General features: G+C 46.8%; 10 protein-coding genes and 1 pseudogene across 11 annotated transcripts; 5 read left to right on the forward strand and 6 right to left on the reverse strand.

Annotated features, from left to right (window-relative positions):
- Window positions 1-18,276: 18,276 nt before the first annotated feature.
- On the forward strand, window positions 18,277-27,947 carry LOC149362192 (uncharacterized). The gene is made up of 4 exons (XM_089569652.1): window positions 18,277-18,519; window positions 19,505-19,725; window positions 23,006-23,224; window positions 27,782-27,947. The coding sequence occupies exons 1-4, from the start codon at window positions 18,277-18,279 to the stop codon at window positions 27,915-27,917; spliced, it is 819 nt and encodes a 272-aa protein (XP_089425778.1). The 3' UTR covers window positions 27,918-27,947.
- Window positions 27,948-34,694: 6,747 nt separating this feature from the next.
- Window positions 34,695-35,381, reverse strand: LOC149362193 (alpha-crystallin A chain-like). Its single transcript, XM_089569653.1, has one exon. The coding sequence runs from the start codon at window positions 35,286-35,288 to the stop codon at window positions 34,695-34,697; it is 594 nt and encodes a 197-aa protein (XP_089425779.1). The 5' UTR covers window positions 35,289-35,381.
- A 495-nt stretch (window positions 35,382-35,876) lies between these two features.
- Spx (Spliceosomal protein on the X) lies at window positions 35,877-71,022 on the forward strand. Its single transcript, XM_089572940.1, has 10 exons — window positions 35,877-36,006; window positions 39,695-39,778; window positions 45,382-45,527; window positions 46,727-46,855; window positions 54,193-54,373; window positions 59,624-59,782; window positions 60,656-60,793; window positions 64,085-64,207; window positions 68,277-68,384; window positions 70,711-71,022. Exons 1-10 carry the CDS (start codon window positions 35,973-35,975, stop codon window positions 70,884-70,886), a joined length of 1,278 nt encoding a protein of 425 aa, XP_089429066.1. The 5' UTR covers window positions 35,877-35,972; the 3' UTR covers window positions 70,887-71,022.
- On the reverse strand, window positions 54,471-56,060 carry LOC149362195 (uncharacterized; annotated as a pseudogene).
- A 4,648-nt stretch (window positions 71,023-75,670) lies between the features above and the next one.
- On the reverse strand, window positions 75,671-95,795 carry LOC149362196 (prostamide/prostaglandin F synthase-like). Of its 2 annotated transcripts, XM_089572942.1 has the most exons (7): window positions 95,627-95,795; window positions 95,120-95,323; window positions 93,643-93,847; window positions 89,441-89,492; window positions 85,763-85,826; window positions 82,901-82,979; window positions 75,671-78,881 (listed from the first exon to the last, which is right to left on the reverse strand). In XM_089572942.1, the coding sequence occupies exons 2-7, from the start codon at window positions 95,279-95,281 to the stop codon at window positions 78,787-78,789; spliced, it is 657 nt and encodes a 218-aa protein (XP_089429068.1). In that variant the 5' UTR covers window positions 95,282-95,323; window positions 95,627-95,795; the 3' UTR covers window positions 75,671-78,786. The 2 variants fall into 2 exon arrangements, with proteins under 2 accessions (XP_089429068.1, XP_089429067.1); XM_089572941.1 differs by lacking the exon at window positions 95,627-95,795 and having other exon boundaries at window positions 95,120-95,450.
- A 1,261-nt stretch (window positions 95,796-97,056) lies between these two features.
- Window positions 97,057-99,047, reverse strand: LOC149362197 (heat shock protein 68-like). Its single transcript, XM_089569656.1, has one exon. It carries the CDS (start codon window positions 99,039-99,041, stop codon window positions 97,131-97,133), a length of 1,911 nt encoding a protein of 636 aa, XP_089425782.1. The 5' UTR covers window positions 99,042-99,047; the 3' UTR covers window positions 97,057-97,130.
- Window positions 99,048-100,019: 972 nt separating this feature from the next.
- LOC149362198 (alpha-crystallin A chain-like) lies at window positions 100,020-100,514 on the forward strand. The gene has a single exon (XM_089568241.1). It carries the CDS (start codon window positions 100,020-100,022, stop codon window positions 100,512-100,514), a length of 495 nt encoding a protein of 164 aa, XP_089424367.1.
- Window positions 100,515-112,637: 12,123 nt separating this feature from the next.
- LOC149362199 (heat shock protein beta-6-like) lies at window positions 112,638-113,622 on the reverse strand. Its single transcript, XM_089569657.1, has one exon. The coding sequence runs from the start codon at window positions 113,521-113,523 to the stop codon at window positions 112,936-112,938; it is 588 nt and encodes a 195-aa protein (XP_089425783.1). The 5' UTR covers window positions 113,524-113,622; the 3' UTR covers window positions 112,638-112,935.
- A 1,095-nt stretch (window positions 113,623-114,717) lies between these two features.
- On the forward strand, window positions 114,718-115,570 carry LOC149362200 (alpha-crystallin B chain-like). Its single transcript, XM_089572943.1, has one exon. It carries the CDS (start codon window positions 114,872-114,874, stop codon window positions 115,409-115,411), a length of 540 nt encoding a protein of 179 aa, XP_089429069.1. The 5' UTR covers window positions 114,718-114,871; the 3' UTR covers window positions 115,412-115,570.
- Window positions 115,571-131,259: 15,689 nt separating this feature from the next.
- LOC149362201 (heat shock protein beta-6-like) lies at window positions 131,260-132,066 on the reverse strand. Its single transcript, XM_089572944.1, has one exon. The coding sequence runs from the start codon at window positions 131,956-131,958 to the stop codon at window positions 131,371-131,373; it is 588 nt and encodes a 195-aa protein (XP_089429070.1). The 5' UTR covers window positions 131,959-132,066; the 3' UTR covers window positions 131,260-131,370.
- A 994-nt stretch (window positions 132,067-133,060) lies between these two features.
- On the forward strand, window positions 133,061-133,948 carry LOC149362202 (alpha-crystallin A chain-like). The gene has a single exon (XM_089572945.1). The coding sequence runs from the start codon at window positions 133,234-133,236 to the stop codon at window positions 133,771-133,773; it is 540 nt and encodes a 179-aa protein (XP_089429071.1). The 5' UTR covers window positions 133,061-133,233; the 3' UTR covers window positions 133,774-133,948.
- The last annotated feature ends 8,168 nt before the right edge of the window (window positions 133,949-142,116 follow it).

Raw genomic sequence — 142,116 nt, forward strand, 5'->3', positions numbered from 1 at the left:
GGAGCATTGGGTCATACGGGCGGCGTCCGCAAGTTAAGCCTCTTTGAAGCCATTGCCACTCTTCTTTCTACATGAAGGCCAAAGCCGACCTCACGTGAGGGCAGAGACCTGGCCCTGGCCAGTAAAAGGCGCCACAGGCTCTCACCTGGGGCCAACTTCCACGCTATTTTTTTTAGGGTTATTCATTAAAGCTTACGCGTGACGCTCCTTACGAAGTTTTTCTTCCTCCATGGCGCAAGAGCAGGAGCGTTAAAGGGATACTGAGGCGGTTTTTGAATCAGCTAACCTTCTAGGGTTTTGAAGTAGTGTCATTGCTGATCACGTCTGTGAAATTATTTTTTCGATTTTGGCTAAAACAGTGGCGCAATCACCAATTAAAAACGCGATGTTTAAATTTCCCGCGCCCCGCGCGAGCGCAGGAGAGGGGAACAGCGGAGAGGGAAACCTCGTCCATGTCGGCCAGCGTGACGTCATGTTGAGGAGCCGGGGATGCTTCGGCGCACGCGAGCGCGCTTTCAGCGCGCGTTGTTTCTCGTGCTGCATGCGTTGTTCCTCGTACTGCGAGCGTTGCGACGTATAAAGCGTGTCAGCCGACCTTGAGAATCAGATTCAACAGGTACTACTCTGCGTTCGTGTCCACGAACAACTACGGCCGCGACTGTGTCGTCTTCCACTGTTTTCCGCAAGACCACAAGCTCGCAGCGCAACCGCTCGCTGCTGTGACAAAGAATTCAAGCCGACTAAAGCAAGCTTACTCTGCTCGAAACACTTTCGTAAAAGCGGCTACAGGCAGAGCTTGTCCTAGTGTGATCTCTGGAGATTTCTGTCGAAAAGGCGCGGCTGAACCATGACACAGTTCCATCGATTTCCTCGCGCATAAGAGGCCGAAGAAGCGCCTCTTTTAAAAGTAGAAACATGCTCACTTAGCCCCTGAAGAAACCTTATAGAGGCTTAAGCATGTGTCGCTCTCCTCAGCTTAGGTGCGGCCAGACCACCTGAGACGTGCTCAGCAAGGCTCGGTTAGTGATTTTATACTCGGTTCGACGTCTCCAAGCAAGCAAGCAAGCAAGCAGAGCAAAGCACAATAAAGCAAAGCAAGCAAGCATCGAAGCTCTTCATATGCGGCATCTCGTTTAATCCTAGCGAAGCAATTAAAATGAAAGCGTTCGACGTTGATTTCGGATGCAAATTTATGAGTGAAGTGAATGCCAACCGAGTTTTTGCAAAAAAACACCGCAACCTTACTCGGTTTCTTCATCAAGTTGTGGCAGCGGGCGAGTTGCAACTAGCTTGGCTTTTAAACACACATATAGTTGGCAACTACTTCACTGAACCTAAACTGCAAATCTAGGAAGGGCGAACGTTTCCGAGGCACCGATTAATATTTTCTGGCATCTGCTGAACGCGCCAGGAGTGAAGCGTATTTGTGCGCGTACTTGGCTTGGTTTCCAGCGTACCATGATTGCGTCACTATCTTGTGGTCACATGCCTCGCAGTGCTTGGCCACTGCGCTTCGCTAATTTTGACACCAACTTTGTGCTCCTTCATCGTTCACTTGAAATACTTTCTTGACCCAACCTGCAACGCCGGGTACTGAGAACAAGATTTACACAGTGCTTTGGGCCTTTTCTTTAGGATGACGCTCTTCCGGGCGAGCCAGGAGGCGTCCGGTGGTGGTAATTGACTTGAGTATTGTTCGCACCCCTTCCTTTCCGAGAATACGAGCCGATGTTGTGCTGGCACCTTTTACGCATGGTCTGTATCGCGTCTTTGACGCTGGCGTATGCTTGTGCTAGGCATAGAATTTTTTGCTGGTGTCTTTTTTGGTTTCAGGCGATACGTGGAATGAGCAAACTGTAGTATCCTTTTCTTCGGTGGTCAGTAAAAAAAAATAGTCGCCGTATTCGCTTTTACAACGACACGGAAAGCTGCGATCTGCCCTCAACGCAGCGCCGGATCCGCATCGGCAGCTTCTCCAGTCCTCAAAGTGACGTCACGACCTCTCTTGACCAATCACGGGCGGCGGCGCACCGCGCGGCGTGCCCCGCGGCACAGGCCGCATATTTCGGCTAAAAAAGGCAATTCGCGCTTGTTTTTGCCTTAATTGGATGCGATATTCCAGTATACAGCATGAAAAACTACAGGATGCCGCTGCCAGCCCGATTTTCAGAAAAAGTGCTTCAGTCTCCCTTTAAAGTGCCAGGAGACAGGCAGCTCAGGAAGTTAATCTACTATGGGTGCCGACACCTTTTGAAATCGAGGAATGCACAGTACAACGAAGTGAGTCTTCTTTAGTTCTTAGTTCTTATACCAAGTTGGAGAGAATTTTAACTGTCCACATTTTTTTGCCGAACACACAAACTCTGCATCTTATGTGAAAGCTTTCAGCAAATGAGATGCGGCTGCGGCTACTCCATTGAAATGAGATTACAGTGCGCCCAATAGATACACACCCACAGAACAAAGCGGGTGCCCTAAGTCTTGGACTACTTGTTGGAAGCCACATTTTACGTGGCCTTCTCCAGTAATCACTCTTTACTGCAGACAGAAAACGCCTCCTCTAACAAGTGATGCTAAAGACCCGAACATTCCTGCAATTCACATGATGTTTGAAACTTACCAAAGGCAGCTCTTTACGGTAAGGGCCATAATAATCCACTTCTTTTCATCCCTAAAACGAATGTCGGTTCCTTTCGGCGTCAGCAGTTCAAAACGAGACTCGCAAAGACCCTGAGGCGGCCAGAGGAGAAAAAACGCGCCTAAAGTGGGAGTATTGCATTCCCTTCCGTGTAATTCGCATTTTCATTCCTCTCCTGTATTCATGCTACGGCTATGATTACGCGCCACCTAACGACACCTGTGCATGACACAGCAACTCGTTAGGACTGATGCTTGGGCGAGTTGGTATGCCATGTTCAAGAAGAACAGCGCGAAAAAGGCAAGGACTAAAGGAAGATACAGACAGGCGCTGACTTGCAACTAAAGGTTTATTGCTCGGAACGTGTAAATAAATAGATCAGGCTCCAAACACCAGAAAGAAAACATAGGGGTGATACACACTTGTCCATGCACTGAGAAACCAAGTGGTACAGCCCAGCGAAGGCGACGTAGGTGACAAGAACACATGGGTGGATTGACAAACAGTTAACAGGGCCCGATGTACTAGAAATGAAACTCGATAGGCCTGATGCTTGGGCGAGTCGGTATGCCATGTTCAAGAAGGTGCAAGTCAGCGCCTATCTGTGTGTATCTTCCTTTAGTCCTTGTCTTTTTCACGCTGTTCTTCTTGAACATGACACAGCAAATTACAGGGCTTTTCACATACTCAGCATTGCGTTTTCCTTCCCCGAGTTCTAATTAAAGAAAGTACGAAAGCACTACTTGCCGCTTTTCCAAACAAGAATCGGAGTAACTCGGGTAAGCTCGGGTTAGTCCGGAGGAGCTTCACGTTAGCTGTAGACGATTGGATAGCGACCTTTTAGGGCGACCTTGGCCAAACCTAGCTTAGCAACAGCTCATGTAGAAATAAAATAAATATTGCCACGTCTGGGCCTCGAGCCTGTAGTGGCGCGAACAGCACGAGAGCAAAACTCAGGAGGCACTTTGGCTCTCTAAAGTGGTGCAAGGCGAAAGCGTTTCCTGGCGCACTGTTTGTTTTTATTTAGTTTTTTTTTATTTTTCATATTTTTTATTTTTGCTCATTTTCTTGTTTTTCTTGTTTTTCTTGTTTTTTTATTTTTATTTTCATATATTATTTTGTTTTATTTTTGTTTATTTTCTTATTTTTATTTTCCTTTCCTTGACTTTATTCCTTTTATTTTATTTATGTTACCTATGCATTCACTAGATGCGCCTTTATTCATGCTGGAACCTTGAGCCTTCGTGGCGGAGTGGTAGCGTCTCCTCTTCGAATGCCAAAGGCCCTCGTTCGATTCCCACCCTCGGCGCACTTTCTTTTTAAGCAGTGACGCCGAAAGGCGGACAAATCTGCCGACGCGTCTGTCGGCACGGCTGCCGACGCGTCTGTCGACATTCCTGCCGACGCGTCTGCTAACGACAGTATGAGGCATTAAAGGCTTTCGCCTTAATATGCTATCGCCGCAGCCGATCACGCCTCGGGTTGAACGCAACACAGTCTAGCGCTGTGCATTGCACCTCGTCTTCTTCAACCACGATCTGCGGCGTGAACAGATAGCTTAATCTCCATCAGAGCTTAACCTGGCTCTAAAACCGTCGGCAGACGTGCCAGCGACCAAACAAAGCCGAACCATGAGCCAACCAGGCTAAACATATGCTTTCGCACGCTTACTTGGTTACTGAATGCCTTATGTTACTAAATACTAAATGCCTTGTGTAATAATAATATAAGTTGTTTTAAGGGACTCCTAATTTCTTCCCTAAATTTTTGTTTCGCACCAATTTTGGTTTTCGATATTGAAGCGACATTTTAGTGGGCGACTTTTAAGGAGCAATGCGACATCGACGTCTTGCAATGTCACAGCCGTGAACTACCCGATTCACCTGCTCTCAAAAGCAATGGTGATAATGAATTTTTACGGCGCAAGTGCATCTGCGGCCAAAGAACGCCATGACACATGGTATTTTTTCGTTTGCTCAAGGTGGGGTCAAAGACCCATTTCCCAAGAATTTCACACCGAATAAGCCGCGCAGCAGGCCAGGGAAAGCTTGTACCCATTGTATTACCGGCGGGTACCCGGCGGCACTGGGGATCGAACGCCGCACCTCCCGAATACGAGGTGGATGCTCAACCACAAGGCCACCGCTGCGGTCTCCTCCCAAAAGTCAATCTTGTTTCCATGGCCGTCGGTAAAGGGGACGCGTGAGGCTAAAAGCTGTCGCTCTTGAGACAGCCTCTTTTATCAGGCACGTGGGCATCGGAGGCAGTCCGCCCAAGAAAAAGGAAAGGGAGCAGAGGTGCGGGAAAGCTACCTCTAAAATATTCTGAGCATAGGAAGAGCGATAAGTCTGGGAGATTTTAGTCAGAGAAAATATATATATTTACGCTTTAAATTCTGGGAACCATAACCTTGTCTAAAGAACCATTTTATCAACAGAAATGTATTCATACATTTTGCAGTCGACATCCAAAAAATCCTTGTTGTTTCTAACTCGCAATAGGCACCCGTTGATACCTCTGTGGTCATTGTCTCGTTTCACGTTGCACGACACCTGGTTTTACACAGCTTTCATTTTCAAAAGCGAGGTTCAAAAGGGAGCGGATTGCTACATTTCAGCTATTCGGGGCAAGTCCTGGGTTCGATTCAATAGCCATTTATTATTTTCATTTTCTCATTTCTTCTTTTTCTTTTACTTCTCTACTTTATAATTTTGTGCACCTCTGTCCTTCTTTCGATCTGCATTTCGATCACCAATTCCCTTCCCCACAAAAATTATCATGTCAGCAAATTTTTCATGCCAGGTAAAATCTCCAATCATCAACAAAATGGTTTCTGTTTTTGTCTTACTCCAAACACCGAACTCCCGATTGCCTCTAATGAGTATAGTGACCCGCAAAGAAACGCTCCCATTTCATGTTAAGGCGAAAGCCTTCAATGGCTCACACTCTCGTCCGTTAGCAGAGGGTGCCACACCTTTGGCAGCGTTTAACTCGTGTTTACTCGGGAACTAAAAAAGATAGGACAAAACGAATGGTTCTACACATAGAGGAGGAAAAAATGAACCTAGAAGCCATGTTTGATAACTGTAGAGTAATTAGTTAATTAATTATAGTCCAAAATATAAAAATTGCGTCGAAATAACGCAAACGTCGACATAGCCACGGGAACGGTGTGACGTCACATCCACCGGTAGTCATCGCAGTATAGTGAAAATTGTCGCAGAATAGTCGGAAAAACGCCGCATTTCTGTCAAATTAGATGGAAAATGTGTAATGCGTAATTAAGCGTAATTAGCACTTAAGATCCCCGAAAGATGTATAATTTGGGTATATATATAGACACGGTGATGGTGTGACGTCACATCCACCAGAAATCGTCACGGCATAGTTTCCTCGGCTTTCGCCTCTCAACACTTTAGTTGCCAAAGTGTCCTCGCAATTTTTTGCAGCCGTCCGGGAGCCTGCTGGATCGAGTGGCCATGTCCGCCATGTTCGCCCTCAAAGGTGCTCGGAAGGCAGTCGCCTTCATCGGCGTCATCCTGGGTGCCTCCATGCTCATCAGGTTCATCGCATTCGCTGAAGATGACTTCGCCTCGCGCCACGTCTTCATGCACCACAACCGGCTGCTGTCCACGCTGCGCGCAGTGTGCGACAGCCCCGCCTGCCAGCGCTACTCCTGGGAGCTGCAGGCCTCGCTGGACAACTCTCGCAACCCGTGCCACGGCCTGTACGACTTCGTGTGCGGCCGCTGGCGAAAGGACACCGCCGCACCGTCGGTGCGGCAAATGGCCCAAGCCAGGCTGTTCAAGCAGGCCATGCTGTCCGTGCTAAACGCGAACAGCTCGGAGACGATCGCGGACGCCGCGTCCGAGAAGGTTGTGGGCCTGGTGCAGTCCTGCTTGCACGCCAGGCACGACACGTCCCAACTGGCAGAGTTCGTAAGGGCTCGCGGCATCCTGCCGTACCAGAGGCACGGCCCGTTCGATTTGCTTCGCACTCTCGTCGACCTGTCAGTGAACTGGGGCATCCACGTCTGGTTCCACTTACGTATCGCAGTTCCCAATGGCGCACCGGCCACACTGCACATTCGAAGGAGCCGAGCCTTCGACCAATGGGTGAAGGTGTTGAAGAAGACTCGAAATAATAAGAAATACAGAATAAATGTCGAGGCCGCCTTCAGAAATTTGGGCCTGCGAGATGAACGGCTGGCGGCAGCAGTGTCCCGCGCTTCGCAGATGAACACGCTTATTAAATCAGTCCTTAAAAAATCCCAGATAGCGGCCGAATCAGGGCCGCTGGTCGTGGACATCGAAAGGATGGCAGCGAATCTTACTCCAGCCGCTTCCGCCGGGACATGGCTCAGTGCGTTGCGTGCAGTCGAGCACTCCTCAGAAAACATCTCCCAAGAAACCCAAGTGCATGTACAAAGTACGCAGGTCCTGCGCACCTTTAACAGCCTCTTCGAATTCGGCAAGCGCAAGCAAGAACACGCGATGGAACACATCGCCTACCGGACCTTTCTGGAAATCGGCTGGATGGTCGACGACCGTGACGCCACCGGACGCGACTACGAACTGCACCTCACGCCAGAGGAGGTGGCGGCTCGCTGTCTGCGACAAGTGGAGAAAATGATGGGCCGCGCCTGGTTCAGCCAGCTTCATCTTTCGCGCGATGAAGGACGGCTCCAGAGTGACGTGATCGCCGCGTTGCAGTCCGTCGACGTTTCTACACCCAACATAGCCAGCCCGTCGGATGTACCAATGTCCTCCGACGTCCTTCCACCCTTGCAGGCGTCGTTCTTCGCCGACTGGCTGGCGTACAGAGAGGCGAGACGTGAACTGACGTCTTCAGGCCTCTACGACATCCTCCGGGTGGATGGCGTTGAAGACGCCTGGAACGTCGAGCGGAATTTAACGGTGGAGACGCTTATCTTCTCCTACCCTTTCTTCCACTCTCAGCTGCACCCCGTCGTCAACTACGCGGGCGCAGGGAGGCTTCTGGCGCGCGCTCTGCTCAGCCTCCACCCGACCAACGCCTCGGCAGAGACCATCGAGGAGAAGGCCGTTGCCGCGGCTCTGCGAGCCTTGCACGGCGGCCGAGAGTTACAGGGAGGGGACAGGGCCGGCTTTCCGAACAACGCCGCCACCGATCAACTGTTCTTCATGGCGTCGTGCTACGCAGTGTGTGACACCGACACCACTGGTCACGATGCACGGAATATGTGCGACGGCCCCGTCATGAGGCTGCGCTCGTACAGAAAGGCCTTCGGTTGCAGCCCACCGCTGGCTAGAAATTCGCCGACTCCGCGCGAAACATTTATCGACTTCCGTTACTAGACGTTGCGCGGTTTGTTCCTCCCCGCATACTTCTTTTGCGAGAGCAACGTTACTTTCTTCGCAGTTAGTATAACTTGCTCACTTATAAAATTGCCGACAAATCGATTTTAACGCCTCACGTTGTTATATTTTCGACGAATTATGCACAATATCTTCCCTAACTCTACTTCGTATACTCAATGCAGAATATATTCGCCAGAGTATTAGTGCGGCCAGCGCGAAGTGCTTGCCGCTTCCCAATGGCATCTCTTTGTATTGCGACGCTGTACATTTTAGTAATTTATCCGTAACAGTATATCTGCGATTATACCATGTACTCTAAGGTCTCCTTTTTCTGTCATGCACATGTACTAATGCACTAATGTCATGCACTAACGTGCATGCACTAATGTGCATGCACTAATGTCATGCACACGTACTAATGCACACGTACTAATGCGTCCCATCTTAGAATATGGTTGTGCGACTTGGGACCCTGCAAGAAAAACACTTATCAGCGAACTCGAACGAATTCAAAAACGAGCAGTAAGGTTTGTGTCCGCAAACTATGATCTCACCAAAAGCTCCTCTCAGATTTGCAAAAATTTGGGCTCGCCTTTACTGCAAGAGAGACGCAAATACCTTAAACTGAAGTTATTTCACAATATTTTTATAGGCTCAACAGGTTTGTCTAAAGATTCATACATGAAAGCTCCCAGCTACATATCCTCCCGTTTAGATCATTCTTTAAATGTTCAAGAATACCAGTGCCGTATAAATGTCTTTAAAAACTCATTTTTTCCCAGAACAGTGCATGACTGGAATAAATTGCGGGAAGATGTCTTAGCCCCGCAATCTTCTTTTGAAAACGCTCTGTCGCGACTTTTGTTGAATTAACTTTTCTTGCGTCTTTCTTGCCTTCATGGTTCTTTTGTTATAAGTTTGTTCAGTATTGCAATGCGTTGTATATTTATTGTTTGTTTGTTTGTTTGTTTGTTTGTTTGTTTGTTTGTTTTGTACGCAGTGTCATCTGCATGACAATGTATGCTTTGCAATTGTATCCCCCTACAAAAATCCCCTCAAAGGGCGCTGTACGTACCTGAATAAATAAATAAATTACCTTTCGTCCTGTCAAGCTCTCTCGGTCGTCTTCACATCTAATATAAGCCAACCCCCCCCCCTCCCCCCCCCCCCCCCACTGCTATACCTCCATCCTGAACAGTTTTTTCTGCTCGGGCTCGTCAAGTTCTCAATTTCTCAACAACATCCAAACATAATACATTGCAGCAATGTCTCACATACCGCCCTGCCAATCCTTGATTGCTCTTTATAGGTTTCGTGCGCCATATTAGCTGCAAACCTAGAATCCTCAATCAGCCTTTGACACTGCACCTTCTCTGATTACGCACTTACTTTTCAAAGCTGATTTCTTTGTCATTAAAAAAATTAGCTTCATGATAATCAGCTCAGATCCACTGAAGTGCATTGGCCTGTGACAGTAATCTCCAATTAGCCCTATCTATCTTCAGCTGGTTTACCATAACCCAACAATTCACCAAATAACATGTCCCCACCCAAATCACTGCCACTCCTTCCACGGAAGACCGGCCACACGTCTCATACACAAGCAGTTGTCTGTTCTCTGCATTGCGTGCCCCCGTCCCTCCAATTTCAATAAAGATGTTACGAGAGTTTCTTCTTCAGTAGACGCTCTTCCCTTGGTTCCTCTTTCCGCTGATCCTATCATTTTGTTCCCCACGCGTTGCTTCACTGTTACAGTAAATGCATATTCTTAAACCACAAAAGATAGAAATGAAGGCCCTGTTTTCAATACCTTCTTTTTAATATGGCGCTAGAACATGCAGAGCAGAAAATGGGCACCGAAGAAACGGCATCACATATACAGTCCCGACCAGCAACTGTCTATACAGGGCGTTTCACCTAAGACTTTACCCAATTTTTAAAAATCGGCTTTTCGAGTTGGAAGAACGCATTTTTTGGCATAGCATTGTCAGCGGTGTAGTACATCAGAGTGCAGCTAAGGCGTGCTAACTATCTGGCTGGTTAACTAATATTTCATAGTTAAATTTTTAACTTACTCTTAGGCTTCTTAATTACTGACAAGTGTGTAGCTCACCGTAATACCTATATCAGCTTTTAGAGTTTTATTTATTTATTTATTTATTTCCTCAAAGGTCTCGGTTGAGGCATTACATGAGGGAGTGGACGGTGTCTGGCATACAATGGTAAAAAATGTTAAAGCAGTTGTCGTAAATGCAGTTACGCTAGGCTCTGTGGCCCTACAAATTTTGGCTATTTCGATGAGTCGCGTGCACTGGAGAGGTGGCTTTGCACGCAGGCTTCTCGAAAGCGCATGTATTTTTGCACGATTCAGCCAAAATTTGTTGGGCCATAGCGCTGAGAGAACCGGCGTTTTGGAAATTCTAGAAACTTTTATGGATATTAATTACGGTGGGCTACACGTCTCAATAATTAAGGAGCCTAACAGTAATAGTTCAAAAGTTAACTATTCAATATTAATTAGCCAGCCTGATCGTTAGCACGCCTTATCTGCATTCTGATGTACTACACCGCTGACAATGCTATGCCGAAAAAAGTGCTCTTTTAACTCCACATCTTATTTTTACAAATTGTCTAGAATATTAGGTGAAACACCCTGCATACAAACAATTATACGGAAAGAACATGCGCTGAAAGTTGTATTCACACAATGTCTAGCGAAATGTGCCCGCGGAAAGCTCGCGTTGTCGTTGGCATCTGTTGGAATGGCAGATGCCTGCGGTGAGGGATTGTCCATGGTGCGTCCCAAATTCAAACAAGAGATGTGCGCTTAATTAGTTAATTTAAGCGGACATTGATCAAAGGAGAGCTCGAGTGGCTACTCTGCCTATTCCTCCGCTCTTGCTGTTGGTGAACGTTTGTATGGTTTTAATGCAAGTTTATGAGAATTTCCGGCCACTCATCTACTCAAGTTTCCTGTGACTATTTACTATTTGATACTCCTTTAACCCATATTTCCACATACAAGTACCTTGGTGTGCATATTTGCAGTAACCTTTCCTGGCAAGCTCACGTGGATTATGTCACAAGTAACGCTAACCGTACTCTCGGTTACTTACGTCGCAACTTTTCTATGGCGCCCACTAACTTGAAACTTATACTGTACAAAACACTAGTCAGGCCAAAACTTGAATATGCGTCGTCTGTATGGGACCCTCCTCTCAACTCACTAATTCTGAAAATCGAAGCCATTCAAAATCGGGCTGTCCGTTTCATTTTCTCTAACTATCATAGAACTGCAAGTTTAACTCAAATGAAAGCAAATTTAAACTTACCGGATCTTTCAATTGGTCGAAGAATTTCCCGTCCATGCCTATTCCACGAAATCTACCATTCAAACCATCATCTCAGAGATATGTTGCTTGTACCACCATCTTACATTTCATCCCGCAGCGACCACCAGTTCAAAGTCTGCGTACCCAGCAGTCGCACCAACTTACACTTCGCCTCTTTTATCCCCAAGACTGCTAAGGAATGGAACCACCTTCCCGCTTCCATCGCCTCCATTACAAACGCCGACTTGTTTAAAAATGCTGTAACTGATTTTACATTGTAGTGCTGCGTTACCTGTTCTGTTTTTGTTGTGTATCACCCACTCCTCTATGTAATGCCTCGGCCCTGAAAGTAAATAAATAAATAAGTAAAAGATACCTCGTACACAAAAATAAAAATTTGCCGTATGTTTCCCATCATGATCAGCAGCAGGAGCAGCAGGCTAACTACGTCAACTGCATGACTAAATCTTTAACGATAACCCTCCAATTAATCCCATCTTGTGCCACCTGCAACCACATTATCCTGGCAAAGTTCCTAACCTCGTGCGCCTATCTGACTCTGCCGCCCCCTGATAGCTTCCCTTATTTTGGAATCCCTTCCGTTGCAGTAAGGACCGTTAAGGACGTAGCAACTGCGCTTGAGAGACGACGTTCTAATCACAGAGAGGTCACTCCCACCGATAACAGTTTTTGTTAGCTAAAGAAGACCGAAAAACCAAACACAGGTGTCGCGATCACAGGCCGACGCCGCAAGTGAATTGCGTGCGTCCACAACGATTTTATGGTCCTGGATCCTTGAGGTTAGTCTACACCGCCACGCTTCAACACGGTGACAGCCCGTCATTTTCGGTAAGCACGCCACTTATTTGAATCGACAGGTGGAAAGATCTTTAAGCCGAATTTTCTCAGTGGTAAGGACGTCTTTTGCTTTAGGAAAAACGCGAACATTGCGCAGAAGAGCCACAGAATCATTTTTTACGGAGGACAGTAATTAGATGGAGATGTTCAGTGCCGCTTTATCATTTTCAAACTAGTGCAAATAGAAAGTGTCTTTAGTCCCTCTGTGTCGAAGTTCACTTTATTCCGAAATTTCTACTATTCCTAGAATATTTCGGCGCCCTTCATGTTTAAAACTTCACGTGTAAGTTTACTTTTTCGCTCATTGTTATAAACTGCCGAAGATATATACAAGGCTCTCCACCTCTTTCTGCTTTTTGGCAGATGCAAAGCCGAAACGCACGATGGCAGACATGGACCATCATTCTGTAAAAGCGAGAAAAAGCAGATGCTTCAATATAATCGTTAATAACTCTTAACCAATCGGTTAAGTAGGGATTAAAATGTCTGAGTTCTTGCTTTGTTCATTGTTCGCTATTTAAATCATGGTTCAGGTACGCGCCGAGACTCACGGCAGTCCAATTTACAAAAAAAAGCAGGAAGATAATCACTACATCGGCAGATAGAACTATTACTGTTAAGCTCCTTAATTGTTACCAGACGTGTAGCCCACCGTAATTAAAAGTTTGGTTTGGTTTGGTTTGGTTTATGGTGGTTTAACGTCCCAAAGCGACTCAGGCTATGAGGGACGCCGTAGTGAATGGCTCCGGAAATTTCGACCACCTGGGGTTCTTTAACGTGCACTGACATCGCACAGCACACGGGCCTCTAGAATTTCGCCTTCATCGAAATTCAGCCGCCGCAGTCGGGATCGAACCCGCGTCTTTCGGGTCAGCAGCCGAACGCCGTAACCACTGAGCCACCGCGGCGGGGTAAAAGCCATCTAAAAGCCATTTAATGAAAGCCATCGTAATTAATATCTACATTAGTTCTTAGAATTGCCAAAACGCCGGTTCTCCCGGCGCTATAGCCCAACAAATTTTGGCTGCATCATGCCAAAATACAGGAGCTTTCGAGAAGCTTGCGGGCAAAGCCACCTCTCCAGTGCAGGTAACTGAACGAAATAGCCAAAATTTCTATGGCCCCCGAGCCTAGCGTAACCGGGATTAATCTATTTATTTCTATTAGTAAAACAAACCTCAATTTGTCACTCAGCAGAAGCGATGATTCTCGAGGCAGAATTTATAATGCTATCAAATACTTACGCCGGTTACCGTACGCTTAGTGAATACATTTGACAGCCCTGCCAATTCTATGCGGTATATGCGGTTAGAGGCTTTCATGCCTTGGCGTTTCATAATCAGATCTCCCAGATGTTTACTCTTGTCTTCACGCTATTTTTTCAGCGACAGCGAATTGCCTAAGCGTGTTTATTAACCCTGAGTTGAGGCGCCTCTCGCGGATAGTGCTGGAGTAGCCAGTAAGCGTACAGTAACAAGTGTACGGTAGGCGTGCGTCATGCTTGACAGCTCGTCACCTGTACGACATGTATCACACCTGGTGTAGCACCGTCCGTTCATTCAGACTGATCACTGATTGTAAATCAAACCCAAAGACGTAGTTAGTAGTTATGACGTCATTTATTACAACTTCAAGTGCACACGGCGGAGGAGGAACAACAACTTTATTTTAAGAGAACAAACGGTCCTCAAGGGTGTGCTCCTACTTGTCCAAGAGTCCACGAGCCTGGGCCTCACGGCGGCTCTGTCCACTAGCCATGTTTGGCCAGCTGGTTGTGGAGCTCGCAGAGTAGCCCCCATGAAGAGGGAGGTGGGTTGGGTGGGGGGGGAACTGCTTTGGGTTGGGGGCATTCCCACTGGTAGTGCATGATGATGGCCTTGGCAGCCCTAGGTGTTGAGCACAATGGGATGGTCTAGGTAGGGTGGTAGCGGTGAAAAATGTAAGGTGAGATGCAACAGTCTGTCTGCAGTTGCCTCCAGACAGTACTGTATCTAGCGCACGTTGAGGTGGTGGTAGAAAGAAGCGGCTGTTTTTGTAATGAGTGGTGATTTGGTGGTATGTGAGTAGAGCCCGCGAGTTTTCCTGCGTGGGTTTGTGTGCGGGGTGCGGGGCCAGGAGGGATAGTTCTCTAGCCAGCGCATGAATACGCTTATTGCTGGGATCGAGTCATGCTCAGGAACCCACGTGAGGGTTATTTCTCGGGTAAATGCGCGTGCTCATGCGAGAATGTGCCAGATGGTTGGTGTAATAATGCTTTGCTGATAGAGACGGTACGCAGTTTGAGAGTCGGTGCAGATTTCAGTGATGTTTGGATCTTATGTAGCGTGTATGAGCTCCAAGGCGATGGCCACGCCTTAGCCTTCGTAGGGTCTTTAGTGTGAAGTGTGGCTCTGGCCCCGATGATGCCATCCTCGTGGGCGGCGACAGCGGTATGATCACCTTGTAGGGTGTGTTGAGCCCCGTCCACGTAGAGGATGTCGGGTCTGTCTCTGTAGTGCTTGCTTGTAATATGCCTGGCGTCTGCCCCTGTGTAGCTCTGGCTCATATTTCTGGGTAGAAATTTTATGTACAGGTGGCCCTGGACGTCAAGTGGGTTTATTTCATAGTTGGGGGCCGGTGAGTGTGTGGTAGGGGTCAGATGTGGATACCATAGGAGGTGCTGGCCGGTATTGTGGTTAGTCGAAGTATCTGGCTGCTTCGCTGAGTTTCGAGTAGTTCCGAGATTGAATACTAAGTGCTCGTCGCGAGGAAGCGATTTGTGCTAGCTGACTGTGGTAAGTGGAGCGCTCAAGTGGTCGCCTTTTTAATAAGCACGTCAGCTTTGTCTTGTTGCCTTTGGTGAGCAAGTGATAAAGACGGTGATAAGTCAAGCGGTTGGTGATGAGGGCGTCTGTCATATTAAATAATCGAATTGAGTGGGCGAGTTGTTTTTCCATTTTTGACAGTGAAAGCACTCAAAAGGACAAGGACGACAGAAAAGGAAAGACATACAAGGGACATACAAGGGACATATTAAGGGTTTCTGTCTCCGACAGGCCGCGGTTGCGTCTGCCACTCTTTGCATCAGGCCCACGATTTGTTTGGTTTCCTTGTCTAGGAGCTGTAGAGTGAAGGTTGCATCCACAGTGTCCTGTATATACAGTCCACGGACCTTAAGTCTTTTGACCAGTGGTATGGGGTCCCCGAGCATTCTGAGGTGCATGCATGGATCCCGGGGAAGTGATCTGATCACGAGCAGTTACGATTTTAGCGGGGAGGACTTAAAGCCCATATTGGTAAGGTTCAACGTGGTGATATCAACTGCCAATTGCAAAGTGTCTTGCGCTTCCCCTATGGAGCCTTGAGCCATCCATAAGGTGATGTCGTCGGCATATACTGCCGAGTGGAGGTCAGGTATGCTGGTGAGTTGTTCGGCCAGCGGGACTAGGGCTACATTAAAGAGAACGAACCATTGTTGAGTGCCTCGGTTGGGAAGGGAGAATGGAGGTGGTGATATAGTGCCGAGTGGGATCTGGCCCTTCCTTGTATTTAGAAGGCTTGGATGTCGCGTCAGTAGCGCCATATATGCGGCCCACAGGCCGTGGTGGCCTTGGTGCGAAGAATATGGGCATGGATAATATTTTCTAAGCATTTTTGAATGTCCAGGACGAGAATAGAGCGTGTGCTGGCTGTGTGCTTTTTTGGTGTAGAATAACGTTTTCTTCAGCGATAGGACTACGTCTTGTGCAGTGAGATTAGGACAAAAGCCTAGTTGGGTTTTGGATAAGAATCCCGAGTTTTTTAGAAAGGGTTGCACTGTGCTCAAGACAATAAGTTCAAATAGCTTTCGCACTCAACTGACAAAGAAGATAAGGCAAATGATTTGGAGGAGGAGTGCCATGCCGGATTTGGGAATGGAAGTGATTGTTCTTGTTTTCAGGTGCAAGGCAGCGTCCCGTTGCACCAGTGTTCTTTCAAGAGGTCTGTCATTTCCTGAAGAGAGGTGTCAAGGCTGAGGAGGACCTTGTATGTGATGTGGTGTGGTCCAGGTGCTGTAAAGCGGCGTATGGTAATCAGTGACCATTTGACCTCACTGACTGACTGACCGACCGACCGACCGACCGACTGAATGACCGACCAAATGGCCGACCGACCGACTGACTGACTTACTGACAAAACATTTATTCAGGAGTTTGACAAATGCCACTGGTCGGTTCCTTAGTCCAGGAATCTATTGGATTCGGCTCCCGTCTTGTCTGTGCAGACGAGCCGTAGCTGGATCTCATGGTCAGAGCCGGTCAGTAAGACTGACTGAGAGACCGACCGACTGACCGACTGACTGCCTTACCGACTGGCTGAATCGCTGACTCACTGCTTGAAAGCGTTTATTGAGGAGTTTGACAAGGGTCACAGGTCGGTTCCTTAGTCCAGGAGTCTATTGGATTCGGCTGCCGTGTTGGCCCTGCACAGTAGCGTGGGTGTAGGTGTGGGTCGGTGCACATGGAGGGACGTGTGGGTGCGGAATGTACTCCCTTCTAGTCAGTGGCAGGGTGGCATTATCCAGACAATTACAAGAGGATAGGTCGCCAGGCTGGTGCTGATCCTGCCTTGGTTTGTGAACTGAGGAGGTCACGCATGGAACCACTTCAACACGATTCGGTTACGAGGTGCGCGGCGCAGTGTGGTGAATCTCCTGAAAACGTAACGAGCTGCGACTAAAGGTCGTCGGTGCTGCCGGCCTGCCGAATGGCGGCTGTTTTTTAGAAAAGGCCTCGTGTGCAGTGATCATTTGCGCACGAAATGAGCAGGGCTGTACCATAACACTAAATCTAGAGGCCGTATTAAGAGCACACAGGCAAGCCAGTACACTGCGGTTGTCGATTCAAAGCCCTGGAAGCTGGCGCACACGAAAAGCAACAGAGCCAGCAGGCAGGTTGATCGGCAACGCGCTGACGGGACGCACACGATTTCTCTGTGAACGACGAATATCGGAACGTTTATTGTTTCTCATTTCCACAAAAACTGAAAAGAGAACCAGTGGTGGTGTGGCGGCAGAAAGGTGTCATGTTTTTCAACTGGACTTAGTAGATTCTGCTGCGGCTATTATAACACAAACCTTTATTCCCGTCGCAAATGGCACACTCACTGCGTTTTCAGTACCGGTCCAGGATTTCCTTCATCTTATCTCCTATTTTTTCACTAACAATCTCACGCTCGTCTCCTTAACCACCGTTCCAAGATGCGGATGAACCCTACGTCCTTCACAGCCTGAGTCGTTTTCGGATATTAAGCCCCCATAAAGCAAAGCGAACCATATAAGCACAGCGTGAATCCGAAAATCCAGTGAAAATTCAGAACCTCAAATTATAACAAGCCCGATGATGGAGACTCGCGGGGCGGCGATGTCCAGCTCTGACCCTGAGATCGAACTACGGCTGGTGGGCAGGGCCAAGATGGTAGCCGATTCCAATAGATTCCTGGACTGTGGAACAGACCAGTCACCCTCGCCAACTCCTGAATAAAAGTTGTCAGCCAGTCAGGAAATCTATCAGTCAACCAACTTGAAGCAAAGAAAAAGAAGCTGTCTTGAAGCGCGTGCAGGTAACCACGACCGAAGCAGAAGAGGAAGAAGCAACACAGGCCCCACCGCGCGTACTTGCTTGTCCCCCGAGAAGAACATGGCTCTAAAGAAAGGTCGGTGGATTGTTATCTGTGTACTGCTTTCAGTGACTTGCAGCTTGATGAGGTACTGTGTGAAACAGCCCCATGCTTTAACCATTGAGATCAGTAGTGCATTCACAAACCCTCTCGTAGGTCCCGAATGTTCGTGCGTGCTTGTTCGTGCATCGAGGGCTCCCTTGGATGGCACCCAGTGCCCGGGGCGTATATATGTTTTTTTTTTTCGTACAGTCCGGCTCCACCAGGATAATGACCTCTGCAACCAAACAGAGAATGCCGGCACAGTTGTCGGTTAGGGCGCACTCCACACACCTTCGATTACCCAGCGCTAATAGCTTCATGCACGTGTCGCTTCAGAAGGGACAGTATCAGAGCCGCTAGACTCAATTCCATTCAGTAACACCGGCCCTTTTACTTGTCCATGGAAGACCGCGCGGCGTCCACATCGCCGATGGAACAGAGCCAGCAGTCGCTGAAGGGCGCCGAGTGCGACGACAGCAGCACCGAGGCGGGCCCCGTGTGCCGCATCTGCTACCGCGGCTCCCGCAGCAGCGGACCCCTGTTGTCGCCCTGCGTCTGCAAGGGTTCCATGGGGCTCACTCACAGGACCTGCCTGGAGCGCTGGCTGCGGGAGCGCGACACGGACCAGTGCAACGTCTGCCTCGCCCGCTTCAGGGTCCGCCGACAGCACCCGGTATTTCATTGTCTTCGTCATCAGCCTGACCACGTCCACTACATGAAAAAGGTCCCATATCTCTCCAACTAACCCTGTCCTGTGTCAGCTGCGGCCACCCTATCCCCAAAACTTCTCATCCGCCCATCCACCATTCTGCTTCCCTCTGCTACCCTTGCCTTCTCTTGGAATCCAGTCCGTTGCCTTCAATGACCATCGATTACCTTGCATTCGTAACATCCGCTAATTACCCGGAAAGCACTGCTAGGCTAGACTCACTGGATAAGGTTCTAGCGTTAAACGTTTCGAGGCTCAGTTTCCAATGGCGGCTTGTCCAGTGCCTGAGATTCTTAGCACCCTCTGGAGCATCACATGTCTGACCGCCGCCTTGGTCAGTTGCTCCGCAGGCGCAGGGGACTGAGCGTCAGGAGGTAATTGCTTTATTCATAATAGAAGCTTATGGCCACGTACTACACCTTGGTATTTAACATGTTCTAAGCATCGCGAAAAGAGTTTTAAGAATTTTTTCACATGCAGCTGTAGAAATGAGATTTTTGAACTTAAAAGTATAGGGCCTGTAGCTATTTGGAACCTGTAAACTTACATTCGAATACGCTCTTTCAAAGCTCTTTCAGCGTCTCAAAATCTCATCCATGCAGATATGACTATGACATAACGATGACATTCTTGTAGTCGCCATCGCTATTTAGCCACAAAAACCCAAGCTGGGCCAACTAGAAGTCAGGCAACCTCCGAGCATCGCAGCGACAACAGTGTCGGGTTTTGATTGACCCTTCCGTGAAAATATCCACAGCTGATATGCGATTGAAGGTACTGGATTGAAGGAAGGGTTTGCCAGTTTACCGACAACGCTATTCCCCTTTTGACATGGCGCTCTTCGTGCGCCTGTCAACATTGCCATTTGTGCTTCATATGGTGCAAAAGGCTGGATGAAAGAAATGGCCTTCCGAAATGGCGGTGCTTTCCGCCGGCCGCCACTGCGCAGCCGCTGCGCAAGTTCTTCGCCGAGCCTAGGAACCGGCGGGACGTGCTGCGGATGGTGGTGAACCTGGTGTCGGCCAGTGGCGACGTCGTCGTGCTGGTGTTCGCCTGGAGCTATGCCGCGCGCTTCCTGGGCGGCCTCGGCTGGTTCCTCTACCTGCTGGTCGTGGCGCTGCTCGTCTTCCAGACCTTCTTCTGGGTCCTCGTCGAGTGCGCCCGGGTCTGGTGAGTCACTGGATGCCATCAGCAGACTAACACGGGCTCGTGGCACTCAGGATTAAGCGGGTTTGTAGTTTAAGTGCTTGATATCCTTTGTTTCGCCGAAGTGAAGTTCGCGGTGCTGTACACTGTTTGTCGCATCCGGGTTTGTGAGAGAGGAATGCCCATTGCGTTTTCTCTTCTGCCCTCTGCACAACTGCAGAGAAGGGGGTGAGTCACACTCGCTACCTAGCGGGTAAGGGGGCCGGATAGCGGAGGATTCCGGGAAAACGGGAAAGGTCAAACCCCCTCCGGGAACGGATACGTCAGGTCGCATCCTGTTGTGCACGTTCTTGCAGCGAGGAGGATCCGCGTCGCATTGAGTGGCTTTTGTCTCATTTCTACATCTGCGTGCATTGACAGCTTGAGGATCGGTCAACAGGATATTGCCACGCTAGCTGCAAGCATGAAGGCAGTTTAAGTAACGGTACTGAACAGATGGGTCGTGAGGTGACTTTCCTCGAACCTGGGTCAACCGGACGTTGAAACAACCTGCATGTGGGAAAGCGAGAGAGTTTTTTTTTTATACAGAATACTAACAAACCCTGCAAAAAAGGAAGCCATGAACAAATAAAATAACAATGTATGCGAAGAGTTAAGCAGTAGTTATTGAAGATATAAGTTTAAAATATTTATCAGGATCAGTGGTGGTTGCGATATGTGAAGGCAGAGTGTTCCAGTCAGATATTGTGCGTGGTAAGAATAAATGCGCATAGTTAAATGTTCTGCACGTGAAACGTCTAACTTTAAAGGGATGATCGCGGCGGTCAAAAATCGAAGGAGGCAAAGAAAAAAAGTCGTTATGAAGTGATGGATGATGATAAAGTTTATGAAAAAGTGATAGTCGTGCAATTTTACGGCGGAGACATAAATCCTGGAGACCTGCGTGTTTCTTTAAGGCTGTGATGCTGGTGTTACGTGAATAATCGGAGTAAATAAAACGAACGGCGCGGTTCTGCAATGATTCAATGTTATTTATTAGGTAAGATTGGTAAGGGTCTCAAATAGCCGAGGCATATTCAATTTTAGGTCGAATTAGAGTGGTATAGGCATGAGCACGGAGGTGAGGAGGAGCATGCTTTAGGTTATGTTTTAAGTTCGCGAAGCTCGCGGGAGGAAATGAGAATTCTCTGAAATCTCCATGGTGGAAAGTGTACAGAGGGCAAAACGCAACATCATGAACGAGCGAACTGTCTGTTCCGCACCTCCCAAAACCGCTGCGACCAGGAAGTCAAAAAATGACAACTAAATCTTGTAAGTTTAACTGCAGATGCGTACATCCAGACCATTTTTAACCTAATGTTATGGCTAGATATCGCGTGCTCAGCCCAAAACACGCCCAGAATGTGTTCTATACAAGCGTTTTGCCCTCTGTACATATTTATACAGTGTTGGTTGATTGGTGATGTCCTTTCCTCAATGATTTATTGGGTGGATGTTTGTGATGTTACCTGATTGGTTACTGTCCCCACCGAGGGCGGGGACAGAGGGTTTAAAACCAGTTGTTTCGGTGGGACCGAGGGCTGGTTTCGTCACATAAAACTGCGAGTCAGTCATATGTAAATAAGTTTTCTCCTTGCTTGTATATTTCTTTGCTTTATTAATTGTTAATAAAAAGTTAACCTCTCCAGAAGTGTCCTCTAGCAATGCGTTTGAGCAATATCAAACCTGCAAGATGTCAAGCATCCTTCAGCAATCATCAACTCAATTTCCTTCTACAAGATTGAGAGGGAAACTCAACTACCGACCTTTCCTATTGATACCAAACGCCGCCGATAATGAATGAACCTGCCCCGTGTCGTTTACGACAAGAGCTGTGCAGGGGAATTTCAGCGTTGGTGTTTCTGTATATCGTGGCTGTCAGGTAGTTCGTTCCCCTGCTGCACTGTGAGATACCTTCTGGTGGGTGCATTTAGCTGATCCCCGTAGTGGACGCTGTTGGGAATATCCCTTGTGTAATGATGTCATCCAGGTGACTTTTGGAGTGGTTGCTCTCGCTAGGCGCGCGATGAATGAGCGACGGCTTTAAACCTACCAGAGTTGTTTGTAAGCGCTCTAAAATGTACTTTTTGTTGCAAGACAAAGTGCATTGATCATTTGCTGCCCGACAAAAGTGCGTATCTCGTGATATTTATAACCTGGCGGCTGCGTTCGCTGCCTGCAGTCATATTCTTTCGCAATTTTTCAACGTTGGCCATCTACCCGCGTGTGACACTAGGTTAACAACTTGCAGTCATTTTAACGCGATAGGGTTAAAGACCCTGTTGTCCGCAGAATTTTTTGTCGGCGTTGTCGGCTTCGGGGTTGTGGGCGAAAAATCACAAGCATTACTCTGGCAGTTGCCCCCCAGAAAGCAACCTAGGAGGCAGTTGGGCTACCTAAGTCACGTGACCCTGGTCATCGGATAGTGAGCAAGCTGCCCACCGTGGTAGGTGGCAGTTTAATTACCGGTCGCTCGGGACTGACTGACTGACTGAAAAAACTTTATATTTAAAATATGTACAGGAAGCGAGTGGAGCTTAAGGGGCCGTCCGTTACAAACTAGGTGGGCTGCTCATTACAGGAGCCCATTGGCTGTAGCTGCTGCTTGGGCGCGCCCGACCAGGGCCTTTTGGCTCGCCAGGTCAGAGCAGCCGAACAGGGCCGCCTCCCAGTCCTCCCGGGTAGGGTTAGGGATAGGGGGAAGGTGCGGGGTTGATTGGCATGCCGACACCATGTGGTAAAGGTCCGAAGACTTTTCCCTACAGTGCGAAATGGTTGATGACTGCCGGGACAACAGTGTTTTAGTATAAAGGCGAAGGAGTAAGCGTTCCTCCGCCTTCGTGAGGCCCTTGCAGGGCTTAGGATAGATTGCATGGCCAAATTGGTAATATTGGATGATTTCCTTGAAGGTAAAAGCCGGACTGGGGTCGGAGTCCGCATCGGGGGTCGCTCGGGAAGAACAACCTGGCCCGCACAAGGTCCACCGCTGGGCGCAACTGCAATCGCAGTGCAGTCGCGCATCGCTAACCTCTCCACCGCTACGCCAGAAGGGTAGTGATGACTCCCAGAGATTAATGAATGTAAAGAACTGTCGCCTCCAATTATTTTGCCACCAGCTCACGTGTCGAAGTAGATCAGACTGCTAGTAAACAGACAAGAGAAGCAATCGAGTGAAGAGGTCGTCGAGGCAAAGCAGATTTAACGTTGTATTGCGTGGAGAAGAGTGCAAAGCATTTGTCGCCCATTTGCCAATGTCTCCGTGCAGGACCTGCTACGAGCCCGTCCGCGAGTGGCGCCGCAGAGCGGTCACCCTGGAGATCATCACGGACGACCCGTCCAGCTCGCCAAGCATTCCGCTCCCCAACGACGAAGCGGCCGACGTCGAGAAGGGAGCGACGCCATCTTTCCCGTGGAAACCGGAGCTGCCGTCTCCATACCGTCCCGCAGTGCAGAGCCCTCCTTCGCCTGGCTTGTCCGCCTCGAGGTGAGCCACTGGCTACGTGCTCTAGTCGATGTGGCACTCCCGTTCCACTTAAAGGTGCACTGAAGAGGAATCTGAACTTGTCTTTTTGCCGCGGGAACTCAATCTGCACGTTCCGAGCATTCTTAGAAACTTCGATTTATTGCCCTGTGTGGCTGTTTTTCCTAATTAAATCGAATTAACGTCCGGCTCCCGCCTTTTTTTTTTTAATTCTCCCTCGTACGGTGCGCGGAGTCGACCAACGCGTGGAGTGCCTTTCAGCCAGTCCCGCGGCGGCTGGCCGCTCTGCCATGCGCTCTGCCATCGGCGGAGTAATACGTAGTAGTCCGTAGAAGCAAATAGTCCGCGCGTATTTTTATTTCTGCGGGCTTATTTTGCGTCTATATTATCTGCGAATGAAACTATTTATTCACGGAAACCTAAAAAACAAAATAAAGCGAAAGCAAAGCCTCCACGGAGCTGGATGCAAGGCACTCCACGCGTTGGTCGACTCCGCCCATCGTACGAGGGAGAATTTAAAAAAAAGGCGGGAGCCGGACGTTAATTCGATTTAATTAGGAAAATCAGCCACACAGGGCAATAAATCGAAGTTTTTAAGAATGCTCAGAACGTGTAGATCGAGTTCCCGCGGCAAAAAGACGAGTTCAGGTTCCTCTTCAGTGCACCTTTAAGCCTTGAGCCTCATGGTCTCTAAACATTGAAAATAGCTTCGTGCGTAAACATCCAAAAACAAGAGTCCTGTAGGAGCAGGGACGAAGTTCCTTACGCCACTAAGGGCGACAGCGTGCATCGGGCACTTCTAAGAATAAGTTCAAGGTAACGCTTGGTTCCCAGCGGTGCCATGACACACTAAGTAAATATATTCAATATTAGTCTTTTCAAAGTGTAAACAGGAAGATTCCGTGAGAAAGTAAAGTTGAGCGACCTCCGGTAACATCAGGGCCAAGAGCTCTCCGGAAGGGATTGGTGGACCTATCATGCCGTTCATACGCTTCGCTCATGCCTTATTTCGTTAGCGTGTGCGCTTGCGTCGCCAGAGTTTTCTTACCACGACTTTAGAAGCCTAGTGCCCGACGCGTGTTCAGCGCTTCTAATCTGGAACCAGATGAAAAGAGCCTCTCTTATATGAGTGGAACCATATTCTTGATGCGGAACACATGCGGATACAAGATTCCAAATGAATCACAGTGTTAAGCGGAACAGTGTTCCACGTACCTCTACGTGGAACACCCTTACGGCTATATTCTGAAGGTTACTATGTAGAACCGCTTTCCAGGCAGCCTGCTTGAACGGGTTGGGCCTCTACCTACCCTAAGTTTTCGCTGCCTTGCGCCGCTACTCTGCGGGTACGCCGAACCATTCTTGCAGTTTACCTTCCTCACATCGTGTATTGGCGACGTTTTGGACACTAATGCTTCAGCATTTTTTTAAATTGCTCTCAGCTCAGTTGCAGCTATGTGCGCGAAGCAACCCTTCAACATGGTTGATTGCACCTCGGTCAAAATACTGACAAACCCACTGTTCAAACCCGATGGCGTCTGACATGGAGTAGGAGCGTCTGCATGACAGTACATCGGGGTTGCTATTCGGTACAGCAAACTCATTATACATATTAATTACACTCAGAAGCCAGAAAATATGCTTTCACAGCATTTAACCCAGAGCTAATGAATCACCTGCGAGAACCGCACCTGAGAAAACCTATGTGAGTCGTGTGCATCAGAATAAAATTGGCATGGCGAGAAGTATTGCATCGTTTAGCCCACCTACGATAATAAATACTGATTATAAAAATATTGTAAAATAAATTTCTGGAAAACAGATAGTAAAATCTTTTCGGCGATCCTGGGTGGATCGTGTCAATGCGTTAGCTGCCAAACGTCCGTTATATCCAAGGTAGACACACTAAAGTTAGTTATATCTGAGGCGGTGCACTAGGTTTGTAATATCCGAAGTCAACATTGTAAGTTCACTACATCCGAGGTTCACACACGAAAGTTAGACATATCCGAGGTGGCGTACTTAGTTTCGCTGTATCCAAGGTTAACACACTGAAGCTGGGTATCTCCGAGGTACATGGCATACTAAGGTTCAATATATCCGCAGTTAACACACGAAAGGTCGTTATATCCGAGGTCAAGATGGGATTCTGCTTCGTACCGCGGAGTCTAGGTGACAGCCTGCCCAGCTAATGCTAAAACATTAATAAACTATAAAATGCAGACTGATTCTATCTCTACCTTCCGACTTTGAGCCATGCTGTTTACTTGGATACACGTTTTAGAGCTATGGGAAAACGTTTCCTCTAGAGATGAAATCAGAAGTGCCGACGTTTAAGAAGAAGTTAAAGCCTTTCTTGAGAGCTGGCGGACTATTGGTCTGCTTAAGGTCGAAGCTTCAAACGAAATCGTTTTCTTACTTTGGAACTATATGGAACGTACTGGAGAGCTCGTGAGTCCCTGTCCAACATCGTTCCTTACTGGTATTTTTTCACTTCTCCTGTGTACGACTATTGTCGCCGTACAGCCGCTTTAGATATTTCCCGATATGTAAGCATTCGCCACTTTTATTCTCGTTTATTCCACTGAGCATTAATGCTGTCGGTCACCAGTTGGAAGCATGACTTAGCATAGCACATAATGCAAATATGAGGCCGAAAAGTCGTTATTCATCGTCTTAGAATATAAAAAAGACAAGTGCAGCAAAGGTGCTCTTGACCATGGCTGAGAAACCCGGTGCGAATACCACCAGACCGTAAACCGTAAAGCTCGTACTCTTTGAAGGCATTTAGTACACAACCTACAAGATATGTACTAAGGCATTCGCGAATATAGTCAGGTCAAACTTACACTTCAATCAACCAAATGATCTGGCAACCTTTTGCAAAGGCAACTCGACAGTAGGCCATAGTCACACTGTCGATCGGGTGATAGATAAATGCGGTGAATATTACCGACCCCTTTACATATAGTCTTCATAGATTACAAGGAAGTATTTGACTGAGTGGAAACCTAAATAGGCATGCATGCATTCCGGAATCAAGGCGAAAATGATCTTTTTTTTTAAAGTACTGGAAGATGTTTATAACGGCTGCACAGCCACCATAATACTCCATAAATCAAGCAAGAAAATCCTAATAATAAATGGTGCCAAGCAGGGAGACACTATCTCGCCAGTGCTATTCATCGCCTGTTTTGCTGGAGGTACTCAGAGCCCTGGTTTAAACTGGGGATGGTAATTAACGGAGAACAACTTATTAATCCGCGATTTGCTGATGAAATTGCCTTGATAAGTCAGTTAGGGGATTATCGAAGCATGATCAATGATTTAGACAGGCAGAGCAAAACGTAGGCTGTAAAATTAATATGCAGAAAACCCAAAAAATGTTCAACCGGCGCTAGAAGTAGTATGGAAATACGTGTACATTGAACAGATAATGACCGAAGATCGGGATCACGACAGTGAAATAACTAGAAGAATAAGAATGGGGTGAAGCGCATATGGCAGGCTCTCCCAGATCATGAATCCAATATCCCTCAAGAGAAAAGCATACAACAGCTGTATCTTACCGGTACTCACCTATGAGGCAGAAACGTGGAGGCTAACAAAGAGGGTACAGAGCGAGCTATGGAAAGGAAAATGATAGGTGCAACGTTAAGAGATCGGAAGAGGGCGGAGTGGGTGAGGAAACAAGCGCTGGTTAATGACATCCTAGTCGAAACCAAGAGGAAGAAATGTGCTTTAACAAGGCATGTAATACGAAGACAAGAAATCTGATGGTCTTTAAGGGTAAGGGATTGAATACTAAGAGAAGGCAAACGTATCAGGGGTCGACAGAATCGGGGGGATGAAATTAAGAAGATTGGGGGATAAGGTGGCTGCAGCTGGAACAGCACAAGATTTATTGGAGAGATATGGCAGAGGCTTCTGTCCTGCGGTGGGTGTAGTCAAGCTGATGATGATGATGTTCAGTACATATCCGTCATCACCATGCCGTAATCCTCCTTCGTTACGCACGCAAACCAGGGCGTGCGCACCTAAAGACTCAGAGGGTTGAACTACAAAAACTACACCATAATAGCTCTGTTAGTTTTGTCTAGGAAGGGATGCGGATCTCGGACTGTACCTGAGACCTGCATACCCGGTATGCCCGACTAACCAACCAGCGTTAAAAGGCTGAGCTTTATTTTTGGCCTCGTGATAAACTTCGCCAGCAAACCACGCTTAAGACGAATCCTAGACATCTGTGTTAAACGCATAAGCCGGCCCTGGCTCCTTGCTCTCCAGAAGTGCTGAGCAGGTTCTTCATAACGAGTCCTAAAAAAAGTTCTCGAACTGCGCCTGTCTGCACTTTTTTTTCTGTTCTACGCATGTTCCATCTTGCTGCGCGAAGCATTTTCTTTTCTTTGTATTGTGTATTACGGGCCTCTACACTTCACAAAATTTTGCTTTCAATGAACGGACAAAGTTTGCTACGCTGTGGCCCTAAATGACGTTTTGCATTTGCAAAAGAACTGCTGATTGCTCATGGCAGGTACTTTTTTTGAATGTGCAATGCAGGGATCAGGCAGGTGCTGATGAAAAAACAACGCCGTCAGATGAAAGCAAGGCTTCGCCGGAAGCAAAGGACCAAGTGGAAAAGCGCAGTGACCACAAGCCTGAGACAGCGCTCCAGGGCGCAGCCAATCGACAGTAGTCTCTGCGGTTTGGCTGCGCCTGTAATGAACTGAACATTAAAAATGACGCAATACATTCTCCTTGTTCAGCCCCGTGGAGGGGAAAGTGGGCGTTACTCTTTTATTTAGAGCCGCCGCGGTGGCTCAGTGGTTATGGCGCTCGGCTGCTGACCCGAAAGCGCGGGTTCGATCCCGGCCGCGGCGGTCGAATTTCGATGGAGGCGAAATTCTAGAGGCCCGTGTACTGTGCGATGTCAGTGCCCTTTAAAGAACCCCAGGTGGTCGAAATTTCCGAAGCCCTTCACTACGGCGTCCCTCATAGCCTTAGTTCTTTTGGGACATTAAACCCCAATAAACCAAACCAATACTCTTTTATTTATGACATAGTGTGCCTGCAGTTAGTGCTACTCTGCACTGCAGGCTACGTGCTGAAAGGCATTAGCAGCTTTACATTTATTTATTTATTTATTTATTTATTTATTTATTTATTTATTTATTTATTTATTTATTTATTTATTTAGAGAAATGGACGGAAAGGCAGGGAGGTTAACCAGGGGACATAAATCAATGCACATGCGTTACGGTGCCCAATAAGTTTCAGAAAAGAACATTGCCAAACTTCTATGCTTTAAAGCAGGCCTCAGTATGAGAGATGTTACAGGACATATGACGAGCGAGGCTGAAGTTATCCCCCTTACTACATTGAGTCGCCCGTCGGGACAAAAGCGCTGCTGTTTTTGGAGTTGAGCGCATGCCTAATGTCGAACCGCCAAGTGTCGCCACTGTACACAATATCACTTAGGATCCTTGGGATGGGAGGTGCAAGTAGGATTTTTTGGCTTTGTGATCCGCGAAGAAAAGAAGAGATAATGAGGCGGGGAACAGAACGTGCAGGCGAGCATGAAAACTGCCCCTACAGGTGGATTCACACGACGGACCGAACCGCAGATCTCGCGGAACGAATCCGTGACGTCACGTCACGTCGGAGGGTCATCCGCGGGCTAAAAGCATTCACACGAGGGATTGACAGTGACCTACAAAGAACAGCATTGTTCGCTGTCACCTGCGGAACTACAAGAGTTTAACAGAGTACACTGTGGGGCCAGTTGGCCATACATAATCTGAACGAACAAACGTAGCGTTGTAAGTTGTAGCCCCGTCCTGTCCTCATCTTTCTGTGTCCTGTTTTAAACGCTACGTTTGTTCGTTCAGATTAAGAACTACAAGAGCTCTTCTTAGGCCCTTTCTGTGCAAAATTTTGAGTCGGTCAAGCTGTGATACCGAGGAAGAAATTGAAGGTAGTTGGTACATTATGCAACTAATCACCAGTGCCTCGCGAAGTCTGACCACTGAGAAAAGGTGCTTTCCCTTGCGATTCTAGGGATCACATTCAGACGCGAAAATAGCGATGAGACAATTGAGTTCAAAGCTCGTCGCCACTGTAGACTGGAGTCAACAACGACGTCCAAAAAGCGCATGTGACTGAATTCACGAATGCAAGAGTGGTTAAGGTTTATTTCAACCACGCGTTGCGTCTGTCTGTACATGATAACACGACGAAAAGGGTTAAGCGAAGGACAACGCAGCGAGCTAGGAAAGAAAAAATGGCTGAGGCTTAACTTGGTTAAGCCTGGAGAATGCGAAGCATCATCGTGTCGCGTAATTTGGAGGCGCACAACCACAGCGACGGCGCGAGGTGGGCCCCCGTTTCTCCACTGTCGTGACGTCATCGTGTCACGTGGTGTGACGTCATGTATCACGTGATTTGGAGGCGCACAACCACAGCGACGGCGCGAGGTGGGCCCCGTTTCTCCACTGCCGTGACGTCATCGTGTCACGTGGTGTGACGTCATGTATCACGTGATTTGGAGGTGCACAACCACAGCGACGGCGCGAGGTGGGCCCCCGTTTCTCCACTCCCGTGACGTCATTGTGTCACGTGGTGTGGCATGGCATCATCGTGTCACGTGATGTGACGTCATGTACCACGTGATTTGGAGGTGCATAACCACGGTGAAGGGCTGAAGTGGTAGCTAAAGTAGTATGCTTCGCATAAAATGTTAGGTGTAACGTTAAGGGATCGGAAGCGGATCGGGTGGATGAGGGAACAAACGTGGGTTAATGACGTCCTAGTTGAAATCAAGAGGAAGAAATGGGCTTGGGCAGGGCATGTAATGCGAAGGCAATATAACCGGTGGTCCTTAAAGGTAACGGAGTGGATTCCAAGCTAAGGCAAGCGTAGCAGGGGGCGGCAGAAAGTTAGGTGAGCGGATGAGATTAAGAAGAAAGGAGAGGGTTAACTGGAGAGACGTAGGAGAGGCCTTTGCCCTGCAGTGGGCGCAGTCAGGCTGATGATGATGAGAGACAATCCGACACCCTGACTCTTGTAGCGAAAGTACGGCCTGTCGAGCTATCAAGTCTAATCACCAAAGCTAAATGTCATATATCGACATACGCGAATGCCTGCAATTTTTCTGCAGTGTATCGCGAAGGCCAGCCATTACAGCGTTAACACACACGCATCACAGATGGCAGCACCAGCCATCGCAGCGCAGTGGGACATCGCTTAACCGCTGCAGCACTGCGCGTGGAGTGGTATAAGGATTCCCAGGAATCTATGAACGTAAAGCAGAGAATGGCCAATTCTGCATATATGAGCATTAACCCGTTATCGCTATCCGAACAACTTTCATTCGTGAACAACGCACCCGAGCCCTGGAAACGAAGTGCTAGAGCGCCTAATTCGCATTCGGCCTAACTACCCAAATTGACCGACAATCTTAAAAAGATCGGTCCTCCGATCGAAACGTCGAGTCAAATAAATATGTCTCCTTTAACGAAGCGTATACTTCGCCATATAGTCTTCAAGCAGCCAAGCACTTCATGCTCTCACAAACCGCGCGTGCGTGCGCGTGTGTGTGTGTGTGTGTGTGTGTGTGTGTGTGTGTGTGTGTGTGTGTGAAATAGCCTTCCAGAACGGCGCGGGAACCAGCAGCGATTCTTTCCTGTCTTTGCTGGAATTCTACCTTGCGTCCACAGCTATCTTTTCAGAAGGACATTTCTATATTCAAAAAAGAGGCATTTGTATCGGTTCTTCCGTTACGCCTGTGTTATGTGACCTATTTTTATCCGCGATTGGCAAACGCATTCAAGCCAATCTTTCTGACCTTCTTGTTTTAAAGGTGTTCAGATACGATGATGATTTCCTTATTATTTTTAGCAAATGTCATGGAAGAACATGCGACGTTGTCAAGGAAGTGTTGAGCATTTTTTCGGAGCACGGTGCCGGGTTAAATTTCACTTGGGAATCATCTACAGATGGCCGTATTCAGTTCTTAGATTTTGAATTAGATTTCACCACCCTTAATATCTGCTGGATGTACCATCCACGAACCAAAAAACGTCTGTTACGCTTTGACAGCGCGCACTCTAAAGTTGTTAAGCGGGGTATCGTGTCTCCCTGTCTCCACGGAGCAGCTACAAAATCCTGCACGCACCGCATGGCCGCTAGCATCCATGAGCAATCCAGGCGCCGGCGCCTGCATGAGGCTGGATTCCCCGTAGACCTTATACTGGCAGTGTGTGAAAGCCTTTTGCAAAAGCTGAAAGCCTCCAAGGTTTCCTCTAGTGAACAGGGGAATGAAGAGATCAAAAGCAAGACTCCTCTCCAGGTAATACCATATTATCATAGGTTTTCACATAATTTCAAGAAGCTGGCAGCGCGTTATAATGTACAAGTAGTTTTCTCAGCCCCGTGTAAGCTTTCCAAGGTCTGCACCAAGAAAATGGTAAAACGAGATGACTGCACGACGAAACATCAAACGAAGTTTACGGAATGTAAGGCGAACGTTGTGTGCAGAATTCCTATCAGTTGCGGGCGTCATTACATTGGGCAGACAGGAAGATGCTTCAATGAGAGGGCGAGAGAACATAGATTGTGCGTACGCATGTGAAACAGAGCAAGAGAACGGGTGCTATCCAAAAATAGGTAAAACAGAATTCTTAACATCAGCTAAAGGAAAAACAGAGCGTGAAGTCATGGTGGTGGTGGTGTAAAACATTTATTTATACTATGTACAAGAGAGGTATTGCTTGGACCGTGCCTGAAGGGCCCGGCCCTCACAATCACTAGGAGGGATCCCTAGTCCGGGACCCCTGTTTCCTCCGCGGCGGCCCGGGCTCTTGTCACCAGGGCTCGTTGGTCCTGGGGAGTTGAGCAGCCGAGCAGGGCAGCCTCCCAGTCCTCTCGGGTGGGGTGGGGTGGGAAAGCAGGATTGGCAGGGCCTGCCCACACCATGTGATACGTGTCCGCAAACACTTCCCTACAGTGTGGACACTCGCCCGAAAAGGCCGAATTGAAATGTTTGAGCACTGCCGGGCACAGTACCGCGTGTTGGTGTAGAGGCGAAGAAGCCAACGCTCCTCTGCCTTCTTGAGGCCTTTACAGGGGAGTGGGTATCGGCCGTGAGCGTTTTGATACAGGAGAGAGATCTCCCGAAAAGTAATAGCCGGATCAGGCGGCGAGAGAGGCGATGCCCGGTGGTTAAGCGCGCGGGCGGTAGTGTCCGATACCTTATTTCCCTCTATCCCTGCATGTGCTGGGACCCAGATGATGGTGCGCCGGGTTGGGAAAACCCGGTACTCACATCTGTGGAAAATACGGAAGGCACGATCTGGAATTTGGCCCTGTTCAAAATTCCGGCAAGCTTCCCTTGAGTCGGTGATAATGACTCGGGACGCTGGATCCGCAGCTGCAAGTGCGATAGCAACTTCCTCCGCGAATGTAATGTTGGGGGCACGGAAGGTGAGGCCCTGAACTGGGTTGTTTTGGTGGACAACGGCAGCCGTGTACGAACCCCCATGGTGTGGACTGGCCGCGTCCGTGTAAAATACCCCTGGTCGAGCACCATATATACTGCTCGGAGGCGGCGGCCATCGTGAGCATCCTTTGTCATGTTATTGGGGAGGGGGCGAACCTTTAGTGCGAAGCGCCAGGCCTCGGGCATGGATACCCGCTTCTCCTCTTGGGTTGTGTAATTGATGTGGAGGCGGGTCAGTAGGCGGCTACCAGCACGTGTTTTGCTTAACCGCAAGTATTGATTGCTGAGACGAGCCTCGCGCAGCTCCCCAAATGTGTTCGTCATCCCCAGGCCGAGGAGACGTTGGATGGATGTTGCAATTGGGAGGTCGAGAGCTCTCTTATAGATTTTTTGGAGAATCGCTTCGAGAGCGTTCTCATCGCATTTGCGCAGGTGGAGGTACGGTGCCGAATACAGGATTCGACTGGTTACGAATGCATTGGCCAGCCGCAGGGCGTCTTTGCATCGCAACCCCCCTGGTTTGTTTGATACCCGGCGGACCATACGGCCCACCTGATCCCCCACCCTGCGGAGTTTCTTCAGCGTGGTGTCAATCTTGCGGTTCTTTTGTATGTAGAGTCCCAATACTCTCATTTCATCGTGTTCAGGTATCGGGCCACTAAGCAAGGAGAGGGCAATTTTGGTTGTGCACCTTGGATTGGGACGTATGTGCACGAATTCCGATTTGCTCGGGGAGCACTCAAGGCCGCAGCGGTGTGCATAATCGTCCACAATAGCCGCCGCTTGCTGCAGGTTGGCCTCGATTTCTCCAACCGAACCGTGTGTTGCCCAGAGGGTGATGTCGTCCGCGTACAGGGCATGCCGCACACCCGGGGGCATATTTTATAAGAAAAGCTGGGGAAAAGTGCGTCAGCGCACCTTCTATTCAATTACTTGACAGTGAAGTTGAATTCCTTGATGGCTATCTGTAGGTGTGAACCACGTCTTGCGACTGCTTACCGTGAGCACCCTTTCTTGTTGTTGTGAACTGGAATGGTCCCGCTTTTCCCTTGCGTTTTCTTGCCTTTATTCCTTGGCGTTTCATTGGCTTTTACTTCATTTGTTATTTCCATTTCTCATATTTGCGTATCCCATCCACCCCCCCCCCCCCCCACTCGTTGTTTTAGCGGGGAGCCTTCTACACTCGTGTTTTCCTTTTCTGTTTCGTTCTTTCTGTATTTTCATATACATATACTTTATAGTTTCCTAGTTTTTAAAAAAAAAATATTATAATTAGTATCACAGCCCTTATCTGTTTTCGGCCTAATTTTTTGCTATCTTTTACTTCCATTGCCATGCCCATAAATCTAATTTCCCCATTGTCATTCTTTCTTCACCACTTCTTTGTCTTAGTGTGGAGCCTTGTACACTCCCTTCATCTTTTAGTCGATCTATTTTTATCTCCCCTTTTTGCCGCGTTACTTATTTGGCTCTTAACCTTGACAAGCTTGAAAAGCGTTTTTTGCAGTAAGTTTCAGTACGCGATGTCTCTTTTCTTTCGGTGTTCCCCCGGCACCGTGTTTTCCTTTCCTTATTTTATCGTAATTTTTGCTTATTTCCCACACGCTGTAATCTTGATTGTGCTCTTCTTTGCGCATGCTCATCGCTTGATGGTAGTGATCGGCTCCTATATATTAGACGTGGTGGCATTTCGAAAATAAAGTTGCAAGTTAGCGCCTGTCCTGTCCACTTCTGTGTCGTCCGTGTCATTTTTGCGCTATGTTTTCGAAGTACCATAGCGTGCACCAGGTACACGGCTGCAAAAACCGGAAAAAAAAAAAAGTTTTACTGAAATGTTATAGGCACACATACAAGGCGAAATTAATAACTGAAAATAATTTATTCAGACTATTCTGATACGATGATGGGTCGTACTATATGGCCGAGATGGTAATCATAAATATATGCGCAGTGGGCGAAGAGTCAACGCTTATGTGTTCACGACTCCGGCGTTGCATCTGTCGAGGCGTTATCTTCTTTCGACGATCCCGAATTCCCATCCGTCACAGCCTTCGTGGACGGCGTCGACTGAACGGTGATGGGGATGACCCGGGGCTTCTTGCTGGGGGGCTCCGGCTTGGGTGCCTCGATGGCCAGCACTCCGGAAGACGAGAGGGCGCAGGTGAGAGCCCCGGCGTCCACGCCCTCGGGCAGAGTGAAGCGCCGGGTGAACTCGCGCTTCACGTAGCTGCAGCCGTCGTCGCTCTCCTCTTCGTGCTTGGCGCTGACGACGACGCTGTTGTCCACCGCCTTGACGCTGATCTCCTCCGGCCGGTAGCCGCGGACGTTGTACGTCACGACGAACTTGGACTCCGAGTCGGACTGGGTCTCGTCTTCGGCGTCCGACGCCGAGTTGCGGCGCTTCCGGGGTGCCGTCAAGCGGGCGCAGTGGTCCGCCTTGGAAGCCTGCTTCAGCGCTGGGCGGGAGATCCAACGTCGTCCCAAGAGCTCGTCGCCGAGGCGCTCGAGGGTTTCGAAAGGAGCGAAGAACTCGTCGCCGCGGAAGATTGGAGCCAACACGAAGGAAGACATCGCTGAACGATTGGGAATTCTAGCAGTAGTCACTGGAACAAGCGAGCTTCGAACGAACTTGATTCGATCGTCTGATCCTGCCAGAGAGCAGACGACGGCACCCTTTTCTACGCGATGAGTCGTCTGCTAGAAAGAACGGGATGTTTCGCGAACCAAGGGCGGCCTCTCACACAGGCGCGTTCTAATTGGTCAATGAGTTCTTGACGTCACCGGCAACGCGTAACGCTTTTGGTTTTATTTTGTTTCTCTGTCTTCCCTTTTCTGTTGCTTTCGAGAGGCTTCCAGATGCCGCCATCAACGGCGGCCGCGTTCGCATCCAGTAGACGCTTCACGTTTAACCACGATGACTCCGGCAAAACAGGAAGACGGGAGAGCACGATAAAACATTAATGCTGTTGGTTTCGCCGAAGCGATTAGTCTTCTATATCACTTTATTTTGACTTGCAGGCAGGCGCCCGGCATCGTCTGCTAGAGGAAACGAGATTTTTCGAGAACGCGTTGCTTTTGCCGTGGCGCATAAGTTCAGTACAAAAATGTAATAACATAGAGCAGTTACTTCATGGCGTCATTTTTTTATTTGTATTTGTTCACTTTTGTTTGATATATGAATTGCTTTCTGTGTTGACACGCAGCTGAGCTCAAGCCGAGCTATGTATCGCTACTGTCACCACGTTAGAAACCAAAATGGCCGCCGGCCCAATTGCCGAAAGAAATCAAGGTTCGTATTTATTCGTTAATGTTTTTGTTAGCCAAGCCGTCGTAATGTGTTCTGCACTGTTAGCTAGCTATTACAAGCTCGTGCCTGTTTCAAGCAGCGTTGCAAAGCATTATTGTTCACAGGCAGAGTAGCGCGCCTGCCACATGCAACATGTGAGACTTTGGGATGGCGGTGGGAATTAAAAGGTGTTCGCTGTTTTCTGAAGTTGTCAGTTATTGTCATTGTTCTTCCCAGCTGTCACTGGAGTGTCATATCGATTACCCGTAGTTCGAACTTTGTGCTAACATCTCAACGTGTTACCTTTCAAGCATGTGATGTGTCGGTCTTGCAAGTCGCCTTACTGGCCGACGACTAGCAGAAACACCGGCTAGTAGCTCCGCAAGACCACGCGTCGTGTTCAGTGTTACGGCATATGTGCTCGATACACTTGTCTGCTCTAGCCGAACGGCCTTTAACTGCGCAGTTGCTAGCGTAACGTCTGCGCGCCTCAAACGACGCAATTCGCGGGACAGGCTCCATGCCGGCTCTTGGCGAGCACGGTTGGACGCTACCTGTGTACTGCGTAGACGTTTTCGGCGTCGCTTTGCATGGCATCTGCCCTGGCCGCTCGTTCATTGCATCTGCTGGGGCTTAGTGTGGCTTAAAGGTGCACTGTGGTCCAGTCGTGGTGTAAATTGCGCTCAGGGACGACGGAGGAAATACGGCGCAGCTGTGTTTACTCGTTTCCGTCGCTCCGGAACGTTGGTTTCTCTGCGTTTTTTCTCCGCGCTGTTCGTTTTTTTTTTTTTTTGCGGCGTGAATTTTTTGTTTGTGTTACAGCAAGGGCTGTCGCTGCCCCCTTAATTTCAAAACAGTGAAGCTTGCTTTCGGAGGTTCTTCGCCGGATTGAATTCAGTCGCCTCTTTTAACTGATGCGGTAAAAATTCGGAGCCCGTGGCATTCGGAGTCGACTCTTTCGCCCCGCGAACTGTGTTGCTTAGTTTTTCACAGTGCAGGTGAGCGTGTTCCTTGCCGAGATCTCGGGGTGCCGGCAAGTGGTCTTGGCATGCCGTAGTAGTAGTGGTAATAGCGAACGGCGGGAGAATTCGTCTGCTGAGTTTTTGATGGTGGCGCAGGTTTTCAGCCTGAGCGGAATAGTGGGAACAGGCGTCACAAACACACCACAGTTGATATTCTAATCTAAAAAAAACAAAAAAAGACATTGAACAAAACATAGTTGTTGACTTGTCATCCTTCCTTCTTCAGCAGCATGAGCAAAAAAGGCTTGCAGGCACCACACCTCATAGACTACAAGTGGATTTGAGGGGGGGGGGTCTGCATTTCGTTTCCTTTCAAAGCTGCAAGGCTAAGTTGTTTTTGCTGTGGCACTGTTATGAAAACTCCTTACATGTGTTTTGCTCAAAATATTAGGCAGCAACTTGTTGGTGACAGTTTGAGGGGTCATTGTGCTAAGATTGGAGGGACTGCAATTCAACCAAAGCAGGCGGCTGCTAATCCCCCACCCTTCATTCTCTGCAGCCTGGAGCCATCCATTTCATATAGATTTCTGAATTGCGTGACATAAACACAGAGGTCCTGGGTGCAACTTTTTGATGGCATTGGGGCTTGTTGAAAGAAGTGCTAGGGAAGATGGATGAGGTGTCTGAGGGCAGTTTCTCATAAAGTGAAAGCCTGAATAAACACCTTAGCCTAGCTATTAAGGCGAAAGCCTTCAATGGCTCATACTGTCGTCCATTAACAAAGCGTGTCACATGCTTTTAACTCGGGAACTAAAAAAGATAGAAGAAAACCAATGGTTATTCGCATAGAGGAGGAAAAAATGAACCTAGAAGCCAAGTTTGATGACTGTAGGTTAATTAGTTAATTATAGGCAAAAATGTCGAAATAGTGCAGACGTCAATATAGTCACGGGAACGGTGTGACATCACATCCACCGGAAGTCGTCATGGCATAGTGAAAGTTGTCACAGGATAGTCGCAAAAACAACGTATTTGTGTCAAATTAGATGGAGAAATGTGTAATTACGCATAATTAACACTTAAGATCCCCGAAAGATGTACAATTTCGGTATCGATAAAGCCACGGGAACGGCGTGACGTCACATCGACCGGAAGTCGTCACGGCATGGTGTCCTTGGCTTTCGCCTCTCAGCACTTTAGTCGCCAAAGTGTACTCACGGTTTTTTGCAAAACGTTGAATGGCAGATGTTTCTGGCCACACAAAAGTGAAGCAACGCTAACATTGGTTACAGCATACATTCACAGCATTGGAGACATTGGGTTTTGTATGGGAGTGGTGAGTTTTGTCATGATGTTGTTGACATGGCACGAGGACGTTGTGAATCTAGGACGTGTTCAGTCCCTTGGTAGTGGCCGTACCTCTTGCTGCCCATTATTGGCTACTTTGTGGGCATCACTGTTGCCACCAATCGTCATGCCATCACAGTGTGCCGAAAGCTGCAGATTCAGGGGGCTTTGAGAAAGCTGCACTCGCTGCATGTCCACTCTACCCTCATGAACATTCACACTGTGTCATATATTGTCATGACCAGACGGGCCGTGGAGATAGGCGTCGGGAAGAACCCAAGACTGGGAGCCTTCTTTTAATTACAGCGCCAGGTTCCAGGACACCAAACAGAACAAGCGCGCCTCGAGAGCCCACCACCTCTTCGTCGTCTGCTTCGACTCAGCACGGAGGCCGCGCGGTGCGTTAGGCGCGTGGCAATATTGTGTGCAGTGCATCTTTTTTATTTATTTACAAGAATTTTTACAATAGCTTCAAGGGACACTGACAACAAATGGAAGTAGGTCTGTTTCAATACGGTACCTCGTTCTAATCATAAAGAGACCAGTCTTGCTGAGAACGGAGCCTTTATAAGCTAAAAAGACCACAAAACAAAATGCAGGTGTTGTGCCATCGTGTGACGATTTCGCGCATAAAACGCTTGTGTCGACTGTGATTTTTGGATGCAGATCCCAAATGTTGTAGTCAGATACAGCTTTAATCTGCAGTGAAGCTTGGCTCAAATTCAGGACCTCCACACAGTATTCCTCCTCGACAAAAAGTAGTCCATTGTTAAAACTTTTCTTGTTACCTAAACAAGAAGCTAAACGCGAGAAAAAAAATTATAAGCTCTACAATTTCGATATCTGACTTGTCTAACGTCATCAGATATTGAAAACCTGATCTCGTTTACGGTTGTAATTGACCAGTGGAGTAATACAGGACATCATAGCCCACTGTTACCCAGTGTTTTTTTTTTTTAGCGGTTTCCTGCTATAAGCTCTGCTGCCATTCAGTTCGAAATGGTGACAACTAGTCCTCCTCGGTGTGGACGTCATGGACTGGCGGGAATATTTCCAGTTTAATTTTCTCAGCCATAATTTGGTCGTACGGTGCCAGATCAACGTCAACATGCCCAGAAGAGCTGCGTCAACATTTTACTGAAGATAATAATTGGATGGGGTTGCCCTCGATGACCCCAGTAATGGGCTGCATTCACAGGTTGTAGCAGTGTATCATGGAGTGGTGCATCGTTTGTGCTTTGCTGCCCTTGTAGAAAAGTCGCGTAATTGCTACTGAAATGTGCAAGGCGTTTGCCACGAGGGAATCAGGGGCTCTTGCGCCAACTTTGTTCGTTTCGGTGCGGTGTGTGCTCTCTGGAAAACGGTGTTGGCTCCCTTTGCAGATGCCACCATCTATGTGGGAGGCCTGGACGAGAAGGTGTCGGACACCATCCTGTGGGAGCTGTTCGTCCAGGCAGGGCCTGTCGGTAAGGCCCAGTGATGCTGCCTTTACCCGTTTTTCTATCGCGTGTTGCAGAAATAAACGGGTGCATTGTTCGAGCTCAAATTTTGCACAGAAATGGCATTTGGTCGGCAGAATTGTTTTATACCACATTTGCTTGGTGTACTAATCTGATTCGAACAGAATAAGTTGGATATTCACATCGTCTGCGGCGACGGCGAAGGAAATTAAGCCGCTCTGTCAGCGATCGCACCGGTGGCGCCATCTCGTTTGTTGGCCGTGAAGGCCGCCGTGGTGGCTCAGCGGTTATGGTGCTCGGCTGCTGACCCGAAAGACGCGGGTTCGATCCCGGCTGCGGCGGCTGGAATTTCTTTGGAGGAGAAATTCTAGAGGCCCGTGTACTGTGAGATGTCAGTGCACGTTAAAGAACCCCAGGTGGTCGAAATTTCCGGAGCCCTCCACTACGGCGTCTGTCATAGCCTTAGTTGCTTTGGGACGTTAAACCCCATAAACAAACAAACAAACATTGTTGGGCGTGAAGATTCAGAAAACGAGGGGGATTCGTGAGGTTTGAAGACACTCTTTCAACTGGTTTTTTAATGGTCACAGAAAACTTAGCGTGGCCAAACTAAGTTTTCAGCAAACTAAGTTTTCTGTGACCATTAAAAAACCAGTTGAAAGAGTGCCTTCAAACCTCACGAATCCCCCTCGTTTTCTGAATCTTCACGGCCAACAAACGAGATGGCGCCACCGGTGCGATCGCTGACAGAGCGGCTTAATTTCCTTCGTCGTCGCCGCAGACGATGTGACTGTCCAACTTATTCTGTTCGAATCAGGTAAGTACCCCAAGCAAACGTGGTATAAAACAATTCTGCCGACCAAATGCCATTTCTGTGCGAAATTTGAGCTCGAACAATGCGCGCGTTTATTTCCCCAACACGCTATATTTTCTGATGATATCCCATGAATGCTTTTTGCACAGTTTGTTTGAGTAATGGTGAAGTTTGGGCTTGTTGGTCCATACTTCTGACCAGTAGTGCAACGACAAGGGACTGGCGAGCGAGTAGACCCTTGTAGACCTTGTCGCCGGTCCCTTGTCTTGTTGCGCTACTGGTCAGTCAGTTTATTTATTTGTTTATTTTATCACATGCTTTTAACTGGGACCACCACCCTTTTCATATGCTCTAACACCTGTGTAGGGGCTTAGACTTTTTTTTGTTTAGTTTCAACCTAACACTTTACCTTTTCACTGCATTTGAGTTTACTGTTTTGTTGTGTAATGTGACTTTCATTTTATTGTAGCTTTTTTTTTTCCATATGTATACGAGGGGGTACCCAAAAGAAACCGGACTTATTTTCGTTTGAACTTATTTGTTCACATTTTAAGCACAGACCTTCAATCTCCTTCAAAGTATTCCCCACTTGCAATGATACGCATGTCGAATCTTTCATCCCATTTTTCAAAACATTCTTTAAATTCATCTTTTGTGATGCTTGACAGTGCCTCCGTCGTTTTTTTCTTCACCTCAGCAACATCAGCGAAACGCTTTCCATTCACCTATTTTTTCATTCTAGGAAACAAAGTAGCACGGGGCAAGGTCGGGAGAGTATCAGGGTTGAGGAATAGGGGTCATGCCATTTTTGGTCCAAAATTGTCGTAGAGGCAGGGCTGTGTGAGCAGAGGCATTGCCATGATGGAAAAACCAGTCACCCGACCGCCACAAATCTGGCCGCTTCCACCGCACACTGTTGCCCAATCTTTTCAAAACATCCAAGTAGAAAGCCTGGCTAACTGTCTGACCCTGCGGAACAAATTCTCAATGGACGACTCCTCTCAAGTAGAAAAAACAAATCAGCATTGTTTTAGGTTTGGTTTCACCTGACGAGCTTTCTTGAGGCGAGGTGAATTTGAAGTTTTCCATTGGCATGATTGTTGCTTTGATTCAGGATTCGATTCAGGAGCACTTGAGTTGTCCCCATAGCATCGTCCTTGTACGTCTTTCTTAATACAGTTGAACCTCGATATAACGAAGTCCTACTTGCAGCCGAAAATTTCGTTACATCGCGAATTTCGTTACGTCGAGGTTCCCATGTTTCAGCTGTCAAAATAAAGTATAACTGGTTCAGGAACACTGCTTGTTGATGGGAACTTGTAAATCACTTATTGAGGAAATACGCTAGAAAATCGAGTAATAGTATCGCTAACAAGGGCACCGGATGTTTTTTTCTACATCAGGAGCATAATGAGTGATAGCAAACACCGCGACGGCATCATTTTTCTCCGTGTGCGCATAGCAAAAGAACGAGCGCAGCGCCCAGTACTGAAAGCCGCCATAAGATGTCGCTACTGGTATCATCATCATCAGCATTGAACATTTGCAGCCGGGGACGCATCAGAGAAAAATAAAGAAAAATGTTCGCATCGCTCACGCCGGCGCGGTTATTAGCGCGAGCGCGCGTGCGCGCGCGGCACGGCGACGTCACGTCCGCGAAACAGCGGCGCCCGATCGCCAGCGTGTTCGGCGGCTACCGGCGCGCTCTGACGCAATACCTCCTAGAAAGACTTTCTGACGGCGCCCGGCGCGGAATGCAGCCGGCTGCATTTCGCGCGGGCCGCGCCGAGAGCGCGCCGAAGGTTGGCCGAAGCCGCCCACTCAGAATGCACCGCGCGCGCCTCCCACGCCACGCCTCCCCTCTACCCCCTTCGCCACTCGCCTCCTCTGCCAGGGCACGTTTTTTTTTTTGTTTTTCGCCGCTCACCCGTTTTAAAGGTACGACCACACTAGCTCCACGAGTTTGTCAACTGAAGACTTTTTTTTGTTGTTGTCTACGAGGACATCGCACGCAAAAAAAAAAAAAAAAACGAACGGACGGACGCTGCAAGAAAATTCCGCTTTGCGCTTTCACGTTCAGAGTCTACAGCTCGCCAGTGGCGTCATGGCGCGGCGCGTCTTGAAACTTCCATGCGGCGGGCTTTGTATGCGCACGACAGATGGCGCGGCGGTACGTTCTCGCAGATTCCCACACTGCCGGCAAAATTGGCGCGTAAAAGGGCTAATACAAACTGCGTTTCGTCTCGGCTAAACTTTTAGCTCTCATTCGATTGTCAAGGTAGCTCCTGGCACATGCATGCGATGCGCAAGGACTTCGTTACATCGAAAGTGCGGAGCAAAATAACTTCGTTAAATCGCGAAAAAAAATACATGGTTTTCAATGGGGAAGTGATTGGGAAATGACAAAAATGCGTTACATCGCGAATTTCGTTACATTGAGGTTCGTTACATCGAGGTTCGACTGTATTTCAAGAGTTTCTATTCAACTTTTCCAAGCAAAAATCAGAATTTCACCGGCGCACGCTGTTCACGAAAATCAGCCATTGCAAAAACGACATTCACACAAAACAGTCGTCTCTCTAAAACTCTGCCTAAACTAGTCTGACCTCCTTCAACGACGGCACTCGGCTTACTGACTCTGGAATGTTCGTTCTATGCGCTCCTAGTGGCAAAACGCGGTACCACAGAAGCTTTGCCGACCAAAAAATTTAGTCCGGTTTCTTTTGGGTACCCCCTCGTATGTGGAATTGATGTCCTTCCTTTTGTAAATGCATTTATTACTCTTTTCATTGTTGGACCTAGTTGGTTAACTGAGCTGTCACAAGGTTTAGTTGGTTAAATGTCTATGATGTACCACTGTTCTTTGTGTACTTCTTTTTTGTTGTATGTTTGTTGTTCTAACCCTCCTCCCCTCTGTCGTGCCACAGCAATGGGAAGTGTCGTAAGTACAGAAATGAAGCTGCAGCATCGTGACTGGCAGTGAATTTCCATGCAGGCACCATCACTGAGTGCAGTGATTATGCATAAGGCCCCTAGTTTCCCATGATTCTGCGGAAAATTGCGGGTTTCACCGTTCTTCATGAAATTGGGTGTCAGCAGCCACATTCTTTTCCTTTTCTTTTTTTGATATTGTGTTTTGTGGAGATTGGTAGGAATGATAGAATGACGGGAATGTTGTTACTTTATTTGTCCGATTGCTCTGGACCCGTAGAATCTAGTAACAAACAAAGTTCTGCTGATGCCTTGACATGGTTGCTCCTCTATCTGCTCATGCAAGCTAGCGCGTGACGCACGGCTGCTCTTGGCACAATTCATGACACTGGCACGTGCCGCAAGAAGTAACAAGGTACTTGCACGAATATACAGGGATATATTTCTTTGAATCATTTGTCTCGGAAAGTTCCTTGCATTATAGTGTTTGAAACCAAGCTACAAATAGAGCACTCTTTTTTTTTTTTTTTTTTTGTGGCTGTTCTTTGAGATACCCACACCGGTCTCACCCACCTGGCTTACAAGCTGCGAGGAAAAGCCAGCGTCTCAGCGTCCCCTGGCTATCGAGGCAGATTGCACAACACGCACTGGGGCAGAAAGGGTGTGCTACAGATGCGTAAAGAAAACGGCGTGGTCCTCCGTTCAGAAGGAAGAGGAGGCAGTGGAAGAGCCGTGAAGAATAGGGAAAGGGGGAAAAAGGGAGAATAGGCATGGATTTGTGCAGCGCAGAACACGAAGCAGCGAGGCGATAAACTACGGCATGGTGGCGGCAGCTTGTGCGTAAAAATTCACGCACAGTAATGCACGGGAGGCTTCCCGCGGGATATTGCGGAGTCTTTGGGCTCAGTTCGTGGGATTTAAAATTTACCTGCACAGGAACCTGACGGCCTCAGTTGTGTGGCATGCTGGATAAGTCCTGTCTAACATTTCAAACCAATAGCTTCGTTGATCTGGGCGAGCTCTTGCTCGTTGGTTTATTTATTTATTTATTTATTTATTTATTTATTTATTTCAAAATACTGCAGGCCTATGTGGCCGAAGCAGGAGGGGCAAACAACATAGCAACACACACAAAAGAAACGAAAAAACAACACACAGCATCATTCGGCGATAACAAAGGGAAGGTAAAAACAACAGCATTAAAAAATACAAAATGAGACAACTTAACCAAGGAAATGTTCTTCCAATGCGTTGCTAAAATTGCTATTTTGAAAAAGGGATTCTGGGAGCATGTTCCAATCGGAGATGGTTCGGGGGAAGAAGCTATACCTAAATGAATTTGTTCGTGCAAAGATAGGCTGCAGTGTGTGTTCCTTAATGTGTCGTGTACGTCTGGTGGTAGAAGGTTGAACATAGGTATTGGAATGTTTACCTCGCGTGAAAGAATCTTACGGAGGAACAAAATTCGGTTTATTTTGCGGCGGTCTGAAAGATGTGGGATATTATTTTCTGCCATTAGCTTTGCGGGAGAATCAAATCTGCTGTATTTGTGGAAAATAAACCTGAGTGCTTTCCTTTGAATGATTTCAAGGGAGTTAATGTTCTTTTTCGTATGCGGATCCCAAATGATAGATGCGTATTCGAGCTTCGTCCGAAGAAAGGTGTTATATGCCAAAAGCCTAATATTAGAGGGAGCGGAACTGAGTTTTCGTTTTAGGAAACACAATGCTGAGAATGCTGAAGAGCAAATTTGGGATATACTGTTGCTAATATGTGATCTCGAGACTCCCTTTTGTGTTTCCTTTCCCTCTCTGTTGTGTCCTGTGGAGTGTCCACAGCAGCCCTGATTGCCATTTGCGTGCAGTGAACGTGCACATGCCCAAGGACCGGGTGACCGGCCACCACCAGGGCTATGGCTTTGTGGAGTTCCTGGGGGAAGAGGACGCCGACTACGCCATCAAGATCATGAACATGATCAAGCTGTACGGCAAGCCCATCCGCGTCAACAAGGTGAGCGGTGAACGCTGAGAACGCTGCGCCAGCAGCATCGGAAGAGGTGCATCGTGGCGAAACACGACAGACTTTTTGCGGACAGAAATAGAACAGGGAAACAACAGGGAAACAACAGGGAAACAACAGGGTGCACAAACTGACAGCTGATTTTTGGTCATGATGAACAACCAACTAGGCCCAGTTCATGCCCTTTTTAGAGAGAGCCAGCTTTTTGAAAATTAAAAGGCTGTCAGTACGTCTTATACCCATGCCACACGCGCACAAGAAATGGCAGTAAATGCTTAAGGCCTTAAGTTTGTTAATGCCATTATTTTTGGAGTTGGTGCTACATGTCCACATTTAATGCCGTTATCGAAAGTGACGATGACGATAACGCTTGCAAGGTAGTCAAAAGTTTCCTCTGAATATAAACATTCCTAATGAGCACAATAGATCGGGAATGTTGTTCAAATGTTATGTAAAAACGATTTTCCAGAAAATACGGCTAAAGTAGCCATAAACTAGCATGTCAGCACATAAGTTGAGAGTACCTGTCAATAAAGCTGGTTAAAATGGCGCTCTTCGCACCGAAAATGCTGTATAGATGCCTCATCTGACTGAAAGTCAAGAATTAACTATTTGCTACTGGTTAGGAAGTTGTTACTAACAAAGCTGCATGCTTTTCTGCGCGTGTGGAATGGGAACGAGAGTACACATTGCACGTGCGAATGAGTTGTGGCGAACTCAGTAGGTCGCGAATGGCAGTGAGGCTAATGGCATTAAATTTATGCGTGTGGCACCGCACGAATGCCATTAAAACTTAAGGTGGTAAGCACTTAATGGCATTAAATCTGTCCATGTGGCACGGGTATTAGTGTTGCTACAAGCTTCAGTTTGGTAGTGAGCACCCTGAGGCGACAAGGCTTAGTGCAGAGAGTTTGCGCATGAAGTGTGCATAGTTGTGTTGAGTCAACGTGAGTATTTGAAGGCAGCTTGTGGGCAAAAAATTAAAGATTTGTGTAAGAGGACGCAGACTTTAAGTGTAGGAACTTGGGATTGTTGGCCTTACACCACAAATCAAGCAGTGCAAGGTGACTAGACGAGGAAACAAGTGACAAGCATCGTACCGTTGCCCTTATTTTCTCTGTTGTGTTGTCGTACTGCTCGCCTTGATGGGGGTTGTGTCTCACCCTGGGTGGCCCCTTGCCTCTTTCCAGGCGTCAGCTCACCAGAAGAACCTGGACGTGGGTGCCAACATCTTCATTGGCAACCTGGACCCAGAGGTGGACGAGAAGCTGCTCTACGACACCTTCTCCGCATTTGGTGTCATCCTGCAGACACCCAAGGTGTGCACATCCGGCCCCTCCACCCCCCCCCCCCCCCTCCTCCTCCCTTTTCTATTTTCTTTTATTTTGTATCCACAAGATCAGTTAGGCTACGGTTGGTGTCGAGGGGGGCGCACGCTTTTTCCTACAGCCTTCGCATTTGCTGAGGAAGCGATAGGAGCCTTTCTCCGGGAGTTACGCCGTCCACCGCGATAAAATGCCGCCATATTTATTGCTTTCTTTTTGTCACCACATTGTCAGGAATAGGGGGTATCATGGGGCTGGGAGACACTCTGGCCCTTATAAGCGTGCTCGACTATTTAAAGCTAAACGACCGACGTGCACAAAAGCTCGCCAGCTTGACTTCCCTCTTGCATTTCGCTGTGCAAAACGCAAACACCCCTTGTTGTTCTGCACTTGCGCTGTGTTTTCTCGAGGCTCGCATATTTCTTCCTGGACTTGGAGTGCACGCAAAGAGCTCTCATCGCGCTATGTGTCTGCAGACAGCGTTGTCTTTTCTGTCGTGAATGCTGGTACAATTTCGACCTGTTCCTTTCACGGATTAAGTGCTTTGCTGTGGCACGGTGTAGACTGCTCGCCGTTGACCGTCCAACGCTCCGATGGTGTACTGCTGCGTACCGCTCTGCAAGTCACAGTTGGGCAAGACTCGGGGCATTTCTTTTTATCGATTCCTGAGTGATCCAGAACTGTTTGCAAAGTTGCTCAAACACATCTCCAGAGAAAATTTTGCCTTCAATGACAAGTTCGCATCGAGTGTAGTTTGCAGCCGGCATTTCCCCGCGAGTGACTTATGTTTCAGGGTGCCGCATCAGAAAACTTTTGCCTAGTGCTGTGCCAACATGTTCGATGAGTACCTGTGCTACCTGGCACCAAGTGTGAAAAAACCTCGCAAGGTGCCTGCAGATGGGACATGCGTACCTGGTCGAAAGCCAAATAAGCGCAAAGCGGAACCACAGGAAAGTACGGACATTTCCGAGCTACGAGACGACTTTGCTGCATAGCATCTCTACACAGACTACAAATAATGAGGCAAAGTGAGCAAGTGGGTATGTATCCCTAATTGGAAGGCTTCGAAAACAGGTTGCTTACCAATGCTCACAATGTGGCAAGATACAGCAACAGCTTGACGCCAAAAGAAAAATTGTCGCCTTCTATCATGGAAACAGTAGGCCTGCGTCAGTTAAGAGAATTGTTGGCTATGCCAGAAAAGGGGACAAAGAAGCCATCTTTCTTTTGCATCAGATAGATAGCTATGGGCAGAAGCGACCAGCATATCCAGAAGAGGTAATAAGGGAATGCGTTGTGTGGCGCTTTCTTTCGCCTAAAGGGTACGACCACGCTCGGACGTCTCCGCCGCTTGCGCTTCCAGCCAAGTGCACTCTCCAACATTACATGGGACCCAGCGCAGCGCCATCAGGGATGAGTGCTGCAATGAGGGAAAGGGTGACGTATGAAGCCTCACTGTTGAGCACCAAGCAGCGTATGGCCGCGTTAATAACTGACGAAGCCAGCATCAAGCCAAAATGCATTTATGACAGAAAGTCTGATGCAGTGTTTGGCTTGCGAGCCAAACCTAACGGTGACACATCTTGCTGTTCAAAGGAAATTCTTGCAAACAGAGTCTTACGCTTCGTGCTTCATGGCATCTCCAGTTCTTACAGAATTCCCTGCTCGTACTGCTTCAATAAGCAGCTGTGCGGTAGAGACCTGTGTGCGTGGACTAAAGAAGTGATAGCCGCCGTCGAGTCGTGTGGCTTTTTGGTTGTGCGCACTGTGACGGACAGTTATTCTTCTTATACCACGATGTTGTAGCTTATGGGCTATAGCTGCCTTTCGGCAGTAGTGAAGCACCCACACGATCCTCATCGAGTGATTTTCCTAAGCCTCAGCCCCTGCCATGTTCTAAAAAACATCCGGAGCCAGTTTCTTGAACACGAGCTGACAGATGGTTTAGGTATCATCTGTGGGGCGTTTGTCCAAAAGCTTTACGAGGTCCAGAAGGGAATAACGGCCAATCTGGCACGCAACCTAACCAGCAAGCATGTCTACCCGATGAACCTAGAAAAGATGAATGTGCTGCGGGCTGTGCACATATTCTCGCCACTGGTAACGGCAGCAATAGAGCTCCAAGAGAATGCAGAACGAGACCCTGCTCTTTACATTTCCAGAAAAGCTAGCTCCACGGTCCATTTCATGAGGACAGTCAAACAGTGGTTTGATATTCATGACAACATATGCCGGAAGCAGTAGAAAGAGGCTGATTACGAAAGCAGATGAGACTCTGCTGCGGTGGCTAACCAGTGAGTTCACATCCTATATGGAAGGCATACAAGAGACTGCCAAGGCATTAGTAAAAAGCGCTTTCACCAGTGAGACCTTCTAAGCTCTGCTGTTCACTACAAAGTCTGTCTACTGTACAAACGGTAGAATTCCTCCTGCGGAGAGGTGTCAGCTCCATTCTCACCAGGAAACTCAACAGTGACCCCACTGAGGCTCTCTTCGGGAAAATAAGAATGATGTGCGGAGGGAACGCCATGTTGGATGCGAGAGCTGTAACAGCAGCACTTGACCACATTGCCAAGACTGAGTCTCCAGTTGGCAACAGAGTAAAGATACCATGCGTCGACGACAAAGAAATTATTTCCACTCTGCCGCAAGCAGTCTTTGAGGAAGTGAAGCATTTCAAGGAAGCTCCTGTCACTTCATCGCCCTCTGTCAGCTACTCCGGTTTGACTTACGTCGCTGGATACTTTCTCAAGTTAAGGGGGGAAGAAGGTCTTAGAAATAAATTTTTGTTAGTGAAGTCACAACCATGAAATCTTCAGGGAACATGTATTTTTGCGTGGTGATTCCAAATATGTAATTTGATTTTATGTACAACAAGTGTTTGTGCACTTTGCAATATGTTAGGTAACTTTTGCCGAGAGTTTGAAAGAAATTGTACTGCAGGGAACTTGTTAGATGATTGCATGCCATTGTTTCTCTTGACATCAGGCTATGCAATAAGGGTAAAATTATCATCCTGCCTCTCATAGAAGGTGAGTTACAGGATTTTGAAATTATCAGTTTCTTCCCATCTGTGAAGTGGCAAATTCAAAAACCCTGTAACTCAACTTCTATGATAGGCAGGATAATAATTTTGCCCTTATTGCATAGTTTGATGTCAAGACAAGCCAATGGCTAGCGTCCTAGAAAGTTTCCGGGTGCAAAATTTATTGAAAGCTCTCGGCGAAAAGTTATAAAAGTTATATAAGTGCACAAGGACTTGTTTTACATAAAGTTAAATTACATATTTGGAATCAGCATGCAAAAGGACATGTTTCTTGAAGATTCTATTATTGTGACTTCATTAACAAAAATTTTTTTTGTAAGATCAGCTTCCCCCCTTAATCAGTGACTTTAGATGCAACGCTTGCAATATCCTTCTTGAAACTAGCGAGACGAGCGAGACACTCTTCTGCAAGGCCAAGATTTCAGCGGACTGCACTACTCTAAACCAGAGTTTGTTGCCCTCTTGGATGAGGTTGTATGTTTCTTTGAAAAAGCTGTCTTGCACCTGCCGCGCACAAATGTTCTGGAAGTACTTCAAATCCTCATTCAGCCACACCTTGAAAACTCACCTTTGCTGAGTTGTCCAGAAGGAATCGACAACAGCCATGCCATAAGGTCTGCTTCTTTGATATCTGAAAAATTTCTTCTAGGAATACTTCTTGTTAACTGCACCAAGAAAGTCACCAACAGGAACGAGAAGCCAGCTAATTATGTGCATAAACTGTCCAAGAAGTTTTTCAAACTGTGAACTTTCCTACCGCCGGTCGTACTTATGTGGATATATTGCGGCTACAGTTTCAAAAGAATGTGCAATTTTGGAGGAGAATGATTTTTCCTTGTTTCTTGCTGCTCTTCGCACTTCTACAGCGTTGTTCATGCCCGTTTCTTTGATGGGAAGTTGTTGATCAATCATGTACTAATCCGACTAAATCTGTAATGGATGTGCACAAGTCACGAGACTAGATATGTACAGTCTTTCGGCCAACTAATATGTTCTGAACATAAAAAATATTGAAGTTATAGATATGAATGCACTGCATTGGACATCTTGCATTTAGCTGTGAATAAAATTGTCTTTCTTCTGAATCTGTGCGGCATCATGATTTCTTGCTCAAGGCACTTTTTTGCGAATAAAAACCGCAGTGCTTGAGATTTCATGAGCTATATTTCGGAATCCTTAGGAACCCATGATGCAAACGCTTCAGGTTTCTTATAGTTCGACACACTGGTTCGTACCCGTCAGTAGGCGAACTGATGAGGCTGATAGATTTGTTTTTTGTGCAAACTTTAGGGCTGGAAAGTGTTGACGTCAGTTTACCCGAAGGCTCATATGCAACCATGCAGTCGTGCTGAAGGAGAGCGCGCGCTGCCACGCGGCAATTATTTCGTTGTTTCATAAATCTCAGATGTCAAATCGAAGACGCTGATTGCGCGGTCCTTGCAATAATGCATAGAGGTGAAATATCAGGACCTGACAGTTACCACTCTTGTGGGACAGACTTGGAGTGGGCACGCGTTCTCCTTTTGTGTGAACAGCGGAAACAGGTCTCATTGCAAAGGCCATAAGAAAAAGAGCGAGCCCACCCCCCCCCCCCCCCCCCCCTCGAGAGAGAGAGAGAGATAGACTCTTTAATGAAATACAGAGAATTTAGCCGGCGTTTCAATATCGCTGGCATGCTACTCTGCGTAGGGAGGGGAATTTGCGAGATAAAGACAGAAGGAGAGCAGCGTGGAAGAAGTAAAAGAAAAAACGAAGATAAAATGCGGCCATGAAATGAGTACTAAGGATGCATTGGCGAGTATTGATGTAACCTATGGAATGATGGAGTGCATAGTCCGACAAATGGGCTGACGAAGTTCACTGCATGAAGAATGCTTGAAGGTAACGTGCAAGAGAATTTAAAGCTTATCGAGATGTCCAATGTCTTTTAAATATGTAAATAGAAAGTTCATTGCAAGTCTCTGTTGCCTGAAGCAGGCTAAGAGACCTAAAACTTTGTCCATTGTTATGGGCACTGCGCAGAGCTTCTGCATGCAATGTTCATAGTACGCAGGGCACTGAAGCAGGATATGTTCCACAGTTTCTATCGAGGCACAGTTGTCACAGTGCGGTCTGTTCATTTGTCCAAAACGGTATCGCAAGCCGTTTGTATAAGCAGCATTCAGACGAAGTCGGTGATAAAGTGTTTCCAGTTGTTGAGGAATTCTGGGTGAGAGTCTTGATCTAAGATGTGGGTCGATTGAGTGAAAGACCAGCCATGGTTTGGCTAGAGCGAATGTTGATCTCAGGTTTCACAGAATGATGGTTACTACAGCAGGTGCTGTGCATTGCTGCTTGTCCATGTAGCAAAGTATCCATCACTTCATAGCGTGTACGTTAGAGTACAGCTCTTGAGCACCTGTTCCTCTGTTGAATGGCGTGCCTCGGCGTAACGAAACGAGCGAAGAGTAGAGTAGAGGATGAAAGAGAGCGAATAGTGGAGGATGAAAGATTGCAGTAGTGAAGATAATGCGTGGAGGAAGCAGCGAAGGAGGGTATGGCGGCAGCAGGTGGCATCCTGAAGATGGGCTCTGTGGCCACGACCCGCTAAGAGATGGCGCCACGGTAGCGCACGCCGCCGTCTGTTAGCCTGAGGCGAAACTCAGTGGTGACACACGTTGCTATGCGCGCTGTCCTAGTCTAAATGCAGAGCTGCCTCTGTTTGTCACTGCGTGTTCCATATGTGGTCGCACACCGTGCAAGTACTGTGTTGCAGCTCCACTCAAAAATCGCATTACTGAGAAGCGTAAGCATGGTCTAATTTTCCTTGCTTTCTTTCCATTTGTTCAACTCTGAAGAGATTTCAGGGCTAATTAAGCAACCGTAGGTAGTTGTACAAGCAGTCCGGAGGTCTGCATTACAGTGTCCTTCATGGTCAAGGTGCTGCTTTTAGGTAGTTGTACAAGCAGTCCGGAGGCCTACGTTGGAGTGTCCTTCATGGTCAAGGTGCTGTTTTTAGCATATTGAAATCCATGAATAGTCTGCGTAAATTTTGAATGTTAAAAGAGCTCTATCAGCAAACTATTGTTAGTACTGGTACGCACTGGCGTTGACCCTGGTCTTGAAAAGAAAATTTTATTAATCTAGTTATAGTTAGGAAATTTTCAGGCCACATGTATTTTTGTGTGCTGATTTTAGATATGCCATTTAATTTCGTGTAAAACAATTCCTTGAGCACTTGTGCAATTTTTATGCAAGTATTTTGCGGAAAGTTTTGAAGAAAATTTGCTGCAGGAAACTTGTTGGAATGCATGCCATTGGGTTCTCTTGACACCAAGGAATGCAATAAGGGTAAAATTATTATCCTGGCAATCATAGAACTTGAGTTATAGGGTACTGAAGCTGTCAATTCAGAAATAGGAATATACAATTTTCTTCTCATTTCTGAAGCGACAACTTCAAAACCCTATAACTCAAGTTCTATGATAGCCAGGATGATAATTTTACCCTTATTGCATTCCTTGGTGTCAAGAGAACCCAATGGCATGCATTTCAACAAGTTTCCTGCAGCAAATTTTCTGCAAAACTTTCCGCAAAATACTTGCATAAAAATTGCACAAGTGCTCAAGGAATTGTTTTACACGAAATTAAATGGCATATCTAGAATCAGCGCACAAAAATACATGTGGCCTCAAAATTTCATAACTGTGACTGCATTAATAAAAAATTTTTTTTCAAGACGAGGGTCCCCCCTTGAGAATCTCAGTCAAAGGTAGTTTGAACGTATGTTTAGTTTGGTTCTCGAAAACCTACTTGTGGGCAGGCAAGCAGTGAGCATTACCTCTTCCATTGAAAATTCAGTTTTGGAGGTCGTTGTTTGTTGTTTTACATGAGGAAAGTAAAAATATTGCGCCTGAAATTCATACTTTGAGTCTTGCTAATTCTTTGGGAAAGCCACAAAGGTATGCCTAGATTAGCCTGATGCTGCTGTCTTCAGTACTGACGAAGGCTCACTGCCTGCTTTGAGGGGTCTTTCTGCCTCCCCTTGTGGTGCAACCCCGCCGCGGTGGCTCAGTGGTTACGGTGCTCGGCTGCTAGCCCGAAAGACGCAGGTTCGATCCCGGCCGCGGCTGCTGAATTTCGATGAAGGCGAATTTCTAGAAGCCCGTGTACTGTACGATGTCAGTGCACACTAAAGAACCCCAGGTGGTGGAAATTTCCGGAGCCCTTCACTACAGCATCCCTCATAGCCTGAGTTGCTTTGGGACGTTAAACCCCAATAAACCAAACCAACCTTGTGGTGCAGATCATGCGTGACCCAGACACGGGCAACTCCAAGGGCTATGCCTTCATCAACTTTGCCAGCTTCGAGGCCTCGGACGCCGCCATCGAGGCCATGAACGGCCAGTACCTGTGCAACCGAGCCATCACCATTTCGTACGCCTTCAAGAAGGACTCCAAAGGGGAGCGCCACGGCTCCGCCGCAGGTACGACTCGGTGCACGTTGCCTGTTCGTGCTCTCCTGCATGCTTTGAAAGTACGTCTTGCATGATGCCTGCTGTGAACCTTTGAAACTGTGTGTCTTCAACTCCTTGGCACCTTGGGAGCCGACATCACTGGCAGCAGTCCACCTTAGAAAGCGTGTAAATGCATGTAATGTGTTACATTTGAATTAGAAAAGAAGGAAAGCAGAGAAAAGGAACGACTTCATCGACAGAAATGCAAGAAGGAAATAAAAAAAAAAAGAGCAAGCTATCCACTGGACCGGAAGCTGTTCTGGACGCAAGGCACAGCTCCTTGGTGCCTTTCCTATGGCCCGGTGCTTGGCTTCTCTCGGGTGAAATGCTTGGATTGGATTGGAAAACATTTATTCCGTCAAAAATGCAGATGCAGACGGTCCGCGCTAGATGGCCACCAAACCATGGCTCGTGGCGACCTGAGCGGCCCACTCGGTGGCCAAGGCTTGAATGCCCGGGTCCGAGCTGACCAGCACGGCCTCCCATCGCTCAACAGAAGGAATTCGTACTAGATCCTCCGGTGGAGGTTCTTCTTTGCATTGCCACAGTATGTGGTCATACGTGGCTGTTTCGCCACAGAACCTGCACTCGGGGATATCGTCATCCGGGTACATTTTTGATAATAGATAGGGGGTAAGAAAGCACCTCGTTTGGAGTCTCCTCCAGGTGGTCTCTTGTGCCTTATCCAACGTTTTGTCAGGTGGTGGAAATTTGTGTCTTTCCAATTTGTAATGAGTTGTAATGTCATGAAAAGATGCCAGCGCCTCCTTGGAGTGATCCATGGATGCGGACGACCCACCGACTCGGTTGACGAAACCTCGAGCCATATTGTGGGCCGCCTCGTTTCCCGGATTCCCCCGAGTGAGCCGGCACCCATATCACCTCAATTTCCATGTAAGGTTCCCTGGTCAGTTTCAGTATTCGCTGTGCCACATTTGAGATTCTGCCCCCCGCAAAACTACGGACGGCCAATTTGGAATCCGAGAAGATCGTTTCCGCGTCAGTGCTAGCTATGGCTAGCGCCACAGCTGCCTCTTCCGCTGTTTCCGAAGATTTTGTAACCACCGACCCCGAGGCCCGCAGCCGCCCGCGTGCGTCCACCACCGCCAGTGCGAACGCTCCGCTTGATGTGTATTGTGCCGCGTCTACATAGAAAGCGCCTGCGTCCGTTTCGTATTTTTTGTGCAGAGCGAGTGCCCTAGCTTTCCGCCTTCCTTCGTGGTGGGAAGGGTGCATATTCTTTGGTAGTGGTTTGATCCTGTCCCTTCCTAACGAGTTTGGGTATCTGTGTTTTCGCATCCGCGAGTGTAGGTTCCACGCCTATGCCTAGGCGCTCTAGTATGGTTCTGCCTGCCTTGGTGCGCTTAAGTCTTTCTGTTTGCATCGTGACATGGGCCTCCTTGAGCTCCTCCAGAGTGTTATGTACTCCTAATCCCAAGAGTCGCTCTGTCGACGTGAAGTTCGGCAGTCCCAAGGCTGCCTTGTACGCTTTCCTAATTATCGCCTCGGCTTTGCCTTTCTCCGTGGCATCTAGCTTAAGGTATGGTAGTGCATACACCATCCTACTCTCAACAAATGCCTGCACTATCCTACAGAGGTCTCTTTCTTTGACTCCCCTTTTGCGGTTGGCGATCCTTCTGATTAACCTAATTGACATATTAACTGATGTTTTCAGCTTTTCCGGGGTTTCTTTGTTTTTCCTGTTGGCTTGTAGATACAGCCCCAAGACCCTTATTGACTGCACTTCCTTAGTGATAAGTCCCCCCACGCACATGTTAAGTGGGGGTGGGAGCGCTTGTCGCCTGGCACCGGGACCTCTGGGTTTGTCTCTGATGACCAGTAGCTCCGATTTTGAGTGTGAGCATGTGAGACCTGCCTGACCTGCCAGCTCCGCGATAGTGTCTACCGCGCGTTGCAACGTTTCCTCTCTCTGACCGTCGCTCCCGCTGGTGGTCCAGAGGATGATGTCATCTGCGTAGAATGTATGTGTCGCAGCCCGTGTGTGGCCTCTAGTCTGGGCGGAAGTTTTATGAGAGACAGATTGAACAGAAACGGGGACAGTACCGATCCTTGTGGCGTCCCTCTGCCCCCTAGCCGAAAAGGCAATGACTCTATCTCGCCTGCTGTTATTATCGCGGACCTATGGCTGAGAAATGAGCGGATGTATCGGAAAAATAATGGGTGTTTAACCCCACCTTATGAAAAGAAAATACCTTGTGCCCTGAAAATTCATCATCATTGTCATCATCACTCTTTTTTGGTGCCTGTATGCCTGTTCTGGCATTGCTGAAATGCATTCTTTTGCTTGGGCTTGAGAGCTATTTGTGGCACTATTTTCTGTGCAGTGTTGGTTATGATTCGTATTGATCTTGCAGGGTTGAGCTGTCAAATTAAAAATAAATCGTTTTGAGGAGAGGAAAAATGGAGTAGTTGTCTGACTTCTTGGCGGACACCTGGGTGTCACTGGGAGGGAAGGAATGACTGCAGGAATGAAAGAAGGAAGAGGGTAGGGTCGAAGTGGAAGGATCAGTATCAACTTCAGCTGCGTGGGGTTCTTTAAAGTATACTCTGACATTGTGCAGCCCACAGGTGCCATTTGCATTTTGCTTTCATTGAAAAGAGCTCACCACGACTTGGATGCGATACTGTGCCCTTGTGCTCGGCAACCAAATGCAGTAACCACTGAGCGCCCACGGCAGATAGGCTGTCAGATAGGAAAGCTGGTCTTCTCTCGAACCCATTGTGTAAGTTAAAACTCATTCGTGACTCCTGTGCGGCAGACACCTCTGCAGTCCAGCTTTTTGGACGTATCGGATTGTTTCGAGCGTTGGTTGTGTCTATTGAATTATCCAAACCAGCGCTGGAAGGCACGGACAGAAACGCTCACACAATGCTGTTCTGACTCACCATGTGTCCCACCTTTCTGCCCTTGCCCACCAGCGCTGGTTCGGATAAAGCGTAACCAACTAGCCCAACGAGCCACTTTGTCTCTTGCATGCCCTCTCCCTTTGATGATGCGTTGGCTGGTGCTCGAGTAGTCAATTGTTTAACGCAAGCCAGGTGGCCTGTTTTTCTTGGCGTGAGCTGAACAAAAGTTGCGACTGGAAATTCTTCATGGGGTTAAAGGTGCACTGAAGAGGAATCTGAACTCGTCTTTTTGCCGCGGGAACTCAATCTACACGTTCCGGGCATTCTTAGAAACTACGATTTATGGCCCTGTGTGGCCGGTTTCTCTAATTAAATCAAATTAACGTCCGGCTCCCGCCTTTTTTTTTTTTAATTCTTTCCCGTACGGTGGGCGGAGTCGACCAACGCGTGGAGTGCCTTTCACCCAGTCCCGTGGCGGCTTGCCGCTCTGCCATCGGCGGAGTAATACGTAGTAATCCGTAGAAGCAAATAGTCCGCGCGTATTTTTATTTCTGCGGGCTTATTTTGCAGCTATATTATCTGTGAATGAAAATATTTATTCACAGAAACCTAAAAAAACAAAATAAAGCGAAAGCAAAGCCTCCACGGAGCTGATTGAAAGGCACTCCACGCGTTGGTCGACTCCGCCCACCGTACGGGGAGAATTCAAAAATTAAAGGCGGGAGCTGGACGTTAATTCAATTTAATTAGGAAAATCGGCCACACAGGGCAATAAGTCGCAGTTTCTAAGAATGCTCGGAACATGTAGATTGAGTTCCCGCGGCAAAAAGACGAGATCAGATTCCTCTTCACTGCACCTTTAAGAAAGCCCTCTGAATCTGTTGATGATTGTGACTGGTAGTCCTGGTCAGTTTGTTCTTAAAGTCTGTTTTGACATTCATTCCTTGGACGTAGGCTTTTTGTGAATGGCACATTTAAAATGGCCTTGCAAATCCTGCCGATTGGTCCCCTAGGCTGTTCACAGGGAACTGCAGTTTATCATGTAGTGCGTCTAGAACTGCTGTATCATTACTCCAGTCTGGCTGTAAGACAACTGGTTGGTGGCCCCACGGTTCTGTCGTGTGCACAGAACGCCTTCAGGAGCGTAGGAAAGTGTTTATATTTGGACTAAGGTATTTGTTTGGGCTAGTCGGTACATTTTTATTTTATTAAGGGCTTTATTTCCCCACTGGTTTGTAGTCAGAGTAGTTTAGTTTGGCATGACTCAGTCAAGTCTGTGTGTTCTGTTTCTAAAGGGCAACAAACAATAGATGTGGTGCCAGCATGATCGGGACGCATTGTGTTGTTGCGTTACCTTTAACGTCAAAGAGGAGTTGATTTCCCCCTTTTCCCTTTAATAAATAAAGTACCTTTGAGTGAGACGACGTTAGCTCACTTCATGCTAACTTGCCCGAGACGTCGGGCGACATGCAAGCGATACCTAGGCATTCAGGGTTTCCACTCCAGCCAGTCACTCGAATTTGGACCCATGGGCCCTAATACCAGGCCTTGTTGGCATTTATATAGGTGATTTATAGCTTGCACATGCACCTATAACTGTCCTATACCAAAGAGCATATTTGCACGATAAAAAAAAGTGTAGAGAAGTGCTCACAGCAGCTCATGTTAATATTCAAAACAAGCGTTAATGACAGTTCCTCATTAATTGTTTAGCCGCCGCGGTGGCTTAGTGGTTATGGTGTTCGGCTGCTGAGCCGAAAGACGCGGGTTCGATCCCGGCCGCGGCGATTGAATTTCTTTGGAGGAGAAATTCTAGAGGCCCGTGTACTGTGCGATGTCAGTGCCCGTTAAAGAACCCCAGGTGGTCGAAATTTCCGGAGCCCTCCACTACGGCGTCTCTCATAGCCTTAGTCGCTTTGGGACGTTAAACCCCATAAACAAACAAACCAACCATCATTAATTGTTTACAAGTGTGCATGACAGCAGTTCGTAATAGTAGTAGCACAGCATGCAATTGCTTGTGCGAAGTGTTGCTATATCTTGAGTTTGTACTTGTGCTGTATTCTTCCTGTCATGTTCCTGTTTCTCTTTTTTACGCTGAGAGGCAAACGCTGGGTCTCAAAAATTACAAATGTGTTTTTGTTGCATGATTTAACCTGTGTTTCAAAAGCGGCTGCAATCATATTGGGGCTCGACTTCCATCCAGCCTCTCTGTATCATTCCCATTGCTTCATGAGGCTTCACACATTACAAAGGATGTGCACAGGAACGTTGGATGTGGCCTGCAGGACTCTTCTCTGTTGTGCCTAGTCTCACCAGCAGTCCTTTTCCTCTTGTCTCCCTCCCTTTCAGAGCGCCTGCTGGCAGCACAGAACCCGCTGGCCCACTCGGACCGTCCCCACCAGCTGTTTGCGGACGCACCCCCCGTGGGTGGACTCCCACCGCCACCACCCGTGGCTGGACTGCCTCCGCCCGTGGCCCTTGGAGCCATGCCTCCCGGACCTCCGCCCGGTGAGTCATCCATCGGATCACAGCCAGCTTCTTTCCCTAGAGTTAGTTTGTCAGAGTTGCTGTTAATGTATTCCGCACTGCCTGCAGCCATGCTTTCCTGGTAACACGGTCAGTTGGCTCTGCAGGAGAGCAGGCCAGGAAAGGAAATGGCGCAGTAATCTGACTCTCACGTCTCTGCGGACACCTGAACCGCGCCGCAAGGGAAGGAAGGAAGGTGGGAGTGAAAGAACACAGGAAGAAAGAGATGCCGTTGTGGAGGTCTACATTGCTGGGTCGAGCTTAGTTTTACAGTTGTTGGAGAGGCTGGTCTCTGCAGACTTGAGACACTCCCTCTGAGTTGCCACAGCTATTGCGCTGTATGCCCACATTGATTGAGTGTCTGTTAATGGCTCACTACCAGCACCGCACGGCAATGAAGGGGCAAGTGTGGGACATCAGTGGCCAGTGTATGGAGGAATCCTGCGGGTGATGTGAAAAGTGCAGATTGACGGGGTCATTTCATGTCACGTGCACCGATATTTTTGGCACCCATCCTTGCCTTGTTGCTGCTATTCTGAGAGTCTTTGACAGAAATACTTCTGCAAGTATGGATATTTTGGTCACTCAGTGCCTTTACCTTTGCATGCTCGCTTGAAGATGGCCATTACAAATGAGGTAGCGTAAAAGCTGGCCTTTTGCTGTAGGTTTGCAAGAAAGCCTCTGTAAAGTACAAGGCCACGGCTTTAATGGGCTATGCCTTAGGAAAGCGCGTGGCCCTTATGATGTGTGTGGTAGCTTTCGATCGCCTTGTCCACGAGCACACCCTGGGCACAACAGGGACACAGGCTGCTTTGGGGGGTCGTACAGTCGTTGACATTCCTGTTTCCGTTGCAGGGGGCCTGCCAATGCCGCCGCTGCCCAACCTGCCACCGCCACCACCCATGCCCGGTGGCATGCCACCCATGCCACCACCCTTCAGACCAATGCCACCATTCCCACCGGGAGGGATGCCCCCACCACCACCTCCCTCCAGTGAGTCACAACGGGGGGGGTTGTCTCTATCTCTTCAACTCCGGGGACCCCGAAAGCCTTCAGAAAGGTGCTGAGGGACTCGGCATGGCCATGACTCGGACTGCCTGCAGTCCTAAGATGCATGCCCCTCGAAAAGGGGACAATTTCAAGTGATTATGACTGGCTGCATAGGGAAAAGGCCTGCTGTGAGCAATTACGGTGGGATTACCGTATTTACCCAATTCCAACGCGCACCTTTTTTCGGGAAAAATACGTCTCAAAATCGCATGTGCGTTGGATTCGAGTGCAAACCGAAACTGCCCCATAGCTGCCCATTGTCATCGCCATTATACGATGTGGGAGCTCACTAACTGCCGGCCAAACATGGGAGCACGTTTGCTCGTCATTTTCTTGCGTCGCAGGAGCCGTTTTCAACCGGTGTGGCGCTTGACTCAAAGCGACCACGTTCACGGCGACGGTATCCCGTGCACTGCCGCGGGCGGACGCCTCATCACTGCCTTTGCACGATCGAGATACGCGGCTCGAAGAATATGTTGATGAAACAAAGGTTGTCGGAAACGCGTCATTTCGGCGGTAAAGTTCCAAAAACGATGAGAGTCCTTTCTGTCTTGCGTCCGATTCTCTGACAGAGATTACATCATCCGCAGGCGGGGCACGCCGCGCCGCTGACGAGGTCGTGCATCATGCCGATCTCACAGATAACAGCACTTCCATGCTCGTTTTTACGCTTGTTTTGGCCATCGAACATCTTTATCTTTCACTCAGATGCACTGACGAAGTCATGGATGCTCCGCAAGAAGCTTGAAGGATCCAAATGGTGCATCGCCGTTGCCGTAGTTACACCTAGCAGCAGACGAACCTCCCGTCACCGGAGTTCTCCGCTTGCGCTTGGGGCGTCTTCCTTTATACTGATGCTTTGTCAGGAACTTGCGTGAACGAAAATCTCGTTTCTGATTCACATCCATAGCGGAGAAAGGAGAAAAACCCGGGCAGAAGCGTTGGTTCACGTCTCGGTGGCGACAGAATGAAGAAAGAGTGTCTGCGTCCGAGCGTGCGATAGAATGGTCGTAGCCAATGGAAGGGCTCCGATCGTACCACGTGATTTGAAGGGCCAGTCGCGACGCTCGACTCGGGTGGGAAACGATCTGTTTTGTCGTATTTTTATCAAGAATGCGCCGCTGCCGAAGTGGCTCCTGGTAGAAGATGGGTAGGCCTACTTCCCCGCGAATATTCAAGAGCGGGCGACGTCGTGGAGCGAAATGCCGTGTTCCCGAAATTCGATCAAATTCGCACTTTCGCGAGCCACCGCGAGTGCTTTAATTGCATTTTTTACTAACTTCCCATTGGTTATCGTCTTTGATTTTTTTATACATAAAAGAAGAGGCAAAACGTAAGAAAATACAAAATCGACTTTATCGAAAAAAATCGCGGTTTTTTTCACCCACATCTCTCCTTAAAATATAAAAAGGTTTGCAAATTATTTTCATTCGTGGAAGTCACTCGTGGCACGTTAGAATCGGGGCTTGAAATTTTTTATTTTTTTGGTGCCGTAAATTGGGTGCGCGTTGGAATCGGGGGCGCGTTGGAATTGGGTAAATACGGTAGTCTCAAAATAAGTGTGGGCAGAGGAGAAATGCCCCCCGCATGCTGGAATATAGCGACTGCATGAATCCAAAGCAAGCATGTCATTTCGAAAATTTCACTGGGATTTTTAGTAAGAATCGTTAACATGTTTTCTAAAATCTGAGACCGACAAAAATGGAAGGAAAAAGGGAAACCCATGCCTTCACACCGGGAGCGAGTCCAAAGCTGGCTGCTCAGCTCTGTTGCAGAACATGGGGATTGTGTGTTTCAGGTCTGTCGCATAAACTGAGGAGACTGCGACCTTTAAAAATGTATAGAACAATGTGTAAGACAGGCCGTCAGCCACCTTCTTTCTCTCCCTCTATTTCCCTCTCCACCTGTGCTTGAAATCACTAGAGGCCTCCCTTCAATGGAGCCAGACAGCGTCGGAGACACGAAATTTGCCCGCCAGCAAATGATGTGATTCGTTTTGTGGGTGTAGGGAGATGCCTTCTAGCTGGCTTCAGTCTCAGGCGCTGAGTGGAACATAATTTCATATGGTTGTGCAAGTTGGCCAAGTAGCCGCACGTCATTTCTGCCCGCATTGAATGACGTCAGGGTTCACTTGCCCCAATTGTTGTGGCGTCACTGAGCCCAGTGCTTGTTCTCAGGAGTCACCAGTGTTGTGGTGGTGCAGGCTGGCTGGTTCAGTGTGACGCCAAAGGTGCACTGGCGCCAACCAAGACCAAAGCTGGCAACATGAAATAGTTGGCAATTCATTATTCATGCAGTGCACTGGTGTTTTGAGCTCATTTTCGTGATTACTGGACCCTTAGGCCTCATTCAAGGCAAAAAAAAATGGACCATACCATTTAACGGCGCTCCCGCGATCACTTTTCGTGCGTGGAGAGGGGTTGGCTGCACGGCCTTGGGCACCTGCTTGCAGCGCTAGCGTTGTAAAACCGCACGAGGAGATGAGCATGGATGCGTGAGGGTAGCCGTTGGTCTCTCGGTATTTGGTTTCCGCACGGCACCACTGTCATGCGGAAAAGGCAGCTTTTGGTGCATAAGTTGTCGTGCAGTGAAGCCAACCTAACTGACGATAGCCTAGTGGCAGCCCTCGCCTGATGTGCTTCGCTCTGTTAGCTGTGGCATCGCCGAAACTCTAGCTTAATTTTAATGAGCTATTGTTATAATTATGATGTACTGGTAACAGGATTAGACTGCTGATCACAGTCAGTTGCTAGGCCTAGCAACGTGTTGCAAGTCGTGGGCTGCCAGCATGCCAGCGGGTGCAATGTATCCTTGCTTCTTGGTTGCAGATAAGCTTATCTGTTGCCAGTTTTTGTGTATCGAATTATCGATATATCAGATATTTAGCGATCCCTTTCAAGTTTGATACATCCGGGATCGACTGCATGGGCACACCATCTGGTTATGTTTCTGTCTCTTCTGTTGTGCTTGCATGTTTTCATGCTGTTAAAGCTAGTGATGGGAGGTCACTGGTGTGCTGTTCAGTGCTTTGCTGTTGACATTAATGTTGAGTAGACCTGTTGTGTGAAAGTTGTCTCTGCCCAGTGAATGTGAGTAAATTGGTGGTCGCGTCAACTGTGTTTTCTCGTACAGTCAGTGGCAGCCGCAAGTCCTGCCCTCATGCAGACTGTATGAAGTGAGTGCCGGACCGTGTTCTCAGTCGTGTACGTGTGTCGTGTGTGTCTCCTCTTCCAGTGGGTCTTCCCCCTCCGCCGCCCCCCATGCACCAGCCCCCCTTCGGGATGGTGCCTCCGCCGGGGGCTCCTCCGCCACCACCCCACCACGACAGGATGCCACCACCACCACCATCACAGATGGGTGAGGGACGCCACTTTCTCTCTCTCTCTCTCGCCATCAGTGGGTGCTGACAGCAGCAGAGGAACCGTCGGAGAAGGCGTCTTCTTGCACATGTTGCCATTGAGCAGTTTGGTACAGTCAGTGAATGGGCATGCACTAGTGATCCTGTGTTGTTGCCACAGGCCTGTGTGACTGCCACACTGGTTCTGTGCAGGCATATCACTGGGAAGGCTGGGCAGGAAAGGAGACAAACACTTTAGGGCTGAAGCAGTTGAAGAGGAAAGCAGTGTCACAAATCATCGGAAGAGTTGCACGCTTTCGCAGCTCCATATGCAGGTTAACGCTTCGCCTGCAGTAGTGGAGGTAGTGCAGTTCCCTGTTGAGTTATCGTGCTTCCCTGGGGAAGGCAGTGATGACAGTCAGATCAACCTCTTGAGCACAGACTTGCGTGGGCTTGAGAAACTGTTCAAGGTACACTAAGCATCGTCAGTATGTGTGTAGAAGCAGCATGTTTGCAGAACTGTCTAACTGCAAGATGTTTGGGTAGCGTCAGCATGCTTTTCCAGTGCAGTGCAGTAGATGCTTCTCGTGCTGATCGGCTTTTCATGCTGTTGTGAAGAGTAATGCTGGCTGGTGTATAATGTTTTGATGCGACTTAGGTTGTATCAGAGCTGTTAATAACATGCAGGGTTTGTTCACGCTTGCCTGGTTTACTTCTTGGTGGCCCGATGGCCAAGTGTTGAAATTGTGATGAAGGTCATCAGTGTGCAAACCATACCTTTCGCTTTGTCTCATCTCTCCTATAATAAAGCACATGAGCGCTGAATTTGCTTAATTTTTTTTTTGTAATGGCGGTTATACTGCTTTTAGCTGTAAAAAGAAGCATTGGTCTGACAAAATTGCTTCCCGTTCTAACCCCCAGATGGCGCCAGTAGGCTGGCCTTATTCTGTCTTTGTTTGCATGCGCTGAACTAAAGTACGAATCTGACAAATGGCATAACATCATGCTAAATGCTTGCGCTTAACATACGTAGGCATGCACAGGGAGATGGCACGTGGACAGTGCCAAATTATACTCTTTTCTAACCATATTTGTGTACTCTGCAAAGCAGACACACGCAGGTGGGTAGGTGCGGAGGAACACATGCAATGTGCTCTCTTGACTGACTGAGGAGGTCTGTGCGTTTGGTAGTGGTGCGAGTTAGTTCTGGGGTGGAGTACAGTAGACTCCCGTTAAGACGAACTCGCTTAAGATGAACCCTTGGTTAAGATGAACAGTGGTGGTCATTTGTTTGGTTTCCCATAGAGTCAATGCAAAAAAAAGATGTACACTGCACACGTGCTAATTGGTGAAGATGAACTTTCACGACCAGCCGTGCCCAAGCCATGCAGCTTTACTCGACCATTCGAGCAGTATTTCAGCGGAAGGAAAGAAAAAAAAGCTAAAAAATTGAAAGCTTTTTTGCACCGCCGACGATCCATGCGACGCGGGGAGGCACAGAGACCTAACCACGTCTCCGTTGAAAGGGCAATTCTGTGAAAGCAGAACTGTCGCTGCTCCTCCCCTGTGAGGGCACTGAAGGATTTCTTGGAAGGTTAAGTGATATGCCTACGCTTGTAGCAAGCAGACGATTTTCTCGACAGACACAAAAAAAAAATAACAGACTGGGCAACACTCAACAGTGCCTGATGCACTGCACTAGTAGTGCAATACATGCTTATGTTGCAATTATTTTTTTCCTAAAAGACTATTTCATGGCTTTGTTCACATATACGAAGTATTCGGACACACACTGCATGCCCGAACATCATTTTAAGAAGCACTCCTAATTAGATGAACTTCTGATAAGATGAACAGTCTTCATGGTCCCTTGGAGTTCGTCTTAAAGGGAGTCTACTGTATAGGTTTGACCAAGGTCATTTTCAAGGTCACTTTCCTATTGGCTACAGCTGGCGCGACGCTCCTCCAAACTAACCCGAGCTTATGTGAGTTACTCCGAGGCTTCACGCAAGATTCTTGGTTGGGACCGTGATGAGTTGTGCCTTGACTCTAAAATATTCGACTCCAGCAGTTATAGGTCGAAGCTGCCCAGCTGCCATTGGTAGCCAAAGCAAGAAGATGCATGTGTACAGCGTTTCCCACAGGTTGGCATTGCGGCACACGCAGCTCGGAGCAAGTGACTCGTAATGGCGCAGTCACGTGGGCGTAGTCGGAGGCGGACAGAGATCAGAGGCTTGCCTTCCCCTCATTCCACACTCACTCACGTCCCAGCTGACAGCCTGGTTAGCAGCTAAACCAAATTGGCAGCATGATGGACGCTCTGAAGCTTGCCACCAGTCTGCTCTTGCAATCTCTGCCGCTCGCCCAGGAAAAGTCGTTGCCAGCGCAAGCAAGCCGGTTTAACATTGCAAAGTTTTAAGTTTTCGTTGCCAAAGCCAATCTGCGTGTAAATTCAACTATTTTTTTTTTAATGTATGAAGCTCTATGCTTACAGATAGGAACGGGCACCGCCACAAGGCACATGCTACCTGCAGCTCGCCGAAACTGCCTTAGGCTCCGCAGATAGGCCGTCTCCATGTGTAGGCTGATCACCTAAATTCAGATGGTCATTTCTGTAAAATAAGTCGACTTATATGTGGAAATACGCTCTAGTAGTAATCCCATTTCTTTTGTAGAAAAACTGTGTTATACATTATTTCTTTGTGCCATTGCAACCTCCCAATACTAACCAGCTGTGAAAATCATCACTGGGGTTTATTTCTAGCCTGTTTTGTGTGTTTTCTTGATAGGGTCCTGGCTCTTTGTTGCTATCCCCCTTGCTGTGTGATTTGCTCGTAGTCTTGCTTTGAGCTTGTGTTTCGGTGTGTCAGGAATAATAACACCCCCATTTGTGTTTTGTTGCGTGCCCGTATGTATTGTACCCCATTCTATTAAGATTGCCTTGAGGGATTCAGCATTTAACACAAGAAAGTATATCATTTGTAAATAGGTTGCAAATCTTCAGTCTCCAAGCCTCTCTAAACCCTGGCAGCATACGGGAGTATCGTTGTCTTCCAGCCATTGTCTGCCAGTACTTAAGGGGGGACGAGGGTCTTAAAACTGACTTCTTTATTTATGGCTAGAATCTCATGAAATTTTGCATATAGATTCCAAATATGTAATCATAATTGAACTGGTGGTCTTAGATCTTACAAAGTCTAGAGTGTAATTAGGCAATTTCTTACGCAGCTTTAATAAACTTTATCAGTGCATTTTGCTGCTTTTAATTACATGAAATGATAGCCAGAGAGTTCCCATACCCAGTGACATTCTCAGTTTTTCTCTAAAGGCATGTCATCCTGATAAACTATGTCGAGAGTAAAAGGTCGCAGTATTTGACACTGCAGCTCGTTAAGCTAATTGTAAATTGCTGTTTATATGTGGCGTAAACAAAAAAAGTAAGAATGGCATCGGGTATGGGAACTCTCTATCAATTCACGTACTTAAAAGCAACAAAATGCAATGAGAAAGTTCATTAAAGCTGCGTAAGAAATTACCTAATTACATTCTCTGCCGCCGCGGTGGCTCAGTGGTTACGGTGCTCGGCTGCTGACCCGAAAGACACGGGTTCGATCCCGGCTGCGGCGGTTGAATTTCTTTGGAGGAGAAATTCTAGAGGCCCGTGTACTGTGCGATGTCAGTGCACGTTAAAGAACCCCAGGTGGTCGAAATTTCCGGAGCCCTCCACTACGGCGTCTCTCATAGCCTTAGTCGCTTTGGGACGTTAAATGCCATAAAACCAAACCTAAGTACACTCTAGAAGTTAAGATAACTTTTGATCTAAGACCACCAGCTCAATTATAACTACATTTCTGAAGTCAGAAGAGAAAAACGCATCTGTGTGCAATATTTCATGAGATTCTAGCCACAAATAGAAAGGTCAGTTTTAAGACCCTCGTCCCCCCTTAAAAAGCTTCTTCCCCTTGCAGTTGAGGCAGTGTTTACCAGGAGAAAGGTTAATTGGCTGATGCCGCGAGGGCCAGCCGTTTGTGGTTGGGGGGATTAACTAACCATTCCACCATTGTGTCTCTCTGTTCTGTCCTGACACAGGTCCCCCCGGGATGCCCCCTCCGTTTCCACCGCCACCTGGCATGCGGCCACCACCTCCCCCACCGCAGGCCTTCGGACAGAGGCCACCCCCACCACCACCAGGATTCGGTGAGTGGCTGCTTTTGTACCTCATTGCCTTCCGGACGGGATTTCAACAGAGCTTTGTGCGAACTGCTGCCAAACCTTGAGTGCCTTCTGAGCCCATGCAGCAGAAGACACAGGCGTGCATTGGTAAGGCTGACATATACAGTAGCCTACCGATATTTGGGACCCTAGTAATTCGGACTAGCGCGATATTTCAGACTTTGCTTAGGGACCGTCGCGCACCTCATAGGAATGTTAACATTTTCACGACCAATATTTCAGACTTTGTGGAGTCTAAAAGTTCGAATTTTTCGGACTAAAATAGGCGCCAACAATATTGTGATGATTGTTTTTCAACCGAAAGTTCGTTATTTCACCGAAAGTTTGTTAGGTAGATGCAAGCGGGCATCGCTGTCACAACCGACCCGTTTGCCGCCACCGCGAAAGCCGCCATCTTGGATTTCAGCGGAATCAGCTCGGCGGGCGCAATTGGATTGGCTTGGATAGGCGTGGCTATTTGTTCTCCATCGTTGCTATTCGAGATAATAAGATGCTCTCCATTACCATCGAGATGGCCTACAAAGGGCGCACGATCGCATGGAAAACGGTATAGCGGGACACCTGCAGCATCCATCGCGGCTTGAACAACGCCCCCCCCCCCCCCCCCCCCCTGCGGTGCGCAGAGAGGGGGGGGGGGGTACTGCATTTAGAGGCGCCCGCTCCCGTCTTATCGTGGGTTACCCATGGGTTAGCTCGGTCTTCGCGAACGTCATTGCCCCATGCAAACCGACTGTTCTTGCTTCGTGCAGCGAGTGAATTTATTCACGGCATGACCACGGCCGCGTCGCACTATCTGGTATCATGATGTGGTAAGGTGCGGACATGAAGACAACATGGCTATGACTCAAATAGAGTCTAATATTATCGCTTGTAGACGGAACATGGGGAGCGGTGATTTTCGCGATTTGGAAAGCTGGTTTTTCACAGAATTGTTTATTTTTTTAAGTTCATGGATTTTTCGGACTGTTTGATTATTCGGACCATTTTCCGGGTCCCGCCGAGTCCGAAAAATCGGTCGCCAACTGTATTCAGCAGGTGTGCGTAGTATGTTCGCCCATGTGGTGGGTGCTGGTGCACGTGTTGACACTTACATCGGGAGCAGGCTAAACGCTGACTTTGTTCTCGTTATGCACAGTGGCAAGCAAGCCTGCTGGCATGTAAGAGTTGCAACCACACCGAAACACACGTATGAGCACGTAAGTCATAGTGGGCGCTGCCCAGCTTTCAGATAGAGCGCATGGGCAGGTACAAATATGATGAGGATCACATTGGCAAATGCACCGCTGGCCGTGCCATCTGAGGTAGTACAGCGGCCGGGCATGAACGTCTGTTGGCATCTCATCCAAAATCGGCACCAAATGCGGCATGCCACCTGCGTTTATCGCGTTTACAGACTTCCTAAGCTTGTGCCCTTGACACACCCATCAGCTATGAAGCTCATCGTGCACTTCACATCTGACAACCTCACTTCCCACTCAGATGATATGCATACATCCAACAAGACACAAACTTGGCCTTACAGCAGAAAACATGATAACATGATTTCATTCCGTTAGGCTGGTGATTGCAGGACACTGTTCTTGCTCTCGCCGACATGGAGATAGGAAAGTGGGGGGTTGAGGGATGAACAGCGCAGCCCACCGCAAGGATGGCTACTGCCACCAACGGTGGCCGTTCTTCCTTCATTTCCACTGCAACTTCCTACAAGGTCGCAGCGGTGGCATTGGTGAAATGCGTCGTCACGTCACCAGTGTTCTCATGGCACTCACAAGGGGTTGACGACGACAACGAAACCAAAAATTGAGACTGGTGCATTGGCCCCTTCACCCTTGAGGTGCTTGACGCAACAGACGCACTGAGACTGCTCACGAGCTTTAATATTAGCAGGACATGCGTAATGCCATTGATGGAAAAGAGAAGGCAAAAGTAAAGGACCACGTTTTTCACAGATAAAGGTTCTTCCAGCCAGTTATCCACCGCAGGTTTTTCGCAGATTCTCGGCGTGCTAGGGTACAAATTTCAGTGTAGCAAATTTTCAATGTTGCAGAGTAAACCACAGATTTTATCGACTTTCTAAAATCGAGGTTTAACTGTGTAGTGAAGTAATTGCGGGGCCCTTTCGGGTTCGTTATAGCAAGGTTCAGCTACCAGCGCTGGCCCTGAGTAGTTTTTTCATGATGTTTTTTGTGCTGTGTGGTTGGAATGCCCTGGTGCCTTTGAAATGTGCTGCGAATTTAGTAATTTGGAGACAGGGCGGCAGTCATTATTTGTGCCTTTGCTTTGTGTGCAGGCATGCCCCCTGGTCCCCCTCCCCCTCCCGGTCCCCCTGGTGCCCGGGGTTGGCCCCCTGCACCCCCGCCCCCTCCTCCCCCACCCCCCTCCAGCCATGGTGGACCACTGCCTCCCCCACCTCCTCCGATGCCCTCAGGACCACCACCACCACCCCCACCACCAGTCAGCTCCTGAGGAGACCACCACCTTTGCTGCTGCGGTCGCCACACTGGGCCAAGATCCTCACCCCCCATGGAGACTGTGGCGTCATCTATGTCGTCAGCCAGGCAGTGTTGCTGTGTGCATATATAATAAATGTTGTTCCCTCAGAGATGGTTTCATTCATTCACTTTGCAGCAATATATGTATATATATATATATATATAACAAAATTTTTAAGGCAACTGATTAAAAATGTAAGAAGTTGGGGAAGTCACATTGAAAAACTTAACAGATTTATTCAACGTTTCGACATGGGACTGGTCTTTACATATATATATATATATATATATATGTATATATATATATATATATATATATATATATATATATATATATATATATATATATATATATATATATATATTGCCCCAGCAGCCAGCGCCGATGAAGGAAAGAAAGAAGGAAGACAAAGCAGGTGAAGCTTAGTTTTGTGCTCACGAACGCTTGACCACTGAGCTGCACCATGCTAACAAAGATTGTGGCCGTCCACATTTATTGTTTGATTCGCCTCTTTACAATATATATATTGCCCTCATTTATTACGAGAAAGCATTTGACTTAGTGGAAGCCTCAGCACTCGCGCAAGCATTGAGGAAACGGGGTGCAGAAGAGTCTGATGTGAAAATACTGGAAGATAGCTATGACGACTGCACAGCTACCATAGTCCTTCATAAAGTCAGCAATAAAATTCCAATATAGAGGAGTGTCAGGCAGGGATACATGATATCACCAATGCTATTCACTACCGGTTTATAGGACGCGTGTCATGAAGTCTATCCGTCTGGTCTAAAGATGAAAAATTTTTTTAGAGATATCGTAATGAAATTATATGTATATGTTTCTTTCTTGTGTTTTTAAAATATAGTTAGTTTACGTATATCTCAGCTGTATTATGGGAAACTAACTGGAGCCCGATTAAGTCATTTCATACGGATCGTTAAAACACTTCGCCTAAATATTTTTTGCCTCCGGTTGAAATGGAACTGTCGCCAAGACCCGCCATGTGGAGCTATGCTATTTATATTGTTATTGAGGTACGCATGCTCAATTATTTTGGCTAGTGATGTTGGCAGAAAACATCAAGCTGAGAAAACTGCATTTGAAGTGTACACGCCAGCCATTCAGAGTTCATTGTAGAGGAGTCGGGAAAACTGCTAATGCAGACATTTCAAGAAGCTTTCACAATAGTGGGTTAAACTGGGGTTTAACCCCACTGGGTTAAACCAGCTTTTGAACGACACCTAGGTGGCGGCCATTGGGGACACAGTTGCAGAAAGCGACGGATGCGGAGTTCTGCCGTATGTTGCTCCAAAATCACCACTTTGGCTCTTCGGAGAAGTCAAAAATAGATTTTTTAGTACATTGTTAGAGGTTGAATTAGGCCTTGAAACTTGGTAGGCAGGTGCTTTAGTAGGTAGGACAGGGTTAATTGGAGAGACTTGGGAGAGGCCTTTGCCCTGCAGTGGGCGTAGTCAGACTGATGATGATGATGGGATGCTTTAGAATTGGGGGTGTGCGAATATTCGAAATTTTCGAATATAATTCGAATATTATATTTTTAGTATTCGTATTCGATTCGAAATCTAAGTATTCGTGTTGTTTCGAATATTCAATCCGACGCGAATATTCATACCCAGCCGAATATTCTATTGCGAGCACCGGCGTTCATTTCGGTCCGCAAGTCCTATCAAAAGAGACATAACAGCATGGCGGCGCTCAGAGCAATGCGTAACGTTGGGCCATGCAATAGCTGACTACGCTGGTGAGCTTCTTTGTGGCTATGCCTGCGAAGCTGGTATAGTCAGAGCTCTACATGAAATACCTCGCAATACGTGCCAGTTCAGTGCCAAGTCAGAGGGCATTTTTGTGGCTGGAGAAGTCGCTTCAGCTTCTTAGAAGGGAACTAGCTACTTCTGCCTGACCGTGTGGAGCAGCCGGTTTTCCTTTACGACAACCTTTTATGTTCATCCCAGCAACGCGCTTTTGTACTTATGCTGTGTACTAGCCATCTTCTCCGATATTTCCACTCTTCTATGAATAATGTTCGAGACTTTGATACTTTTTGTGCAGCCACACACATCTTTTGTGTTCATTTCATCACTGATAGTTGAACTGTGATGTTCTTGGGTGCTCAAATAATGGTTTGCAGTGGTTACATGCATCTGTCCTTGATTATTCGATATTCGATTCGATATTCGGAACCAAGTATAAGTATTCGAAAAATTTGATATTCGCACACCCCTATTTAGAATATATTTAACCTGAATATGCCATTTTTGAAACAATGAAATTTTCACTACTTGCCATTTCAAGACCTGCATATCCCCTTAAGAGTTACGACAAGAGACTTGTAGAGCACTGTAATAGGTAGTTGTCCATTCCACATCCATGGTGAGTGATCACAATGCAACTTGTACGCATTGTTTTCGGAAGGAAAGGAAACTAACTGTGTGACTGGAAAGGTGCTTTGATCTGCCTCGAGCGTTTTGGTGGTGGCCAATTTCTGCTGGGCAGTAAATATGCTTCACACTGGTTCAGTGCACATGTAAACGGCTTTGCAGTTGCATGCGTAGGCAAGAGGGTTCAGCTTAAGTTAAGTACAACGCAGCGAGCTATGGAAAGGAAAATGATAGGTGTAACGTTAAGAGATCGGAAGAGGGCGGAGTGTGTGAGGGAACAAACGCGGGTTAATGACATCCTAGTTGAAGTCAAGAGGAAGAAGTGGGCTTGGGCAGGGCATGTAATGCGAGGGCAAGATAACCGCTGGTCCTTAAGGGTAACGGAGTGGATTCCAAGAGAAAGCAAACGTAGCAGGGAACGGCAGAAAGTTAGGTGGGCGGATGAGATTAAGAAGTTTGCGGGGATACAGTGGTGGCAACTAGCAAAGGACAGGATTAATTGGAGAGACATGGGAGAGGCCTTTGCCATGCAGTGGGTGTAGTCAGGCTGATGATGATGCTTAGGCAAATAATGGCATGCATTAAATCTAGGGTAACTGGAGCAGATTGCTTGAAGTGAACTGGAATGTCTAATGAAATCAATTGGGTAATTTCCACCTGTCCACGTAACCTCGCGTCAGAAGCAGTGCTTCGTAGCTACTGTATTAGTATTACTACAGGCATTTACTGTAGAGAATAAAATTGAGCACCATGTGTAACATTTAAACGAAGTGCTAGCAGCCCCCCCCCCCCCCCCCCAATCCCCAACTCTTCTGTGCATGTTCTTTTAATGTTACTACTATGAATTTGAAGCTGCAAGAAAAGTGCGCTCCTCCACAGCATTTTAGTCGAAAAAGATGGCAGACTTTGCTAGATCTTGTACTTAATACTGTTGGCTGGCCTACAGCCTCATTGTGATGAATTCATGATTTGGTTGATTTTTGCCTTCAGAAATGATTGCCATTGTCGCATCAGGCTGCCTTAAAAAGTAAAATGCATGGAAGGTGTGTTCTAATGGACTTCTCCTTGCATCTATTTACAGGCATTCAGGAGTCTTGAACAGAAGCTCCAATGCACAGACCGAAACTATTGATATGCTGCCTTGTTTAAAACAATATGCCATCATGATCAAAATATCATGCAGTAACACTAGTTACAGTGGACACTTAAGGTCCTTACATGCTAAACGCATTTGACCTAAAGGCCTTTACCATAAAGGGCCACCTGCCACAGAGCAGACTTCAGACCCGTACCTACGTATGCCCGAAATTGGAAAATGTACTACTGTGCTAAAAAGGCGGTGTCAACTCACCTTTTCAGGCCAGTATCCAGATGAGTAACAATGTAACAAGCAATAAGCTCAGATAACTACAACTCTGGTTGCTTTAACTACAAAATGACTGGCCATATATGAAACGGAAAGTACAAATGCCTTACCTCAAATGGAGCCTGGGTCAGCATTGAACCAGGTGCTCGCAACGAAGCAGCAGTATGGAGCTAGTAAATGCTTCAGCACGGAAAATGAAGCCCTCTATCGACAACACCATCTTATCATTTGCTCTCTTACTTTCTTTCCAGGTCGATTAATTTGCCACAATAGTGAAGAAATCAAACTTTTCAGTTTGGTTTATGGGGTTTAACGTCCCAAAGCGACTAAGGCTATGAGAGACGCCGTAGTGGAGGGCTCCGGAAATTTCGACCACGTGGGGTTCTTTAACGTGCACTGACATCGCACAGTACACGGGCCTCTAGAATTTCTCCTCCAAAGAAATTCTAGCCGCCGCGGCCGGAATCGAGCCCGCGTCTTTCGGGTCAGCAGCCGAGCGCCGTAACCACTGAGATCAAACTTTTCAATTGCGTTGATAAGGAAACAGTCCTTAAGTGGTGTTAAAACTTTAATCACAGTTTCTGAGTTACTTTGAATACTGTTTCATTTATTTGTGGTGGTGGTAGTGGTTTATTTAAAAAAATAAAAATAAAAAATAAAATAGTGAAGCAAAAGAGTGTTGCTGGCCGCGGCAATTGCTATCTAATATCTTAAGCACCCGAGCTGCAGCCGACGGAAATGAAAGGGAAAGGGAGAGGATAGTGAGGAGAAGTATAGAGGGGAGCGACAGCAAGAAAAGATAAAGGGAGAACTTTGTACACTATTTACAAAATACAAAAGTAATCAAGTTCGCGCCGATCGCGCTGATGTCCAAGCGTTTTATTTGTTCTGTGCGAGTTTGGAAAATTGCAGCTATGCACATTCATCATTAGAAATTGGAAACAAGGTTACACACATCAACACTGATGACTGAAAACACGCAATACACCTCGTTATGCACACAAGCACTGACAGCTCGTTTTTATTACAGGCTTTCTGACAAGTGATCACAGTAGGTAGGGCAAATAGCGCTACTGCATTAGCAAAATGAACAAGCAGAAACGCTGCAATTCAACGTTTTTTAAAGACACAGATTTGTTCCAAGTAAGCCACGCTAACAGGCAAAAATAAAGAGGCATCCATGCCGAGATATTCAACAGTATGTCCAAGCATGCAAGCTCGCTCAATGTCACAACCGCAGTTACCTCCCACCAGGCCATCTTGAAAAACGTACTTTATGAAGGAACCAGTACAGGTGAAATTGGAAATCTCACTTGTTATCTCAAGTTAGCACATAGTCGACTAAGTTAAACACTTAAAAAAAAGGTAGAGAAACTACTCATTGTCTTTCGTTGCAATAAACTCTCAGCACAACCATGCATGCACAAGAAAGTCGACACACAAACAAGAGCATACCGCTGGCCTTAAAGGGACAGCGATAAGAACTGCATCGAACTTTTGGTCTTAGTAAAAGACGTAGGTTCAATCCTGGCCACGGTGGCCATGTTTCGATGGAAGCGAAACACAGAAGGTATGCATCTGCTAAGCAATGTCACAACAAATTAAAGAACCCCAGAAGGTCTACATTAATCCGGAGCCCTACAGTACAGTGTCCTTCGTAGCTCACGAGTTTTAAGCATGAAATGCTTTTAGCTCCCGTTGTCGGCAGTGTGGTGATGTCCCGCCGAGACCGAGAGCACTCATCCGGGCACTGAATCCCACTCATCCGGGCACTGAAATCCACTCATCCGGGCACTGAAATCCACTCATCCGGGCACTGAATCCCACTCATCCGGGCACTGAAATCCACTCATCCGGGCTCCGAAACGAGAGCATCCGGGCACCGTACGAGATTTAGCGAGATACAACGAGACTCTCTAAGCCATCCTACGGGACCGGCATACAAGCGCCGGTTGCTCTCCAAACGAGTCACAAAAAATAACTGCTGCCAGTGTCTTCTCAATGTTCATCAAGATATCAGTCGAGCTGTGCATTTGATAATGCACGGAATTATAATTTCCAATTTCTAATAACGCGTGCAAAAAACACATACATGCCACAATACACTTCGTTGTCATACGTGATCTGTTAGGGGCTTTGAGAGAAGGCCGCTTAGAGAAAGACGGGAGCTCCGGGGCGAGAACGGCTTTCGGCTGAAAAACTGCTTACGCACCGTCCCCAAGGATGGCGCTGCAGTCCTACACTCACGCATGTAAAAGACCGGCTGGAAACCGGATACACAGCTGACGAGCCAGGACGGAAGAGATTCCCCAGATGCTAGCAGGAAACGATTGCATGCACATGGACCAGTGCACAGTATGTGTGGTGTGTTGAACACTAGACCCATTTCAAGATTTTGACTAGTACCATCTACAACCAATGTGTTATGCCCGTAAACATTTCATGCTTACTCTACTCTCGGTTATGGGAGAGGAAGAGATTTTTCTTTGTCCTCCAGCACAGACGCCTCGCGTGGAACAGTGGCGCGGGGACAAGTGAAGAACAAAGAATAAGTGGGCAGACAGTGCCTTGTGCAACCGCAGTCTGGCGCATACCAAGTGACACTTGAAAGGGGAGGTGGGGTAGGCGATCGTGCATGAAGCAAGACGGCCCTCGTCCCCCCCCCACCCTCTATCTGGGGCGCATTCCTTTCCCCAAATGGGCCGGTTCACATAATACGATATGCCTTTTTTTGGGATGTTAAACCCCACATTAACGATTTGTCATTCTTCCCGGCTATGTTGATGTATGTCCTGCAGCAAATGCCTCATTTATTGCTGAGAAAATTGGACTTCAAATTTTAGCTGCCACTCGATTAAAACTCTCATCTGCACTGAAAAGGAATCCGTGATCAGCTTGTTCTCATTGGGTCTGTTTCCACATAAGAAATATTTTCGCACACACACCCACGTGCAAAGTACAGGACGCAACTTCTACAAATTGCCCATAGAAGCCTTGTATTCCATCAAGCCCATCTTGCTCGTCTACAACTTCTTCCTAATCCTGCCCCCCCTTCCAGGCATATCAGAAGAACATGAATAGCCTCTGGATGCACGTAGGCGACCACTTGTTCACTGGACTGGGGCAGTTGCGTCCTGTATTTTGCACGTGCGTGTGTGCAAAAATATTTCTTATGGGGAAATGTTAGACAAGCTGATCACGGATTCCTTTTCAGTGTAGATGCGAGTTTTAATCGACTTTTACAACAAAGCGAAACTTTGGTGATCTTCATCAGGAGTGTTGAAGTTGTAAACGTTGCTAGTCCTCCACGACATATCGACGAATCAAGCTGAAAAGATCAGAAATGACTACTTCTCCCCCACCCTCGATGCCCCCCCCCCCCTCTCCCCCGCCTAGAAATTTAGACTCCCCCCACTGATTTCAATGCCTGGGGAAACCCCTAGTCTGCAGAAATCACACAAGGCCCAGAACACACTTTTGCCTGAATAAATGAAAAATGAAAGCACCTGAATGGAAATGAAAAGAAACAAAACTCAAGATGAGGGACGCCGTAGTGCAGGGCTCCAGAAATTTCGACTATACCTGGAGTTCTTTAACGTGCACTGACATCGCACACTACACTGGCCTCTAGAATTTCCCCTCCATCAAAATTCGACTGCTGCGGTCGGAATTGAACCCGCGTCCTTCGGGTCAGCAGCTGAGCACCATAACCACTGAGCCACTGCGGCGGCAACGAAGGAGAATTGAATTTAATAAATAAACGCCGTGAGAATTTTCTCAAAATTCAACGTGACTGAACATCTGAATGAAGAATCCCTGAGGAAAGTAGCCCCGAGCAAATCTAGTGGCCTCGAAAGATATTTGTACCATCGGATCACACAGGAGCTCAGAGCCCCAGTCAGCTCCTGCAAGTAAATCTGCTGATGCAATATCTCCAGTTCCAAATCTCTCTTCCCGGTGCTTGAAATGCAGTGCTGCCTTGACGCAGTGCATGCGTACAGGGTCGAGTGCTTGGACAGAGTTGGACGATTAAGCACTGTTTATGATGCAAGAAGTGAGGATCACGGACAGCGTCTCCTGCTATCCTCCAGTGTTTCCACGCCTGAAGCTAGCGTGAGACTCCCAGGGCCTCCAGGATCGAAGTGTTGCCCACGTATCCCTCGGGTGTCTCCTGCTGGTAGTTGAGCAGCACCTTGCCGCCACCTGCAGAATGGTCGGGAGATGAAATGAAAGTGGGGCTGTAATGTCTTCCAGGCCATCCTTAAAGGGGCTGCGAAACACTGCTTGGGGGGATACCGGCTATACTTCAGGTGGGTTCTTTATGTCACACAGATGCTGACCTAAAAAGAATTACAGGAATCGATGCACAGGAACGGGAGTTATTCAGTGAAGAAATTTCAAAATACAAGCAAACAAAACGCTGCCCTCAACTCGATTTTGGCGGGGCTTCCCACTCCTATTTCGCTCTCCCAATGACGGCACCTGGCGCAACCAATCAAAACAGCGAGCCAGAGCACGTCGCGGAAGTTTGTACTCCATGGTTGCCTGCTCCCTGTAACTCGTTCTTGCTGAGACTGGCAGTGTCGTTTCCATGCCAGAGCGCCCCTGGTGGTGTATTTTTATTTTACTTGCTTTGCAGGGCTTTTATCTAAGACAAGCAAGTTGTTTTTGTTGATCTAATATAAAACGCAGACAGGTGACAAAATGTGTCCCTATTTATTCACACAATTTGCAGTATATTTACTGTTTGTCTGGTCATCAAGCTCGCGCCAGGTGATGTCATATCCGCTGCTAAAAACCCGCCACAGTGTGGCGACACCATCAGAGCCATGAAGTTGTTTTTGGGAGGACATTAAAATATTAAAAAACGGAATGTACGCGGTATTACCGACGCTAATAGCACCATTATAACTCACTGTATGCAATCAACACGCAAAACAGTTAACTAAGATTGTACATGTTTCTGGGCCCCTTTAAAGGTGCACTGAAGAAGAATCTGAACTTGTCTTTTTGCCGCGGGAACTCGATCTACACGCTCCGAGCATTCTCAGAAACTTCGACTTATTGCCCTGTGCGGTCAATTTCCCTAATTTAAATTGGATTAACGATGAGCTCCCGCCTTTTTTTTTTTTTTAAATTCCCCACAGACAGTGGGAGGAGTCGACCAACGCATGGAGAGTCTTTCAGGAAGTCGCGTGGCAGCTTTGCTCTCGCTTTTATTTTGTTTTTTAGGTTCCTGTGAATAAATAGATCTAGTCAGAGACTACATAGCTGCAAATTAGGCCCCCAGAAATAAAAATACGCGTGGACTCTCTGCTTTCGCCGATCACTACGTGTCAGTCCGACGATGGCAGAGCGGCAAGCTGCCAACAGGACTGGTTGAAAGGTTGGTCGACTCCTCCCACCATCTGTGGGGAATTCAAAAATAAAAAGGTGGGAGGCGGAACGCTTAACCAAATTTAAATTACAGAAATCGGCCGCACAGGTAAATAATTCAAAGTTCCCAAGAACGCTCGGAGCGTGTGGATCAAGTACCAGCGGTAAAAATACACGAGTTCAGATTCCTCTTCAGTGCACCTTTAAGAGGTGGCGCTATATTCAACTGAACTTCTTCATTTAGTAGAGCACATTCATTCGAACAGACTCATCCTTGGAGCTCTGCCGTCTGCCGTTTCATCTTCGTCAGTTTCGTGTTTCCCAGTGCTCAACCTAGCTCTGCCTACAGTCACAGCATAGGCCCCTCATTGGAGCCAGAGTTGAGCTCTGGTCCACCATTATGAACCCATGAACATCCAAGTTATGAGGGAAAGCTATCACTCTTGCTTGCAGGAATCATCCCTGGTCCAGCGGTCAGAGTGGTGTCCGGCTCAATCTGCTTATTTCTGGCTGCTAAAATGGCTTTAGTTTGAAAAAAGTACGGTCGCAGTCAGTAACACAGTTTGCTATTATTGCACTGGTTGCACCAAGACCTGTCGCAATGAGTTATCAACAAAATGCTCACCAGGTGGACGGGTAGCTCCATCTGGTGTGAACGGCACAAGTTGAAGCAGTTTGTTTTCAACAACTAGAAAAAACTTACCATGAAATTGAGCTTTTTTGTTAGATTAACACTTTTTCGAAAAACATGTGCATTTGAACAAAATGGACGACTGCAAAGTACCAGAAGAGTAGGTGATCACGAATGGATTTATAGCCTTACAGAAATTTTAGGACCTATGAAAGGAGACGGTCCTTTGTCCCCGTGCTGTGGGAAGTGGGTTGTACGGGCACAAAGGATCGTCTCCTCTTTTCTGCCTAGCCTCTACTGAACTGGAGATGCGAGCTTATGGGAACTGGTGGACGGCATTGGCTGGAGGGCCATCTTTAAAGGGTGCTTGCTGCTGCATTCTTCCCTTCTATCTGACAATATAATTAATTCCTGAACCAGTTGAGTGCTAAACATACTGATCAATTCGCGCTACAAGGAACAAACACACGGAAACACAAACGGAGGCTTGAGGCTTCACGTTTGAGGCTTCAAAAAAGGAAGAATCATCTGAGGACAAGGTTCGGCCCATCGTTATACCATATATCCACAAGGTGTCACACGGCCTAAAGAAGATCGCAGGCAAGCACAATATCCCGATAGTATTTTCCTCCCGCAGAAAGCTTATCGGAATGTGCGCAAAAATGAACAACATCGACAGACAAAAGCCGCCGTGCGAGATCGCACACGAAGTAAGATTTGTTGAATGCGAAAAGGAAGTCATCTATGACGTGCCGCTCGAATTTGGTAAGAGATACATTGGACAAACTGGTAGGTGCATCAACACTAGACTGAGAGAACACGCCAACTCATGCCGCCAGGTAACGCACCCTGGCAATCTGGCTTCCCACTGTCACCATTGCAAATGGAACCCTCATTACAATGACGCAGCCATCCAAGGCCACGCCAATACCAAACAAGAAGAAGGATGCAAGCCTCACCTGGATGACACCACCATACTAGGTCACGGGAAAACAAAAACTCAACGTGAAATAATTGAAGCCTTCAATATCAGGACTTGTGGAACAGAAAACTGCGTCAGCACACCATCAATAGCTCTCGAAGATAAAGAATTAGACTGGTTAAGGTCACTGGCCAGATTATAGACAGGAAGGTGAAGGCAGCGGTTCAGATGCAAAATTGATTATCTGGTATGTAGATCATTTGTGCCATCCAACTCTATAAAAGCAACACGTTTCCGCCAAGTAAACTAGTTGAAAGTACGCGCTTCGTCCGTTTGTGTTTCCGTGTGTATGTTCCTTGTAGCGCGAATTGATCAGTATGAAGCACCAACTAGCCCCCGCTCTTGCATTGTTGAGTGCCAAACAACGCACCAGTGTTGGCTTCTCAGCAACGCATGGATGCTTTGAGGCCATTTGGTTGCATCTACCCAGCAGAAGTACGAGAGGTGCATAGAAAACAAACACATATCTGGCTCCAGTAGTTCTAGTTCCGGTGGCTGTCTAATGCCCTCGACACTTAGCTTCACTGCTTGCCATTTCCTGCACGTGCTTGGAATCCCCAACAATGTTCGTGCTTCTTACGTGTCACTTTCGTATCAGACATCAGTGAGGGAACACAGCAGATATTAGCCACTTTCCTTCAGCACCATGAAGAACCAGTGCCAATGGGATCAGAGGGGCAGAGAAAGCAGGCTTATCATGACGAGCGACATGTCTACCACCACTTAACCGGTACAGCAACTGGTACAGTTGTGACCGGTGTGCACAAAGCACGACATGCTACAGGTGAACAGGCAGAGCGTCATGGCCACCTTGCAGTGTTGGCACAAACGCACAGCTTCCCGCAAGGTAGGCGCGATGAGAGACAAGGCAAGACCTTGTAGACAGTGCGCATGGTCCATATTCATGACTTCAACAACACAAATTATCTCCACAACATTGACGTGGCAAGGGATACCACAAGCACAGTACAAAAGGCTTTGCAACTTCAGCAACGTATGTTCCAAAGCCTGTTTAGGGGGGCATAATAGTCCAAAGCACAACTGAGAACTGGTGAAACAGCCCAGCATTTTTCAAGATAGCAGCATCTGAAACAAACAAACATGAACACTAGCCAAGTCAAGCTGAAAGCAGCATGGTTCCGGTACCCCCAGATAGTCTTTATCTTTATTCAGAGATACCCCGCTTTGCCAAAGGGCGTATAAGCGTACAAGCTTTTGTTGTGGGTGGCTCACCTTTCTCGACAATGAGGGCGCCACCCATGAGCAGGCCATCACCCGTGGTCAGGTCACCACCCACATTCTCCGACTTGGCCTGCACCAACAGCAGCAAGCAGTAAAGTAATGCACCTCAACAACAGTGCTTTACTCAGGACAGACAGCATCATCATCATCATCAGGCCAACTGCACCCACTGCAGGGCAAAGGCCTCTCCCATGTCTCTCCAATTAGCCCTGTCCTTCACCAGTAGCAGCCAGTGTAGTCCCCACAAACTTCTTAATCTCATCCTCCCACATAAACTTTCTGCCGCCCTCTGCTACGCTTGCCTTCTCTTGGAATCCGCTCCGTTACCCTTAAGGACCGGGGGTTATTTTGCCTTCACATTACATGCCCTGCCCAAGCCCACTTCTTCCTCTTGATTTCAACTAGGATGTCATTAACCCGCGTTTGTTCCCTCACCCACTCCGCCCTCTTCCGATCTCTTAACGTTACATCTATCATTTTTCTTTCCATAGCTTGCTGCGTTGCCCTTAACTTAAGCTGAACCCTCTTTGTTAGCAGCATACCCACAATTACTTTTAATGGTCAAGGTTTCTTTGCCTGTAGAGGTTAGGAGGAGGAGGAGGATAAACTTTATTTTCGTCGACAAATGTAGCAGATGGTGTGGGGTTACAGCCCCATCAAGTGGCCATGAGCCCGTGGCGTTCGGCGACTTCTAAGGCTCTCTTCACAACCCGGATCTGTGTGTCCGAGTCGGAGCTGAGCATGAGGAAACTATCCATGCTGGCAGGCCAACTCCTTCCACACAAAACCACGACATTTCCCTAACCTAGCTCTTCTTCACTCTCAAGTACAAGCTTGCCAACCTAGCGAACAGCTACACTGATCGTACAGCTAGTTTTCCCCCATCTGTATTTCTTTTGCAGCATTTATCTACTCCAGTTCACTTGAAATCCGAGCAGTCAGCGATGCACACACGCAGCTCTGTATTAGGAAATCGCATACAGGACAACTTCAAGCAGCTGCTGCCATGTCCAAGGACAGCAGTTACCAGCAACAATACCACTTTCATTTGTCTATGATTCTGCAGGAGAGTGGGCCACAGGAGTCTGGAAACAACCGGCTCAACCAGGCATGCACATTCAGTACACCACTGATAACCACCAATGGCGTGTGTCCAGCCAAACCAGTCCACTTTTAACATAGAGTTTCTTACTATTACCTAGAGGGAAAGCTGGCGGCGCTGCACTTCAGCCACCATGGACGCTCAAAGCATCATGGGCCGGTGAGCTACTTGTTGCGAGACAGTCGTAGTTTTTCAGGAATATGGAGTGTCATTACTAAGATGTTTCATTCCAAAAACGCTGTTCGTGTGTGCGCAGACGACATGGAGGAAAAAAAAAACTCGTCCATGGCAGACGACTTTGGCGCGAACGCAGTGTGCAAAAACCATAGTAAAGAAACTGCAATAGCACACGACGCCAATAAAAGGTTTCACTTTTTCTAAATGCCATTAAAAACACTTTTATAGTGTTTAAGCAACAACATTTTTTTTTAAAACATATTTACTTTTAAAAGTGCGCCTGGTAATTACGAAATATTAGTTTTTATAGTGTTCAATACTCGGCCAATAGGAGAGCGAGTCGTCTCTTATTTTGGGCAAACTTTGCACTTAAATGCTTTTCTGCTCGTTTGTTGCAATCATTAGACAAGATTTTCAATGTTAGGACGTTTGTAGTTATTAAACAGCTTTATTTTTCTATTATTTTTTGGCCAAAAGTTGCAGTTCCGCAACAAGTAGCTCACCGCCCCATGATGCTTTGAGCGCCCATGGTGGCTGAAGTGGTCTCGAGGGGTCGCCATGCAAACTCCCATAGAGGGGCTGCCAGCTTTCCCTCTAGGTAATAGTAAGAAACTCTATGACTTTTAAAGTTAGATTTAGCACTGGTGCAGCGTCTCCCCATCTGGTCGCATGGCATACCACATCATGTGACCAGACAAGGCGATGCTAGAGAAGTACCACGTCATGTGACCAGGTGAGGTGACGCTACAATGCCGCGCAACGTCATGCGACATCATGCGTGACGCAGCATTTGGTGTGAGAATATTTCCATGGGGTCAGGACGCAACAGTCACGTGACACAGTGGTCTTGCCGTCGCCTCTCGTGTTTCTAAATTTCTCTCTCATGCTGCCCGAAGCAAAGAATACCAACAGCGACAGTGGGAGCAACAAACAGCTCTCGCCAAGTTCCCCAACCTGCTCAACAAGGGTAAGTGTCGGCGAATTTTTTGTAGCCAAAATATATGCCGACAGCGTCAGCCAGGTTTTCACTGAGCTCGACAGAAAGGGCGTGGTCTTCTCACACTTCGCTGAGGTGAAGAAGTGATGGTGACCGCTAGCTACTGCATGCCACCCCAATGGCATAAATTGGACGGAGGTGTCCTCAGAGTCATTTTAAGGACAAGCTTCAAGAATTAGGCCTCTAGGTCTCCCTCCTTACACACTTTCACGCTAAGTGCCTCCTTACGTGGTGAAACGCAGGTAATGCATCTTGCAATCTATGCCTCTAGTGGCCAAAGCACAAAAGACACTGGCCTACAACACTCTGTCTCCACTCCAAGCGTTCATATCCTCTTGCACAATCAGCCAACTCCCACAAGCCTGAAATTTTTTCTACCCTATTCTCCTATGGGCTAACACAAGACAGACAAAGATCCCGATTGCTCAGAATGCAATGTCACATACTACAGGTTGATACCTGTAGCAGCCCATGGCACAAGTGAGCCAGTCAGTGGAACAGAGCTTGGTGCATATATAACGATTCCACCCAGCAGCTAGACTATACTCTTCCAGGCTGTACAGTGTGGCCAACCCACCTCAGAAGCCTTGGCCCTCGCCGCAGGGGTCAGGATGGCTGGGATGATGCCGAACCAGCTGTACCTGCATCAGCCACCAAAGGCTGAGGGTGCTGGGTACACACTGTGGTCAATCCTGCTCTTGTTGTTGCATTAGGTTTCAAAGCACATACAAGACTAAGCCTATCAGGTGCCAAACATGAGGTATTGAATGTCTCTCGTATTAAAGGACTACAAGTTTTTAGAGAGCTACAGTTTAAAACAATCCCGTCTTTTACAACCCCGAAAGATTCTCCTAGGCATGAACGGAACTCCTGTGCATAAACTGAACACATGCAATCCTGTGCGCGCGTTCATCTAAGAAAATGACCTAGAAGCAGTTCGGAAGAAAGCCGTAGCACTTCAAGAACGTGAAGGTGCCAGCACAGACCAGTATAATTAACCTGCTCCAATAAAGGCAGACAGGAAAAACAGATTTGAAGTTCAAAAATTATAATGCACTCTTAAATGGACTCCACATTTAATTCACTCAATTAAATTTCCATCAGGCATCGCCCGAACTCCTCGCCTTGCTACAAGAAATTACCTTCAGCCCCTCCCGAAAAAAAATTTCTGGCTACATGTCTGATATCCATCACACATAAGCAATCCTTCCAATTCCAGCTACAACACCAAACAGCGGCAGTTTGCAACATGAGGCTAGTACACTGCAAGTGCAGTCAGAACAGATTTCACAACACAGAAACAAACTATGAATTTTATTCCACAACTATTAAGCTCATAGCTAGTGATTCCCAACTCTGCACACTTTTCACCATACGCAAAATCAACAACTTTCACTAAAGAGGCACACACACACACCTAGCATGCATTATAGTAGTTACTTGATTTGACCATGCATCCCTGGCTGCCATGTTCCTAATAGATTATCACTTCAAGGGAGATGCAACAAATAAAATGGCCAATTTGATGAAAATTTTCGATTTCTCATCTTTTTCCATAATCCTTGAATGTTCGTCTCATGATGAAAAATTTTCAGCAAACATGCAGTACAAAGTTAGAAAGTAGCGTTTTTTTTTTTTTCTGTCTAGTCATGGAAAATTGAGCGAATCGCGCTTTTGCATCCTTGATGACCCTAGCACATTGCAAATTCCCTGGTTTTCTGATGACGAAGCGTTACCTTAGTAATGTATGGAGGTGTGCCATAAATCAAAGAATGATTGAGTTCACCTTAATGTATATTAGACTGTCTTTGATCAGATATCAGCACTTTGTTTTCTTCTTTGTTTGCGGAATATCTGCCACTATTGCTTTCCGACAGATATTCTAAGCATTGTCTGTGCCCATGCAAAATATGACCGCACTAGAGAGGTATAAAAAAATCCACAAACGATCAATGCAATTCATGCAATGGGGCATGCATTAGCGTTAGTGACTGCCCCCCTTGCAATAACAAGTGGAAATGGACTGAAATTGCTCATACCAAGTCATTAAACTTTGAGTTTGCGGGTTTAAACTGGCATCGTTCAGTGGACACAAGTGCAACCACATAGGCGATGGGAGGAGAACACTCAGTACATGTCCGACCACTCCAAAGAGCGAATGAGAACTGAAGGCCGCCACACTGCGGTTGCGCTTTCCCCCTCTCTGTCACCCCTCCCCTTCTACACCACCCCTTTCCTTTTTCTCTGACTGGCTGCCATATCACCCCTCATCCACCCTCTCTCACTCTCTATAGTTTTATATATTGCTCGACTCTAATCAACACTTTACAAACTAGAGTGTTGCTCTGACCCAAGGCTCCAATAAATGACAGTCAAAATTGGCCGAAATGCAGCTTCTAACGGTAACGTAATAACACAAAAGCATATATAGTGGCCAATAAGCTGGCACTAGAAGATAAAGAAGGAGCAAAGTAGGCTTTGAAAAAGACCCCTTCTGCACAAGGCAGCTGCTGGGACAAGCCATGGTGTCTGCAATCAGACAGACATCGGTTATCACAACATGTAGCAGTGGGAAATTCCTTCTCGAGACCTTCCTCTCAATAAAGAAATATGATGGCAGACATGGGCACAGCACAAGTAAATCCCTCATAGTGGTCCCTCGTAGCCTGAGCCGCTTTTGGACGTCAAACCCCAACAAACCAACCAGTAAAACCACATGCAGTACGCACGAGTGCAGACTGTAAGGTGCAAGCGTTCGCAGTTGTGACTTGACTGCACTGCCTCGCTCACAAGTAATGCGTAATAAAGCATTAGAGGGAATAAAAACAGCATTCCTTTAGTGGCATACTTCTGAGTTATTGTGTGTACAGCTATTAAACCAAAGTAGTATTTGCTTTCCCAAGTTGCCGGTCTGTGGTCTATCGCGATGATTTCTTCAGTACCCGTTAATATCATTAAATAGATTCATCATGCTTTCCAGAGACCAGAGCAAAAAGAATTATTGAAATCGGAGCATGCAAACGAAAGTTATTCCACTCTGAAAATTCGAAATGAAATGCTCAGATGAAAACGCATTTCACTCACCCATTTCACTCACCCAGTACCGAGATTGGGCGCTACCAATCAGAACCGCGCCTAGCGCACACGCAGCGGAAGCGTGCAATGCATGCAGTTGTTGCTTTGTCGGGGCTGTAGACAGCCGCGCATTTTGACGGCGTCTTCCCCCCGTGTACGCGACGCCGTAGTAAGGGCAGGGGTGACTAACGACAAAGGAAGCTCCCCGAAGTTTCTTTTTTAGTCGGACTGGAAGGCTGTCAGCGGTAGCCCACCTCCCCCCCAAACTCAACTCCAGTCTCCTGTCCAGCCTTTCTCTTCACAATTTCGGGCAAGGTGTGTCAACTGGCTTTTTTTTCGTTGCCGTCTTGGTATGGTCACGGCCGGTCTAGACGCGCGCGCTTTCTGGTCTGAGCCAACGTTTTTTGAACAGCGCTGGCCGCCACGAAGGTTTGAAGCGGAATGGAAAGTGTTGCCCCTAGCTGAATTCTTGTTAGTTTTCGTTCGCTTTCCCTGCTTCTTTCCAGTTTTTTGTGGCATGCGAAAAGCTTTCAGTACTCAGACACATAATATTTTGGATCCATTTCGCAAGTATAAAGGAACAATATGCAAACTGGACGCCCAACTAATGAGAAAGGCAGCGCCCTATCTGGATGCCACCTCATTTCCGCTGCCGCAAATGGCCGCCGCGTTGCTACACCATCTGCTCGAAACAAGCATTTCTAGCGAAGATTAAAATATCAAATATTAATATTTCGGTGATCTCATTGTGCGTTCAGGACACACAATATCCCTTACTCTGCATACAAATAATAAAGAACCCATGCATTATGTACGTCGCAGGGTACCTTTAACGTCCAAAGCGACTCAGGCTATGAGGAACACCGCAGTGAAGGGCTCCGGAAATTTCGACCACCTGGGGTTCTTTAACGTGCACTGACATCGCACAGTACACGAGCCTCTAGAATTCGTCCTCCATTGAAATTCGACCGCCACGGCCGGGATCGAACCCGCGTCTTTCGGGTCAGGAGCCGAGTGCCGTAACCACTGAGCCACTGCGGCTGCCACTTTCCCAAGATACACTGCATCAACTGTCTCCCCACATGACTGGCTCCCCAGCTTTCTGTCGGCCTGCACAACAGCATGCATGCTACAAAGCTCTTACATTAAAGCTGAGAGAGAGACAGGATAGAGCACTTACCTCTTGTATCCAAGTGCCTTGTAGGCATTTCTCTCTTCATCAACAAAGAGCTCTGAAACAGGGAGCAGCTCGTCAAGCACTTTCTTCACCACAGACAGACATGAAGCAACAAGATATAGCACTGTCCAACACCCAGAAACCAGCATCGTGTTCAGAGTGTCAACAGTGTGATGCAAGTATACAACTGTCTACTCAATGGCACACTTGCTACTGTTCCTGGAGTCACATATTCGACACTGGTACTTTCAGGCCATCCTATTTAAATAAAGCATTATAATTATTGCGGTAGTGCATCACTCAAAAAATTATTAAATCTCAACTGATATAACTTGATTTAACCAGACGTTAGTTTCGAATTGCCTGCGTCTGACAAATATTATAGAGTATGTGCCTTCACAATCCTGCACAGTTACACCTTCAGGCATCCCATGATACATTCCATGGTTCCATGGCACTTTAAAAATGTTTACACATGCTGAGCACACCACAAAAAAAAAAAAACACTAACATTGCCTCAGGAGCGAGTGTAAACACACATTCACCCTAAGCAGTAAAAGGAGAATGTTGGAAAATAAAATGACACAGTCTATGATGTCTCCACCAACTAAACTAATTTTTTGCTTGGCAATGTTGAAAATCAACACAAGCATTTTCTAGTAACACTGATGTATTTTAGGGTTCTTTGAGATTTTTTATTTGTAATTTGGTTAACTGTGCAGCATTTAACCGGCAAAAGCCGGTCCATAAGTCCCAGAAAACCACTACTGGAGATATTAACCGTTTTGCTACTAGTACCAACACAAACCTGAACCACATAAATAAGAATCCACACAAGCATGGCAAAGAAGCCCACTACTCAAAAAAAAAAATTAATTTAAACTATCATGCAACGCCCAAATGTGAAGCAAAACAGTAGGCTCAGAGTGTAACAGATGTGCACTATAAGGGTTGTTGCTTCCCGTCAGCCACACTGACATGTGCAACTATGTTTCTCCAGTGTGCTTCTCAAGGAAATGGTTGAACATGCTTGCACACCTATATGAAGGTGCTTTAGACCACCTGGCACCCAGCCTCACACACATAAGACACACACACAGATTGTCACCTCTTGAAACACCCCTGAAATTATTTGTTTTCTCATCACTGTCAAGTCATTGTCTGTTCGTGTGGTCGTCTATGCGTTTCTTACATTTTGTGTGCTGTGCTTTTGCCTACAGCATACTGTACGACACTATTCTAATACAACCACAGGCAAGGTTCGAGTATTTACACATAAAAGCTAAAATAAAACAGAGTCCCCACACTGCCAAAGCGATGGAGGTGACAAAAATGCATACTGCATGATGATAAAACCCAGGGCAGGAAGACAGAAAGAAAAGAGCTTGGAGCCCTGAGTACACACCATTTGGTGGGCAGCTCTTAAACTATAAAGTAGAAGGAAATATCGAAAGAGGCAGCAGCAAGGACTGAGAAAGAATATGTCGCTGCATGATGGCATACCCCCTCTGTGCGCAGAAGTGTGGTCAGGCGTGAGTCTCGAAATAAAACTGGACCTCAGAGTCAGAATAGAAGCAGCCAACACTGGTGTGGAACCAAAGGCGAGACATACTGGATAATGACGTTGCGAGTAAGCAGGTCATTCAAGAAATGAAGCCGCAACTTTTTCCGTGCATCTTTATTCACTTACTGTACACCGTTCCCACCAAGTTTCGCTGCTCCTCACATTCGTTCTACTCTCAAACATCCCGCTTTGTCCGCCTTACACAATCGTGATCCACAGGATTGTCTGAACAAGTCTTCTTGCAGGCATACTATCATCCTGTACAAATGATGACTGCATCTTCACACGACGTGAATGCTATTGTGTCTGCTCAACCTAAAAGTGGTTTGTCCTGTTTTCATGTAAACATTCACTCTCCAAGAAAACAAAGAAGAGCTTTCACCTCTATTGGACGAATCTGAATTCCAATTTGACACAATTATGTTCTCCGAGACGTGGTATACATGTAACAGCCACATATACATGCAAGAGAACTATCAGACTTTTGTCTTATATCAGTCGAGCAAACTTGTATTTCTAATGAAAAATGGATCTTACTGTGAAATCGTTTCCGAATTCACTTTCATGAGTAAGAAAGTCAAATGTCTAACATTGATATCACGCACCCAGGTTTTTTCTACGCACTGACCGATAAGAATGACATGTCAAACTATAGACCAATATCCATTTTGTTGCTTTTTTCCGAAGGTTTAGAAAAAATAATTTGTAAGGGACTATCCGATTTTTGCATCTAATTTAACTTGCTGTCTTGTTGTTTTGCAATATGTGAAGCAGTATTAACAAGATTTTGGTGCTTTCTTCAATTGTCTATAAAAAGTATAATTCACAATCTGCTGTTTCTACCTCATTTAGATTGCTGTTTCTTGACATGGTGTAATGCAACCCAGGCCAACATAAAAAAATATACATGCACCAAAAGAAAGCTTTCCGCTACATATAAGTAAATGTGGATGAGCATCCAAACACACAAATTGTTTGCTTGCTTTCACATCACATCATCTCATGACCTATACGAATAACATTTAGCAATGATATCAAAAATGCATCCATTACCACCAAAAAAAGTCTCTACAACTATCTTACCTCAAGACAAACATTCCAACAAATGCACTTCGCAATCATTCAATCTGGTGCATCCCTCTCTGCTATACAGAACATGGAAACTCGATGTTGTGCTTTGTTCTTACACATTTACTAAATAGATTGCTAAGCAGAGGAATAGACGTGAAAAGCAGAGGCCTGTATGTGTGGCACTGTCGCCACTTCGTTATCGGTAACCTTCATGCTTCCTTTAATATCTGTACTTAGGTACATGGGCACTTTAAAGTTGTTACTGCTTAGGTGAAATTTTATGAATATATTCTCTGTCACAGCATGACAGCAAGCTAATTGGCTTACTGATACATTTTATCCACCCACTGTCTCTTCTTTTTCTAACCATTCATGCCTGCACTGTTTAAATATTTTGCTCAATTAATATTTGTTCTTGTCCAGCGGATAACGTGTCAGTACACATCAGTTATTCAGCACGCTCTGTCATATTTGTTGTATTCTGCCTCGTAAGGGGGCATCAGCCTGGAATCCCATCAAGTGAAATGTGTTTCAATTTTTTGTTCGGAGCTACCTAGGTCGTCCTGATGCAAATAAAGACTATGTGACTCTTGACTTGTCTTTTTGATTTTTAGCAAGTACGCAGTTCCTAGTAAGTGGAGAACCAGCGGAAAGGACGCATTCACAAGCAGGAGAAGTACAGGGTCAATCACACTTAGAGGGAACACAGCTCCGGCATCAATCCAGTTCATGAATCAATGCAGAGTGGCGCACGAGAATAGAGACCTCGACGTGGTGTTTTGCATTATCTGCCCCTTTGTGCTTATTTTCAACTGGCTTGGTCGCAATGGTGCTCCGCGTGTGCGCAGCCACGCGGAGCCGTGTTCACGCTTAGTGTGATTGACCCTGTACATAGGTCAACGCCGGACAATGCTGGACAGCGTTATCCTGTGTTCTTCTCGTGCTTGTGAACTCATCCTTTCCACTGGTTTTCCACTTACTATGCACCAACTGGCCCAACAAGCTCGTCATCATCATCATTAGCCTGACTACGCCCACTGCAGGGCAGAGGCCTCTCCCATGTCTCTCCAATTAACCCTGTCCTTTGCCAGTTGCAGCCAGTGTAGTCCCCGCAAACTTCTTAATCTCATCCGCCCACATAACTTTCTCCCGTCCCCTGCTACGCTTGACTTCTCTTGGAATCCACTTCGTTACCCTTAGGACCAGCGGTTATCTTTCCTTCACATTACATGCCCTGCCCAAGCCCATTTCTTCCTCTTGATTTCGACTAGGATGTCATTAACCCGCGTTTGTTCCCTCACCCACTCCGCCCCCTGCCGATCTCTTAACGTTACACCTATCATTTTTCTTTCCATAGCTCGCTGCGTTGTCCTTAACATAAGCTGAACCCTCTTTGTTAGCCTCCACGTTTCTGCCCCATAGGTGAGTACCGGTAAGATACAGCTGTTGTTTCCAATGGCGGCCTGTCTGGAGCTTCTTCAATACTCGGCAGTTCCTAGTACTTGCAGCTGCAGTCCGATCTCATTCCATAATTCGTCTAGAGCCATCACATGAGGCAGGGTATGCGTACCGCCTTTGAAGTACTCCCCCTTGCGGAAATCATCGAGGCCAATGTTCTCGTGGCCAATGCCGACGACGCGCACGCCAGCCGCATCCAGCTGCGGCTTGATGCGGCTCAGGCGCACGGCGTCCAGGCGGCAGAAGGGGCAGGCCCAGCGACGGAAGAACATGAGCACGCATGTCTGGTCACGCCAGAGTGACTCCACCGTCACGCTCTGCACCAGAGACGTCCAAGCATCAGGGAGGCAGGAAGTCCAGCAGAAGCATGCATTAATCAACGACTGATCGCACAAGCATCGACACACGCATAATATATGCACTGTAACAAGGCTGCACTCTGCACTGTCCACTTCACAAGCCACAATTTGACTAGTCGGCATGGGACATGTTCCAGTGGACATGACGCATGAAGGAGGTCTTATAGTTTAGGTATGAAAACTTATTATTAAGTGAGCATACATTTCATATAAATGCCAAGAAGGGGATGACAGCTAGTGCATCTTTATGCTGGCTTCACATGTCACACAGAATACATCATTATGCAACAGAGCCCCAGCGGTGAATCTGCAGTTGTGATGCAGCACTGTGAATTCCCAATTTCCAATGCCCCAGCAGAACAGCTACATTCAGTCTGCTTTCCGTACTGTTCAATTGTTTGTAGAGCAAATCACTTGCACGTAATGCAGGTCGCGAGTTTCACACAGTGACTGACCTAAAGTCTTACGTACCAGTTGTTTTGCAACCGTGCAGAAATCACGCAACAAAATGAACATATATGTGATGTCGCCATGCCCTACAGCTGCTGACTCCAGCTGTTGCCTTCGAATTCTGCACTCAAGTTTGTCTACAGAACAGCTGTGATGTTGCGCAGCAGACATTTTTAACATTCGGATCATGCTTGTACAATTGTTCTCTTCATATTTTAAGTCCTGTGTAAACTTAGTTCTCGAACTGTGCAGCCCAATAACGTCGACCTTCTGAGGACTTTCGAAGTGTACGAGACGGCTTACCGGGAAAGACAACCTCTGAAACAGATTACTTGGTTGGCACACCGACTTGCATTCAATCTGACACGAAATATAATCGCATGACATATACGCAATGCAACCAAGAGCATGCCGCTCGTTCGAGCACGTAATAAGCTCTTAAAAGTGCAATCTAGCCAGTGCACACAACTGAATAGCTTCCAATCCCATTACGACCTCAGCTTTCCGCGTATTATTGAGTTCGCTAATGAACGGAGCCTCCTTGAAGTTTTAAATGTTTTTCTAGTGAACGCCTGCTTGCCTGGGGCTGCTCTGAATTACTTAAACTACTTAGTTGTTTTTTAGGCCGCTCTCCCGCAAACTCGTCCAGCACGCGTGCGCCGAACGAGAACAGCAAGTGGACGACGCAGTGTGCGAGCGTCAATTAACGCATCCTCGTTTAAATTCGCCGCTACGCAAGAAATCCAAATATATAGTCAGGGCAGTGCGAATCGCCATTACCTTGCCGGTGCTGACCTCCTTGATGGTGTACTTGCCGATGAGCTGAGCAGCGTTCATCTCCTCTTCCTCGGACTTCGGCTGGTCGGACATCTTCGGCGCGTCGGCGAACAGGATCAGGCCGCGATAGATGAACGGGAAGGACAACCTGATCGCGAAGGCCATTCCCTCTCTCCCTCTCGCTTCTTACAGCATCCAGCGGAGCAGCTGCTCCTCAGGGGGAAAAGTCGTTCATACGCAGGTGCGCAAATAAATAAATAAATGCCGGCCTCGAACGTAAACAAGGAAGGCCGCGAGGCACGTTCGCACGCGATGCTTCCGACCATTCGTCGCTTCGTCTACTTCAGTTTAGGTTTCGGTTTCTAGTGTGCTTACTGCTTCGAAATAAAAGTCGAGAAACAAAAAGTTACGGGAGTACAACGCACTATATGCAGTGATTAATCACTACTTAATGTTTGTTAAGAATGCTACCAGCCCGTATATGCCCTCTTCTTAAAAGCATAAACTCACCTTGAAAAGGTGCCGCCACAGGCGGCTTATTTAAGCGGGAATTTCAATTTCACGACTGCTCCTTCTGCGCTTCTCCCTTGTGTCCTAACCCTTTCGCGAAGTTAAATCTTTAATCCTTCTGATGCGTTCCAACTTTCTTAGCATTCCTGAAAAAGTCAGGCAGAACTAGTGCGCAGCTGGACCTAGAACTAAGCACGAAACTTGAACTAGCAATAACCTTTCCGCAGCTTGTTAGAGATCGTCGGTTAACCAGCAATACAATCCATCTCAGAAGCAGGTATACTTATCGTCCGACAGCATGTCCCGCAGCGTGGAAGAATCGCGAATTATCGGCTCTTCCCTTTTCAGACGCACATACCCTATAGCTATAGCTGCCCACTTGGAGGTGTGCGATTACACAACTACCCGACAGCACCATATCTATGCCATCCACTCCCAAGAGCTGGAGATCTTTTACGTTAGTGCGGTGAAGGCAGCTCACCGACTGTTTCACGTGGTACAAAACCTTAACCTGTCCTGTAGGATGTAACTGTCCATGTCAAAGAAGGAACGCCTCCAACGTCACATCGGACCACGTTTCCGCGCGTTAATGTTGCGAGGATGCGAATATGAGCCGACGCACAGTGGATTGGGAGGTGCCCCGAATATGGGCAATCACTCCACTTGCCACTGACATCATTTTTGAGGCGATTTTATACCACCCTACATGGAAGCCGAATCTGGCCCTTGCGACTGAACTTTTACGTAAAGAAACTGTGCTGAATCCCCCCCTTTTTTTTTCATAAAAAAGTATCCCATAAATCCGCCCCTGCTTTGCACCCACGGGGGCACGGGGTCACGCTGCACAAACTCACGGACACTAGACCCTGCGTTTTTACCGAAGTGAATTATCGCGCTGTTCCGGAGGTGAAGAACAGTGTGCAAAAGCTGCATCTTGCCTGTACTCACCTCTAACAAAAACGAAGTCTAACAAAAAGACGAAATTAAATTGAGGGCAGCGCTGCGAGCCAAGGAAAGGGAAATTGCAGATGCGACACAGACGGGAAGAGAGCAGACTGGGTCAGGGAACATGTGATAGCCTAGTTGGAATGAGAAGAAATAAGGCAAGGATCGAAAGCTACGGGCCCCTTAGGGCACGGCAGCAAGTGAGGTATACGTGGGTGAATGGGATTAGGAATTAATAATTGTGGGGATAAAGGGGCCGCAGCTGGCACAGGACAGGGTTAATTGGGGGTGTAAATGGGAGATGTCTTTGTCCTGCAGTGGACGTGTTAGGCTGATGATGAAAGATATATGACTCCGACACAAACTTTGTATTCGTGGAAGAGAAGCCAGCTGCGGCGTCATCTCCCCAAAGATATACAGACGCGAAAACATACGACAAACACGGCTGTTTATTCAAAGACCATAAATGAAGGGACTCAAATATGTACAAGCTATTTACATATGTACAAGGTATTTACATATATACATTAATTAGACTAATAACATGGTTTTCTACAAATTAGTCCACTTCCTCCACTGTGGGTCCCGCATGCTGCGCAGCGGAGCCATGCTTGGGTACCTGTTGGTGGAGCCTGCTCATGATTGGCGCGCAGGCTTGCTGGAGCTCCCTGAGCCGGTGCTCGTACTCCTCCTTCTCCGCAAGGCTGTTGCTGTCGATCCAGGAGATGGTCTCCCGGCACCTGTACAGCACAGATTCTTTCTCCGAGGACGACAACCTGTCCCCGGCCTCCTCGGCGGCCTGCTTGATCCCGTAGACGTACGACTCCAGGGAGTTCCTGGCGGCCACCCTCTCCCGCTGGGAATCATCTTCCTGCTTGAACCTCTCGGCCTCGGCGAGCATGCGCTCGATGTCCTCCTTGGAGAGACGACCCTTGTCGTTGGTGATGCGGATGCTCTCCTGCTTGCCCGTGCTCTTGTCCCGGGCCGACACCTGCAGGATGCCGTTGGCGTCCAGGTCGAAGGTCACCTCGATCTGAGGCACACCACGGGGCGCCGGCGGGATGCCGTTCAGGTTGAAGGTCCCCAACAGGTGGTTGTCCTTGGTCAGCGCTCGCTCGCCTTCGTACACCTGTATGGTGACTGCAGGCTGGTTGTCCGAGTAGGTGGTGAACGTCTGCGAAGTCTTGCAGGGGATGCGGGAGTTGCGCTCCACGATGCGAGTCATCACTCCGCCCGCGGTCTCGATGCCCAGCGAGAGCGGCGCGACGTCCACCAGAAGCACATCGCGGATGGCTTCACTCGAGTCGCCGCTCAGCACAGCCGCCTGCACTGCTGCTCCGTAGGCGACGGCCTCGTCTGGGTTGATGCCCATGGAGAGCTCCTTGCCATTGAAGAAGTCCCGCAGCAATTTCTGCACCTTGGGAATCCTCGTCGAGCCGCCGACTAGGACAACGTCGTGGATCTGCGACTTGTCCATCTTGGCGTCGCGCAGCGCTCGCTCCACAGGCTCCAGCGTGCTCCGGAACAGGTCCATGCAGAGCTCCTCGAAGCGGGCGCGCGTGATCTTGCTGTAGAAGTCGACGCCTTCGAACAAGGCGTCGATTTCGATACTGGCCTCGGCAGAGCTCGACAGGGTCCTCTTGGCGCGCTCACACGCCGTGCGCAACCTTCGCACGGCCCGCGGATTCACCCTGAGATCTTTGCGGTGCTTGCGCTTGAACTCTTGCACGAAGTGTTCGACCATTCGGTTGTCGAAGTCTTCGCCGCCCAGGTGCGTGTCTCCCGCCGTGGAGCGGACCTCGAACATGGAGCCTTCGTCGATGGTCAACACGGACACGTCGAATGTGCCGCCGCCGAGGTCGAAGATGAGCACGTTCTTCTCACCACGCAGGTTTTTGTCCAGTCCGTAGGCGAGGGCTGCTGCCGTCGGTTCGTTGATGATGCGCAGCACGTTGAGTCCCGCGATGGCGCCCGCGTCCTTGGTGGCCTGCCTCTGCGAGTCGTTGAAGTACGCCGGCACGGTGATGACGGCGTCGCTCACTGTCTTGCCCAGGTACGCCTCGGCCGTCTCTTTCATTTTGCTCAACACCATGGCGCTGATCTCCTCCGGATTGAAGCGCTTCCGCTCACCCTTGAACTCGACGCTGATCTTGGGCTTGCCACCGTCGTTCTCCACCTTGAACGGCCAGTGCCGGAGGTCGTCCTGGATCTTAGGGTCGTCGTAGCGCCGGCCAATGAGTCTCTTGGCGTCGAACACCGTGTTCTCCGGGTTCATGGCCGCCTGCGCCTTGGCAGCGTCGCCGATCAGGCGTTCGGTGTCGGTGAAGGCGACATAGCTGGGCGTCGTGCGGTTGCCTTGGTCGTTGGCGATGATCTCGACGCGGCCGTGTTGAAACACGCCCACGCACGAGTACGTGGTGCCAAGGTCAATGCCAATAGCTGGCACATCAGATTTCATGCGGCTAGGCATGGTTTGTGTTGCGAGGGTTGCAATCTCTTCAAGTCAGTACTTCAGCAGGTGAAGTTCAAAATCTGCCCGCACCTGCCGCCGAGCTTGCTTTTATATCTTCGCGCATTTTTCTAGAAACGTCCGGAGGCGTCGAGGTCGCTACTGGCCAATCAGGGCAAACAAGGCCACTGACGTCACGGAAGCTTGCTCATGATTGGCCAACGGTGCTCGGAACGCTCTGGAACCCTCTCGTGTCGTCTGCTCGCCAGTGCGGACGACGCTTTTTTTTTTCTTCTTTTTTAACACACTGCGTCAGAGACAAATATGCCACTTTAATTGTGGTCATTTTGTCGTCGTTTAAAAAGAAAAGAGGTACATAATTATATATCGACACTTCAACCGGAGAACAATTTGTTTTATTTTCGGATGATTATGATTGTTTTTCTTAGAAAGCCCTGTGGCCGCAGCGGCCGCTTGCAGTTTTGCTCTCAAGAACAGCGCGCATGTCTTGTTGCGGGTATGTATATGAAACGTAACAAAGACAGTCGCGTATTTCTGCAAGAGGTAATGTTTCGAATAGAGTGTAGTTTCGAAGCAGAAGCTGACGCTCCCTTTTTTTGGGCACACAAGACGGTTACACGCGTTCACGCCTAACGTCGCACCTCAAGAAATATCTAAAAGGCCGAACATCTTTATTAGCGACGTTAATAGAAGTATATCTGTAAACGTTGTTTATTAGAGCAGATTATCAGTCAGCGCGAAAAGCAGCGCATTTGATTTGCAAGGGTTACGTCACTTCGACGACAACAAAAAGTGGCCAATAGACTGCCGACCTTTTTTTTTTTTTTGCTTCTTCCTTTCATTTTCGTGATCGAATGTTCGCGCGCTTTCTAGCAGCAGGAAGCGCGCGCGGCACCGTGCTCGCGAATGCTCGCGCAGTGCAGTTTGCCTACCGACGTAAACTTCAACGAGGCGCATCACAGCACAACTGTCGCTCGGATGGTTTTCTTGCCGTGGTGCAGCGACGATCTCATCGCCACTCCGCTGCAGTACTCGGACCGTATCGCCGACCAGTCTAGCAACGAGGATCACTGCGTCGGCTGTGTTCGCGACCGGCGCAGCACCAACGCTTCTCGTCAGAGTTGGAAGTGTGCTTTGATTGCCGAAGATGCTACCTCTGCGAGTCCGAAACCGAAGTTCGCCGTGACGATGCACGCTCGGGGATACCAGCCCGAGGAGATCACCGTGAAGAGAGCCGGCAGTAGTCTCGTTGTCAGTGCCAAGCACGAGGAACACAGCGGGGATGGCTGCAGCTACCTGAAGCGTGAGTTCAGCCGGCGCTTTCACCTGCCCGAAGATGTGGACTTGAGCACGCTCAGCTGCGTCCTGTCGCCGAGCACCGGAATGCTGGGGATCGAGGCGCGGCCAGGGTTACGGCGCCTCCGAGACAGGAGACCGGCACGACAGTCCCCATCCCCGTGGCGTCGACACTGAGCGCCGAAGCAGCGGCGAAAGGTACCGAGGACCTCGAAAGCAGGACTACAGAGGCGGCTAATTGGAGTAGTGATTAGCGTAATTGGAATATATCGTTCATTTTAGGTCACGTCTTCGCGTTCATCGATCAAATGCATCATTAGCATTAGTTGTACTTGCATTGCACATTCCTATAGTTACCGTCGAAATAAAGTAGTTCACTTACTGGAAAACTGTGTTTGCTCTTACTGCGAGTTGTCAGAAGGGACCCGCAGACACACCTACACGACACTGCACCGAGGGCCCCTTATTTACCTGGTATATATTATCTTGAGTATCAGTTCAGGTGTATGCTTATTTGCATTGCTTGGTTTTTCATGTGTGCTTACAGCTGTTGACTTTTTTTGCATAGAAGTGAATCTTTCCCAAGATGACCTACACAGCTGCCCTAATAAATTAATTGTTTCTACAGTCTAATGCATCCCATGCAGTAATTAGCTGTTGCTATAGCAGTCTTCTTCTTTCGTCATTTGAAAACATCGCTCGACACACAATAAAGGGCTTTGTTTGCTGTATTTACCGAAGTTTCAAAATAAGCGTTCTGCATTTAATACATGCAAGCGCTGACATATGGCTTGCGCTTTTCTCAGGTCTGGCTTGTGCTAGCTTAATTTATTAGCTCTTTCAGCACAAAGTGCCCCATTTTCAGTGTTCTGCCTAATTAACCAATCAAGTGATTCAGAGACGAGTGCTAAATTATATGAGTTCTCAAATGAGAGAGAGAGAGAGACTCTTTCATGAAGAGCAGAGAATTTAGCCGGCGTTAAAAAATCGCTGGCATGCTACTGTGCGTAGGGAGGGGAATTTGGGAGATAAAGACAGAAGGAGAGCAGAGTGGAAGAGGTAAAAAAAAAAACTAAGATAAAATGCGGCCATGAAATGGGTACTAAGGATGCAAGGGCAAGTATTGATGTAACCTATGGAATAATGGAGTGCATAGTCCGACAAATGGGCTGACGAAGTTCACTGCATGAAGAATGCATGAAGGTGACGTGCAAGTGAATTTAAAGTTTATCGAGATGTCCAATGTCTTTTAAATATGTAAATAGAAAGTTCATTGCAAGTCTCTGTTGTCTAAGGCAGGCTAAGGGACCTAAAACTTTGTCCATTGTTAGGGGCACTGGGCAGAGCTCCTGCATGCAATGTTCATAGTATGCACGCTCGTTAGCATACGCAGGGCACTCAAGCAGGATATGTTCCACAGTTTCTATCGAGGTACAGTTGTCACAGTGCGGACATTTGTCCAAAACGGTATCGCAAGCCGTTTGTATATGCAGCATTCAGACGAAGTCGGTGATAAAGTGTTTCCAGATGGCGAGGAATTCTGGGTGAGAGTCTTGATCTTAGATGTGGGTCGATTGAGTGAAGAAATTGGTACTGATGTGTCGGCAAACTCCAAAGCCGATACGTTTCTTCGAAAGCAAAACTTTTAGCCATTTGGGACGCATCAGATTTCGTGAAAAAAGTTCGAATGTATCTCCGATGTTGATGGCCCTTATGGGCCGCTTCATCTGCTTTTTCATTAGCCTGGATGCCACAGTAAGCAGGTACCCACTGAAATGTTATGCAGTGGACTGCGGCAATAGCTAAATGATGTAGATATCCGATGTCCAGGGAAACTGGCTGCTGATTCGTTTTCTTCAGCAGGTTGGCCAGGATCTGCAGAGATGCTTTTGAATCGGTGAAGATAACCCAACGGCCGGCGGTTCGGCGCAGGATGTAAGAAACAGCTTCCTTAATGCCGTGAAGCTCAGCTGTTGTAGAGGATGTCCTCCGCTGCAGCCGGTAAGAAAGGGCATGGCCTGTTGAGGGCACATAAAGGCCACAAGAAGAGGTTTCTTTAGTAGTTGAACCATCGGTGAAGATATGGGTGTGCTGCGTATATTCTTAGATTAAGCAGGTGAGAGTAGCTTGCAGAAGCGCTGCCTGTGGCATGCGGCTCTTTGCATTCACACCTGGAACAGAGTTCTTCACCTTTAGAGGAGAGAGTGTCCATGGAGGAAAGGCCAGAGGTAGTAGTTTCTGTGGCTGATTAATAATAGGGAGGGGCAGGAGCTGCACTGCCTGGCCAAAGCTAGAGTTGCTGTGAGTTAGGTGGACACGGTGTAGGAAGTGCTTCTTCCCTTGCAGGACATGGCGGAGATGGGTACGCATAGTATCCTGGGCGGCAATCACCTCTAGTGGGAGACATCCTGCCTCCGCTACTGTTCCTGATGCAGAGGAACCCTTTGGGAGGCCAAGGCATATTCGCAGGCAGTTGTTCGTGCGGCAACGAGAGACTTATTGCTTGATGTAGATAATCTTTGAAACACTGGTAGACGGTAGCGCAAGGTTCCTTCAACGTAGGCTTTTTCAAGCAGAAGCATTGATCGGCAGTTGCTACCCCACCTTGTTCCCGCCATGAACCTAAACACTTGCGATGCTGCAGTGATCCTCTCGCGGAGTTTTTTTATCTGAGGTGTCCATGACAGATTATAGTCGATTACAACACCCAGGAATCGCTGAGATCGTACATATGGTAGCGATCGTCCGCCTAGGAGCAGCGGATATCGGGTCATCGTTTTTCTTGTAAACGTCATTGCAACACTCTTTTCTGGCGAGAGACGAAGACCTCTGGAAGCCGTGAAGAACTGAAGTCGTGGACCTGGACTTTAATCAGCCTCTGTGATGACTTGAGGTTCCAATTATCGTGCCATCTCAACAGACATTAAAGTTAGATATGGCCTGAAAGGAGGTGCTTAGGGGCATACTTCCTCTATAGGACACAGCTATAGGTTGTTGCCGCTGAATTAACTTATGACAAATGCAAAACATTTCCACCCCTATCTGCTGGGCTGTTTTGCAGTGTTCACTTAAGAACAAATTCTAGTAAAGAAAACCTTACCCAGCGTGCCTAAGTGTGAAAGGCTGAACAACAGCACTCAATGTGCTCACTTACATTGGTTTCATGTAGCAAACAAATACTAAAAAAGAAAAGCCTACTAACAGATTTAACAACTGGAATATATGAAACATAGAAATAGGTCATTTACTTGGTGACAGTAATAAATCACAATGAAACAATTTAATCTGGTGCTTGGTAGATGTCGGTTTTAAAATTCTCTGCACTACCTTAAGTGCTAACTGCATACTCTGCAAACAGGTGAGGGCCGCTAAACCACTGTCGCTCAGTTTCTGGGTTTGCTAAAAATTTCACCCATTGTCCAGAAGTGATAAATATCAGTACATCACTGAGGTCATGCTTTAATATTGTCACGTGCTGCGCATGGGCTCTGAGGAACAAAGAAGACGTGCGGCGGCTGGAAGAAGAAGAGAAAGTCCAGTATCCTGCCGCCGGCGCACCAGGCTCTTCTGGACCTGCCTTGTAAATAGTATTTGTAAATAGAACCTGTAACAGTGTGGTGGAGGTGCTGGGTAAAAATGCGTCACATGGTTCAGCGCTACGTGGCCACCTGCGTGCAGTGTCAGCGGTTCAAGCTTCCCATGACTTCTTCGCCTGGACACCTGCATCCTGTGCCACCTCCAAGCACGCCATATGAACAAGTTGGACTCGATCTGCTCGGCCCGTTTCCCCGCTCATCCAACGGTAACCGCTGGATTATAGTGTGCATTGATCACCTCACCCATTACTGTGAGACCGCTGCCCTACCTTGCGCCACCGCTGCTGAGGTCTCGCTCTTCCTTCTTCGTGCTGTCATCCTCCGGCATGGACCTCCTCGAGTTGTTATCAGTGACCGCGGTCGCCAGTTTACGGCAGACGTTGTGGAAGAGCTTCTGCGTCTTAGTTCATGCCATTTTCGCCACTCGACGCCGTACCACCCCCAGACTAATGGACTGGTCGAACGTACCAATCGGACACTCACGACCATGCTGGCCATGTATGTCGATTCCCGCCATAAGAACTGGGACGACGTGCTTCCCTTCATTACATACGCCTATAACACGTCGAGGCATGAAATAACTGGTTACAGCCCATTCTTCCTTCTTTATGCACGTCCGCCTCGAAGCTCCCTCGACAGCATCTTACCTTTCTCTCTCGACACCGAGCCTTCTATTGCCAACACTCTATGTCGTGCTGAAGAAGCCCGTCGGATTGCCCGGATACGCACCTTGGCATCACAGCATCGCTCTAAGCGGCGTTATGACCGCCGGCGCAAGGATGTCTCCTACCTGCCCGGTGACGTTGTATGGTTGTGGACGCCCCTACGCAAGCGTGGTTTATCAGAAAAGCTGCTATCCCACTACACAGGCCCGTTCATCGTTGTTGCTCGCCTCAGTGACCTCAACTATGTCATCTCTCCCCAATCAACGCAAGGACGCCGCTCAAGGACAACCCAGGTCGTGCATGTCGCACGGCTGAAGCCATTCCACTCTCGGGACCCCGATTGATTGACTGGCCCAGAGGGCTTCGTCTGTGAACGAGGAAATGTCACGTGCTGCGCATGGGCTCTGAGGAACAAAGAAGATGTGCGGCGGCTGGAAGAAGAAGAGAAAGTCCAGTATCCTGCGGCCGGCGCACCAGGCTCTTCTCGACCTGCCTTGTAAATAGTATTTGTAAATAGAACCTGTAACAATATCTTTCTAGAAGGTACTAGAATGCAGTAATGTTTAAACGAGGTTAAAAGGCATTTTCTTGATTTATGGCGGTTTAACGTACCAAAGCGACTCAGGCTATGAGAGACTCCGTAGTGAAGGGCTCCGGAAATTTCGACCACCTGGGGTTCTTTAACGTGCACTGACATTGCACAGTGCATGGGCCTCTAGAGTTTCACCTTTATCGAAATTCGGCCACCACGGCTGGGATCGAACCCGCGTCTTTCGAGTCAGCAGCCGATCACCATAACCGCGGCTCATGGCCTCTCGTGAATCTGCACATCAAGCATATGCTTACTGTAGAAAACTTCACTATTTGTTTACATTAATGATGATTGATAACATAGCTCATCAGAAAGTATTTGCCCCTACAATAACGGTTTCCAATTTGTCACAACTTCTCACTGTGGTGTAACATGCATTCTTCGCACTAACGAAAAATGACTGCTTCGTCCCAACTTGCAATTAATATTTTGCAGGATGGTGTTACCACTCTAATTTCATGGCGCTTTGAATGTGACCACATTTTGGAGTCTGTTTTTTTCTATAAAGCAATGCTAGATGCTGCTTTCAACCTCTCAACTCTCCTAAACCAAGGCGCAGAAACTACTATTTTCCAAGAACCTAACACGGAGGGCCCTAGTAGTCTAGTTCACCTTCAATCCCAGGTGGAACCAAAGCAGAGCAGATGAGTGGTGCTCGTAACCTTTTATAATGATCTATTTGCTGGGCCATTGGTTGCAATTGTAGCAGAATTATTCCGTCAAGTCAACAGCTAGCTTTTCACTATTATGTGCCTGGAAAGATGTTCTTGGAAGATACCGTGTAGATAATTTCACAAAATTTCTTCTATGACTGAATTCTTTAGAATCTACACTTTTCAAGCCTTATTGGGGCACTCAGGTAAGCACTGTTTCCTTCAGCATCATCACCGATTAAACAACTTTTAAACATACTTTTATTGTTGCTTCTAATTTCCCAATGTTTTTTTCACTGAAGGTAAACAATGGTTTTTCTTGTAAAAATTGAAACTCACTCCCAATGAAGCAATTGTTTGATAAGTTCATTCTCAGTCAAAGACAATAAGGGTAGTACCGAGGGATTATATGTGCATCATTTATACACCACTCGATAATTGACTCATGCTCTGCAAAACAGTTACATGGTGCACTGAACTTGCAGGAAGTCTCCTTGCCCTGGCAATGTTCTGTGCTATCTTCCCCGAGGGCTGTTGTTGACATATTACAAAGATTGTTTTTGGCTGCATTGAAATGTGACCTTCCAATGCAAAAAAAACTTTTCTCTTTGCATTACATCTATGAAAAACTAAGCAACAGTTCCCAAACTGTTCACCAAAAATGTCTCCTGGACAGCTTGCAGAGGAAAGAGAGAAAGTTTTAATTCTTTCAAGTTAGGAGGGAGTCTAGGGGAGGTCGCAGTGGAATCCGCTTTTATTTCCCACAATGGACTGGCTGGTTACCCGGGCTAAAAGCTGTAACTATAGACAGCTTGACAAGGCCCTGATAGTTACTACAAGGCATGTCATGTTTTCCTCAGCTGTTGGAGTGGTGTGTAAAACAAATGCACAGTACGTCTCAAGCATGGTCTTTAAGACAAAACTGCATGGGAGCAAGAGAGTGCTGCAATCGTAGGTCTAAGGTTATCAACTCTGTTCTCAACATGCGAGTTCCAAGCCAGAGGGAAAGAAAAAAATTGCATGAAGTATGATGTGCTCATGAACAACGTCGGCTGCAAGAGCATGCGACGAAAACTGCTTAGATTTGACATTTCAGTTCTTTACTTGACATTGGATCATTTCTTTATCAGCATTAATTTTGCGTCGATCTGTATCAGACCAGTGGGCAGGCGTACCAGGTAACTGTTTACATTTGTTTGCAACTTTACACTTAGATGAGAGGGGGACTGTGCAAGTATAACAAATTTTAATTCCTTGTCAATATTAGCAGTATTATCTGCATATCTAATGAATGAAATAATCATGATTTTTTGAGGCACGCCCTTAAATCTGTGACAAGTCAGTTACCCGACAAAGTACACACATTGCCTCCTGTCGCATTAATATGATTAAACTGAACCTCACTCAGGTCATTCAAAGAGGTCATTTACTTGCCATTTACTAATCGCCATTTACTTGCCAGAGCAGCACCACGGGCTATGTTGTGAAAGGCTCCGTACTACTTTTGAGAACATGCGTTTTTAAAAAGAGCAACACAAACTTTGATGGGAAGGTGTTCCTGCATGATGCCTTTATTAAACTGCGGTTTGGATTGGAGCCATGAACTCAAACTTGGCATCAGTTTAAAAAGCCAAGAACCAATGGGTGTCAAAGAATTTTTTAACACTGCTACATATTCCTTTGGTTCTAACAATGCCAACAATGCCCTTTCCTAAACTGAACTGCACAACAGCAAAAAAATGATACAGAAAATACTGACAAACAAATGTTTCCTTTCTGTACGCTAACATCTGAGGTGCCCTGCCGAAGAGCGTGGCACTTTCATCCCTCATTGATTCATGCTCAGCATCACTGGTAGCTCTTACCGAAGCGTGGCTTAATGATACTGTTCATGACGATTGTATTTCAGTACAGGGGTCATTGTTTAATTTTTTTAGGTGTGATAAAAACTCTCGTAGAGGAGGCGGCATTCTTCTTGCTATCAGAAAAGAATTTATGATTTTACCAGTCACTGTTACTTCATTTCTTGAGTGCGTTTTAGTCTCAGTGCAGTGTGGGGCAACTAACATAACCGTTGGTGTTTTTTATCATTCCCCCGACCTAGTAGCTGGCTTCTTGGAAGAATTAGCTCGAATTCTGAGTGACGTTTTTTCTGTGGAATTCCTAGATGATTATTTATCTCGATCTGTGAAAGAGAAGTTCGAGTGTCCTCGTCCATCTTCCAGTCCATCTTCGAGTGTCCTCGAAGATGGACTGGAAGATGTCGAAGATGGAAGATGGAACTGGACACTTTTCTAAAAAACCGTCATTAATCTTATCAGTAACTTTATTCCAGTAGTTTCAGTCAAAGAGAATAAATGTGCACCTTGGTTCAACTGACAGTTTGTCGACTGAATAATAAAAATAAGTGCCTTTACAGAGAAGCTGTCAAGAAGGATTTTTCAAGTGCATGGGACAAATGCAAGGAATGCGACAAGCTTTACCAAACGTCCCTCAAGTCAACCAGACACCACTTTTTCAATAAGGGCTTATCGTCTAGGCAGCAAATAACCCTCGCCAATTCAGGAAAGTGATAGACCCAAATAACAATGCTGATATAATTCTTACTGATAATGATGCATTTCCAGTTCCTGAAACCCCGTGTGCCCAGCTATTTAGCGATGCTTTCTCTTCCGTATTCACTAATGAAGACGTCTCGTCAGTGCTTGGCTTAAATAATCAGGATTCCTAACGTATCAGAGTCCAAAATATTAGTCACTCAAACTGGTATATTATACCTACTAAATAATCTTAAGATTTCTGCCCATTTCGACCAACATGGCTTCAGTAATAAGATACTTAAAAGCACATTGCACTGCATTAGTTCAGTAATAACTGCCCTGTTCTCTCAATCATTGTCATCTGGTCACATACCTCATGACTGGCGTGTTGCTAAAGGGATACCCATCTTGAAATCAGGCAATCGTTCTTCTAAGCTTAATTATTGCCCTATCTCACTAACGAATATTTTCTGCAAACTTCTCGAACACTTCATTCATAGTCCACTTTTTAAGTACCTGGAAAACATCAATCTTATTTTCAAATACTGGTATGCAAGGGCTTCTCTTGTGACACATAACTCGCTAGATTTGTTCATGATTTATATTCATCAATCGATGCTGGCGGTCAAATTGATGCCGTTTTTCTCGATTGTTTGGAAGCATTCGATCGTGTTCCTTATCACAGGCTTATGTTCAAACTAACTCAGTTGAATATTCACCCTGTTTTTATTACTTGGATTACGGACTTCCTCAACACTAGACTTCAGTTTACCTCCATTAACAACCACAACTCCACTTACTCTAAAGTCATTTCTGGGGTGCCACAGGGGAGAGTTCTTGGTACACTTCTCTTTTTAATATATGTTAATGATTTGCCTAACTCTGTGTTTTCTCGAGCTAGGCTCTTTGCCGATGGCTGCATAATCATCATCATCATCATAATATACTGCATAATATACTGTAATATTGTTTTTATGACTGACCTGGGTGCAGTAACCGCATTGTGCACAACTTTGCTTAGGTACTAAATATAAGCTTGTGTCTTTCACTCGCAATTCTCACATTCCCACAACTTATTACCTAAATAACGAGTCTGTCGAACTTGCAACTACCTACAAGTACCTTGGAGTTCACCTGCAATCATACTTAACATGGCTTGACCCCATTAATCTAACTTTAGCATCCACCAACCACTCACTCGGTCTACTAAAGCACAACCTCAGACTGGCTCCTCCGTACCTGAACAAACTTACGTTCATCGCACTCATTTGTCTGAAGATTGAATATGCATCAGCCATCTGAGATATCCTGACCAAGAATACCTCGTAGCTAACATTGAGTCCTTGCAGAACTGGGCTGTGCATTTCATTTTTTCAGACTACTCACATATACTACCAGCACACTGTCTTAAAGAACCGCGCCGAATTAGAAGCCTTGTCTTACCGCTGTAAACTATCACGACTAGCACTTTTCCATAAACTGCATCACCATCCATCATTTTGCGACTTTTTCCAATCATCATCAGCCTTCTTTCCATGGCTCGAACATACGCACAAATTGAAATGCATCGTGTGTCGTTCATCTGCATTTATGAGGTCCTTCATACCACGCACTATCATAGAGTGTAACAAATTACCAGCGCACATAGCCATTGAATCTAAAGCCTCCACATATTTTGATCTCATCCGCAGTTACGTTGGCATTTTAAATTTTTTTTCCCCCGCTTGGTGTTCCCCCGCACTTACTTCTGGTCTTTTCGTGCCTTATACATACACTCTAGTATTTTTCATTTCCCTTATGCCTTATCTTTCTTTTAACCTATAATTTGTATTATATTGTTTTCTATATCGCCTGCTTCTTTATTTACTCTGTCGTGCTGAATTATTTTTCCATGTTCAACATTGCCTGTTTATTGTTCCTTTGCTATGTAATATATTCTATGTAATATTCATATATATATTATGTAATATATTCCCCCCCTATGTAATATTCTCGAACGAGGGCCTTTAGTGGAATGTTGAATAAATGGATAATGAATAAATAAATAAATAAAGACTTGATGCTTATAGGACTTCCCTGGGTGTAGTGCTTCAAGGACTTGGTTGACTTAAATAAGTATTGGACACCAAATTTATGGTTTCATGATTTTTTCATTTATTTTTTTTATTAATACCCTCAAAGACAACTGGTATTAGAGAATGATGCATTAGATATACATCAATCATTGTGTGGTATTAGCCTACAACCACTAAATTGTTTATAATTGAATTTGTTTTTAGAATGAGAGCTCTACTCCTTGGGGTGGAACTTCCAATTTCGATGTGGATGAGAGAATGACCTTCAGTGCCTCACAAAGTCAAACCCAACTTAACTTCATGGTGGTATGGCCCGACCACGTGATAGTATGACTGATTTTTGGGTACCTGACCCTGACCTTTGACCCTCGACTTTGACATTTGATTTGAGACAGTGGAGACCATGCTTAACAGAGCTTTCTCGTATAACTAGATTCAAGCCATGTTGAACCCCAGCCATTTTTTTTCACCTGTTTCTGTTTAAACAGCCGAATGATGGCTATGACGTTAAAGGTCAATGTAAGTAGGGAAGTAGGGGCTGGGCATTTCAGTTTTTATTTTTCGAAAATTCGGGGGACTTTTTTGCGGTTTATTTCGGAATGACACATTTTATTTATTTATTTATCAAAGAACACACAGTGCCAAGGCATTACAGATGGGGTGGGTGGGGGGGGAGTACAATAAGAAATACTTAAACTATACAAATTATGATACCTTTGCTCCTAGGCAGAGTAAAAAGTATAAAAAGTAGGAAAAGACAAAAGTTTGATTTTTTTTCTTTCGGCGAATATGATTTTCTACATACGAATATTCGGTTTTTATCAGTGAATTATATGATGTCGCTGTGAGGTTCAAGGTGACATACAGTTTGCGTTATCCTGCCTTTATTTTTAATACCAGCCACTCATGTATCGGTATGTTGCACATAAAAGGCCGTCGTAAGAACTTTCTTTGCAGAGGAAAGTTGCATAGTCGTAACAAACAGTAAAAATGCGGAAGTGAAATGATTCAGCCACAAGACAAAAACGTCATTGCCACATTATGGCTGCACTGTGCGCTGAATGAGAGGACCGCGCACCCCGTGCACAGCTTGCTGATGCAGCAGTGGAGCAGCCATGGCTTAACTGTCGCGGAAGCCAGAACACGACGCCTCCATGCCACTAATGCATGCTTTCTCACTGATGGTTGCTCGTTACAGTTCCAAAAGTTTTCAGTCTCCTTACATGCAGTGAAAAAACCTGCTTAATGAAGCGACGGCCCCAAGTGGGTGATAAGTGTGAGCACAGATGGTGCAGCACTGGCCAGTAGCGCTTAGCTAAATCATCCAGTCTTCCTATCTGCAACGAAGGTTCCGAGTTCACGAATCAGTGCCTCACATCTCACAGTTGCTGCACTGAATTCCTAAGATATCTTTGGCTCACCCCTGGCTCCTGTGCTATCTTAACTTTCTTCTGTGACATAGTGCAACTGAATAGCAAGTGAGCTGTAACATGCATGCCAGAAATACTGACCTTTTTCAGTGAAAACTGAATTTCACATATTTTATGGTGTTTTATGGTTCAAGCTGAAAAGTACAACCCCTAATTATAAGTAACTCATGAGACATGAAAAAAACTGTGATATAATTGCTGCTTCGTTGTTTTAATTCACAGCAATGCTAAAGTCAGCCTGCCTAAAGAGCTGGAATCCTGTGTGAAGATCTAAGCAACGATCACATGGCAGTTTTCTTCATGCCTCACGTGACCTATACACTCACCTTTGGCATCAATGACCTATACTGACCGTTCACATCACAGCCATCACTGGGCTGTTGAAAACCAAACTAGAAACAGAAGAGAGGATAAATTCGATTATATATTATTTAGTTCTAGAAGGCAAACATAACATCAGGATCCACGTACAGCAATGCCTTATTACAAAGGTGAGGTGAAACCGAATTTTGGTGTCTGTACTTTAAACGTGCCTTATATATGAATGTGTTGTAGTAAAAAACTGACCAGCTAGTCCTAGACGTCAATTACTATCTAATAAAACGCAACAAGTGAATGGCCCTAGGCTGCTCAGTGGATTGAACTGGCATGGTAAAACTATAGTGATGGTGACATTCAGATCTGCCTGAAGCTAATATCTTCATCTCCAAGCAGACATCAGTGATCAGCATGTACGTGTTAAAGGAAAATTTCTCGAGAGCTATTAATGTCAGGATCTAAAGTCTACACGAATTATATCATATCGCATGGTTGCTTTTACAATGGGCACATACAAATATTTTTTAACACGTATAAATGCCGATCGCTGCTGTGTGCATGAAGATATGAAGACACAGCTTCCGGCATATCTGACTATAATGCATTACACAGTTGTAAACTAAAAAGTGTTTTTATTTAGCCTAGGCAACGATGACATAAGCTTGGATATGTTTCATCGGTGACCGTGAAGAGATGATCCTATAGTGGTGCACATGAACGTGGATAACCTTAGGACTCGGGCGTTGGTTCTTTAGGGGCAGCCTCCTCGTCCTTCGGCGATCCCTTCTCGTCCGTCACAGCCTTCGTGGACGGCGTCGGCTGCACGCTGATGGGGATGACCCGGGGCTTCTTGCTGGGGGGCTCCGGCTTGGGTGCCTCGATGGCCAGCACTCCGGAAGACGAGAGGGCGCAGGTGAGAGCCCCGGCGTCCACGCCTTCGGGCAGAGTGAAGCGCCGGGTGAACTCGCGCTTCACGTAGCCGTCGTCGCTCTCCTCTTCGTGCTTGGCGCTGACGACGACGCTGTTGTCCACCGCCTTGACGCTGATCTCCTCCGGCCGGTAGCCGCGGACGTTGTACGTCACGACGAACTTGGACTCCGAGTCAGACTGGGTCTCGTCTTCGGCGTCCGACGCCGAGTTGCGGCGCTTCCGGGGTGCCGTCAAGAGGGGGCAGTGGTCCGCCCTGGAAGCCTGCTTCAGCGCTGAGCGGGAGATGCAGCGTCGTCCAAAGAGCTCGTCGCCGAGGCGCTCGAGGGCTTCGAAAGGAGCGAAGCACTCGTCGCTGCGGAAGATTGGAGCCAACACGAAGGAAGCCATCGCTGAGCGATTGCAAACTCTTGCAGTAGTCACTGGAACAAGCGAGCTTCGAACGAACTTGATTCGTCTGATCCTGCCAGAGAGCAGACGACGGCGCCCTTTTATTACACGAAGCGTCGTCTGCTAGAAAAAACGAGAAACATCGAGAACGGAGGCGGGCCTATCGCATGGGCGCGTTTCTATTGGTCAGCGTGTTTGTGACGTCATGCAAACAATGCAAGCGTCACGGTTACGTGACGGCGCTGCTGTTTTTGTGTGCTTCCTCGCCCTTTCTTGTTCTCGTACTTTCGAGAACGTACGCGGGCGCGTTCAAAATATGAGGGGACGATTTGCGCTGTCGAATACCCTTGTTCGAACCTGACCGCGGCTGCCGCGTTTCGATGGAGGCGAAACGCAAGAGGCACCCGTGTGCTGTGCGACTGAAGTGCACGTTAAAGATCCCCAGGTGGTCGAAATTATTCCAGAGCGCTGCACTGCGGCTCCTCTTTCTTCTTTCACTTCCTCCTTTATCCCTTCATGACGGCGCGGTTCGGGTGCTCACCGAGATGTGAGACAGTTACTGCGAAATTTCATTTCTTCAAAAACCCGTTTTCAGTTTGCAACAATGAAAAATGTGCGTGAAAAATGTGCGTGAGATGCCTGGCTTTCCCTGGCATGTTGATCTGTAATTAATTTGTTCGAGGATTTCAAAATTTAGATGTTGTTAATGTTTGTTCACGCTCACATCGTCGCTGCCCCACCGCGGGCGTCAAAAAAATTCGACGATTGCTTTCTGCGCCTCGTATATCGCATGATGAAATGCCCTGAACGAGATTTGTGTCGTAGGCGAGCTTCAACTGTCACCATGTCGTCAGAATGAAAACGATGCATTTATTTCTCAAATATGGCAGGAAAAATAATTGCAGTTTTACCATTCGGCCTACATAGACGCGATTAGGTGTGACGGGAGCGCCAGCAGGCTATTTTTCATGAAAATGCAGCGTACAGGCACGGCGCACGCACAAAAATACCAAATGTGAACTCACAACCACGCCAACCACATAAAACGAATGTTCGAGACCAATCCCCAAATTAAAGTGAGCTAGTTGACCCAAATTTCGCGCCAGGTGACCTCCATGACACGCCCACTACCGCGAGAGCAGACCTTCCACGTGATGCAATCCGACCAATCACGTCGCGCGAGCTGCCTCGTTTCTCGTACTCTCTCGAACGGCGTTCCATAGCAGAGCGAGGTTGGCGAGGTTACCGAGGGGTTTAAAAGGAGCAGCGGGTTGCGTGGCGATCTGGATTCAGATTTCTGAAGCTGTGGCACAGCATCGGAAGTTTGCGAAAGCTCGGCTCAAGGATCATGGCACTGTTCCCGCTTCTGCGCAGCGGTTCCTGGGCTCCCACGGATCTGGTGAGGCAGATCTTCGACGTCGACGACTTCGGCGGCTCGTTCTTGGACGGAGAGCTATTCGACCCCCCTTACTACCACCAGCGGTTTTACATCCAGCCCCGTCACCGGCAGTCGTCCGGCGCCGTCTGCCCAGCCCAGCAAGGCACCTCTGTGGCCTGCACCCCGAACAAATTCGCCATCCAGGTTGACACGCGGTACTTCGCTCCCGAGGAGATCACCGTGAAGACGCAGGACAACTGTGTCGTCATCCACGGCAAGCACGAGGAGAAGGCTGACGACCGCGGCTGCTACATCAAACGTGAGTTCACGCGGCGGTACGTGCTGCCCGAGGATGTGGATCCCGAGTCCGTCAAGTGCCACCTGAAACCCAACGGACTGCTTGCTCTGGAGGCACCGCGCAAGAACGCCCCCAAGAAAGAGGAGGCCAAACCCATCCCCATTGAAATCAAGCACGAAGGTGGAAGCGGCGACGCCGGGAAGAAGAAATGAAAACTGCTTTTTGAACTGTTTTTCGTTCGGAGCTGCCGGTCGGCTCCGTTATTGTGTGCCAAGAACTGCAAAGCAGCCAGTTCAGGTACATTTCACTTTGAAGCGTTCATCATGTGCATATAACATTACATTTTAAAATAAAGAGGTTTGTACTTTCTAGACAGTCTTTTGTTTTTGGTGGTCGTACTGTCTGCGTACACTACGGACGATGCTGTCGGGCCGCAGAGTGCGGTGTACAGTATCTGCGTCTTTTGTGAGATGGAACTGTGAGTCAATTCCAAGGGGCCGTTCACGGCTACTGCATTTGGTCCACAAGTGCGCAGGGTCAGTGTCGTGACTTGGCGTGCGGGCATTACCTTCAGCGCATCGCACACATGGAGCTCGCACGGTTTTGCGTGCAGGCGGGCTTGGCGGTGTTTCTGACAATTTCAGGCGCACAAATGTGGAAAGTAGTGGAAGTGACTATGGCAAAAATGCTGAGTGTTGCGGCATCCTAGTTGTGCAGTATGTTCTCCAGCAGGCACCTACCATGTAGTGATCTTGTCATGGAATGCAATGGTTGCGTATTCTCTGAGCCGTCTCAGTTGAACTCTGTAAGGAAAGGAAAGCTGGGGTTAGTGATTTTATTGTCATTGAACCTCTGCTTGCCAACGTAATCTAAAGTAAGCTTAGTATGGTGTGTGGAAGTGATCTGGCATGTCACAGTACACTCTTCAGCAATGTGGCAGAATTGTCCCGGATGAAAGATGGGCTACAGTGTTCAGTTTTCCTGTCTGTGGTGCTGACCACACATCAAACCTCTTTTCAACCTTGAGCGTAGATGTATACATGTAGGATAACTGCAAACACTGATTTTGTTCTTTCTTTGACCATTGCACGATAATTAACCTACCCTTAATAGTACAATGCAACAGCAAGAGATGCTCGTGTATAAATACTCCTCCTCCATCGCCTAGGCTCTGTATACGTGCCCATTTATGCGGGAGTGGTCATTCCCTGCTTGATCTTTTATAGACTGCGGGGAGTCTTTATACCACTGCTGATGCAGCAGTTAAGCAATGATGCGCTACTGTCCCAGCAGGTTGGCTGTTTCAAATGCACCCACTGGTGGGGATTTTGAGAGCCACCTTTCGTGAGCAGTCATGCACTGCTACCTGCCAGGGTGGGAAACTTGCTCGCAATTAGGCGGGCAGGTTATGATCATGTAACTAGGTCATGTGACCTATGTGACAGACAGGCCACTTGCTTTTCTTGGCAAGTCAACGCCGTTGCTAGGGAGTTCCTGTGGCGATGAAGGTTGGTTTCGTAGAAATGTGCTAGAGATGCTGTTTCCAAAAAAGGTAACTGAACCACAAGTCAATTTACAATTTCATTTCTTGAAACTTGGCCCAGTACCACCAGTCGACCCTGTAAATGCTAAGCATGGTGGACTGTGCTGGTTGCGCTTGTCATTTTGTGACTGCAGTCCTAAGCTGCCCCGCAGTGCCTCAGTATTAGTTAACCGCTCTGCTAATTAGCACGTCTTAGCTGTATTCTAATGTACTTCCCTACATACAATACTATGCCGATAAAAGGGTTCTTGTAACTCAAAAATACTACTTTTAAGAAATGTGTGCGCCTTAGGTGAAACACCCCATGTGTATGTATGTATATGCGTGTGTGTACATATACTTGTGTATGTTATAAATCTGGTAATAAACACTCACCTTTTAACTACCGGCCCATATCTATTACCAGGATCCCATGTGAAGTCTTAAAACACGCACTCTTTTCACATATATGTTACTTTCCTTGAATCAAACACATTTTTCATCCCTCTCAGCACGGTTTTGGAAAGTCCTATTCATGCAATACACAACTACTCTTATTCGCACACAAACTTCACACAATTTTAGATTGTCGCTCGATCGCCGACTACATCTTCCTAGATTTCGCAAAGGCATTTGGTAGGGTTTCCCATCATCTTTTGTTACTAAAACTGTGCATGGTAGGTTTAGACACTAACATTCTAAAATGACTTCAAGCCATTTTAGAATGTTAGTGTCTAAACCTACCATGCACAGTTTTAGTAATGACTTCAAGCCATTTTAGAATGTTAGTGTCTAAACCTACCATGCACAGTTTTAGTAATGACTTCAAGCCATTTTAGAATGTTAGTGTCTAAACCTACCATGCACAGTTTTAGTAATGACTTTGTGTATTGCATGAAATTCTCCTTGCTCATCGTCAGCAATTTGTTGCAGTCAACAACGCTGACTCCACCGTTCACCCTCTTTATTTGGGTGTTCCCCAAGGCACTGTCTTGGTCTCCCTGCTTTTTCTTATATTTATCAATGGCTTACCCAGTAATCTTTCTTCTTCTCTACATCTTTTTGCCAATGACTGCGTTCTTTTTCGGGAAATAACAAATGATAGTGACAAGCAAATGATTCAGTCTGACCTTAACGCTATCTCATCATGGTGTAAAACTTGGAAAATGACATTGAATGCTTGAAAGTGCAAACTTATGTGTTTTTCTCACGTTAATAGTGATTTGCCCATACGTACTCTTAATGGGGTGTTACTTGAACCAGTTACAAGATATAAGTACCTTGCAATTCATATTACGTCTAACTTTAGCTGTAATGCGCACATTGAGCACATCACTAACAAAGCTGTTCGCATGTTCGGATATCTGAGACGCAACTTTCATGCAGCCCCAACTAATATCAAACTTCTACTCTATGCCACACTCGTACGCTCACAACTAAAATATGCTTCATCAATCTGGGAGCCTGGTGTGAAGAGTTTTATCGACCTACTGGAAATGATACAGCACAAATCAGCGCACTTTGTCCTCTCTGACTTTCAGCATATACGAAGTGTAACCGCTGTGAAGACTACCTTGGGCCTAATTTCACTTGCGTCACGATGAAAATTACGCACGCCTGTGTCTGTTTCAGAAAATATTTCATCATGAGTCCATTCACTACAAGTTACTTCTTCCACCTTCATATATTTCACACCGCACAGGTCACATAAATATTTCTTCATGCAAAACTAAAACCGTCTTAGATTCTTTTTTTCTTCATGCGTCGTATGACTGCCGCAATTTCTCACTCGGTATTATTTCAGTCTGTTGTTATCTCTTCTAATAAATACTATATTGCGTTCATCACTTATTCTAACTGTCACCTATGTTTTGGTAATTTATTGTTCTCTGCTGTTCTTAGTATTTTCAGTGTTAATATGTATTACCCACTCCCCTCTGTAATGCTTTCCCCTGAGGGTAAAATAAATTCATAGGCACCCTTCGTTTAAAACTTAATTTTAATTAATCGTTTGATACTGACTGAACGACTTATTTTAAGGCTAACAATGTAAACAAGTAAATAAATATACTGGCAATATGAGTGACCTTGCTCTTCGTACACTGTGTGTAGTTGACCGGAGCTGTTTCATGTGCTGGCCATGTAATCTTGCACCATCCTTTGTGCCCTGCATCTTCACTCTGCATCTTAAAATGCATGTGTCTTGATTCATGAATGCTATTATATGCGAAATTAATTTCATTGTCTCGCTCAGAATTCGTGCCCACAGCAGGAGAGAGAGGGAGGTGGGAAAGGGATTAAGGTAAGGACGATTAGCAGGCATATGCCGGATTGGATACCCTGCATGTGAGAAACGGAATAAATGGAATGAAAGAGAAGCGAGAAGGAAAGAATAGTTTGTTGTGTAAATGGAACATGTCCATAGGGTCCCATGTAGTCTGTAAAAACAATGGGATGGGCACAACCCTGTGGCGCTTAAATACATCTTAACAGCACTGTGTGGATGAAAGTCGAGGCCGCAGTCACAGAATCTTGGCCTCTGTTAAGGAACGCCAGTCTAAACAGGGCAGTGCTGGTTCAGTGTAAGAGGGGAGGGGGCAAGTCAGGGTTGTTAGCCAGAACGGCGTTACGGTTGGCTACCCTGCACTGCGTAAATAGAAAAAGGGAATATAAAAGGCAAAGCAAGTTGACGCAAGGAACAAAGGCATCAGATAAGGATATATGCACATGCCAGTGACAGGTTCTCAGCCCGTTCAATACCTTTATGGACTGATGGCTGAACATGTGGTTGGTGACTACGACAACTGAGTCTCCTGTGGTTCACGACGAAACCACTGCTGTGCAACCTCGAACTCCACTCATGCTGCAAATACCTGGCACCCCTAATGACCTGCTGGAGTTGGAAGGTGCCCTCACACAAAAGGGCAAGATGCAATCTTACATAAGTGTTAACATGATACGATCATGATACGTGCGACAGCACGGTGCCAGCAGCATTGGTAGATAAAACCTGTGTGAAATGTGTCGCTCAGCCACCTGAACTTTCTCGCACTGCTCTGAACAATGCATTAAAATTATTGCCAGCTCATTTTAAGAAGCAGAAAACAAGAAGAAAATGAAGAACACAAGGCATTGTGCATGATATCTGCAAGTGACATTTATTGAAGGTTAGATCAGTGTACACAGATAGAGTCTTTAAGAAGAGGGCATATACGGGCTGGTTGGTACATGTTTTACGAATTGGAAAAACAGCGCAATCAAAGACGAGACACAAGAGAAGGACGAAACACCAGCGCTGTGATTGGAAAAACAGCGCAATCAAAGACGAGACACAAGAGAAGGACGAAACACCAGCGCTGGTGTTTCGTCCTTCTCTTGTGTCTCGTCTTTGATTGCGCTGTTTTTCCAATTCGTATAGAGTCTTTAGTCTTTTAAGAGCAAAAAAAAATAAAGCATTGGAATTTTTTAGAAGTTGGGTTGTAATCATTTAGAAACAGAGCCACTACATTTCCGTTTTGCTCCAGTTCTACGTTTTTACAATTCAAGCGCTTCTGTGCAACTGCGGCATTGCCATAGATTACATGCTCTCAATAAAATGAAAGGAAAGACAGTAAGTCGTAATATTTCACACTCCTTGAGCTCTGCTCTGAAATGTCCAAGTGTGTGTGTCTGAACTTACAATGTACTTATGGCCGACCGAAATGCTTAAAGTCCGGCTCCATCAAAGTGAGCTCAGGTGAAGAGGAAAATAAGGAGGGACTGGTGGCCCATTTTATACAAAGGAGATCAATAATTTCTAAAGGCGGTTTTAAAGGGGTGGACTGCCTTGTGATATGAGGGCACGGGCTTCTCCTTTTCTTCCAGCCTTTTTGTGTAGAGCCTACAACCTTTCATTTTTCTTGGTCTTTGGTTATAGGAGATGTGTTAATGATTCTTACTGAAAACAACTTTGAAATTTTCAAAACGATAGGGAGAAAATGTTCTGACCACCACCGAGAAGCATGAAAAGTGGTTGTCTGCTTCGGATAAATGCAGATCATTGTAGCACAGGGGGTCTCAGATCCCTGCAATACTGCAATACTGGTGGGCGGTCTGAGACTCCTACCCACTATAACCCCCTTACTTTAATCGTTGGCCAGACCATATTATCAGAAGTCGCATAGGATACAGCTCCTCTTGATATTTGCACAATGTCCTTTGGGAATGAATAGATGTCCAGAGGACATCAAAGCAATTTGGACACTCGATGTCCACTTTTTTCCCATACAACACAATGGAATTTTTTTCTTTATTTTGGTGCAGCATTACCAAGTGCTTTAAAGATATAGCTGCATTTCATCATTTCTGTCTTTGTGTATATGGCCAGTTATAGCAGTAGATGAACAAAACACAACTAAGCACCAGGGCGCATTAAATTGTCTGCGTTCATATGCACACTGTCATTTTATATCTGCTGCTTACCCTAGCAATATAGCTTAGAAGCACTGGAACGAATGGTGAAGGTTAGAAAGAATGGGAATTGGTTGAATTGGAAAAGATTCAACACGCAGTGTCTCAGCAACAGCCATCTTAGTTTTTATCTTGAATGTGTGTGCCTGCCTCGTGACGTTATGACTCACAACACTGTCAGGCGAACAGTGAATATTTTTGGACACAGAGATAAATGCAATGACAAATTAGATCGTCAAGACGTAGAGGATCAATACAGGACTTGGCCAGAAAACATGCTTCAAATCTATGCCTGCACTGAAAACACACAAATGAGAAATTCAAAACCTAAGGGTATTTTCATCCTCTCAGCACATATCGTGTAAAAATCCACCTTAGCTAAACTAGACGAGCCTTTATTTCACGTACTTCACCCAGCGAGATAATTTTTTAAGTATCGCTGTGACTGCGTCCAGTTTACAGCAGACCAGTAGCATTCAGTGTGCCCAGGTGTTTATAATGGCATCACTACTCATGACTCCAGGAAGAAAGAAGAGTTTACCTTGAAATCTCAGTGCACATGACCCATTTGCATTTACCACTGTGTTATGTTCATACTTGAAGACAGACGCACATTACATAAGGAGACATGCATCAGTGCTCACAGATGCAAGAAACAGGAAAAACAGAACACTGGAACCAGAACATAGCAAACTAAGGAGTAATTACAAAGGTTACAAATGAAACTGACTGCGAAAGATTAATGCGAGTTGATAAGATACACAACTGTCAGGCAAGAAAAGGGTGGAAGAAATTTCAGGCGGATTGTGGCAAAGGCATAGCAGAATTTCATTAGTTTTACTTAGCATCTTGCGGTCACAACATGGTGCTCTATGTGTTATCAGGATGTGAATCTCTATGTTCCTGCATGAGGAAAGAACAAACTACTCATTGCTATGACCTTTTGTGCATATGCTATCTCAGTGGCTATATATGATTACTGAGATGTTCTTATGAAATGGGTGGTCTCGGAGCATACGTCAGAATTCTATAAAGTTAAAAAAATGGCTGAAGAAAACATACCAAGGGTGTGTAGTGCAATGCAAGACGTGGGAGAGTGACTTTGAGATACTGCAGTGAGATTAAACAAGTCAGGTCATTCAAAAGCAATGCAACTTTCTACGAGTGGCAGATTGTAAAGCAGCACTGACGTCTTGTTGATTAGAAAAGTCATTTCGAAAATTCTGTGTAGTCTAAAAAAAAAACAAACTAAAAAGCTAAGGAGAGCAATTGAGTATCATGGACTGGTGTGTAAGATCATTTGTTCACTGTGGTTGAAGACAAATGTGATACACCTAAGCATACTCAACACAAATTATAGGACATGTACTCAATACTCTTAGCACCCGTCCTTTAATGACTGTATTCCAAGAAAAAGCCAAAACACAAAATATGACCATGCTTCAGTTCTGAGCATTTCCCCATAGCTCCTGAGAGCTCACAATGCAACAAGGTGACAAAGTATTCAGCTCTGAGAAAGAAGATGGAATAAGAAGCCTTTATCAGCTTCCCCAAGAATGCTGTGGGAATGGGAATTGGTTCACCATTCCCACATCAGCACTTCCTGGGTGCCACAACAAATAAAGTACCACGGATGGGTGTGGCGTCACTTTCCACACAGTTCGAAATCTCTGATGTAGTGAAGCTTGTTAACTGTTAGACCAACATTGCTGCAGGTTAAAATCAAGGCTAACCATGAAGTGTTTACTCAATGCTGTGAGGCATGGCTGTGCCTTGTAGAGATGCTATCACATTGTGCACACATAAAATGATGTTATCACCAGCAGGGTCACATGACCCATCATCATTCATCACATAAACTGCCATGTGATTCAATAATTTTAAGTGCTCATGTGAACTGCTTATATGTCATCCTTACACTTATTTATACGAATTCTCCCTTCCATGACCGACACACATATAGGCTGATGCCGAAAACCTGTTGCCCCTTCAGAATGATACTTAAGACAATTACATTCATTTTTCATTCTTAGAAAAGATTGATTCTATGGATCTCTCTGGCTATGTAGTATTCTGTTGTCCAGCAGCAAAAAGTGCAATTTGTGATGAGAAAATTTGATTTAAAAATTCAAATATGGAACCTTCACCGTCCCCGGCTTTTGGATTATAACTCATCACATCAAGAAGGCTGAAAAGGGACTCTGTGATCACCATGTTGAAATGGTGGAGTTGCTTTTGCAGTTTGCTTGTAAAAATGCGCAGTGGTGACAATACCTGTATTTCATTTCTTCACGTTTTCTATCTTTTACAACTCCATTCTTAGCGAAAGTAGTTTGATTTTTGATTAGAATGTGGCAATCAGTTGGTAGAGGCCAACTTCAGTTTATCCTCAGTGTTCCTTTTAACTACTTTAATCTACCGAAACAGAGCTATAAAGGATTAATGCTGTCATTACAGCTTAACCTTAAAACACTGCAATGTAATACACTGAGTGAAGCTCTTGACGCCGTGAACCCCAAAAGCCATGAAACTGGCAGTCAAGATCTACAACATAGGTTGTGATGAAGCACATTGTTCTTTTGAAAAAATTTTCTTTTGTCTTGCTATTACCTCGCACATTGCAAATCGAGGAGGCTCGAAGCTGCATATTGTGTAACGTTTGAATGTACCGGGGTCTTACAAATGCCTGTACCCTACACAGTTTGATTTCAAGCAACATGTTTGGGGCTGTCTGCTAGCTTATGCATGTATGATTCGTCAAAACGGTTGTGTCTCTAAATTGTTTAGGTGGTAACCCCTGACTATTAACCACTTGGTTAATGATGCATTTGGGTATGCAGGACTCATTATGGTACATGCTTCTCACTTAGAGAATGCATCCTCTGCTAACAGAGCAAGGATCCAGGCCTACGTGCCCTTTTGTCACATGCATGTGCGATGTATCGCATCGCTTTATTATCTTAAAGACTCTCCTCTTGAGGGGCATTACAAGAGGGGCGTGTAATAGGGATAATTCATATAGACATTAGTTTTAATGATTAAGGTGAAATAGATGAAAAGAAATTAGTGCTGTTCAGTTTATCGAACTTTCTGCCAACCTATCTTCCTGCTTTTGGCTTTCCAGCATAGAGTGCACCTGCCAAATACCAAAGTGAATTTAACATTTGCTACCACAGGGCTAGATATAAATTGTGATGTATTTGGCTTTCTGCACGCTCACAAACATTGCAGTATGTTCATACAGTCTCCCATGGACTGTCAGAACCTTTGTTCATCAAGTACATCCACAACAAACTAATCTAGTTCCATGGTCATCTGCCACATTCAAAGCATCTCAATGAAACATGCAACACATTATTTTGAATACTGCATCTTCAAAGACTATGCATTGGGCACATTTACTTTGTTCTGCTCATCTTGTAAGTGAAAACACGTGTTAGCAGTTGTTGTACTTTCAAAGGATGTAGTAGCATGTCAAGTGAAGCAATTTAAGCAAGCTATATAGGCCGAGATAGCTTTAATGCGCATGCCAATGGCGCTTGTACAGTTGTCCACATGGCTGTTCAGAGTGCTCGAACAGCACATCGGGCAGCTAAGAAGCCAGGGGCTCTAAACCAAACCTTATTGTGCATATACACATTCCCATGGATCGCATTTCACTCCTCATGGCTGTACAATAAGCTAGCTATCGGAACCGCCAGCCAGCAGCGACTGCCATTCTAAATGCACAACACAGCACACTGTCGGAGTGCTTTATAGACAAGTGTGTGGACGATTGTACACAAAACAGGATCTCTCATTTGGGCTGTGGAATGTCTAAATTGCGACCGACGCATGGAATCAATCCAGTTTGAAGTCTGTGTGCCTGGGTATTCTGTGTCTGCATATGTTCTTTCACCCCAATCATCTGCGCTGCCAAGCTTTCGTGTGCTTCCATATGTTTGGTTTTTCGATTCAGTATGCACAATAGAGACAGCTAGGTGGCATACAGCAGTGATGTGAAAAGGCAGTTTCTTGACAAAATTATATTTTTGTGGAATCGTTGCTATGGCTGTGAATAATGAGAAGCCCCTCTCATGAACCTGCTCAACAAGCACACGTATACTCATAAAAGTCATCTATTTGTTTGCTCCGATGATGATCCATAACATTGCTCAGAAGAAAGCATTTTTTCACAGGTGGATTTAAGGCTGGGGAAGGGGAAGAGTGGACTCCCTCTCCAACCTCCTAAAAAATTTTTCAACGAAAAATGTACGGGAAATACATGGTTCAAATTAGTACTGACCCCCCAACCGCACTCCCTTCAGGAATGACCCATAAATCCACCCCTGTATGCCTCTATTACAAAGGTTTCCAATGTGGAAGTAACAACTAGTGGTTACTAAGACAAAACGTACCTTCTTTAGACTAATAGAAAATGACTGGTCAATTCTCAATAGCAATTACTGTCAATATATTTGTACTGCTCCTTACCAGGCTTATTTCATAACACTTTGAATTTGATCGCATTTTAGTTGAAGTTTTTTTGTGCAGAAGTGATGCTGGCTCCTTTGAAGCTGTCACATCTCACAAACGAAGGTGCTTAAACATCCATTTCACAAGAAATAAATCTAACATGCAGTGCCCCAGTGGTCTAGTACATCTCCAACTGCAGATAGAACCGAAGCAGACCATATGTGTGGTGCTCGTCACCTTCTATATAGTGACCTGGCTTCAGGACCACTGCAAGTTGTAAGAGTAGCAGAATGTTTCCCTCAAGCCGATAGTTAGCTTTTCACTGTATGTGTGTGTGGAAAGACTCTTTGAAAGTAGATAGTTTCAGTGAATTTGTGTTATGACAGTTCTTTAGGCATGTTTTCTCATCTTCACCGTGTCACTCACAAAAGTATATATGTTGCCTTCAGCAGCAATGCCACTTGACCGCTGTTAATTACTTCAGCTGTTGCTTTGAATTTCCCAGAGTTCTTGCCTGTGAAGGTAATGAGTAGTTTTTCTTGTAACTACTCAAGCTCACTTCTAATACAACAATTGTTTGATGTGTTCACTCTTAGTCAAGGATTATTGGTATCATTCATGGTTTACAAAATGGTTCCATCGTGCTATGAACTCTCAGCCAAGAAGTCTACTTGCTTTGGCAATGTTCTATGCTGTCTTCTCAGAGGGCTATTGTCGACACTGCAGATATTGGTTTTGGCACTACTTAAATTTGACTTTTCAAGGCAGCAAAACTTTTCTTTTTGCATTATGTCTATGAAAAAGTAAGCAACAGTCCCAAAAATGTTCACCTTTACCAGATAATTTAGCTTAGCAAAGTGTCTTAAAGACAACTTAGCGTATTTTATTACGAGCTCTGTCTGAGTTACAGTTAGCAAGACTGACCTGTAAATTTGCATTAGCTGAGAGCCAAGACCAAGGCCCTAAAATAAACAACTCACAGAAGCTGCTCTTGTGTGCATTTCAGTTGTGTGCAGTTATAGTGAATTAATTTTCATTAGTTAACTCTAACCTAATTAGAACTGCTGGTTTATTCGAAATGGCACTTTGGTCATCTCATAGACAAATACGTTAAAATGATTCCCCTTAATTAGATCTCCTCATTACAGAAAGAAATTTTTCATCCCCATTGGGTTCAAATTACCGAGAGTTAACGCTATCAACAAGGAGATGGTGGAGAGAGGGCAGGAAGATTGGTCGCTTGACAACACAAACAAAGGAAACAAGGGAGCCTCAGGGTGCTTAGCCAACATTTCGACAAGAGGACGTGTTAGGCCCTCTTGTTGAAACGTTGACTGAGCACCCTGAGATCCCCTCTGCCTTGTTCACTTGGTACGCACTATTGGCAAGTGTGTGGAATACCCATCCTATGAAACTTGGAGCTCATAACATCACGAAATTCCACCTTCTCAACCTCTGTTCTCATGCATTTTGGTCAGCTCGAGAAAAACATTGTTCACATTTCTTTAAAGAATTAAATCCTGGACGTCTTCAAAAATATGTTCTGGTCTTTTTGCAGAAGAGGTCCCAACGAAATCCAGTCTTATCTGACACAAAGTTCTACCTAGGTACCTAGGCTACAAGCTGTTACTATACACAGCTTGACAAGGCCCTGGTAGTTACTAGAAAGGCATTGAGTGTTTTCCTCAGCTGTTTGAGAGATGTGTAAACCAAATGCACAGTACGTCTCATGCATGATCTTTAAGACAAAACTTCATCGGAGCAAGAGAGTGTTGCAATCGTAGGTCTAAGGTTATCAACTATGCTCTCAACATGGGAGTTGCAAGTCAGAGGGAAAGAAAAAATTGCATGAAGTATGTTGTGCTCATGAACGTCGGCTGCAAGAGCATGTGACGAAAACTGCTCAAACTTGACATTCCAGTTCTTTACTTGACATTGCATCATTTCTTGTCAGCATTAATTTTAGGTTGACCTGTACGAGACCAGTGGACAGGGGTGCTAGGTAACTGGTTAGGTTTACAACTTTACACCTAGATGACAGCAGGACTGTAAAAGTATAATAAATTTTATTTCCTTGTCAATATTAGCAGTATTATCTACATATATATAATGAACGAAAGAATCATGCTTCTTTTAGGCGCACCCTTAATTATTTGCGACAAGTCAGTTTCCTGACAAAGTACACACATTGTCTCCTGTCATGCAAATATGATTAAACTGAGAACCTCACTGAAGTCATTTAAAAAGGTCAGTGATGATGGCTAATCGCCATTCATTTGCCAGAGAAGCACCACGGGCTATGTTGTGAAAGGCTCTGTTCTACTTTTGAGAACATGCGTTTTTAAACGAGCAACAATTAAACTTTGGTGGGAAGGTGTTTCTTTATTGAACTGCAGTTTGGATTGGGCCCATGAACTCAAATTTGGCATCAGTTAAAAAAGCCAAGAACCAATGGCTGTCAAAGAGTTTTTTAATACTGCTACATATTCCTTTGGTTCTGACAATGCCAATTTGGTCACATCCCCTTCCCTAAACTAAACTGCCCAACAGAAAAAAACAGATATAGAGAAATCTGACCAATTGCCTATTGATTCAAATGTTTTTGAAATTCATTTGGAAAGACAGGTGTAACTGGTATTGGCGAATAATATTATGTTCATAAATTGTAGAGGTCATTTTAATCAGCAGACTTTGAAAGTTTTAAAATTTAGTACAAGAAATATGCACAAATTAAGGCTTGTATGTACCTAAAAAAAAAGAGCTCACATAAAGCTGGCCTGAAAGGTAAGGTAGGTTAGTATTTATACAATTAACGATTCAGCCCCTTGCCACTTCCAAGGGGACTGAGGAGTGAACGAAAACGACAACACAGCAAATTTATCGCAGTATTTCTGTGCCTTGTGTGACCTGAATGTTGTTTCAACTCGTTAGTGATGTCATAGCAGCCGTTTTGCGGTTGAAACTGCAAATAAACAGACTACACAGAAAAATTGAATTGTAAATTATTTAGCAGGCACAAGTGAATTCCACGTTGCGATCGATGCGTATACTGATATCTCACGCACCTTTTCAAAGCAAAAAAGCGCCACAAAAACTTTGGTGCCCTACTCGTGTAAATTCAGTGAATGGTTACTATAGTATGCAGGCACACTTGATCTACTGCCTTAATCTTGCATGTATTGGTTAGGACAGACGAGCAACACATGGTTTAAATCGAAAATTCAGCTTTTCTGGCCCTCACAAGACGGGATCAAGGTATATGGCATCCAAGTACTCAATTTCTAAATGCATGCCACTCTGTAAACAGATCAAACAAATGCTGTACCAGAGTCCTTCAATAGCTCTGGCTTTGCTAACACCTGCCACATAGCATAAAGACTTGAAGCTCACAAGGCATGGCTGGGTGTAGGGTTTCAAAAACTTGGTTGACTTGAATAAGTATAGACACCAAATTTTTGGTTGCATGTTTTTTTTTCTTTCATTTCATGTATTAATACCCTCAAGGCCAACTGGCATTACAGAGAGAATGATGCGTTAGACATGCATGAATCATCGTGCGGAATTTACCTGGAACCACTAAATTATAGAAAATTGAATTTCTCTTTAGAGTCAGAGCTCTATACTCATTGGGGTGCAGCTTCCAATTTCGATGTGGATGAGACAACGACCTTCAATGCCTCACAAGGTCAAAGCGAACTTAACTGCATGGGCGTGTGGCCTAAGCTATGGTGGTATGACCACTTGATCATATGACTATGACAGTTGGGTACCTGACCTTGACGTCTGACCCTTGACTTTGACATTTGATTTGAAACAGTACAGACCATACTTAACAGACCTTTCGCTCGTATAACTAGGTGCAAGCCACGTTGAACCGTAGCCATTTTTTTCACCTGTGTCTGTTTCAACTGCCGAATGATGACTATGAAGTTAAAGATCAGTATAAGTAGGGGGTGGACTTTTCAGTTTTCAGTTTTCGAAAATTCGGCGGACTTTTTTCGCTGCTTACTTCAGAATGCCACATTTGATTTTCTTTGGCGAGTAATATTTTCTACATATGAATATTCAGTTTTGATTGGTGAAATATATGATGTCCCTGTGTGGTTAAAGATGACATACAGTTTGCGTTAACATTTTTTTTTAATACTAGCTACTCATTTAGCAGTATGTTGCACATAAATAGCAGTCGTAAGAGCTGTCTTTGCAGAAGAAACTTGTACGGTCGCAACAAAAAAGTAAAAATGCCGAAGTGATATGATTCAACCACGAGACAAAAACTTCATTGCCACATTCTGGCTGCACTCTACACTAAATTAAAGGACTGCGCACCCCGTGCACCGCTTGCTGAAGCAGCAGTGGAACTGCCATGGCTTAACCATCGCGGAAGCCAGAACACGATGCCTTCGTGCCACTAACGCATGCTTTCTCATTGATGGTTGCTTGTTACGGTTCCAAAAGTTTTCAGTCTCCTTACATGCAGTGAAAAAACCTGCTTAATGAAGCAACGGCCCCAAGTGGGTGATAAGTGCGAGCACAGATGGTGCTGCACTGGCCAGTAGCGCTTAGCTAAATCGTCCAGTCTTCCTATCTGCAACGAAGGTTCCGAGTTCACGAATCAGTGCCTCACATCTCACAGTTGCTGCACTGAATTCCTAAGATATCTTTGGCTCACCCCTGGCTCCTGTGCTATCTTAACTTTCTTCTGTGACATAGTGCAACTGAATAGCAAGTGAGCTGTAACATGCATGCCAGAAATACTGACCTTTTTCAGTGAAAACTGAATTTCACATATTTTATGGTGTTTTATGGTTCAAGCCGAAAAGTACAACCCCTAATTATAAGTAACTCATGAGACATGAAAAAAACTGTGATATAATTGCTGCTTCGTTGTTTTAATTCACAGCAATGCTAAAGTCAGCCTGCCTAAAGAGCTGGAATCCTGTGTGAAGATCTAAGCAACGATCACATGGCAGTTTTCTTCATGCCTCACATGACCTATACACTCGCCTTTGGCATCAATGACCTATACTGACCATTCACATCACAGCCATCACTGGGCTGTTGAAAACCAAACTAGAAACAGAAGAGAGGATAAATTCGATTATATATTATTTAGTTCTAGAAGGCAAACATAACATCAGGATCCACGTATAGCAATGCCTTATGTATCATTACAAAGGTGAGGTGAAACCGAATTTTGGTGTCTGTACTTCTTTAAACGTGCCTTATATATGAATGTGTTGTAGTAAAAAACTGACCAGTCAGTCCTAGATGTCAATTACTATATATCTAATAAAACGCAACAAGCGAATGGCCCTAGGCTGCTCAGTGGATTGAACAACTGGCATGGTAAAACTATAGTGATGGTGACATTCAGATCTGCCTGAAGCTAATATCTTCATCTCCAAGCAGACATCAGCGATCAGCATGTACGTGTTAAAGGAAAATTTCTCGAGAGCTATTAATGTCAGGATCTAAAGTCTACACGAATTATATCATATTGCATGGTTGCTTTTACAATGGGCACATACAAATATTTTTTAACACGTATAAATGCTGATCGCTGCTGTGTGCATGAAGATATGAAGACACAGCTTCCGGCATATCTGACTATAATGCACTACACAGTTGTAAACTAAAAAGTGTTTTTATTTAGCCTAGGCAACGATGACATAAGCTTGGATATGTTTCATCGGTGACCGTGAAGAGATGATCCTATTGCGGTGCGCGTTAACGTGGATAAGCTTAGGACTCGGGCGTTGGTTCTCTAGTGGCAGCCTCCTCGTCCGTCGACGATCCCTTCTCCTCCGTCACAGCCTTCGTGGACGGCGTCGACTGCACGGTGATGGGGATGAACCGGGGCTTCTTGCTGGCGGGCTCCGGCTTGGGTGCCTCGATGGCGAGCACTCCGGAAGACGAGAGGGCGCAGGTGAGAGCCCCGGCGTCCACGCCGTCGGGCAGAGTAAAGCGCCGGGTGAACTCGCGCTTCATGTAGCCGTCGTCGCTCTCCTCTTCGTGCTTGGCGCTGACGACGACGCTGTTGTCCACCGCCTTGACGCTGATCTCCTCCGGCCGGTAGCCGCGGACGTTGTACGTCACGACGAACTTGGACTCCGAGTCAGACTGGGTCTCGTCTTCGGCGTCCGACGCCAAGTTGCGGCGCTTCCGGGGTGCCGTCAAGCGGGGGCAGTGGTCCGCCTTGGAAGCCTGCTTCAGCGCTGGGCGGGAGATGCAGCGTCGTCCCAAGAGCTCGTCGCCGAGGCGCTCGAGGGCTTCGAAAGGAGCGAAGAACTCGTCGCTGCGGAAGATTGGAGCCAACACGAAGGAAGCCATCGCTGAGCGATTGCAAACTCTTGCAGTAGTCACTGGAACAAGCGAGCTTCGAACGAACTATATTCGTCTGATTCTGCCAGAGAGCAGACGACGGCGCCCTTTTATACACGAAGCGTCGTCTGCTAGAAAAAACGAGAAGCGTCGAGAACGGAGGCGAGCCTATTGCATGGGCGCGTTTCTATTGGTCAGCGTGTTTGTGACATCATGCAAACAAAGCAAGCGTCACAGTTACGTGTCGGCGCTGCTGTTTTTGTTTGCTTCCTCGCCCTTCCTTGTTCTCGTACTTTCAAGAATGTACGCGGCCGCGTTCAAAATATGAGGGGACGATTTGCGCTGTCGAATACCCTTGTTCGAACCTGATCGCGGCTGCCGCGTTTCGATGGAGGCGAAACGCAAGAGGAACCCGTGTGTTGTGCGATTGAAGTGCACGTTAAAGAGCGCTGCACTGGGGCACCTCTTTCTTCTTTCACTTCCTCCTTTATCCATTCATGACGGCGCGGTTCGGGTGCCCACCGAGATGTGAGACAGTTACTGCGAAATTTCATTTCTTCAAAAACCCGTTTTCAGTTTGCAACAATGAAAAATGTGCGTGAGATGCCTGGCTTTCTCTGGCATGTTGATCTGTAATTAATTTGTTCGAGGATTTCAAAATTAAGATGTTGTTAATGTTTGTTCACGCTCACATCGTCGCTGCCCCACCGCGGGCGTCAAAAAAATTCGACGATTGCTTTCTGCGCCTTGTATATCGCATGATGAAATGCCCTGAACGAGATTTGTGTCGTAGGCGAGCTTCAACTGTCACCATGTCGTCAGAATGAAAACGATGCATTTACTTCTCAAATATGGCAGGAAAAATAATTGCAGTTTTACCATTCGGCCTATATAGACGCAATTAGGTGTGACGGGAGCGCCAGCAGGCTATTTTTCACGAAAAAGCAGCGTACAGGCACGGCGCACGAACAAAAATACCAAATGTGAACTGACAACCACGCCAACCACATAAAACGTATGTTCGAGACCAATCCCCAAATTTCGCGCCAGGTGACCTCCATGACACGCCCACTACCGCGAGAGCAGACCTTCCACGTGATGCAATCCGACCAATCACGTCGCGCGAGCCGCCTCGTTTCTCGTACTCTCTCGAACGCCGTTCCATCAGCTGAGCGAGGTTACCGAGGGGTTTAAAATGAGCAGCGGGTTGCGAGGAGATCCAGATTTCGATTTCTGAAGCTCTGTAACCGCATCGGAAGTTTGCGAAAGCTCGGCTCAAGCATCATGGCACTGTTCCCGCTTCTGCGCAGCAGCTCCTGGGCTCCCACGGATCTGGTGAGGCAGATCTTCGACGTCGACGACTTCGGCGGCTCGTTCTTGGACGGAGAGCTATTCGACCCCCCTTACTACCACCAGCGGTTCTACATCCAGCCCCGTCACCGGCAGTCGTCCGGCGCCGTCTGCCCAGCCCAGCAAGGCACCTCTGTGGCCAGCACCCCGAACAAATTCGCCATCCAGGTTGACACCCGGCACTTCGCTCCGGAGGAGATCACCGTGAAGACGCAGGACAACTGTGTCGTCATCCACGGCAAGCACGAAGAGAAGGCTGACGACCGCGGCTGCTACATCAAACGTGAGTTCACGCGGCGGTACGTGCTGCCCGAGGATGTGGATCCCGAGTCAGTCAAGTGCCACCTGAAGCCCAACGGACTGCTTGCTCTGGAGGCACCGCGCAAGAACGCGCCCAAGAAAGAGGAGGCCAAACCCATCCCCATTGAAATCAAGCACGAAGGTGGAAGCGGCGACGCCGGGAAGAAGAATTGAAAACTGCTGTTTGAACTGTTTTTCGTTCGGAGCTGCTGGTCAGCTCCGTTATTGTGTGCCAAGAACTGCAAAGCAGCCAATTCGGATAGTCATCCCGACAGGTACATTTCACTTTGAAGCGTTCATCATGTACATATAACATCACATTTTAAAATAAAGAGGTTTGTACTTTCTAGACAGTATTTTGTTTTTGGTGGTCATACTCTCTGCGTACACTATGGATGTCCCAGGGACATCCTGTGAGGGATGTGGGACGTGCGTACATTTTTGGGACGTCCTACGGATGTTTGGTGTTGTCTGGGTATAGTCATCCCCACAGGTATGTATTTCAAACATTGAAGCATTCATCATGTGCCTACAACATATCACATTTTCAGATAAAGAGGTTTGCACTTTCTAGACAGTCTTTTGTACTTGTTCCAGGGGCGCCGCTGTGAGGGGGGTTATGCAACGCCAACGAGGAAAGAGCCCTTGTCCTATGGTCATAACGCCTGCGGACGATGCTGTCGGGCCGCAGAGTACGGTGTACAGTATCTGCGTCTTTTGTGAGATGAAACTGAGTCAATTCCAAGGGGCCGTTCACGGCTACTGCATTTGGTCCATAAGTGTGCGGGGTCAGTGTCGTGACTTGGCGTGCGGGCATTACCTTCAGCGCATCGCATACGTGGAGGTCGCACGGTTTTGCGTGCAGGCGGCCTTGGCGATGTTTCTGATAATTTCTGGCGTACAATTGTGGAAAGTAGTGGAAGTGACTGTGGCAAAAATGCACAGTGTTGCGGCATCCTAGTTGTGCAGTATGTTCTCCAGCAGGCACCTACCATGTAGTGATTTTGTTGTCATGGAATGCAATGGTTGCGTATTCTCTGAGCCATCGATCGGTTGAACTCTGTAAGGAAAGGAAAGCTGGGGTTAATGATTTTATTGTCATTGAACCTCTGCTTGCCCACGTAAGCTTAGTATGGTGTGTGGAGGTGATCTGGCATGTCACAGTTACTCTTCAGCAATGTGGCAGAACCCGGATGAAAGATGGGCTGCAGTGTTCAGTTTTCCTGTCTGTGGTGCTGACCATAAATAAAACCCCTTTTCGATCTTGAGCGTATATGTTAGATGTAGGATAACTTCAAATACTGATTTTGTTCTTTCTTTGACCATCGCACGATAATTAACCTACCCTTAAAGGGACAGTGAGGAGAGCACTGTTAATATTTTTTTTATAGCAAAATCCGATAGTTTGGCATTTCATGGCTTTGTTGCCACTTGGCCGGCAGCGAAAGATGCATTTATTTCTAAGAAATTTGTATTCGAAGTTGAAAAAGTTTTTCCCGCCGCTCTGATTCAAACTTGGGATTCTCTTATGACGACACAGGACTAAGTGACGTGACGTAACGCAGACTCCGTGATTTCTGGCCGCCAGCAGTGCGGCCTGGCAGCAGCCGAAAAGAAAGCTATCGCCGGCCGCACGTTGAAGGCATCTATCGGCTATTGCGGCCGTCGCTACAGTCACTTCGCTTACGTTTGCACCGGCGTTTTTCCAGCGTTACGATGGATACCGTTCTCTCGAAGTCGTCAACGAAGTTCTCGCAAATAGACACCTTTAGCATACCGTGTACCTTGTTACCATTAGCGGAATACCGGGAGCCCGCCGGTGAGCAGGCGCTGATTGGTCCCGATGCTGCGGGCGCGCGCCTAGCTGCTGGGCACGTGGCGCCATCTGGCGACGTCAAGGAGATTTGCGCATGCATTGGCTGCGCCTCAGTGATTTGTGGCTCCTCGGGTCCTAGTGTTGCTAGAGCCATTGGTTCTAGCAACACTGTTTTGTCCTATGACGTCACCACGCTTGTACTTGCGAGTTCTGCCTGTGGCGGCGATACCTGTATTTTGGTTCTTGCTCTTTTCTACGTTACAAGAGGTTTGTTGTCTGTATGAGTGGCGTTTTTGTAATCAGGAGCTGGTATTCTGTCAGTACAAGCATAGCCTCCTTTATACTTTCTGTGCCTGGCAACTCCGCGCTCCGCGGCCGTCGTCGCCGCTCCTCCTCTCTTGAGAAGTTACGCCGCTGGCTGCCGAGAGATGGCGACAGCGACGTTGGGGCACCCTCGCGAGGCGAGTGCCGGGTGCGCTGTGTTGAGAGCAGCCCGGATAGCCACGTGCTGTTGATCTGTCGTTGTTATGTGGGCTGTTTTGCAGTGTTTGCAGTATTAGAGTGCTTTTTTAAAGCTTTGGTTATTGCCGCGTCTTGAAAAACATCCGTTCTCAGTTCCTTGGAAAGATAGGATTTTAAAACCTGTGAGGAGTCTAACCAGAAAACAAGTTTTTCCGAACAATATTGAAAAAATGAACGTCTAACGAGCTGTCCAAGTTTTTTCTCCAGACGTTATCATCTGCTCTGGAGTTTTTGAAAGAGCACGCAGGACAGAGCTGCCATACATCATTTGCTTATGCGGAACCAACAATACTGTTTACGAAGAGTATCCATCGATGTTTACTACTGCACGACACCAGCAACAAGTGCCAACATATCGAGCAAAATTTCCGTGACGTCAGGCATTTTGACGACAAAAATGATTCTAGGCTGGAATGGCTGGAAGTTATATTTCCGCTATATATCGACCAACTAAAGAAAGATGCAACTTATCCTCGTGCCTTTTTCACAGCCGAAACGTACGAGGCCCATCTGCTCACAACTTACTTACTCGACTGCTTGCTGCATTCGCTATCTGGTAGCTGAGGAGAAGTTCTGTTTTGTACTAACGTGGAAATTCAGAAGTGACCCAATTGAAGCGCTGTTTGGAACCCTGAGGCGGTCACTGGGATGCAACGACCAACTTCACTTGAGGCCGGTACTCTCGGGACTAGAAAAAGTCTTAAAGACGGGAATTGCGCGGCATCTGAACACAGCAACGTACCATATCATGAGAGTCACCACAGCACTGGACTTAGGACTGCAGGGCTATGTGCACTTGGGAGGAGCGATGAGCTTCCAGAGGCTGCTTTGGAAGTCTTGGGACGCTTAGACGCGCAGCATGTCCCTGCTTCTCTACCTACATCGCAGCTATCGGCCACGTTCGATGTAGGTGGCCACATCGCTCGTGTGATAAGTGAACATATGGAATGTGAGCAGTGCTGTTTGCTCACAACCAAGCCTCCTACTGTACCCATTCGAGCAGTTCACCCTAGAACAGGACCGTGGTTGTTTCGTGCCTGTCTAATCTAGGATGACTCTATTAACTGAGGACTTCTTTTAGATGGGGATTATTGAACGTTTATTATGGTCTGGGCTACATAGGTCTGATTAGGTGGAATACATGGCTGGGTCTCCTGCGTAGCTGTTCAAGTGGGGACGCCGTGGAATCCGAGTCGTCTGCCACTTGTATATAAGAGGGTGAGGAGGACGGCGGCCGTCGGGCCCGTGCGCTCGGCGGCTGGGCGCATCGCCTGCGTGAGTGGCTGGCTGCTTCTCCGACAGCGGAGGTAGCGGAGGGTGCGTCGCCGGTACAGCTGGCGCCATCTACAAGAGCGTCTTGTAACATCCTCCCTTTTTTGTAGCTTGCCGTCATCCAACCAGGTAATCGTGAAGTCGCTTTGGGAGCATTCTTGTTCTTTGAGGTCGTGCCGGCGTGCGAGTCACATCAGGGCGCTGCTGGGTTTCTTGCTGTTCAGTGTCATTGGTTTGATTGTCTCCCGTTTCAGCATTTCCTTCTTCGGACTCAAGCTCTCTCTGTTCTTGTTCCTTGTTGCTGGTTGCACTCTTTGGTGGGCTTCTTATAAACACGCGGTTCCTTCTCAGAACGCTGTCTCCCACGTTGACTTCATACGAACTGTCATCAACTCTTTTTGTCACGGTTCCTTTAGACCATGGTCCGTTTCTAATCGGTCGGACAGTCACATCTTGTCCTTCTTTCAGTGTTGGCAGGTCCTTGGCATGTTTGTCATGATAAAAGATAGTTCGTTGTCTTCTTGCCTGCCTCTTGCCGGTCACGTTTATCGTTTCGGGTTCCAGCAGCTTTGCTGTGGTCGGCAGTGTCGTTCTGGTGCGGCGACCCATGAGCAGTTGTGCCGGGCTGGCGTTTAATCCTTGCAGGGGTGTATTTCGAAAATCTAGGAATGCCAATTGCGGTTCTGACTTGCTTTCTTCCGCTTTTTTCAATAGCATTTTTGCCGTTTTTACCGCTGATTCGGCCATTCCATTCGAACGTGGATAACCTGGACTTGACGTTTTGTGTTCGAAGTTCCAGCTTTTCGCAAACCTCTCGAACTCCTCGCTCGCAAACTGGGGTCCGTTGTCGCTCACCAGAATTCTTGGAATCCCGTATCTAGCAAAGTGAGCTTTCAGCTTGAGGATCACTTGGGTTGAAGTTGTCGTCTTCAGCTGATCTACTTCCCAAAAGTTGCTGAGATAGTCGACTGTAACGAGAAAGTTTTTCCCCTTATACTCGAAGATGTCGCATCCGACTCTTTCCCACGGATAACTCGGTTCCGGATGAGGGATGAGTGTCTCTCGTTGTTGGGAATGCGCATGCTTCTGACACACTTCGCACCTTGCGATGTAATCCTTCAGTTCTGTGTTCATCCTGGGCCAGAATACACACTCGCGTGCACGCCGAAGACAGCTCTCAATTCCCATGTGCGATGCGTGAAGTTTCTCTTTGATCTCACGGCGCAGAGACAATGGGATGAGCAGTCGTAATCCCTTGTAGATGAGGTCCTCCTCCACTGTGAGTTCATCTCTGAATGGGTAGTAGACGCGCATGTCTCGCGGCACTTGGTGCTTTTCTTGTGGCCATTCTGACAATATGATTGACTTTAGCTTTTGCAGGAAGTCATCTTTCTCCGTCGCTTTGCGAATTTTTTCCAGGGTTTCCTTGCGCACTGGCAGGTAGTTCACAACGTTGATGCTTTCTAGTTCACTTTCACTGTCGCGGTTGGGAAGGAATGCCCTCGACATCGTGTCAGCTAGAAGTAGTTCTTTCCCTGGTCTGTGCTCGATGTTGATGTTATACCTTTGCGTTTGCAGTATCATACCTTGCAGTCGTCTTGGCACTTGATCGAGTCTTTTTTTCATGATGGACTGAAGAGGCTTGTGATCACTGATGATCGTTGTAGCTGTTCCGAAGGTGTACTGATGGAATTTCTGCAATGCAAATACGATCGCTAGCATTTCCTTCTCGATCTGGGCATTCTGTCGGTGTTAGTGCTCTGCTGGCGAAAGATACAGGTTTTCCTTCTTGGATGAGAGCCGCTCCAAGTCCGAGGTCGCTGGCGTCACATTGGATTTCAACTGGCTTTCGCGTGTCGAAGTATGCTAGGATTGGAGCTCTTGTCACTGCATCTTTTGCCCTCTGGAACGCTTGTTCTTGTTCTTCTCCCCAGTGCCACGGTGTGTCTTTCACTGTGAGCTTCCTCAATGGTTCTAACACTCGTGAAATTCCGGGCAGGAATCTGGACAGGTAATTGATCATTCCGCAAAACCGCTGTACGCCTTGGACATCAGTTGGTCGAGGCATTTCTTGAATTGCCTTTGTTTTCTCTGGATCCACTTTCAGTCCTTCTTTTGTCAGCACGTGTCCCATGAAGACTGTTGTGCTCATGCGAAGTTGCGTCTTGTACTTGTTCTTGTTCAGACGTATACCAGTCTGTCTGCATCTCTGCATTAGGTTTTCGAGCTTTCTGTCGTGATCTTCAAGAGCATCCTTTTCAGTTTCACCAACTCCATAGACGAGGATATCGTCTGCTATGCACAGAACTCCGTTTAGTCCTTCAAGTACCATTTGCAGTCTCTTCTGAAATATTTCACTGCTGACCGCTAATCCAAATGGTAGGCGCAGCCATCGATATCGGCCGTTGGGAGTTTGAAACGTGGTCTTTAGACTTGACTCTTCATCGAGGCAGCATTGCCAGTACCCTTCTCGTAGGTCTAGTTTTGAAAAGATCTTGGCTTTTGCAAGCTCTGGCAAGACGTCGTCGAGAATGGGCAATGTGTGGCGCTCTCGTTCTAACGCTTCATTTAGCGCTTGTGGGTCAATGCACACTCTCATGTCGCCATTTTTCTTCATCGCCACGACCATTCGGCTCACCCACTCGGTTGGCTCGGTGACACTTTTGATTACTCCTCTTCTCTCCATGCTTTGCAAGGTTTCTTCAAGCTGTGGTTTTATGCTGACAGGCACTCTGCAGCTTGTTATCGCTTTCGGAACTGCATCCTGTTTTGTTACCAAATGTACTGTTCCCGGCAGCGTCCCTAATGCTTCTCCAAAGACGTCTGGGAATTTTTCCACTATGCGCTTTGTGAAGTCTTCCTCTGGAGCGTTAACTGTAGCTACCAGATCATAATCGATTGTTATGAGACCCATGGTTTCTGCTGTCTTCCTTCCAATGAGAGGTGTGAGCTCATCAGCAACAACTACGAATTCCAGGACATGCTTCTTTCCATTTTTGGCAGTGACCTCAAGCTGGGCTTTGCCTTTGGAGTAAACTTTGCTTCCGTTCCATGTCCGCAGTGTCGTTGCGCTCGCTCTCAGCTGCTGTGGCTGGACGTATTTGGCTGTAATCACATCAACTGCCGCTCCACTGTCTACTTGAAACTTTACTTTGTTTCCGTTCACTTCCAAGAGCGTGTAGACTGAGCTGGGCTTTTCGCTCTTAACTGCCAAAATGTCCCCTTCGTCGCTATCGACCTCCAGACTAGCCACTGCCCTGCTGCCTTTGCACACTGCTGCGAAGTGGTTTGGCTTTCTGCACTTAACGCACACTTGTTTCCAAGCTGGGCAGGCTGTTCTTTTGCGTTCGTGGCTCCTTCCGCAGTACTTGCATTTCGGAAGATTCGCCATCAACGGAGGTTTCCTCTCTTCTTTTAAACTTTTCCTGGCATAGTTGCGACGGTTCTGCTTTTTCACAGTGTGAACTTCGCTGTTGCTTGCAGCTGATCCCTCTTTAAATGCTTTCATTTGGTGTTTTGTAGCCTCATGAGCAAGACACACTTTGACAACTCTCTCGAGGGTTGGGTCATCGAGCTTTAGAATGTCCGCTCGCGCTCTCTCGTCGTAAATTCCACAGACGATCTGGTCGCGGATCAATTTGTCTCGTTCGTTCCCGAACCCGCAGTCGCGCGCTTTCAATTTCAGGTCGGTCAGAAAGTCATCGAACTGCTCTTCCTGTTGCTGCATTCGTGAGCGGAAGACGTATCGCGAGTACAGTTCGTTATGCTTCGGTAAGAAATGCGCGTCGAGAAGGCTTATCACATGCGTGTAGTCAAATTCTGGGTGTGGTCTTGATCCTGTTGGTTTCCCGAAGTCCAAAGTGTTATAAATGTCAAGAAGCGTGGAGCCTCCGACGGTCAAAAGAAGTGCTACTTGCCGGTCGGACGGTGCTTTGGCTGTGTTGGTTGCTTTGAGGTACAGCGTGAAGCTCTGCTTGAAGGCTCTCCATTGTTCCGCTGCGTTGCCAATGGTTTCGAATTTCGCAGGTGGCGGAATCTTCTCCATGTTGAGGCGTTGGCGGTAATTTTACACTTCTGACTCCATGTTTCGTGCCTGTCTAATCTAGGATGACTCTATTAACTGAGGACTTCTTTTAGATGGGGATTATTGAACGTTTATTATGGTCTGGGCTACATAGGTCTGATTAGGTGGAATACATGGCTGGGTCTCCTGCGTAGCTGTTCAAGTGGGGACGCCGTGGAATCCGAGTCGTCTGCCACTTGTATATAAGAGGGTGAGGAGGACGGCGGCCGTCGGGCCCGTGCGCTCGGCGGCTGGGCGCATCGCCTGCGTGAGTGGCTGGCTGCTTCTCCGACAGCGGAGGTAGCGGAGGGTGCGTCGCCGGTACAGCTGGCGCCATCTACAAGAGCGTCTTGTAACAGTGGTGGGCTGCTTTACCCATCTGACGAATTACCCTATGTCTTAGGCTGCGGCTGTTTGTGGAAACAAGCTTAAAAGAAAAGCCACGACTTCAAAATCCATTGAAAAACCTGACCGATGCAGCTGTTATAGCCATCTATAGATCAAGGTTGCTGAAGTGCCCTGTCAGTGACAGCAGTCACCGTGAACATTTTTCTCTACTTGTGGCAACTAGATTCATCAGACCACTGCTGGTGAACTATGCCTCTTCGATAACAGACAAGAATGATTTGTATAAGCCGCTGTTTCGGCAGAAGCCACTCTCACGAAAAGTCATGAACTGTAAAAGTAGTTACTCTTGTAGCACAACTGCTGTTGTGAAATGCGTGCCTTTCTTCTTAAATTTTGTTTTAGCGCAGCGTAGACTAGCATTGTAACTGTTCTATTACCATTGACGCTAGCGGATCAGTCATGCAGTTTTTCGAGCCATGCCCACATATCTTGAAAC

The sequence above is a fragment of the Amblyomma mixtum genome, chromosome 2 (genome assembly GCF_055824585.1).
Source record: "Amblyomma mixtum isolate Tamu chromosome 2, ASM5582458v1, whole genome shotgun sequence".
Taxonomy (NCBI): Eukaryota; Metazoa; Arthropoda; class Arachnida; order Ixodida; family Ixodidae; genus Amblyomma; species Amblyomma mixtum.

What these genes read in the sequence shown, in the direction of transcription:
- LOC149362192 (XM_089569652.1), top strand. Translation starts at nt 18,277, where the DNA reads ATGGAACAGAGCCAGCAGTCGCTGAAGGGCGCCGAGTGCGACGACAGC. An exon ending in GGGTCCGCCGACAGCACCCG is followed by an intron (nt 18,520 to 19,504) that starts GTATTTCATTGT and finishes GCCACTGCGCAG; the next exon opens with CCGCTGCGCAAGTTCTTCGC. An exon ending in CCTGGCTTGTCCGCCTCGAG is followed by an intron (nt 23,225 to 27,781) that starts GTGAGCCACTGG and finishes TGTGCAATGCAG; the next exon opens with GGATCAGGCAGGTGCTGATG.
- LOC149362193 (XM_089569653.1), bottom strand. Translation starts at nt 35,288, where the DNA reads ATGTCTTCCTTCGTGTTGGCTCCAATCTTCCGCGGCGACGAGTTCTTC.
- Spx (XM_089572940.1), top strand. Translation starts at nt 35,973, where the DNA reads ATGGCCGCCGGCCCAATTGCCGAAAGAAATCAAG. An exon ending in AGCCCATCCGCGTCAACAAG is followed by an intron (nt 45,528 to 46,726) that starts GTGAGCGGTGAA and finishes GCCTCTTTCCAG; the next exon opens with GCGTCAGCTCACCAGAAGAA. An exon ending in GCGCCACGGCTCCGCCGCAG is followed by an intron (nt 54,374 to 59,623) that starts GTACGACTCGGT and finishes CCTCCCTTTCAG; the next exon opens with AGCGCCTGCTGGCAGCACAG.
- LOC149362196 (XM_089572942.1), bottom strand. Translation starts at nt 95,281, where the DNA reads ATGGCCTTCGCGATCAGGTTGTCCTTCCCGTTCATCTATCGCGGCCTG. An exon ending in AGGAGGTCAGCACCGGCAAG is followed by an intron (nt 93,848 to 95,119) that starts GTAATGGCGATT and finishes TCTCTGGTGCAG; the next exon opens with AGCGTGACGGTGGAGTCACT. An exon ending in AAGGCACTTGGATACAAGAG is followed by an intron (nt 85,827 to 89,440) that starts GTAAGTGCTCTA and finishes TGGCTGATGCAG; the next exon opens with GTACAGCTGGTTCGGCATCA.
- LOC149362197 (XM_089569656.1), bottom strand. Translation starts at nt 99,041, where the DNA reads ATGCCTAGCCGCATGAAATCTGATGTGCCAGCTATTGGCATTGACCTT.
- LOC149362198 (XM_089568241.1), top strand. Translation starts at nt 100,020, where the DNA reads ATGGTTTTCTTGCCGTGGTGCAGCGACGATCTCATCGCCACTCCGCTG.
- LOC149362199 (XM_089569657.1), bottom strand. Translation starts at nt 113,523, where the DNA reads ATGGCTTCCTTCGTGTTGGCTCCAATCTTCCGCAGCGACGAGTGCTTC.
- LOC149362200 (XM_089572943.1), top strand. Translation starts at nt 114,872, where the DNA reads ATGGCACTGTTCCCGCTTCTGCGCAGCGGTTCCTGGGCTCCCACGGAT.
- LOC149362201 (XM_089572944.1), bottom strand. Translation starts at nt 131,958, where the DNA reads ATGGCTTCCTTCGTGTTGGCTCCAATCTTCCGCAGCGACGAGTTCTTC.
- LOC149362202 (XM_089572945.1), top strand. Translation starts at nt 133,234, where the DNA reads ATGGCACTGTTCCCGCTTCTGCGCAGCAGCTCCTGGGCTCCCACGGAT.